General features: G+C 39.5%; 6 protein-coding genes across 10 annotated transcripts; 2 read left to right on the forward strand and 4 right to left on the reverse strand.

Annotated features, from left to right (window-relative positions):
- Positions 1-53870: 53870 nt before the first annotated feature.
- Positions 53871-57929, forward strand: foxf1 (forkhead box F1). Its single transcript, XM_054615327.1, has 2 exons — positions 53871-55122; positions 56262-57929. The coding sequence occupies exons 1-2, from the start codon at positions 54141-54143 to the stop codon at positions 56423-56425; spliced, it is 1146 nt and encodes a 381-aa protein (XP_054471302.1). The 5' UTR covers positions 53871-54140; the 3' UTR covers positions 56426-57929.
- A 1594-nt stretch (positions 57930-59523) lies between these two features.
- Positions 59524-67182, reverse strand: mthfsd (methenyltetrahydrofolate synthetase domain containing). 2 transcript variants are annotated; one of them, XM_054612059.1, is made up of 8 exons: positions 66703-67182; positions 66273-66376; positions 65450-65563; positions 64759-64872; positions 64535-64625; positions 64002-64114; positions 63390-63515; positions 59524-61712 (listed from the first exon to the last, which is right to left on the reverse strand). In XM_054612059.1, exons 1-8 carry the CDS (start codon positions 66728-66730, stop codon positions 60990-60992), a joined length of 1413 nt encoding a protein of 470 aa, XP_054468034.1. In that variant the 5' UTR covers positions 66731-67182; the 3' UTR covers positions 59524-60989. The 2 variants fall into 2 exon arrangements, with proteins under 2 accessions (XP_054468034.1, XP_054468025.1); XM_054612050.1 differs by lacking the exon at positions 65450-65563 and adding an exon at positions 65271-65384 and having other exon boundaries at positions 66703-67181.
- A 1396-nt stretch (positions 67183-68578) lies between these two features.
- Positions 68579-86461, forward strand: dbndd1 (dysbindin domain containing 1). The gene is made up of 5 exons (XM_054618675.1): positions 68579-68657; positions 69148-69522; positions 72601-72747; positions 77969-78106; positions 85046-86461. Exons 2-5 carry the CDS (start codon positions 69492-69494, stop codon positions 85201-85203), a joined length of 474 nt encoding a protein of 157 aa, XP_054474650.1. The 5' UTR covers positions 68579-68657; positions 69148-69491; the 3' UTR covers positions 85204-86461.
- Positions 86462-86523: 62 nt separating this feature from the next.
- LOC129100058 (AFG3-like protein 1) lies at positions 86524-97067 on the reverse strand. The gene is made up of 17 exons (XM_054609570.1): positions 96920-97067; positions 95549-95639; positions 95385-95444; positions 95170-95288; positions 94839-94988; positions 94666-94740; positions 94078-94199; positions 93690-93963; positions 93372-93509; positions 92956-93109; positions 92765-92872; positions 91084-91209; positions 90813-90923; positions 90240-90355; positions 89903-90103; positions 89373-89567; positions 86524-89159 (listed from the first exon to the last, which is right to left on the reverse strand). Exons 1-17 carry the CDS (start codon positions 97037-97039, stop codon positions 88932-88934), a joined length of 2388 nt encoding a protein of 795 aa, XP_054465545.1. The 5' UTR covers positions 97040-97067; the 3' UTR covers positions 86524-88931.
- Positions 97068-99252: 2185 nt separating this feature from the next.
- On the reverse strand, positions 99253-111301 carry def8 (differentially expressed in FDCP 8 homolog). 4 transcript variants are annotated; one of them, XM_054612020.1, is made up of 13 exons: positions 111173-111301; positions 110877-110948; positions 109940-110062; positions 106887-106981; positions 106604-106753; positions 105029-105170; positions 104339-104503; positions 103870-103997; positions 103319-103432; positions 102899-102979; positions 101640-101780; positions 101261-101370; positions 99253-100865 (listed from the first exon to the last, which is right to left on the reverse strand). In XM_054612020.1, exons 3-13 carry the CDS (start codon positions 110046-110048, stop codon positions 100772-100774), a joined length of 1329 nt encoding a protein of 442 aa, XP_054467995.1. In that variant the 5' UTR covers positions 110049-110062; positions 110877-110948; positions 111173-111301; the 3' UTR covers positions 99253-100771. The 4 variants fall into 4 exon arrangements, with proteins under 4 accessions (XP_054467995.1, XP_054468005.1, XP_054468014.1 ...); XM_054612030.1 differs by having other exon boundaries at positions 110877-110969; XM_054612039.1 differs by lacking the exon at positions 110877-110948 and having other exon boundaries at positions 106887-106978.
- Positions 111302-119414: 8113 nt separating this feature from the next.
- Positions 119415-120392, reverse strand: mc1r (melanocortin 1 receptor). Its single transcript, XM_054611825.1, has one exon. The coding sequence runs from the start codon at positions 120390-120392 to the stop codon at positions 119415-119417; it is 978 nt and encodes a 325-aa protein (XP_054467800.1).
- Positions 120393-121896: the final 1504 nt, after the last annotated feature.

A 121896-nucleotide genomic window follows, 5' to 3' on the forward strand; every position in this document is an offset into this window, starting at 1 on the left:
GTCTCACCTCAACGTACACCTTTGTCCCTTACATCCCTCCGCTCACTTTCCCCTCTACCGCCTGCCTCGTTTTCCTCCACCCTCCATCTTTGACCACTGACTTACACTCACTGTCACTGTGGAATTCTTCCTCCCCCCACCCACGTCTCTTCTCCTCACGCATGCGCTCTTTTTTTCATGGAGAAGAACCGTTTATGAGACAGTCTTAGAATAAATGGTGGTCAGCAGTTCAGCATGTTGGCTCTTCCAGCTCTGTAAATATGGATGACTGAACCCAGCCAGAGGGAAAATGTGTGAGTGTCTAAAACAGCGGCTGAACGGCCCCCGCCAACAAGAGCACCTGGATGGTGTTAATCACAGTTTAACATAAACACCGCTTCAAAACGACTGCACACATACGACCAAAAGCACATGCACACAAACTGTCTCCTTTATACATGGGGACACGTACATGCTAGCAGAGTACCACACAGGCACTTGCTGATGTAATACACATTGCACCCACGCAAAAGCATCTATTATGGAGTTTTCTTAAGAGAGCCAAAAATGAATGCAGGACAGCACAACCCATTGGCCTGATATTTAAAGAGGCCTTTTCTTTCCCACTTCATAATTTAGTCTAGCTTTGCTTTCTAGTTAGCCATTGTCAGTGAGGGGAGGATTTGATTTTGCCTTCAAGAATCACTAGTGTCTGATGTGTCCGAAACGCTCTGAAAACATTTTATGATGAAAGCAAGGTAGCCTTACCTCAGCTCAATTAGCCTAGGTTAAGCAAGTTTACAGTGAATGGCAGGTGGTAATTATTAAGAAATATAATTCAAAAAGTTGGCTAAAAAGGTGATCTTGCAATGACTCAAAACAAAGGTGATTTTATATAGGATAAAAAATACAAAACCAGACTGAATTGACGATTCTCTCAACGCAAAATAGTTCCCTCCAGAAAGTTAATAGTTTCTCTGTATCTTGACAACTTAGAGATCATTATCAATGCTATAACACTAACAGTCCTAGATATTCCAAAATTCGGATTGTAAACAGTGCTTACATAAGGCAAGCATTTATGCAACAATATGCTACTGTTACTGATAATAGTACAAAATTACACTCATAATCAAATAAGAAATGAAACAGTAGTTATCTCACTACAGATCATAGATTAAAACATTCTGTAATTTGTGATCAGATATTGTTTTCTACTCTACAGTATGCTAACACAGGCTAAAAAGAGCGACACATTTCTTCACAGTATGCTCTTTTCATTATTAAACAGATTTTCACACCAAAGCATTTTAAATAGGCCTCATGGAACTTGGCCATCCCAGTATTTAACTCTGTCACATAAGATACAGTCAGCTTTGTTATAAGTAAACACATGCTGTCACACATCAGCATATCAGCCAAAGCTCTCCGGGCTCTCCAGCGGAGGGGGCCCTTGGTCCAGCATCTCTATCCAGCCTGAGTCAGTGTTTGTCGGGCAAACAGGAGTACACGGCTGGCCTGGGCGCTGAAAATGTCCATGCTTTATTGCCCAGTGTCTGGGCTGAAATAAACACAGTTAGCATGCCACAAGAGGGTGTGTGTGTGTGTGTGTGTGTGTGTGTGTGTGTGTGTGTGTGTGTGTGTGTGTGTGTGTGTGTGTGTGTGTGTGTGTGTGTGTGTCTGTGTGTCTGTGTGTTTGTGTGTGTGCTCATCAGTCAAAGAGAAAGACGTATTATCTGTTTAATCTCCCTCAGTGCAGCCAGGCCACACAGCAGGCCTGCTGCTTATTTTATTTCAGTTTACACAATCTGGCCTTCTTCTCATATCTGTAATACTTAACGTTTTTTCAAGACCTCGACTTTAAATTTCCATTCCTATATCAAGTGTCCAAACTGTATTAATATTAGAGTGATTGGTGCTGACAAATGCAATTTCTAAGTTTAATTGGTGTGCTGTACTCAGAGTCAACTGGTATTGATGGTATTGATACATGTGTGTTGAGGATCTAATAACATTTGGAACAAAAGTCTTCATTTCGGGTTTCTGTTCCTGCCTGTCAAGTTGATCTGTACTGCTGTACTGTGTTTTTCAGACTAACCATATGACATTCTCTGAATTGTTTGCTTACTCTTCTGTGTAATAAGCCCACAATGTGGAAACCACAGTGTCCAAGCCTCTATCAAAACAGACTTGGTTTTCAGGGCAGGGTCTGGTTTTACAGGGGAATGGACAGGATGATGGCCGGTGCAAGACCAGTTTTAAAGACTTGCATTACTGGCAGTGTTGGAAGAAGAATTCAGACCATTTACTTAAGTAAAAGTATCACCAATATAATGTAAAAATACTCCATCAGTAGTACTCTTGTATTCAAAGTAAAAGGACAGAAGTATTATATCAAAATGTATTTAAAGCATCAATAGTAAGTACCTAAGAATCAAACTTGTACTAAACATACATTCCACTTCTGATTACTTGTGATTCTTCGTCTGTCTTTGCTTGTGCACATTTTACAAAGAAAATCTATTAAATCTGTTTTGAAAGTAGAATAATTCAAATCTTTGCCAATTCCTTGTGATTCTCATGGTTTTGAGATTTTCTTTATTATTTATTTTGTGGTTTCTCTTGTATTGTAGGGACCATGTTTAATGCTCTCTTACAGAGAAACTTGGACTGGACCTGTGACCTTTACTTTATGGGAGGCACTGTAGTGGTCTTCTCTGTTGAAGCCAGCTGGAGTCTCTTCACTCCCAGTCCATTAGCACTTCGTACATCCAGCTGTGTCTCTGTCAGACAACAGACCTCATCCACCACACTTTACCAGCACCTCCTGCTTTGCTTCTCTCATGAATATCATACCACACAAGCAGAAAGGTATAAACTATGATCAACAAGTTAGTTTCAGTGCATTCCCTTTTTTTTATCCTAGAAAACACACCCACATGCATTGCACACACGCACGTTTGGTGACCTGTGTGGTTGTGAGGCCCAGACCTACCCCGTCTACTCACACATTGATTAACCCTGAGAGTGTTTGGCCATTAGAGCCCGATCTGCAGAAATCAAACCAACATGTGAACTCTGTGATTAGTGTCAGAATTGTTACAACGCCTTTCACTCAGAAACCAGAGCTCTGTGCATTCCAGTCCTGCTCCCCATATCTCTGGTATGAAATACAAATACTCTACGATGAGGGAGAGAAGCATAGGAGAGATGCAGGGTGGGGGTTATCGAGGAGCTACAGTTTTTCCATGTCAATTCGAAGAACATGTCACCCTGGTGCTCCCTCTCTCCCACCCTCTCTCTCTCACAGATACACACACACAATCAGTTATGAAAATATTTCTCCAACGTCAAAATGTCCAGGGGCTACTGAGGCAACACAATTCTCCCCAGCGTGAGGCAGATCAGAGGAAAAGTCTGCACTCTACCTGCTTTGCTGACAGACCTCCCTGAAATCCACTTGCTGCCTCTCACCTGTAAAGGCAGCCCTACTGCATGGATATAATCCAATAACCCCACTGGGCAAAGGGCAGCAATACAACAGAGGCGTTCTGCCAGTGCAGACAGAGCCCCTAACTCTGAGCATTAGTTAAAGACATTAATGCCTCCTGTATAATTTACACCGTCCAAAAAACCCAAAAGCCAAGAACAGGAAAGAAGGAGAGACAGTAGGGTTAAAGTACAAAGACAGGGGTGATGGAAGGATGGGAAGATCACAGGAAGGACTTACCACACTGCGTGGGTGATGAGTACACAGAGGCGGTACAATGGCCTATTTACACTGGGGGTGATTTCTCTGCCCCATCCCCACCTCTGACTCAACAGCAAAGTGTTGACTGGAAACTGCAAGAAAGTCACTTTCCATTTCATCTTGACCAGACATCTCTTTTAACGGTCTAATACATATCATTTTAGAGGAGTCTCTAACCTCGAGATGGATATTTGACATAGAGCTGCCCCCCTGGAGACCGGACTTTTTTGCGTAGCATAATAATCTAAATTGCAGAGTCATAATTGAGATATGATATCATGTATCTCTCTCTGGGCTGGCTGGCTGGCATGAAGGCAGAGGCCGAGCAGGAAGTTAGCGATAGGAACAAATTGTTAAGAGGAAGGAAATGTTTAGGTCCAGAGGGATGATAGCTGCTGATTCTGCTGCAACACACCTCTTGGGACAATTTAAGATACTATCGAAGCAAATTGTGCTACCACTCTGAATTCTGTTTTTTATTTATCTTGGAAGGAAAAATACTAACTGACTAATCCATTATACGTAGGGCTTAACTAAATCCTCTACATTTAGAGCTGTGCACCGCTATCCTGTAATGTTAAGTTCTCCTCCCTCCTACAGCTTTTCTTATTGTACTTCAATGTACTTTATTTGAACAAATCTGATGCGCACTTAAATTATTAATGTGGACTCTCTGACCCAGCTTCATGCTTAACACACAAGACCATGGTTCTAAAAGAAATTAGGGAAAAGCATTGTCTGAAGTAAAACGGTATCCTGCATCAAAACAATTTTACCTGCAGCAGTAAAATTTTCAACAGTCGACACTTCATCACCAGTAGGATTGAGGACTAGATTTGCTCAGGAAGAGAACCAACTCCTGGGAACTTGTTGATGCAGAGCAACGTCTAGCAGTCTGTCTGAGGTAAATTGTTGTATAGCTTAATCTACTATTTGCTATTTTATTGCGTTTCCTTTTAGTATTATTGGTTGATGCTTTTATTCGTGGTGCAAAAAGCTCAGAAAATTGATCTTGCTCTGAAACAAATAACATCGCTTTTTCTGAGCATAATATTCACGATTTGTGTGGAAATACTCCTGACAAAAACAACGGTTTGGAAAATGTATCTATTTTTATCTATTGCACAAAAACGGCCCACGTGTGTTAAGGCCTTTACTGCAAATATGGTGTGCAACCCGGTGTGGCCGCTGAGGCTGGAAGATGCACATGTGGGCTGCAGCCCCACAGCGGAGGGGTGAGCCTATTGAGGTCTGCAGCTCTTCTCTCCACAGGTTTAGTCTACATGACTAGAGGACTAGGCCCCACATCTGGACATGACCACCATCAATGCCATTAGCACTAACACAGTGCCGAGGCATGTGCACCCCTGTACCGCCAAGGGGTATTAGAGGACAACACAAGCTTCAATAGGCCCAAATGAAGGCATGGAATAAGGCCCTAATACTTTTCACTGGTTGCAGAACCAGGATACACAACAAAAACAACTAACATTTAGATAATGTAAAATATTTCTAAATATTGAGCTGTGCTCTGCATGTGGAGCATCGCATGCAAGTTATTTTTCCCCTTAGTTACAAGAACCTCAACGTAAAAAGAGCCCAAACATTTTCTCACTCCAAATGGCTTCATCTTTCACAGTTCAGAAATAAGTAAAAACACATAAATGTGCATGAATGCCCTTGTTTTTGTGTATGTAAATGGTTGCAGCTATGATGTGAGGAGCCTCACTAAGGTGTTAGGGGGTAGTAAACAGATATGGAGCAGAGCGGACTCTTATGGTCTACCTACCAGCAGGCCACTCACAGTTCACTACACATGACACACTGGAGTGCTCTTTCTCTTTATGACTTTCTGTCTTTCTGTCTGTATCTCACACACTCAGTCTTTACCTCCACTGTCTGTCCTTTCAGCTTTAGAGATATCAAAGGTAAGATACAAGTTTGTCCAAGTTCACCAGAATGTGCAAACCTTTTATATCACCGGTTGTTTCCACACATACACACACATCTGGCGTCTGCACACCTCAGTCATAAATTAAGAGTCACTTGAAGAACAGATTGTTTCCACAATCTTTTCTTTCCTTTTCATTTTCTCTGTCCTTTTGTGAATCACATGGGAGAGCAGAATCATCCAGAGTCTCATGTAATGGTAAAATTCCAGCAGCCTCACTCGGATGTCCCTTCTTCCTGCTATTCTATATATGTCACCAGGCCTTTTGGAGGGGGCTCTTATGGGAGCCTTGCTGACGAAAGATTTGTCTTCGCACACTCACGCACACTTGGCATGCACATATACATGCATATGCACAAGTCACACAGATGCCTGACACACACATACACACCCAAAGAGGGATAAATGTCAGGGATCAGTTGCAGGGTCTGGGTACGAGCGTGGGGAATGCCAGCCGAGGGCTGTGGTCTGACACCTCTCGCTGTCTGTGTCGCTGTCAGCCATGGGAAACACTGCGGCCCAGGAGAGCCCCGGCCAGAGGGTGACGTGATGGGGCAGGATGTGTTTCCAGTGGTGAGGTTTAACCATGCATGTGGACATGCTCAGAGACCTATGGAGGAAATTCTCAGCACCCCTTGGCCTCTTTGTCTCGTGGGTGTCAGGAGCAGTGTGGCCCAGCCGGCCACACTAACACACATATTATCCAAATATTAGGTCCTTATCATGAAACAGTGTACCTGGTGTTTCATCTCCAATTTCACCTCCTAATTGTCATCTTTACCTGGAATCTTCTCACTTTTTGGCAATAACTGTACTTTTATTAGACTAATTACACTAGCAGTGAAAGTCCCTTTGGTGACCATATGTTGGCTTAATAATTCATCCATCTCTACAGTGGAAGTTATGACTGCTCCCTGATGCTCTCTATAAATCCAAGCCTGTGATAAAAGCATCAATCATTTACTTTCAAATGCAATCTGGAATTTTGATTGTTCCCACTGCGCCGCACGTTGATTTGGTCTGACAGGAATATGAATGGTTCCTGTCCTTAATGGACCGTGACAATCCTTCAGACTCTCACAACACATCTAGGCATTTTCAATCACAATCTGTACCCTTCCATTCATTCTCTTCTTTCTCTCTGACTCTCAAAGTGTTTATTTCTCTCACCCCCTCTCTCTAACTTATCCCAGCTCTCTTCCTGCCCCTGAAACCCTCTTTCTTGCCCTCTGATAGAATTAGGGAGTCCTTGAACCATGGTGATCACGCTTCCTGAAGCAATTACTATTAAGCAGCGGTGGCTGAGAGCGTAGCATGGAGTGTGCTACAGAGGCGGGAGGCTGTTTACATGGAGCCCAGCCAGAGGTGCTTTCAGTAGGCTGGCAAAGAGAGGGTGGGGTCAGTCGGAGTGTGGGGGCAGAGGGTTTAGGGGGCACCAATTTGTTGGATCCAAGCTGTAAGGCTTTACCCACATGGTATGAAATGTTAGGTAACGTTACATTACAGACAGATTTACCTCATTTAGAGCTGTGCACCGCTATCCTGTAATGTTAAGTTCTCCTCCCTCCTACAGCTTTTCTTATTGTACTTCAATGTACTTTATTTGAACAAATCTGATGCGCACTTAAATTATTAATGTGGACTCTCTGACCCACCAATTTGTTGGATCCAAGCTGTAAGGCTTTACCCACATGGTATGAAATGTTAGGTAACGTTACATTACAGACAGATTTACCTCAGTTTCACATGAAAAATCAGAGGTCTGGTTACACACACTGTATACAGAAAGACAAGGAATTAAGACAAGATGAAGACAGATGGGTTAAGAAATGGTTCCTCACATTCACAGCATTTAGAAGTTGCTTATAAAATGGAGATGTTTTCTCATTTCATCCCTTGGCATTGTAAGCATTTTTTCCAAATTTACAAAAAACATGAAAAACATCAAATGTTGATTATTTCCAAATTTTTATAGCACCCTTCTATGTGTCAAAGGCCCACAGTTCAGAAATAACTTATTCGATTTTCTGCACTAAATAATGCAGACATATTCATGATTGACATTAAGAAGTTCTGTACAGGGTACAACGTTTTTTTTTCAAAATTCAAAACCAGACAATTATTCCTTCTGCTCTCTCTTGTCAATAAAGCAACCTCCTCCATCTCATCAGCACATCATTTTATTCAACATCATGGTCTTCAGGACAAATTCATGAGTAAACCAGCTGTTTATTTTTGGATTGGTCTGTGTTGAATCTAATTTGTGCAGAATGGGTGCTGGGAGATCCAAGAATCCCCTGCAGCCTTGGAGGAGGAAGAAGAGGAATGTGACCCACAGAGGTCAGCAGTCCCCTCTCCTGGGTTACAGGGGCTCCTGCACAAGGGCTGGGCCAGGGTCACAGGTCAGTAGGCTCGCTCATTCGGCTCTTCCCTGGCGCCTGCCGGCACAGCCCTCAATTTGTAAAGCGGTAGAGGGTGACCCCAGAGGGCCTCTCCTGGCTTCCCTGACCAAACACAGTTCTTAAATACTACCAGCCTCCCCCTGATTCCCTTGTCTCCCCTGACTCCCCCGTTCCAAAACCAGGACCTGTAGTCCAACACATAGGGCACACACACACACACACACACACACACACACACACACACACACACACAACACACAACACACACACACACACACACACACACACACACACACACACAACACCGATCCATCCCTAATAAGAGGAATTACCCCAGGCAGGGGCAGAAGAAAAGGGGAGGGGGGAAGCAGGTATGCCGCCATCTCCGCCTCATTACTCAGTGGATTTATGTAGGATCATATGCCCTGTGTGTAGTGGCGCACTTGGGCGCTTAACTCCTTGACCTGCACTGTAAATAAGTAAATTAATAAATACAGAACCAGGCTGTCCTGGGATAGAGGTGGATCAGAAAAACTTAGAAAGGTTAATACAGCGGAAGAGGTTGTCATTTACACCAGATCTAAGCTCCAAGGACATATCTAACCATTTTATATCAATGAATAGAAGTGTCCTTTTTCATACATAGAAAAGCTGTCACAGCTACCCTCAATGATGCTGCAGCTCAAGCCTTAAAAAAAGCAAAGGTAACATCCAACATCGGACTGTCTGCTTCTGATTGTGTTGCCACTCTGTCTGTTTCCACTGATGAGAGAGACTGAGCGGTTTCTGATACTGACTGTTACAGAGAGACCAATTATCCTGGCCAATGAGGACAGGCCTCTGACAGCATAATTACAGGCAGCCTTTTCTTGTAGCAACCATATGCCTGGGTATGGCTACCAGTCACCCAGCAGTTGGGAATAGGAGACGATAGGAAAGCAGAGTCGGGACCTGGGGGTGGGTCTGAAGGTGTCTTAATCCACCAGGACCCAAAGTCCTGTCTTGTCCTAGACTTTGGGGCCTCTCCATGGGCTGCTGAGAGTCGGAGCTGGGGCCTGATTTGGCCCAGCTGGAGGAAGCGGGCGATCAGAGTTCAGTTGGTGCAGACAGAAGTAAAGTAAACAGCCGTGGTCACTGGGCAGGCCGTTAGCAGGCCTCGGACAGATGAGCAGGGGGCCGGGAAGACCACACACATACACGTACAGCCAGACCACACAGGGGCTGGGGCTCAGGGGCCTACGCACGCAAGCACACGCCCCATCAGCAGGGCTCCCCTGTGAGCAAAAGCATGCTGCAGGTCAGGGCGGAGCAACATGGAGCACAGAGGAACAACAGACTGGCACAGAGCTGGCTTTGGACCCTCTGATTGTGTGGATGAACCTTTACGTAGCCTGAGTATGAGAGAGGCACTGGCAGGTCCGACCCAGTGACTGGAGACATAATCCTGGAGTAGAGCTGCAATAGAGAGTAAACACAAACAGGAAGCGATTCATAAGTACACTGCTGTTCCACTGCCAAATCTTAAAGTGCAGTTTGGAGAGTGTGTCTGCCTCCATGTTGGCGACATACACTCTCTTCCAGGGAAAAACCACACGTTCATTAGCTGGGAAATCACGTCATGTTGATAAACCAAAAGTCAAATAAGCAATTGTCAACAAGATTTATTTTTGTTTGAAATATTTGCTTTACCAAATGTCCCCAAAAGGGGGGAAAAAAGCTTTATTGAGGGACATCGTTTATTGTTTCATCAATTATTGATCGTTACATTCAGAACATATGATGTTGCATTTGAGTTCAATCCTCTTTTTCAATAATTCTGGACAAATAATAATGCAAACTTACATTTTATTCACTGGAAATGTATTTGAAGAAAAGAAAAGTTGTGTGGGGATAAAAACAAAGCAACCGTCCCTGCGACACACACATGCGCAGACATTAAGAAATTCATAACTATAACATTCAATATAATGCTATTTTTATTTAACTTTCCTTTATACTTCTAATATGTAAAATCAAAAACACTGAAGAAAAGCTTATCACACTGCAGAAAATTATCTCTCTATCCCTCTCTCACACACACACAGTTACTTTGGCAAACACATTAACATGCAAAAGCTAAACAAAAATAAACCACACACACACACACACACACACACACACACACACACACTCTCTCTCTCTCTCTCCCTTTTTCTCTCCATATAACCATCAGTCTCTTTCTTTATCTGGACAGTGTCAGAATGACCCATGGGAGAGCCTGAGTGTGTGTGTGTGTGTGTGTGTGTGTGTGTGTGTGTGTGTGTGTGTGTGTGTGTGTGTGTGTGTGTGTGTGTGTGTGTGTGTGTGTGTGTGTGTGTGTACGTGTGTGTATGCGTGGGTATCACACTGACATAGGGTGGAGTGAGGAGTAATGCGTTCAATCACAATTACTCCCCACTGCCACCAGTCATGCCGCCTGCCTCGCATCACCTTACCACTTGCACATACACACATGAACGCTCCCATACACACAAACACACACACTGAAACACAGGTCAGCATTTCCATTTGGAAAGACATGATGTACTCTGAGTTCGTCAGCGGTCCAAGCTCACCTCCACCGAGGATGTAGTGCAGCTGTCAGAGGGATCAGGCAGAGCCAGGCTGGGCTGCACCATCTGCCTGCTTACAACACACACCCTCCTGTGTATCAGTAATCCTCAGCACCCTGCCTCCCTCTTCTTTCATCGCTTATCTCCACATTTAATACCACATTTATGATAACGAATGACAGGTAGCTTTGGGCTGCAATCCCTCCATATCTGGCCTTTAGCGCATAATGGTACGAGCTACATTCTTCCTTCTAGCTCAGGGCCCTGCAAGCCTTGATAAATCCTGATGACAGGGTGGGCTAACCACTTGCTAAAAGTTTTTCTGGCTGTAAAAAAGGGCAGTTAAGAAATAAATATGAGATATGCTGCTAATAAACTATGCGGGCCACGTGTTAGTCAGTGAGTGCATTGTGTATATGTATGAGAGGAGGCACAAGCAGCAGCAGTATTGTATTGTATTACTGTATTGTCTTCGATTGCGTTGTTGAGCTGACCTAGAAAGTCAAGGTCTTTTCCAGGAAAAGGATGGGCTTCTTTACAAAGTCTGATTGAACACTTACGTTGAAGCTGACGTTAGTTATTTGGTGTTTTTTAGCTAAGCAAAAGTTGACAGCCTGTGTCTGGGGTCAAGCCTGACAAGGACGTGGGTATGGTTCAGTGTCTGGACAGGAGGTTGGGGTCACTGGGGCTCTGATTTGAGGTCATGGATGCATGTTTGAGGAAAAGTATTGTCTGTGGTCTGTAAAGGTAGAAAATGCTGTTGTGTAGCAGACAGATGATTAAATGTTGTTATGGTGAGATAAGGTCAGGGTTGTGGGGAGTCTGGGGGGTCCGTGGTACTGAGGAGCAGAGGCAGAGAGAGTCATGAGGAGCTGGACACTTGTCGGCCGGGTAAGGAGCTGGTGAAGGTCATGGAGAAGTGAAATATGGCTGTCAGGTAGAGGGGAAGAATAACACAGACTCTGTACTTCCTGCTTTGCCACAAGAGTGTCTGGGTCCCCGCCGGGTGACATAGTGGGGTCATGCCCTGTATGTAGACTGAGACGACGTTTTTTATCACAAGTGCATACATGAAAGGTTGACACTCACTGACAAGTTTTGAAGTGTGTATAAGATGAAAGCTTTGCTGCAAGACAGCCACGGTAATCAAGATCAATATTTAATTGCATTTTTAGAAGGAATGAAAGAATGCTAACGATGATAAAAAAGGCATTAAGTTGACATTAACTAACTTTCTAATCAAATAGTTATACATTTGCAGATAAAAATCAATTCAATATGTCAGTTTTAAAACTAATAATACTTCATTATGAGGGAAATAGAATGTTTTTATATATTGGATTATAATATATTAAGCCGATGAGATTTTACAGATTTTATATTTTTTAACTGAATTGGCAAAAGTAAAAGCCTTTTTCTTTTAGCTATATGTTTGCATCTTATAGGGCTGGTTAAACCTAAAATAGAATACACTTCATCCATCTATTATATTTAATAATTGAGCATGCATAAGTCTCAAACGTTTCAGAAGACAAGGGAATAAATATGTTCTGTTTTTAATGCTGTGGTGAGACTAAACCTGATTAAAAGGCGAAAGAAGTTGGCTCTGATTCCTCTATTGTTTGATCACAGGAGAAGTCCTCAGCGCTCAAAATTGATCATCAATGCGACTCGCACGTAGTCGACTTCCCGTTGACCCCCAACATCCTCCCGCTTGTTCCTCTTTGGAAAAGGAGGACCGACTGGCGAGGAAACCTTGGTGAGGGAGTAGAGCTACAGCACAGGAAGGCTCGAAAGAGGTGACTCATTTAATATTTTAAACGTGGGCATTTGGTCCTAAAATGAAACAACACTTCCCGTTATGGATGCTGCCAAATGTTGTGTTAATTGAGCAGGGGTGCGTCCCAGTGACAAAGATGGTGTTTGCAGATGGTGGCCTCTGAAAAATCCCACAATTCTTTAAATTACCTTGATAAATAAGAATTATTTATCATTGTCACTGCAAAAAGTGTCTTGTTGTTGTTGTTGTTGTTGTTGTTGTTGTTGTTGTTGTTGTTGTTGTTGCTGTTGTTTTTTATTTCCCAAAAAGTTCGGACTAATTTTAAAAAAGAGGGGTGAGAATCGACAGCATGATATATACTGTCATTATTATTATAATAATTATTGTCATTTTTTATTGATATAATCTGATAACAAATTGACCGCTCATTGGTAGAATTATTGATATCATTACATATTAAAAACAAAACATCATGCACATCTTTTAGTAAAAGGTGCTGTTGCAAAGTCTCGTTTGTAGTTTATTTATAGAGCCCTCATTTACGGCATAGCAGCAATCATCTTCATAACGTGGTATTATTGTCAGAGGTAAAATTCGGAGTCATCGTTTAGGTTTGTCAGACGGATGGACTCTTTGAGATGTGATGAAACACGTCCAACTTTCGCTGCTTTCCAGATGATGGCTTCTTTCACTGTTATTATTGCTGTCTAACATGTCCAGTACCACCGACGCATTGCACGGGTCATAACCAACACATGACGCATGAAACATTAAATGTCTGCTCTTAAAATAGCACCTGCGCTGGAGCTGAAAAACAGCCATCTGTCTGCTTCACCACTCTGTCGAATAAATAAATAAATTCCAGCCCCTTGCATGTTCTGAGCCTTGCATGCATTTATTTATTAAAAGTATTATAAACTATCGAAAACAATTTTAAAAAGTCAGCATTAATTGTGTACTAAAAAAATGAATGGCCTTACTTAAACGCTGATACTGCATTATATCAAATTATTTATCCCGGTAATGTGACCACAGAAGATCAGTGACTCCTTCAGTTGTTAGCAGCCTGTACATTAATATCAGAGGAAGTATTTCTAATAAATTAAGAAATGAATGAATTACCAGGCAATATTTGGAATTTTGTTTATCAATATTTGGCATGTCCCTATATCAAAAGAAACACAACCACATCTTGGATTATAGTTTGAATATTTAAACTTCAGGTCAAGGCCAGCTTTAGACTTAACCTACAGGTAATTTTGCACATTGAAAAAGGAATAGCTCATGTTCCAGCATATCAAACATTTAACACATTAGTACATCAAAAAGCAAAATAGAAATTTTCATTTTGTCCTTTGCAGGAGATGGTTGAAAGCTTTCTTTAAAAATAAATAAAAACATGTTTTTCTGCTTATGCAAACTGACCAAATTTTTACAGCAATTTTCTCAAAAATGTTTGTCCTCAATAACCCAATAACTATTTAAATAGGGCCTGGTTTAATTTCTTAGCCTGTTTCATTACATTACATGAAATCTGTCAGTCGTCTGTCTGTAAACTCAGTGACAGACTTATGTTGATAAACGACGGAAATGACAAATAAAAGCAACAATAACAACCTATGTCCACTAATCAATATCACATATATGCACACATGATGGCAGTGAGTGTATAACTGAAATAACAGTGTGAGTAAGCGTACTTTTTACTAATAGATCCCTCTAGATGGCGTTAACATGCTTTGAGGCTCTGAGGATTATGATGTGAAAACATACAATTCACTGAGAAAGAAAATCACAAATTCTGCTCTTTTATTTTGTATTCTTCATGACATTTTTTCTTAAAAACAGCTTATCTTTATTTATTTCTTTTGTGTCAGTAATGTGCACAGAATGTGTTTGTGTTTGGCACAGGCAGCAGCTGATAAGTTGCTTGTTGACAAAAGTTATTTTCAGCGCACAAGTGCATAGCGTGAAAAAAATATGATTAATAGAAAAAGAACAACCAGAACTCAGAATGAAAAATGTGAGTTACAAAGACATTTCTTTAAAAAATTAAATATATTAAATTGTATGACAGTTCAGCACAATCTAGAGCATCTCTGTCTTTCTCTCTCTCTCTCTCTCTCTCTCACACACACACACACACACAAACACACACACATTGACCGGGTCATTGCTCAGAGACACTTTGTTGTGCCTGTTGCCCTTTCTCATATTTTCACATATCTGCTGCACTAAATGCTCATAATTGATGCATCTGTCGGTCAGCTGGCAGTCCATGATTGGGCTAAAACAGTCCTGCGAAGAGAGAAGGGGGGTGCGGTGCATGAAGCAGAGCCTCACAGACCCCATACATCTAATGATTTGGGGTCCCAGGGTCCCAGGCTCCATGGCTGTGTGGTCCTGAACAGACACAGCAGGCTCAGTGAAAGGCAGCCGCCCTCTGGGACAGAAACAACATTCATTCTCTGGATCAAATAGCAGCATAACACTCTAGTCGACATCAGATCTCATTACGGCACAAAAGCACTGTTGTGTCACTCAATATCAAACAGAGACACGCATTTAGACAACATACAAGGTCGGTGTCACCACAATGTAGAAACACGTTTACCTTGTGAGAGCATTTCACCCAGTAGACTCAATGGTCTGTGATTGATTCACCATTATAATAATATATATATATATAATATTATTTTTCAGTGTTTGAATAAAAAAAATAAAAAAAGTTAATTGCTGGTCTTTCTCATGTGTGCAAGTATTTTTCCTTCATCTATATATAGAAGCAGTAATGGACTACAATCCTAAGGCATCCAGAGATGGAATAAAAGCCAAGGGGATCTGAGTGATTGCTACTATAAAACATCTCCCAGGCCTTGTAGAGCTGTAAAGGACAAAGAGAGATAGTCAGACAGGCCTGTTCTCAGGCTGCAAACAGGCGTCTGGTTGCCTTCAAGACAGCTCAGTCCCCCCCCCCCCCCTCTCTTTAATTTTCTTTCTTTTCCCAACTTTCTATTTGTTTCTCTTTCTATCTTCTCTTTTCACACTTAACTCTCTTTCTGAGTGGCTTCTCCGTGTCTCTCTTGGTCCGTGTCTTTCCTTGTAGTAACCTTCCAGCATTGGTCTGGCAGAGCTATTTAAGGATATGCGTGTTTGTCTGTGTGTGTGTCTGTGTGTGTGTGTATTGGCGAGGGTTAAGGCAGAAGTCTGGGGAAACAGTAACCAGAGAGTGTCCCTGATGTGTCGGATGGGGTCACAGAGAATCGGGGGTCTTCTGTGACCCATCACAGAGCAGAGCGGTCGACAGGGAGTTTTTATCACACCCCACTGTCATTCACAAATCAACTTCTCCACACACACACACACACACACACACACGCACTGACTGACACACACACATATGCATGTAAAGCAATGATAGACTTTTCTCCTGTGTTTCTGTATAAACAGCTGTTGGCATCACATGCGCCATGTGCCAAAACTGTACAACTCAACCTTTATTTGTTATTCATCTAGTTTCCCTTTATAAGTGACAAAAACACACACGCAAGCACGAGTAGCCGAAAATAACACATAACACAAACAACTACACAGATTTACGTCATGATCAGAAATAATTGGGTGTTAACATGTAGTTAAAATGAAGCTGAAAATATTCCAAGGCTAAAATGTGTGCGAACGTCACTTCAATATCAAAATAAACAGATACAATTTCAGAGTTTCCAAATCAAAGTTTTTATTCACATGCAAAAGCTGTCAGGAGTAAGATGAATTATGAATCACAGCCATAAAATTAAAACGTACTCACATTCCTGTGCACTCATTACGGGCAGAAAGTGGATTAATCCTTATGTGGGTGAGTGTTCAAGTACTTTGATTCTAGTGTTGTGTTTGTGTTGTGTGTGTCTCTGCCTCTATGGTGTATGTGTGTGTGTGTGTGTGTGTGTGTGTGTGTGTAAGCGGTTGGGGGAGCAGCCCACTATGAGGAGAAATCATGTTAGTCAGCTCTCAGAGAGGTCTCAAATGTCTGTTTTCCTGACGTGTGATCCATAAATATTTGAAGTGGAAAGGGCTGCGCTGCGTTGTAGGACAAATCTAATTAACCCAGAACTTCCTAAGGGTTCCTCCGTCTGTGGGGCTGCGTGGGTGTCTCTTACATCGCCAATTCACCTCCCTAAAAGGGTCTGACTCCTCATTTAAGCCACTCAAACCTTGATACATCAATCAATCACTTAAATGAAAGACCTGGTTTTGGTCAAGCAGTTGAGGAAAAATTATTGGAAAAAAAGTAATGCTGATTTTTTCTTTCCACGTTGCAGCTTCTCAGTTTGTTTTTATTAATACATATCCATCATATATTCTGAAATCGGCTTGAAAAGTGTTGTGGGTTCACACTCGAATTTAGGAATTTTCTTGGACTAACACAGACTGTTAATATAAACATGAAATTTATCAAATATAGTGGAGGGAAAGCAACATGTTGCACTTTGCTACAGCTGCCTGAAAGATGATAGCCTGTATTTAAAGAGTGTTGCCACTGTGGTGAGACAGAATAGGAAGACAGAGAAAACCATATGACCAAAGAAAACCCGTCTTTCTGTCATTGTATTCTATTTCTCACCAGACAATCCATATAAAGTTCAAATTCCTACTTGACATTGTTATATACTCTAGCCCAGTCTGTGTGTTTAGTACATAACTACAGTAGCCTATGATTCAGTGCATTATACTTCCCTTCCATCTCTGTTTTCGATCTGACCCGGCTCTGAAAAACTAAAGTGCTGCTGATTCTGAGATAGTCTGCCATCCTTTTATCCAGATGAGACACAAGGCTTCTTCTTAAAACCAGCGCTGGAACACCCAATTGAAAAGACGGCTGGGGTGAGGATGTAGGGAGCCAAATGCTGTGCATGGATCTCATTCCTGAGGCCTGGGGTTGCTGATTTCATTAGAGAGCAACACACTATTAGAGCCGCCTCAGTTTGCTTTGCACTCGCTCCGAGCCTCACATTTCCATAATGCAGCAGTGGATTCAGTTTCACACGAGAGGGCCACGCTCAAACCATTTCCGTCGTAAACCGCTCGCTTAAGTTATTATACATTTTCACAATAAATACAAAGGGAAATGCGGCCAGCGTCTCGTTAGAGGAGGTTAGCTCTAAAGCCACGTCAACCCACATGACTTTCCTGTTGGTACAGTGTCATGTGTCGACCATGATAGAAAAGCAATCATACTGTACTTCTTTAGTAAATGTTCGAAAATTATTTTTTTTGCTGATCTTTTTATACAACACTGGCAGCTGAGGAGTGTCTGGTCTTTGGCAGCCACACAAGTTGAAATAAGGTGAATGAAGGTACTGCGTACTGTAACAGGTATGTCTTTAACTCGTAGGACTATGGCCTCACAGGCAAACAATGAGAACTGTTTGGGTCTGCACTCTCAAAGGTGCTAGCAGTTGTTAGACACGGACGGAGGGCTAACGCCTGCTCCAGATGTTCCAGCAAAAGGCAGCAACAGGGAATTGGATGAGACCTTGAATTAAAGAGCATCACACACTGAGCATGTAGTGCACTTCCCCTGCGCCCCTTAGAAGTGCTATTCCATTTCACTGCATACCACCAACAGTGGACCACTGAGGCAGGATAATGAGAAGGGCCAATTAGGAGCTGAAGTTTCAGAACAATACTGCCTTTATTATGATTTCTCAGTAGCATTAGCACAGCCAGTTGGAGGAACCTTTCTTTGGAATACAGTCACCAATGAAATATTTCAGTTTTTAGTATAAAAACAGAGAAACAAATTACCAATGTTTATTTTTTATGTATGTCTTACTTTGTTAATGAAGTTGTACATGTGTTCTGCATAACTCAAGAACAGTTTTGATATACTTGCACTTTCACTGAGTCACCATTTTATGCTTCTTCTGAGCTACATTTAAGAAGAAAATACTATACTTTTTTACTTATAGTTACTTTATGATCTTACAAATCATATTATCAGCCTAAAGATATGACCAATTGCTATAAAGCCTCCCTCAGATAGAACGTAGCATTCCATTTAAAGAAAACTTTTACTTTTTATATCTAAGGTAAAGTTTGCTGATAATACTTCTGTGCTTTTGCTTTAGAAATATTTTAAAGGCAGGACTTTGTATTTGTATTTATTTGCTATGCAGTATCCACCATTGGCCGTACATGTTCCCTGTCTCTGTCTCTCACTCTCTCTCTTTTACACACACACACACACACACACACACACACACACACACACACACACACACACACACACACACACACACACACACACACACACACACACACACACACACACACACACACACACACACACATTTGAGTGTCAGAGTTCAGTCTTGTCTGCATATTTCTGTATCTATCTATAGGTGTGTTTGAAACCTGAAGTTCACAGAAAACACCCGAGTTTTTAAATTTTATTCTACAGATACAAAAAAACTTTTATGTATAAAATGACCAAGACAGAAGAAGTGCAAGGACATTTATGCTTTTCTGAGCTGTGATGCTAATGAAAGGCTACTTCATATAACAAATGAGACATTACGAAGAGTTGTTTAGTCTCAGTGGTTGTTTAGTGCAGACCACCTCAGGCCCTGAATGACAGACAGAGAGAGATTTGGTTTGGGTGAGTGTTTTCTTTTGCCTGTACGGTCCCTCGTGGCAGCAATCAACCTTGTCATATAAAGCTGTTTGATGGCTTGTCTCAGTATTTATTATTAATCTCATATGCTTCTTACAGTAAAAAGATCTACAGCCTTTGCTCCACACATTGCAGTCTATAGCTAAAGCGAGGCATTATAGTAATATACAATACAAGTGGATATTTGGAGGTGACATTGTAAGCCAGAGCAGCTCAGAATGTTCTGCACGTTAATAAACGTCAGGCTTTACACACAGATACTGTATGGGTCATGATTTAAGTGTTTTGATTCTATGTCCAAACCATTGTGACACTATAAATGTAACATTTGAAGGTGATAGAATCAGTGCAGAGGAGAGACAAAGGGAGTCTTCTAGCTCAGAGAGAAAGCCACAACAACTGATTCATCAACTACTGCAATTAATACACCCTGAAAAGGAGAACATAGTGCATCTTAAGTGGTGCTGTACTTAAGTTAATTTGTCAGATAAAATAAGATGAAAAACACCATGTATGAACCGGATGAGCTGACAAGCATCAAAGAATGTCTTTGTAGATAGTATAATTATTTAACTAGTTGTTGAAAACTATACCCTAATGGATGAAAAAAAAAGGGATTGGTGGAGTTTTAAGCCTCAAAATAATAGCTCCCCTCCTTCCCCCTCTCCCTCATCTGGTCTTATCTAGGTTGTAGTGCTTGATGGTGAGACAGTGTTAGATCATGGAGGGAAATAGAGAACATGCATGCCATGTCGTCAAGTCAGATAAGAGACTACTCAGAGTGTGTGTCTCTGTTAAAATGCAAGTTTAAGTGTGTGTGTGTGTGTATGTGTGTGTGTGTGCGTTTGTATGGCGTAGAAGAGTCTGTGTCTCTGATTGCCTTTCCTAGGCTTCCCACATTAAAGTGGCCTCAGCCTAAGGGAAGAGATTCCTGGCTGCATGGCAAAATGAGTGGGGTGGGGAATACGGCGAGGAAAAGATATGGGAGAAGGCAGTAAAGTGGGAGGGTAGGGGCATTTAGGTGAAAAGGAGCTGCCAAAACAACTCCCAGGCTTCATCTGGCCTGCATCCAACTGTCCGACACACACTCTCTCTCTCTCGTTCTCTTACAAACACACAAATACACGCAGCTTCGGCCCCACCACATGTTCCTGAGTGCGGACCGCACAGGGGGTAGCCCCCTAACCTCCCTGCCCCCATATCCCGTTCCTCTCTTCCCCCTCTCAGCTTTAATTGAGAAGACAAATGGATCTTTCAGAGCCCACTACCACGCCACCATACATCAGTCATGACAATGTTAGCTTTATAATGGCGGGCCTGCCGTGAGCCGAACCATATGTTCGGCCCGCGCCACACGCACGAGCAAACACCTCAATACCATGCTAATAGCGCCCCAGTAATTGCCTGTTGTTTTATTATTAAAGGTAATTTAGGCTCTAATGGAATTCATTCAAGATTGTGCGTCGGCCCCACCCAGACTGCACTGGGGAGAGACCACTCTTCCTGTGTCGGACATCAAGAATCCCTTTTATCTCTCCCAAAATAAAATATTATTCTACATGATGAAACATGCGACAGAGAGCCAGATACCATGTAAGCCTAACAACAGACTCTGTAAGACAATCTATTTCACCACTGATGGTTTCTTTCATCAGTCTAACTCTCTGTTTTATTTTCTCTACAAAATGCAAAAAAGAAGCTTGCCTTTTACAAAGAAAAAAAGGTTTGTTTTGTGAGTATTCATCATTACAGCTCTGGTGAGATTTGCTAGCACTCATGTAGGATTCATGGGAACTGTAGTTATTTAAAGATAACAAAAAATAATTGTCTGATAATAACAACCCTACTATCTTGTTTAAGCTTTTCAATAGCGGTAATGAAGGAAACAATCAATGGGAGATTATATTGAATAACGAAAGCTAGCACAAAAAAGCAAACCCAAGTGTACCCTATGGTTCCTTTCCTTTTTTCAACAAATCAGTTTACGTGTCTAATGTTAACTGCCTAACAAATATTATCTCATTTTTGCAAAGACTTTTTTGTATTTCTTTTTAAATGCTACACTGATATTCATTCAAGTTTAGAGAAACCAAACCAAAGGTTGAGCTCAATAGCTCAATAGTAGGGGGCATGTGAGTGTGAACAGTCCCAGGAAATATCTAATTAGTAAGTTAGAAAGACATGAGTAACAGGCATGTTTGGGTAAATAAGAGCCAGTGACATGTATTTTGACCACATCCAGTGGATTTTGACAAAATGCTTTTGGCCAGAGAAGTGTAAATGAAAGATGTAATAATCAGCTAAAATGACAGTTTGTCTGTACATGAGAAACTCTGCTGGGAGATGAGCTTGTAAATTTGATGACGTTGTCTAACAGCAGCATCCATAATCTGCTCCAGATTAATGTGGGTGGGCAGAAAGAAGCCACTGAAACCTGATTATTAAAAGCTGGATACAGAGTTATGTGAATGTGATAACTCTGATTTACATTACAGCTGTAAAGGATTAAGGATTATGGTGGATTGCATATGATAGATGCCCATCTTAAAGAAAAGCAGATACTCCACAGACATGTGAGAAAATGTCACATAGACATCCACAAACTAAGAATCTGCCATAAGATTTACTATCAGGCTCTGACATACTTGTGATTTTTTTAACCCCTGTCAGTGAAAGGTCCTTTACATACAAACAGAGCTCTGTTGTCCCACAGAGTGCTTATCAGTTTATCTTCAGCATCTTTCCACTTTCTCTACTGAGATCTCCGGTGTGTTTTCAGATCGTTCAGCTTGACTGACATATTCCTCACCTCATCATTACCCTGTACTGTATCTTTTCCTTCACTTCCTAGACATTTCTACATTTCTAAATGTCTTTTCTTCCCCAACACAGGAAGCCAGCGTGGTACCCTGGGATCATCTGAGGCTGTGTGATCATCATTGCTCTTCTTCCTGCATCTAGCTCCCATGGTTTTTCATGCCTGGCGTCCAGCATGCCTATCCTCTGACTGGACTTACTCTCATCTGTGGCCAAAAACACCAAAAATAACAATCTTTCCTCCCCTCATCTGCTCACTCTTAAACTTTGGTCTCTTTTGCACTGTCATCAAGCTACAAGACACCACATGTCATCACATAGTTTTGTCTTTTTCTCTTTCTACCCATCTCTGTTTGTACCCTATCTCTCCCTTTCTCTCTCTCTCTCTCTCTCACTCTCCCTCCTTGTCACTCTTTCTCTCTGTCTCTCTCTCGTTCCCAGCAGCATGTGAACATTAGCCAGGGTTTTTATCAGAGGGCTTCCAACAGAGCTCCAACAGGCCTTCCCAGGAGAGGAGGCTACAGGAAGTCGTAGGATGATAAAATGGCTGGGCCATTACTGGGCCAGCACAGGACCCCAGGGTTCATTACCCCCCCACTCATCATAATGTCACTCTGAATGCAGCACAACATAATCATGAACACACCTCAAACTCATTACATTATCTATCTGTGCCGGTTTACCAATAACATGCGAGTTTTGGCTTGGATCTTGCTGAAATAGTGCTTGGGGTACTGACAATGATACTGAAAGCCTGATAGTCTGACTGAATTGCAATTTTGTTTCACGTCATTCACCATTTGAATCACTAAAAATCTGATGTGGATGGAAAGATTCAGATATCTGGAACGAGACTGATAAAAATAGTTTAAAGAAGGGACTTCTGCACAAAGATATGAGAGAGATGTAAATCCTCCAACGTGAGATTCATTAAACTTAGGAGGATAGTAGCAAGTAGAAAAAGTACTCAGATAAATTACTTTAAACATGTGTCTTCAACATAAAGAACATTAAAAGTCCCTTACCATTGAGCTATTACTCAGCACTCTGCCAGGCCCTGAGAGTGGGTGCAAGGAGGACATAAGAATAAAAACAGCTGCCTCTGAGGTGACGTCACAGCCTTGAACACCACTGATGTAGCTCCCAGGAATAGTACACAAAAACATGGAGCTGGAGCGTCGGGATGCAGAGAATTAATTGGCAGCGGATGGTCTTGTGGAAGTGATGACAGCTGATAGAGAGAGCAGGTGGAAATGACAGTAACACCAGAGCTCAGCACCACGTAGCACTCAGCTTCAACACTGAGCCCAGAAAACTCCAATGAAGGAAACAGAGTGAGAGACAAAGAAGGAGAGAGAAGTATTTACTGATATGAGCAGGGCAAGAATAAATTTGTTCCAGCAATTAATTGTTGTTTGTCTGATTTGCCTGTCATGTTGGTGTATTTTTGTCTTTTTATAATTAATATTTCATGGAAATACTTGGATTTGTTTTGGTGTTTTTTAGGAAGAGAAGTAGTAAAATATGCTTATTCACTCTTTTTCTTACTCACTCTCATATACACTAAACAGCTACTGCAAACTGCTGGTTAGCTTAGCATGAAACAAGGGAATAGAGCTAGCCTGGCTCTGTACAAAGGTAACTGAATTGGCCTATCAACACCCGCAAAGCTCACCAATTAACTTGTCATTCTTTCTTTGTTTAAATCTTACAAAAATGTGTACACACATTTTGTTACTTTTGAACGGAGCCACTCAAGCTGTTTCCCCTGTTTCCAGTCTTTGTGCTATGCTAAACTAACCAGCTCCTGGCTGTAGCTTCATAATTTGCGTATAAACATGACAGTGATATCAATCTGACCATTTTACTCATTACAGTTTACCAGAATGACTCTTCTTTAGTAAGTAAGTCTTTTGCGTCTTGCATTCCTCTGCCAATCCAGGGCAAGAAGCCAAATGACCCTGATGCTCTTGGGACCCCCCTGTTCCCCTCCCCGCTCATACCAGCAGATCAGCTCAGCTTGCTTCCTTATCTGTTCCCCACTCAATTACTCTGTGCTGCAGAGGGCATTTGAAGCCTCAGACAAGCGGCCTGGAGGTTACAGTGGGCTGAACTGGGAGGAGGCACAAGCTGCTGATGGCCTTTTAACCCTCCTTTTACAGAGATAATAAATGACGGGATGGGATGTAGTGTCTCAAAGGTTCAGTAAGTTAACTCTACTGGTAATTATGTAAATTGTTTGTTTGTTTAATATGCATGATTCAGACAGTAAATTGCTTTTTATCTAAGTTGAGGTTTTTTTTTGTGAATTCTACAGTTCTGCTGCTTTGTTACATGATAATTGACATCACAGAGTTTGTGAGTTGGTTAAAGTTTTGAGTGATGTCATTATTTCACTTACTCAGTCAAGTGAAGACTCATAAATACTTAGGTAACATCAAATAATTTGTTTTACTGTAAAACTAAAATCTGAATCCTAGGTGGGGGCGAACAGATTCTTCTTTAACCTTTTGATTTAGCATCTGAAATAAAAATACTGGAAATAAAAAGCACAGATATTTGAATAGATTTATATTTATATTTATGTTTTATTCATTCAATATAGAAAAATTCAATTACACAGCAACATAAAATAGAACCTGATATAACATTGAATATAATTTTTAAAAAAATTAATTTATATACAATGTTGGTGATGGTGATGAGCTCCTGGTTGTAAGGTCATCTGACAGTGCCAGTATAGAAGTAAATATATTGATTTTCATTATTGATAATGCACTCCATGGCTGGATATCATCAATACTGGGTATGATCCACCAAATATCAAAATTCCCCCTCCATATGTATGATTTAGGAGAAGAGAGCGTTGCTCTACTCTGAGGCTCTGATTAAGTCTCCATGAGTCGGCCTTCCAAACAGAGATGGAGAGTTTCAGAGAGATACAGAGATGGAAACAGAGGTTGGATGAGAGAATGTGACTGTGGTGAATGGAGAGGGGAGTACAGCATGAACAGCTACCAACTCTTGTCACGTCTGTGTCTCAGAGTCTGCAGGATGTTTCCCTCCTTTTAAGGCAGCAGTGATGTTCTGCTTTCTTCAGCAGTACAGCCACATAAAGCAAAGTAGGACCTCCAAGGAGCAACTTCTCAATTATCCATCACTTAGATGTCCTCTCAAACATACACAAATCCTTTCCTTTCCTGCTGTTGATTGCAATTCTTTTTGTTTTTATCACTATCTAACTTTTGATTTTCTTTTATGGTGATAAAGAGCCAAAACTCATTTAGAATTTAGACTCTTTTCCATTCCTTTATATCCCAAACACAGAGGAAATTACCAGTTAAGTCTCTTCATAATTTCAGTTTCCTTCAACTTCTGTGAATCCCTAGATGCCATTAAAAATCAAAGAAATCAAAATTTCCATCCTGGTACACAGATAAACCTGTTCATCTCTTTGCCTTTTCATCTCACTCTTTGTCAGTGCCATTGACATGGGAGATCAGGTCTGATTGTGCCTTTCTGTCATGTTATCAATCATCCACTGATAGAGACTTATCTCTCTGTCAGCACCCGGCTGCTCCATTTAAGCTATCACACTCTCGGTGACAAGGGTCTCCTCACCTGTCCATCCATCACAACCAAGACGCTCAGTGGCATCACTGGGTGTTTGTATGTTTATCAGTAATTACAGGGGAGGTGTTGAGACTGAAACCAGCTGTGTGCGACCCGAGCTCGGCAATCAGTCAGCTAACAAGAGTGTGACATGGACTTGACAGTAGCGAGTGAGTTAAACCTCTTCAACGTGTCTGCAGGTCAGACTATCCTGTGTAATTTCCCATTAGCACTGCTAAGATTATGTTCTGTCTTTTAAAGTAATAATCACTGCTGAAGTTTTATGCACATGGGAAGTTTTTTATATGAAGCACATGGTCAGCTGGAGCTGGAAGGATCCGATGCTGTGTTCAAGGACACTGCAGCAGGGCAGATTATTACTGACACAAGGTTTGCACCAGACGCCCTTTGGTTAAAGGGTGGTCTCTCCACTCGCTGCACCACTCTGCCAGCCCGAATGCCATCAATAGGGAAAGATTTAAGAAAGACTTTGTTGTAGGTTTGTGTATATGTGCATGTGGGTCTCACGTGCATGTGTGCAGAAATCAGACTGCAGCGATGTTCGCCCTTCTCTTTTTTTCTTCATGTGTGTTCCACGTGTTCCAGCCACATTTTTGCAAATATTTATACCGGGTGTAAAACGCTCTTGATCTCTCTCCCCTGTTTACTCTCCTGTTCTTTCTCTCGGCAGACTCTCACACTGACCTTTTTTCATCCTGACTGAGAGTGACAGGAGGGAGGGGACAAAGAGTCAGGGGGCAGAAAAAGAGCAAGTGAGTACAGAGTGAAGTCAGGAGAAGAGAGAGGGAGCGAGGAGAAAGCCTTTGGTGGAGAGAAAGAGAGAAACCTGTAGTGAGAGAGAAGCAAGCCAGGGAGTGTTCAGAGTGATGGATGACTTGTCATCTTATAAAAATCAAAAGCCCAATCTACCAAAGCCCTCTTCTAGCAAAAGCACACGATGCAGTCGTGCAAGGAGGCCCATTGGGCTAATTGTGGAGTAATTTGACATCTGTTGACGTCTGAAAATGTGTTAGCTACCACTGAGAGAGAGAGAGAGAGGGAGAGAGAGAGAGCGAGAGAGAGAGAGAGAGAGAGAGCGAGAGGGCGGTGTAGTAATGATCCCTGCTTGATTTCTAAATGAGGCACATGCTGCTGACCAAGCTGGGTGCACACGCCTCTGAAATGAGCACAAAAACACAGGTCTAGTTACAGGACAAAGTATCACGTTTGTGGTCTTTGTCATCAGTTTAGCTTCATTTACAGCACCTTGATCAATGTATAATGATATTTAACCTGAAACATGAATTGATGTGTTCCCGAAACTAATGAGCTTTGCAGCTGGCTGGCCTATTTGAGGCCACACACATACCATTTGGTCACCTTACCAGCATGCATTTATCGTTTTTTTCTGTCATGATCAGTAAAAATTATTTGTAAAGTAATGCTGGCTTTTAACCATGATCTCAAATCTGCAGATACAGATAGTTGTTCAGGATCAGTAATGCATGTTATTATACAACTATCAACAGCTGTGTGCCATAAAAGGCAATACATCAGTCATGCCATTATGTATTTTGGAGATACCTGTCATCAGAAAAACTGTTAAATCATTAAAATCTCAGTAGCGGAAAAACATTTCTGCTGTCAAGACTGCATTAGAAAAGCTAATTTGAGGATTATTTTAAACAATTGACGCTTGAAAGCAGCTAACACGGTGCTAACATGTCTCCAGCTGTGACAAGTCCTTCAACTCTATACCTCCACATTCTTTCCAGTGTAAAAAGCCGCTGTTCTCTGCCTGTGGAAGGGAAACAGAGCTGGTAGCTGGATTCCTCTGCAGTGTGTTGGCAAAAGCTTTGGAAGAGGCCTTAGGATCATTAGTGAGGCTGGCATGAGAATCTGAAAGAGATCTGCTAACACTCTGCCATTATTCAGCAAGAATGAAGACAGCTTTTGACTTACTCTAATCACAGCGGCAGTTTTATTCTCTTTTAAATGGCAGCTGTCAAAATAGGTCTTTTAGCACAAAATAGTCAGGCACGTTCCAAGCCTCTGCCTATGAATAAATTGCTGACGGTGGCGTGCTGTAGACCTCTATGCCATTCCTCACACCCTGTGCACGACCTTGCAACAGATCTGCCAGACTGGCCTCACTCTCTTCTGTGCAAAATCTTGGTGAACACCTGATTTAAGAATAAAAGAGTTCAAGACAAACAGGAAAGATAACATGAGCATGAGGGAACCTGAAAGCAGGCAAAATGGAAAATTGTTGGATATAAATGAAGAATCTGAGGCACAGCTAAAGGATGAGGGAAAAAAAGCTGTTTTCTCTACGCACCAGCGCATGACATCACAGCACTCCTAGCTTCCATTAAGGCCTAATAAATGAAGGGCTAACGAGGCAGAGTGGGTGGGAAATATGGGAGGAGGGGATGGAGGGGGGGTGTCCTGCCACTCCAAGCCTCTGTCAACCCCATCAGGAACACTTGAAGGAGGGGTGGGAGTAGAGAACAGTTTGTAGCAAAGCAAGGGTGGAAGGAGGCTAAAAAAACCTCTCGGCCCATTAGAGAAATCAGGCCGGGACTCTAAAAACACCCTGAGAGCAGAGAGGCCGAGTGGCCCTGGTGTAAACATACAGTGGGTGGCAGCCCCCAAGCACTCTGACAGCCAACGGCGGCCATGATGGATCTGTGGAGTTATCTCATTTTCCACTGTTTTAATTAGAGGCCAGGCTGTGAGCCTCGGCAGCTGGCTCTGCTGTACTGAGTCTTGCGGCCTGACAGAAAAAAATGTCCACCGATACGGCAGCCAAGTTCAGCCTGACCAGAGAAAGATAAAAAAATATATATATCTTTCTTCTGGGATCCATAATCCTGTTTACTGAGCATCATCATTCTCTGATCATTTGAGTTGATTTATCTTCATATGTATGTACCCTTTACAATGTGCTTTAGTTCTTTATTCAAATTCAAATGAGAGAGCGCTATGTGTTTAATTAAGAGGAGAAAAAAAAATCACCTACATTTACAGCTAATTAGAGCCATGCATCTTAGATGACAATGATAGGATGAGTCAAGGTATCGGATATCTGTCCACAAAATGGGTCTGGAGCCGAACTGTGCACCCTGTTATTAGGTGGCACTCTCAGCCCTGTAATCCAGCGGAGCACCACAGTGATGGGGTAAGAGAGGATGAGCAACAATAGACTCAAACTACCGCACACAGTTTCTGAGGGGCACATATGAAGTTTTTATCTACATGTATACAGTAAGATATTTCCAGTTATCATGGGCTTGTTTGGTAAAATAAAAAATAAATATAAAAATTATTCCCTGAATGTTTAACCCTAACAGTAGTGGAAACTGAAATGTAGTCGGTGTAGTACAGTAAAAAATCCCCCCTTTTTTACAGATCTCTAATTATGACAGATTTAATTTACAGTTTACAGAAATACAGAGAATTAAAGGCTGTGTAGAAAGAGAGCTTGGTAGTGGTCATTTTGGTCAAAACTAATTATCTCTAATCTAAAATCAATCAAGACTAGTTCAAATTCCTTAAAAAGTGAACCAAGACAGGCAAAAAATCCAATAAAAATCATTTGGAGCTTTCTTCTGCATCTATACATATTAGTTCAGATGTATCATATAAAAGTGGTCAAGTCAATTAAGGAATCGGAGTCTTATAAAAGACTTAAAGCTTTAATATTTCTCAAAAAAAGTTGCAGATAAGTGAATTAATCTCTTATCTCTCATTAGAGTGTGAGCCACAGAAGTAATTCCACAGTGAAATGTGGATAACAAGCGTTTTTATATCCTCCTCCTTATACTTGTTGGAAAGCGGAGAAATGGAAAGAAAGTGCGAGCGTGAAGGCAGTTTTACTGAGCACTAGAAGAGAGGAAAATAAAATCATGTCATTGTTGTTTACACTGGACCCCCCAATTGAAAGCCTGTGTGTGCCAGTCTGTGTGTGTTCCACCGTTTTCACTGTTTAGGCTGTGTGTTATTGTGAGTCGGCCTCAAAGGAAATTTTGAAATTCACTACCATCAGAGACTAATTTACTTTGCTGTGGAGTGTGGAGTTTTGTGTTCTGTGTTCACACGCAAATTTATCTTTATTTTATAAAAAAGAAGATTTTTTAAAATATGAATTTAATCAGTTTTTAAATGTATGTCAAAACGTTAAATTAAATTCCTTTGTAAATTTAATATTCAGGCTTTTTTTAGGACAGTTATTGGTGTCGGTGAAACTGGGAACAGAACACTCATACTGTAGATGCTCAGTTGGACCCCTCCCCCACCACCACCACCAAAGGAACAGAGGACACATACAACATCTGCTGCTGCATTTATGTAAAACTTGTTTTGGGGGTACTAAAGTACATTTTTTAATGGGTTGTATTGTTGTCATACTGCATTATCCTTTTGTATGAATTAATCAAAATTTAGTTAGTGTGAATCATTGTTTTGTTGACTTATAAGTAACATGATTAGCAGGTGTCAAAGTTACTGTGTCTAGCATAGCATAGTGTTCTGTCATAGCTGACAGAGTTTGGTACAGTTGTAACAAGTTATTGCAACCATAAGCAGCCATATTAAAACAGAGAAATTTTATTTTTCTAAAATAAACAAGTCATTGTCGGGTACAAAGGGAGTAGCTCACCCCAATACAAATTTGTATTGCTTTTTTACTTTTTTTTTATAAAATAATTAATCATTTAATGTATAGATTAATACTTGCTCAAATTGTGAGCTACATAATCATTGGAGTTAATAATGTAATAACATGATCTTTTCATTATTTGTACTAAGGTAATATTATTTTTGTAATGGTATTTTAGTATATAGTTAGCCATCATTGTTTGTCATACAGTGAATAAGTCATTTAAAAGTAGGAATTTTATTCTCCCTTCTTCCAGTCACTGAAATAAGGAAAGATTGCTTAGCATTTGTAACATCTGCACCTTGGCTCAAGATTGGCCTTTGTTCTACATAAACAAACAAAACACAGTAACTTTTATTTGATAAATATAATAAATAAATTATAATATAATTTTATTCTAAAACAATACATATTTTCAGAAAATGCTTGAGACAAAAGCAAGGGTTATTTATACGTTAATTGTATATATTTTTAACATGATGCAACCGTCTCAGGGTTGGGGTCAGATCCCTCATGTAACTATGAAAAATGAGTTATATGTACTAATATTTGAATGGCATGGGTAATTAGCCAACATATGTAAGTTTAATGTGTACAAATATGGTTGGTCTAATCCCAGTAGTCTCTTATAATTGAAATAAAAAGTGTTGCAACCGTCACAGTCTCCCCTGCGCTGACTATAATTTGATGATGTGCCAGCCAAACACACACAAACACACACACACACATTCTGAAAACACAGACATGGATGCATAGACACTCGCTCACAAGCAAACACACAAACAGCTACACACATGCATCCAGATGCACACATTGATGTTTTATGACCTCTGTGAGTGTACTGGCATGTGTTAAACTTCCTTTTGGCATCGTTCAGTAACCTGCCTCCTGTTCACAATAGAATAATCAGCCTGGATTTAACACATGGTCAGTTTCTTACTCATACCTTATCTCTACCTCTTCCGGTTCACGCTCTTATTGTGTCCCTCACCTAGCTGCCGCTGTGCCTTCAGACCGCTCGTCTCTCCTTGTTTCTCTAGAATTTCTCTCTCTCTTCTCCCCTCTGCCTGTTTAGAATGAACAGCGGCCTCCATTGTAGAATGGCAGGGTGTTATGACAGCAGGCTACTGTTAACTGTGTTTGGTTTGGGAGGACAGGGGAACACACACATGCAGACGCCCTGCAATGCATACGCATACACAAGGACATTGACATCTTCATCCTCAGTACCGCCATTGTACATGAGCATGCTCACACACACACACACACACATGCATATCTGGCATCAGCTTCTCCAGATGGAGCCCATCACCTGCCTGCCTAAGGCCATATTTTTGACTGTTTACTCAGAATTTCTTTATATCTGGCCATTGTTAAGCCTGCTTGGCTCTGTGAATACATTCAGAAACATGTTTGAAGATGGTGTATAGTGTGGGTTTCTTGTGCCGGTGGAGAAGCACTGCAGTATGTTTAAGTGTGTGTGTGTGTGTGCGCTTTGGGTGAAAGAAAAACGGTTTTAGATAAGCACTAAGTCATAAATGTGCAAGTGTTCGGTGTGCAAACATATTTGTAAGGCCACCAACCTGTGAACTATCTGACCTGAGCAGGTGGGTGTTATTCTCCGAAGCGCGTCCTGCCTCCTCAAGACATTTGTTTGTACACATGATGAGTTAGTGTAAGCTGCAGCAGGATGTTTGGGACCTGAACATGTGTGTGTGTGTGTGTGTGTGTGTGTGTGTGTGTGTGTGTGTGTGTGTGTGTGTGTGTGTGTGTGTGTGTGTGTGTGTGTGTGTGTGTGTGTGTGTGTGTGTGTGTGTGTGTGTGTGTGTGTGTGGGTGGATGAACAGTCGGTGTGCGTATGCGTTTGCACCCAGACGTTACCAAGAGAGTTTGCAATGCCCTTAAAAGTCTTGTTATACCCTGAATTAAAGGCTTGCATCGGGGAGCTTGAAATCTGTGATTGTGTTAATGACATGCCTCCTATAGTTGTGCAATATACAGTATTCCGTAGCTGCTGCTGAGAGAGGAAAATAAACTCTTTGGAATCTTACAAAAAAGTGGGAAAATGAAATGGTCGTCAGAGCCGAGGCCTCATTGCGCTATTGTCTTCCTCTTTTCCACATTCAGTTTTTCCACATTTAGCATTGGCTGCTTTGATGCATGCTGATGGAATGCAGGGTGAGTAATCACAGGGGGGAGAGGGGGGAAGGAGGGAGAGGTGGATTACACTTATGAACTGAAGAGGTGATGGAGACAATTAAGGGTGAGAAAAGATGGACATTTTAGAAGAAAGAAAGAAAGGGTGGGAGGATAGAGTAAGAAGGGGCCTCCATGGTCGTTGTTGCGCTGTGTGCGAGCATTTGGGTTGATTTGGATTAATGCTTTAATTGGGAAACACACACGGACCGTTAACATCTGTATCCCATAGCAGAGGAGTGGCCGCCAAGACAAACCAGTGCTGCGTCACATTGACATATTCCCCCCCGGTAACAAGAGCGCAGAAGCAAAAGCTTTGTGTGAGAGAGACAGGGATTTAATGGCAGAATAGTCCGTATTTAAGACTGTTGAGCTCTGGGTAATTAAACTGGCACTGCCAACCCAGAGCTAAAATCATACACACACAAAGAGCATCTGTAGAAGAGCAGAGAGCTGGAGAATTACAGAATGACATCTGGTTTCAAGGTATTTCCACTCTGCCCATCTTGCACTGTGCATACAAATGAAAATATCTCCCCACGTTTTACAATTCACTGATACATTTCTTGCTAGTTGAACAAATTACATTTAATTGTTATTAACAGGAAGGTTTGAAAAATCAAAGATCGAGCCACCACAGTCAGGGTTCACATATCTTGTGAAAAAACAGCTGCAACTCTTAATGATAGTGTGATTCTGACAAATAATATGGCTCTTTTAATGCCAAACTGAGTGAGCTATATCCTGTCTCAATTGTGGTTGAATGTTTTTTTCTACAGCATCTGTATTTAGTTCAGTGTACACCATAAGGAAATTGCAGAACTGGAGGAACAACTTCATGTTGCACAATGTCAGAGGTATAATTGACATACTATTGACAATCAACAACAGTGATGATGTAATGGTTCACTCACAAACTTTGCTTGCTTTCTTGCTCCCTGCAGCCTCAAGAACTATACAGATGAGGCAGTAAAACCAGCTACATGGTGCCTCTGTCTGAACTGTAACTCTACAGATAGCCGAGCCAAAGAACACACTTTAGAACAATTTCGAATATGTAAAGCATACAATATGCATAAACAAAATGACAATATTAGGTATATTAGTTACAATCACATCTAAAGAATAAAGTTCAGTTATTCTTCCTTGACTTTTACTGTAAGATTGTTTAAGTTCAAATTGAGTTTAATGGCTTTACCTAATAGTCCTTTACTTGTCTCTCTTTCTAAATTAAACATCTAAACAGTACATTTATCTGTCGAAGGCTATTAGGGGTAACACTGTAACATACATGAGCCTTAAACTCTTGAGCACACACATTCTTGAAGACAATTGTGAGAAAGTGTTTTTTCATCCTGACATGTCGTCATTCATAAAACTGGCCCGCCTCAGAACAATGTAAGGCTACACGCCCTGTCTGTGTGATGCTGTGACCTCTGGGACCCCCGTGCCCCTGACTGCCTCACCTACCCACACTGGATCCCTACTACACCACTCCAGCATTGACCCCCATTCATTTGGACCGACCCTTCTTATCAGGTCTGCCAATTTTGGCTGTAGCACACAGATGCATGTAACCAGTACGTCCCCCTCCCCCTCTCACCTCCTCCGCTCCACTCTCCCTCAACCATACACATGTCAGCTCTCTCTACTTTCCTTCTCGAGCAGTCACAAACATTTTGAAACTACATGTTGTCTCAATGTTCATGGAAAGCACAAAGAGCAGAGTCTGGTGTCGAGGCCTCACATTCAGCGCGCAAGGCCAAGAAATCAGACCTTGTGGAGGGTGATTAATACAGCAGAAAGCCCAGGCTTACTGAAAGGCCACAGCGTTCAGAAAGCATTCCAGCCAGCAACAGTGCTACACACACACACACACACACATACGCACACTAGGACTGCCAAGACAGCTTTCGTGACTGTTTCCTCTGGTCCCTGTACGGTTTCACATTCACTGCGTTTGATCATGCAAGCCTGCGACTCACATCACCATACCTAATTAACAACGAATGGTGAGGGAAGACACTTACACGCAATGGCAAGTACAGTGCACACACACACATACACTCCTGAGAAACATGACCCCTTACTCATGTATGGATTAACAGTGATGCCTGTCAGATACACACAGTTGCTCTTTAGCCGGGTACAACACACAGGAACCATCAGCTCAGTAGCAACTTACACACACTTCTGCAAGAAAACACAGCACAGTCAAAATTATTAGAACAGAAGACATATGAATGAAATTAAAAGAAAACCAAACCAGAAGGAGGAAACTCCTTTATACAACGTATGGGAGTACTGACAGAGCAGTGGAGGAAGATGTTTACAACTCAGATAACGACTACTGGAAGCTCTGATTTCATCTCGGGAAACTTGTTGCACCTAATGATTGGTTTCTATCAAAACAGCAATCTAACTTGGGGAGGAGGAAAAAAAACAAGGGGTGAGAAAGAGAGAGGGAGAGCTCTGACATCTTCCTGACACTTTAATGACCGCCTGTCTTCACTGCAGCATGTTGACAAGTTTCAACTCAACAGACTTCTTCGCTCTGTCTCTGGGCTTTGGGGCTTTGGGGTTTTGGCCAACCTCACCTCATAAGTGTTAAAATATAACCTGCCATCACAAGCCAGCCCTGGTCTAACGAGGCTTCAGAGCACCCCAGAAAAATAGACAGACTTGGCTTCATTAGCTCCAGTATGTGTGACGCTGTTTTGAAAGACACTGTCAGAAACAAAAATGATTCACACCGAATTTGTATAACTGTAGAGCCAAGGGTATGCCTACTGTTCCACAGGCAACAGCTGGCACTGTCTGATTAGCTCATTAACTGTTGAGGGTTGGAGTGCAGGAGCAGGGGAAGGACCCAAATGCAACAGCAAAAAACAACAGCAGTTAAATTATTTGATAAACAAAAGGCATACAAGGAATAAGTCCAAATGCATGCAGGTAAATTCAGTAAGGTAACTGGAAGGTAACAAACTCCAATTTGATAAAAATCAAACTGCTAAAAGACAACGGGTGTATCATATCATGTGTAGATATGAGACTACAAACAGGCAAGATTTAAAACAAGGCAAGAAAAAAGAGGAGTGGACTTTCAAACTAAAAGAGGAAACAAACAATAAAAACCCAAGGGCCATGATGTTAATTTAATGAAGTCATTCCTGCCTCACTATGATGAATTAGAGGTACATGTTAGTGTTGGAAGATATATCTTTTTTAAGCCTCTATGACTCTGTCCAGTTAAGGGTTAGCACCTCATCATTCACCAGCAGAAAAACAAAAAGATCAGGCAGGCCCTAGGGAGCATAAACAAGGGGTGGACCAAATTATGGGCGCTAAAGTGTGGCAGACGAAGGTGGTTTCTTTGTGCCTATTTGCTGACTAAAAATACAGAAGTGCCAATCCAAAAGGACTGGCTGCCCACAGAGGTATTCATGCCAGCACCTTTTATATAAAGCATTTTCTCTTGACTTGTGAAGTGTAATGAGCATCCTGAAACCTTCAATTACAGATTTCCTACTAACGAGGTAAACAAAGTATCAAACGCAGCTCAAAACAAAGATCTTGATGAGGAGTTTGTAGTCACGTAATACTGGATGTGAATGTCTCTGAAGTTACGGGGGTGGAAGGTGTTGACAGTGTTAGTGTTCTCCCTGAGAGAGCACCGCTGGTGTTTTCCTATATTTACGTCAGTATTTACGCATGTGTGTACAGGTCCTTTGAGAGGTTTACATATTGAGGGTAATAGGATAACTCTGGACTCTACCAGCAGAGAAACAGGTGCTTATCTTGTCAAAGCTGTTGTGCTAAGCCAACCTTTGACCCCTGGTTAAGAGCCAATTGAGAAATTAAAACGCCTCCGCCCCCTTCCTTTCTCTCCCCTCCTCACTCTCACAGATGCACTCACAGGTCCAAAAACGCATGCATGTGGAAAAGGTCAGCCAAATGAATCATTTTACAACTATTTCCCAATATCCTTTACTGGTAGTCTGCAGTCCAGCTTGCTGAACAGAGCAGTAAATGAGAAGAGAAAGGGAAGTGAAAATGAAGGGTGTTTCACCAAAGACTGGAGACACAGAGCAGAGAGTTTTGGGTTTCTAGCGCAATGTGGAGGAAGGGACGATCGAGGGATGTGAGGGGGATTCGACAGGGAAAAGCTCAGCGCTGTGTGGGGTCTGTCTCGCGTGCGTTCGCCACCGAGATCTGGGTTATTGATTTTCAGGCATGAAGAAGGAATATTGTCCAGGGTTTTACTTTGCTCTGCAGAGCTTGCCAAATTCTATCTAGTAAGCCTCCCGCAATTACACACATCTCTCTATGACAGATTGACTGACACAGCCTCCTCATAAATATAACTGCAAACTGTCATATAACTGGAGCAACTGTGAGTCTGTTCATTGCACTTTCACAATTTAAAAAATCACAGTTTATCATAGTTTTGTGTTATGGCTCTGACATTTAAGATGTCAGTACATTTATTTTTGTCCCTTTTAATGTTTTTAAAAACCATACTCAATTAAATCCACATTAATTTATGTTAAATGCTAAAACAACTCGCAAAATCTCCTTAATGATTGACAAGTCAAATGTTGTCACTTTGACTTTTATTTCAATGTCAAACATCACACAACAACCTTTGCAATTAAACATTAAGATATAAATGTGGCTTTTTACTTTAATTTCAAAACTCCATCTAAGCCACAATTGAAATAGCTTCAGTTTGTCTCTCTACAAAACTATGAATTGTTGACTATTATCCACAAAATGTATAATTTTAATATTTTTTGTAAAAAAAACAAATATCAAACAATAATGTTTTTATAACATTTTATTTATGTTTTTGTGTGATCAAATATAATTACATTATACTCACCCTGTTATCAGATTCATAAATGTTGGTCTTGTTATCAGGCTGAGAGTATGCAAGTGACTGTTATGAGAACCTCATCAGCTTCTGTCATGTCCATCATCATAACCCTCACACCACTCATGAAACTAGACACAAGCATACACTCAAATGCATGCTGACATGAACACCCCTTCACATATACGTAAACACAGATGCATAAACAAGCAGCTGAATAGCTGAAGAAAATGCTCAGGCAGACCAAAACAGACACACAGTGCAAAAATTATGAGTTTTGAGTACCAGTTACTTTGAAAAAAAAAGTGAAACTCCTGCACAAAATTCCATTTCATCGTGCATCGCAATGAAGGTCTTTGGTTAATGTAAAAGACATCAATCTTGTGCCACTGATGGGATGGCTGTTCACTTCATAAAAACCCTCTTAGAGCGACATGAAAGTTAAACAAATGAAAACAGTCCAGTGTTTTGAGAACTTGATGAAAAATGCGTGGCCTTGCAGCAGATATGGAGGGCCAGGAATAACAGTATGAGGTTAAAAAGCTCTCTTATTCATGTGTTACTATAACACTTCTCTTGGCCTCAGCTGCACACTGCTATAAGCTTCACTCCTTAAAGCCAAATTTGGATTGAGCAGCAGCCTGGCCGACAACCTGACAGCCTCAGCAGCCCCGATGGTCAGGCGTCAGTCCAGACCAATAGCTCTGAAAATAATTCAACCTTTCACAATTAAGAAATAAATGATTCCTGAATTGATTTAAGGATTTGTGCATGTCTCCCTCTAGGATAAGTGAAATACTAATATGTAATGTGTGGCATCATGATGAGAATAGATGGGCAGGGTTTACCACATAACAAACAGATAACAAAGAAACTCCACAAATAAAATCATCTGGACTTTACTCCAAGTTAAAAAGCCAGAATAAAAAATAAAATACCATTCAGATTATAATATAAATGCGTAATTTTTTATTTTCTTCATATATGAGCCCTTTGCCACTCATCGGTAATAAATTATTATTTTGCAGTTGAGTGCTACAAAATGTTTAACCCTGCCTCCCACAGAATGAAGCTGTCAAGTGTTTGGGGTTTAGACGGACTGAGCCTGTGTGTCTCTCCAGTAATCTTCAGGCTGCAGAGGTGCTTTGGACGGTGGAGAGGAGCCTGCCCTGCTGCAGCCTGGGGGCTCTGGGTAGATCTGGGATTGAGGTTGATAATGAGCAGGGGGATAAAGTAGAGTTATGGAGGTCTTATCACCCTGAGCCTCGGGGTCACACCGCACTGCTGGTGGTCAAAAACCCGTTAATCATTACAAAAACTCACAGCTCTACTCAGCAAACAGGTATTAGTTGTACATGAAGAGTGGAAAATATTTTTGGCTCCTTCAAGGCGATGAGTAACTGGAATTCCCCTTAATATGAGGATTAAAAACATATAAACAACAGTTTTATCAGGGTTTTTTTGGTTTTTATTTTACATAATTTGCCCAAAATATCGCTGTTAAATTGACTGCACTACTTAATGCAGCTACAGGGAGTCTTGAGCACAGCATGGCTTTACTCCTGGTCAGTTTGAGCTTTGAAAAACGGCCCCTGGGTGATATCTGTGTTGTCCAGTCAGAGTGAGCTGTGTGGGGTCAGAGAGGGAGTCAGAGACTAGTGTGGTGTGTGGGGTTAACCAGACCTCAGGCTGTGATTTGTTGAAGTGCATCAGACGGGAGTCGACCAGAATCTGAATAAATCACCTCAGTGGCACCAGTGACAAAACATTGATAATACCCTTATTTTAAGTGCATCTGTGCGCCTCAAAACAGGCTTTAATTAATGTGAGCCAATAAATAGGGCAATTGCTTAACTGCTTATGAGTCGCTTGTTATTGTCAAGGTCCTCTCTCAAGATGTTAAAAGACATATTAAAATATTACTTGGAATAACATTATCTCATAATATTATATCTGATATTTTATATACACAAAAATGTTCAATTAACATCTACTTCCTGTCCCACATTTAATATGCAAATATTGCTCTTCTACAAGTTTTAACTGCTGGACACAATGTGTCTCCTGGTTCACTGAAAAGTATATTCTTGGTATTTTCACCCTGGAGGTCTCAAGTTTTCAGATCACACTTGTTACATATTGGACCATGATCTGTCTCAAAATTAGTTGTGCTGTAAATAAAATAAAATAAATCTAAATACACATCTTAAACCCTAAAGTGAGTACAGACAGTTCAGCTGACAGATTTAAAACAGTGTTCCAGTGTCAAACTCTCTATATACTTTATACATCTTTCTGCACAGTGAAGCTCAAATGACCAAGTGATGTAAAGCACAACACAATTTTTAGTAGAGTGGGACCATAATAGAGCCAATGCAACAAGAAGATGCAGAGACAATTTAAAAAGCTTCCAAGCAAACTTGCAATGGTGCTGGCACAGCGGGGAATAGGAGGTCAGTGTAACTTGTAGGAGTATCCTGCAAGTTCTCAGCCAGGATGAGACAAGCCAGTATTGTCTTACCATTACTATTCTTACTCCAGGCCGACCGCAGTCAAAGCAGCTGATGAAAAGAATGATTGGAGTAGGTTAAAAAGTAATTTGATACTGCTGAGTTTGATTTAATGATGTATTTCAGAATTAAAACAGTATCAGCAGCAGTGGGAGAGCAAGCAGGGTGGGTGACAAGGAACAGAGCTGCTTTCTGCTAATCACACCTATTCCACTTGTTATGTATATTTCTATTACCCTTTCAAAATTAAAGAAAAAATTGAGTATTTTTCTCAAAACAGACATTCAGGACTAGCAGCAGTAGTTCATCAGTGTTTCCGTGGCAACAGTGGTGAAAACAGGAGCAGGCCTCCACTTCTTCCCTCCTGTCAGTATGTATCCCATTATGGTTGTACTGTGCGGACAGAAGAACTCTGCCTGCTCACCACAGCTTTATTTATTTTACTGTCTTTCATCTGCAAACCACTACCAATCTGCATCAGAGGGAAATCCACTCTGTGTATCCCATAGGTGTCATTTAGGATTGATTCCCTGGAATTAGCAGACGTCGAAGTGGAACCATGTGGCTGTCTGTCTGTCCATCTGTCTGTCCTTACCAACACCTGTGATAAGGCTGTTTGGACACAGAGAAATGGCATATCACTGCCTTGGTTATCCACACATTAGTTATGGCCATGGGGATACACACCGAAAGTTCACCACTTGAGTGTCTGTCACTATCTGTTACATATTGAGGGCAGAAGTGATAATAAGCAAGTGGTAAAGTCGAATGCTATCCAAATCTGAGATAAATGCTTTACAGACCCCTGTGTTAATGCCAGAGTAACTATTTTCCCGCCTGCTAAAACAGTCTCCAATGAAGCTTATCCACTTACTAAAAAGACACGTTTGAGATTGCTGCTGCTTTGCCTTGATTCCGTTTTAATTGTATTTCCGTCTCTGTGGTACAAAACCAATAAAATGTCCAAATCCTGCCATAAAAGACAGAAGTGTAAACATACTGATCAGCTCTGCTTTTTTTCTGGAAGGGAAAATTCAGATGGATATTTTTTTTTTAAGCATGCTTGAGCTCCTCTGGTCCAGATGACCTCCTATGAAAGACTGATAAACCCATATGTACCGACATGAATCCACTCTTTGTCGAGTTAAGGTCACACAGAGATAACTGTGCTCCAACAATTAACCATCATAGATCAGACACAGGTCATTATTGATTATCATCTTGGAGCTGTAGTGTTATTTAGATACAGAGTCAGTGTGAACAGTGATCCATAACCCTTTTGGTTGATGGAGAAAACAACAGGACCACCAACAGCTTCGATATTGTTGAATGTATACTCACTGTGTTTATCATGGGAGTCTCAACAACACCAATACAGAAAAACAGGGAATTCATCTTAAGGTCCTTAAGTGGTTCTTGACTTGAATTTGGCAAAGAGCAAGACTTTGAGGGTAAATTTAACTCTAACGCATATTTTTTTTTTTGTGTGTGTTGTAAAGGAAAGCAAACCTACAGTACACCAGAGAGAAACGAGTGAGACTAGAGGAAATATGAGCTTGTATCACAATCAATTCCAACATTTTATTACTGTAACGAAAATGAAAAACAAATTCAAATGTTACCTTTTTGTCCAAAACACTGTAGCAGCAGAACGTATTGACACAACAACAATGTAAAAGTCATTATGAATACGATTTTTAAAAAAGTACTTCAAAATAAAAAATAAAAAACGTCATATAATGATAAAACAGTAGGATAGTAATAGGTAATATGGCACAAAACACCTTTTATAATTAAATTACAGCTCCAAGCCTCTTTAGTAATACAATATTTGTACGGAATATGAAAAACGGTACACATTATCTATTTCACTTTGAGGATAAATGCCTAAATCTGAATAACCAGGATATAAAAATAGGTATTTGTATTAATATAAATTTCACTTGTGTCCAGTACAGTACAGTATCCTCGCTGGCTGACACTGAGGTGGTTTGTTTGGTGTCAGCATTAAAGAAAAAAGATTATTACATCTGTCACCTTGTTTAAGGATCATTCAGTTTATGTAGACAGTTCCAAAAATTGTTTCTGCCTACGTTTTTTTAAGCACACTGATGTTTTTGACTTTGTGAATTTATACTTTCATTCTGATGCTACGTGCAGTCATTCAAGCAATTCTTCCTTCATTTGGTTGAACGAGAGAGCGAGACAGAGTTGACTGATCCAACATGAAACATCTGCCACCTGATTGATTCCTGAATCAAATCGCCCATAGCTACGGCTCAAGCTCGGGCTTTTAAAGGAACTATTTCACCCTAATACATGGCCCATTACCAAATAGCCATTCATCACATTAACCCCGGCTCTAGAGAGCTGCCAGTGTCTCAGTCCGTACAGTGCCACAGTGCTCTCTGTCTCCAGTCAGGACACACTCAGCAGCATGTCCACTTTGCCATGACTGTGTTTACCTCAGGAATACACAAACGCAGGCTGCCGTAGGCTCTATTAACGAAGCGAGAACGAGCCTCCGCTGATACACAGAACATAGACTGATTGACCCTCTCATGTTATATACGGATATACTCTACTGTACTCAATGTACCCTCATTGTGTATTTGCATGTGAAACATGCAGTTTATGCAACATGATTTTCTCTCCACTGTCCGTGAATAACCCTGATCTTTCTGATGAAGATCAAAACACTAAAGGCTGGTACTAAATGTTCCGGATATATATATATATATATTCTTTTTTTTGTAATTCACAAAAATAAACCAGTTTGCCAAACCTTTAATTAGCATGAAGCCGTGTGCTTTAGCTTGAATTAAGGAGATTCAGGCCCAGCTGTGGTGAGCCTGATTACTTAATAATATGGTGATAAACATAACTATCAATCAAAGCCTCTGACAGGACTTACAATTCAGGAGACATCAGCCAAAATAAGAGCTGCAGACTCTCTCATTGTGGCGGTGTGTATGGGGGTGTGTAACAAGATACTCGCTACAGTCGGCAATGAAGTTACTTGCACCAACGTAATGATGGAAAGAAATAAAGTGTCACTTTTATTTACAAAGCACAACTCCAGTAACTACAGCTGTCTCTGGAAAACGACAGTTGTGTAATTTAAAATGTAAAGTCGCTCAGTGTGGAGGACAACAACGACACTATGTTGGAAACACTGGTTATAGCCGAAGTAAACACACCTTACAGTACATTGAACATAAAGTCCTCCAGAGCACAAACCAATACGCGTCCAGTGGGGTTCAAAGAGCAATGACATTGTAAGATCACTAATTCACATACGTATAACACAAATATATTTTATAATACAAAGAGGAAATTTTTACTATAATACTGTATTCTTGAGGTCATAAAGTGAACTGTAACCTTTAGGCACATCAGCTATTGTCATATGAACTGATGATGTGGAAAAGTAAGATGCTGAAAGTTTAATTTAATATGATTTAATTTCATCTAACTTGTTTTATTACAGTCCAAGACATTAAAATTACTTGTGATTTGAGGATTTCTACAAACTTAAATGTACCTGTTTTTTTAATGAAATATTTTACTCAAACTCATTAGGGTAAGTACTGTTGCTTGCTTTCATCAAATCCACTCTTTAACATCCTAACATACACTAATAGGATAATCATATCAAATGTGGTGTAACCTGTGATATACCTGTGACATACATAATGTCAGACATAAAATCTTTTAAGTATTAAGAAAAATAAAGTACTGCATACTAATTTAGAAGGTAGGTGTTTACTAGCCTTCAGTTGTTTGATTACTTTGTACATGTTTTTCTTTTGAAGGAAATCATTTTGAATTGTGTATGACATTTTAATAATTTAAGTTGTTTTTTTTAACCCTAACCCTAACCCTAACCCTTAATATCAATAAAGTATATCAATGATAATAAAGAGAATCTGAATCAGAACATCATGCTGTTTGGTGAAAACCTTGACTTGAGATTTTCTTTTTTATTGAATTGAGTAATTAGATGCACTCCTTGTAGCTGAGAAGAAAAGCACTGCTGAAGTGTTTTTCTGGGATGTGTTCTTTTTTTTCCTAAAATGAATTTTACATTTACAGTTTATGCAAACACAAACAACTATCCTCTGTGACTACTTCCAGTTGCCTTTCCCTCGACAGTCCATCGCGCTGCTAATGTTGCTGTTTTCTGTTGGTCTGAAGTCTTCGCAGCAGAGATGACGTGAAATAAATTCTGCTCTGAGAGGTAAATCACTGCAGTGCTCGGGGACTGCAGCTATTCTCTCTCACCTCGCCACTTTTAGCAGACCGTGGCTGATTTCCTTCCTTGCGTGACTCCGGAGTGTAAACACACAGCCAGAGTGACTCATCACTATTTCTCACTTCCATGGTCTGATATAAACACGTGAAGGGGTCAGGTGTCATTTTGGGGTGGTGAGTGGGTGGGTGGAGACCAGTATGTCTCCCCATAAGACATCTTCCATTCTCCAAAGAATTCACAGCTTCCTGTGGCCAAAGCCGCACGCCTGCCCACTCCAGCCTGGAGGAAGGAGAAAGAGAAACACAGTTAGAAATAGGGAGAAGGAAGGACAGACAATTTGGGTGATAGATTACCTTCTCTGCCACGCTCAGTTCAGCGAAATGGAAAGAATTCAGTCGTGATGAGCATGTATCTATTTTCACCCCAGGCAAGACAAGAAAAAGTGAGATGGCTGGAGAGAAAATGAACTTGATAAAGTTTGGTTCGACTGTGTGGCATAAATTGACTTCTTCTAAAGGCAAATTGATTTATAAGTCCTGCAACCTTGTTTACATGCTGCTGCCAACTCATCTTGTGGGCAGATTGGCAGTTTGTTAAAATTATATGTATAAGAAAGTCCTGATCAGCACTTTGCCCTCTTGAGCTCGGCGTTATTGCGTGGCAGTCGGGGTGGAAGGGAGGGATAGCCACTTCCTTTCAGGCCCCAATCTGAAGAAGGGCCAAATACAGTCCAACATCAATCACTTTGCACTCCACAGCTTTCCCACTACCATTGTTATAGAGCAGACCGACGGAAAGAGGCCGGTAGCAGGTGGAAATAAAAAGCCCTTTGACAACTATAGGGTAAAATTCCTCCCTAGATCGTCACAACATTTACACAAGGGAGCAACGTCTGGCTGCCAGCTCCAGTCTGGACACACAAAAATATCTAGTCAGCAACATTTTCATATGCTCTGATGCATGAAGACATGCAGCCATAGACAGCCATTAAAGGCACACAAAACCAAAGGCAAAGACATATGTACACATGAGGCAGCCATAGACATACATATGCACATGGGCACAGACAGGTGCATGGATTACCGAAGGGCCAAATGTGTCAGGGGTCCCCCTGGCCTTTACCTACAAAATGACCACAAAGACACAAAAAAAATACAAAGAGGCCAAAACAACTACAAAGAGATGCAAAACAGCTGCAAAGAGACTCTCAATGACTATGAAAAGGGGCAAAACAACCTCAAAGACATAAACAATTACAAAAAATTACAAAACAAACCACAAACAGATCCAAAAGACACAAAGAGACGCAAAACAACAAAGAGTTGCAGGAACAACTACAAAGAGCTGAAAAACAACAACAATAGAAGCTGAACAACTATAACGCCTATGCTTCTTGCTTTTAAGTAGAAGAGGTGGTGGGGATTGTTGCATGTCTGTGTCCAGGTGCAGATTGTCTCATAATCCGCCCATGGACAGGGACACAAATACACTCTCCCCAACATGATTCCTACAGTTATTACAAACAAACAAACAAACAAACAAACAAACAAACACACAAATAAAACAGTTGAATATTAATATTAATAATTCAATATTATATATAATAATATTTCTATTGCTTTGTTGAAATGTCTTTAGAATTGTGGTTTATTGTAGGAACAGATAATAAATTGATTGACACAATTTGCCAGAAACACCACACCCTTTCCTCTCCAGTCATAACTCACTAAAATCGAAACAAAACACAGAGACATCAAACACACTGCTGCTCTGATTATTGTCTGTAAGGTGCGAAGAGGGACTGCTAGTGGCCCAAGAAGCATGACTTTTCATGATGCAGGTTTTCCAAAAATCAAACAAATAAGCCAAAAAAACCCAGAGGTTTAGATATGTTTATAATTGAAGTTTTTAACATTTAACAAGGGTTATCCTCAATAACTTATCTTATTTTTACTATAAATATATTTTGTGATATTGAAGCCTGGCACTTTTTGCAACTTCACATTAGATGGGAAACTGGTGGCGTTAAATGTCCATGCAAATTTGCTGAGAGAATCGTCACTTCAGACCAACTTTATTTTCATCTTGGGTTCCTCCATTGTATACATAACCTCTAGCTTTTATAGAAATTCATGCTAAATATACCAATGTAACTAGGACTTGTATTTTCCAGCTGTTTAAATATCCTGTTATATGTCATCTATTTTCACTCTGAGCATTATAAGTTCAGAGATTTTATTTGGATTCAGTTTACATTTTTTTGTTATGTTTGAATGTGGGGGTCCAATTCAATCATTCTTTATTAATTGATTTATTTAGGTTTATCATTGTTAAAATACTCATTTTTTATATTTTGTGAGGAGCTAAACGTAAACATATGCAGAGTATAAATGGATGAAGGAAAAAATAAAACTGATTTCTAACAAATTCCAGTGCGTGCCCAGCTACTTCCAGTGCGTGCCCAGCTACTCCAGTGCGTGCCCAGCTACTAGCTAAATTCAAATGTTGTGAAATAAAGAGATAAAGAATTGCATTATAACAGCTACAGTGTGTGCACCTCTCTTGTTTCTCCTCCCTGCCCTCTCCTTTCCGTGGCACTGCCCACAGCACCCACCACACCTCCCCCATAGCTGTACTCCTCTCCACTCCTCTCTTCACTCGGGATCATAGGCTAAAACCTGGCAGCATCACTGTCACACGATGCCCATGCGTGTGATGCTTCACTGGGACCCCCCTCCACTCAGGAAATGCTCTCGGCCTTTTTCCCACCCTAGTGTTCCACTGTGGAGAACCGGGCATTACAACCGAATTCAGTTACCATCCCAGAGCATTCCTGACTGATTCCAACCACTGCCTGGGTATGGGTTCCCACATACAATAAGGATATGCCCTAATTTCAAACCGGCTGGGGCACTGGGTATCAAGTTGTGAACTACCGAAGCTGTTTATGGCAGAACAGAGGAGTTTGAACGCCACAATAGGCAATTGCAAATGTCCACGCATCCCCCTCCCCTTCATTCAATTTTGCGGTTTATCTGTAGGTGGGTTCGGTTGTGCACAGATTAAAAATAGCCAAGCCATTCCAGACAAAAACTGCAAGGGACATGGAACACACATTGCACAAATGATATCTCCCATTGTGGTGTACTGTTTGGGAATTCTTAATTGCTTTTTCCGAAGCAGCTCGCCACAGGAAAATCCCCCTTCAGAGTAAAGAAAAAAAGAATAAGTGGGCTGTGCGTAAACACCATAGATATTGTGTAAACGCGCATGTAAACACGTAAGTATAAACCCATGTCGCCCCATGTGCACCCATCAAACTGCCATTGAGGCTGTATCAAAGGAGCTAACCTGCAGCAGAGCCGGTTGTGGCCTGCGTCTGCCCTCCCTCTCTCCTTTGTGTTCTCCACTGTGGTTTCTGCTTCAGTTCTTATTATTGATGTCTCTCCCTGCATCAGACAGACCATGATGGACCGGCCCTGGGAGGTGTGCGGGGCTGCAGGGTGGGGCACTAAGCAGGCTCCCACTCACTGCGTGGACTGAATCTTCCTAGAAAGGCCACAGTAGAGAAGAGAGGAGCGGTGAAGCGGCCTAATGGAACATTTGAATGTGTTTTCAATGGACTTCTTCTGGGAATAAAGAAATGGATAGCAATGTATATCCATAATAATTATCAGTATTTGTACAGCTAGTTAAACTGGAGGCGATCAGAGGAACAGAAGTAATTTAACGCAATATGCATCCAAAATGTAAAATTATAATTATGTTTATTAAATTACTGAATGCTTTTTAAAGGAAGCAGGATTTACTTGATTAATGTGTTATCAGTGAATTCTAAAAATAACTTAGAGAAATAAGAAATTATTAAGAAATATAAGTAAGCCAAATATTCAACAATCCAATAGTGTCTTAGTTAAAATACTCAATTTTTGATGTATATTAAACATTTGCTATCAAATTTAAACATCCATTTATTTACTTGTGCGCATTCTTCACTAAAACAGATTTGAAGACCACACACAAACACATCAGTGGAACCAATGGAAACTAAAGAAATTAATATTTATTCATAATGATTTTGTGTCCATGTTTTGATGACCAAACACCAGGGACAATGATGGAGATAAGTTTGATTTTATCATTCTGTTGCTGAACATTTTTTATGTTATATTTGTTAATATATTAGAATCTTGTGAATAAACCAAATATCCTAAAAATCCCCAAGCAGCCAATGCATTGTTAGAACATATTCAGAAATATTGTTAAGCATTTTTAATCTTTGAATTTTACTGTTTAAATTAAGGATGAATACAAAGACAAGCTGTCTATCAACCAGACATATAACAGCCTCAACCACATTTTTTTCTTCATGCTTTAACCTTGAAGTGTCGCCTCCTTTTTCATTATTTTTAACATGTTTTTGTTTATGCTATAGTTGTTTTGTCCTGTTTCAAACATAAAATAGGTTGCACAACTTGCTGAAATACCGATCTGCTACAAACAGGTATTCGAAATTATGGAAAATTTTCCCTGTAAGTGCTAACCACATTTGGACAGTTTGGAATTTGTAAAACCTCTGGACCTGCCAAATCCTCCACACTGCTGTCCTTCATGTCAAATTATGTGGTGCTGCCTATGATCACAAAATAAGCCAGAGAGAATTTTATTCTTTTAGCATTGTCTAAAAGGCACGTTTTCTTTTTAACATACAGCTGTCAGAAAACAGAGTAGTTCTGCTTTAACATGCGACAAACTAGTGAATACTGAAATAAGAAAATGGCAATTATGTGAGTGGGCTATCTTTAATTTGGCAATACAGTACACTAGGGACTGTTGCAGGGAAGGCAATGGGAAGTTTTACTGAGGAGGCTGGAGTTCTCACAATAAAGTCTCTATATGACTCATACTGAGCTCCCTATCTGCAGAGAATTTGAACAAAATATAAATAGCATACTTTGTGTCAAATGCTCCATAATCCTAACCGTCAAAAGACAGATAACCTAAGGCTTACTGCATTCATTGATCCTTTCTATTATCTCTGCTGTGTAGGTCCTATTGAGGTTTGATACTGGTTTAAATTACAAATTGAACGCTGTTTATCTAATCTTATATTTAATTCTACCCTATTTTTTGAGTACAGTGTGGAAAACAATTCCATTAAAGGTCTGTTATATCCAAACATAATCGACGACTCTCAATTATCAATTATAGCTTGCAATTCTGATAGTTGCGCAGCTGATGCTGCAGGTGTGCAGCGGAGGCAGACAGGTGGGCGTGTGTCTGTGTGTAACACGTGACATTTGAATTCTATGTAAAATGTTAAAATATTGAAAAGAACCTCCCGCTCTGCTTAGATAACGTGTGAGACAGCAGTGAAATAAATGTGTCTGACGCCTTCCCATCAGACTATAACGAGGCATGGGTCTATAATAAGAATCCACAGAGCCAGACAGCAGGGTCCGTCATGCCCATACAGCTGGTGTGGGATCAGTGTCATGCTCAAGGACACTACTGCAGGGCGAATGTTTTTGCAAACTATTTTTTGAATGAGCTCCCATTGACATCGCTGTGATATTGTTGTGAAGAGTAACACAAGCATTTAATTAATCAACCTTTTCTGTAAGAGAGTCTGTACCAAGGGACTAGTTCCCTTTGCGCCTTCACACAGGCACAGTTAACATCGCATTGAGCAAATGTCTTGCCAACAGAATTAAAAAGCAATCGAGAGCCCTTCTGCTGCAGCTGATTACCGGAGAGGGTGGTGCCCATCAAACACACTTCAGATCCACGCAGAGACGCAATGCGCGCAATCAGCGGTCTGCTAGCAATCCCGTGCTTTCTCGTTCACATAAACACCACTTGAACGAAAATATACACGGCCACCTACAACGCGGGGAAAGTGATGAGGGGGTCCCCACCTCGACATTACACTGTTTTCAATTAAAGCGACAATGCAGAGTGAACTACAGGCGACACTGCAGGGACGAAGAGCCAGAAAACCAATTACGACACATCTTTAAATGAACTGATAAAAAAAAAAAGACAGTTAAAAAGTATTCACTCAAATGTGCATTTGAAATGATTTCACAAGATTAATGGTTTTATCATGAAAACATTATAGATTAACAAATATAAATCAGGCAGTTGTTAATTTTAGAGTCCATGCAACATAAAGAAGAACAGCAAAAGTTTTATATTTTAAAACGCACTCTTTTTATGTTGAGTATTTCTGCGCAAAACAGCTTGTCAATTCAATATGACAAGCAGTATTGGTTGCCATTTTAGTTCTACGTAACATGAGAAAACGAATAAATAAAATCAGAGAAATCTGTATGTTTTTATCACAGAATCAAACTCTGGTATCAAAACATGTGCAGGCCCTCTGACTAACTGTAGACAATTTGCAGTTTGTAGAATATGCTGATAAAACATTTTAATACTTTATTTTACCTTTATAGTTTTATTTAATTGTATCTTTATTTTCATTTATTTGAAATGGTATTTATAAAAATGTGTTTACTTTTTTTCTCGCCAAATTATAGGCTCTATCAGTTCAAGACAACGGTTTTAACACACGATAGAAATTGTATGTGAGGGAGTTAAACATTTAATTGGAAAGTTGTTTGCTCTACCATAACCGCCTAAACCTGATTCAAGCTCAAGTTGGATGAGTTTGCAGCCAGTTGATCGATCGCTCTGTCGCTCTGTCCTCCAAACAAAGTCCCTGCGGCCTCTCTGTGACCCTCTGACTTATTTCTCAAAGATGATGGTTTGTAGAGACAAATTGATCTAAAAAATTTGATACTAAATTATCTGAATCATTCTGAATCGGGCATTGTCTCCCCAATAGTTCAATTGGTTTCTGTGAGGCCAAATTACGCTGTTGGACCTATAATCCGCCTGGTGTATTTGCCTAATTGGTATTAATAAGCAATATGTTTAACGTTTTGACGCTATGTCGTTACTTCCTCACATGATGCAGCACAGTGTAGGCTTGTCCTGTCTGGGAGAACACCATCACTGGGCTAATATCAAGATTTAAATGAGCAATGATGAAACTCATCCTCAAAAAAAAAGCGTTCAAGATAAAACTGAACAGACTGTAAACATTTAAGTTGAACAATAGTCAGGTCGTACGACAAAAAGGCCTAAGTGATACATCTTTGGCCTGCTGATGTGTGCCGTTGTTCAAAAGTTTAGGGACGGAAGAATGTAGCCAATAAGAAACGTTGCAACATTTGAGGGGTCCAAAAATTGGTTTCAGTGCACTAAATAACGGTAAGACAGTCCGGAAAGCCTGTCGGGACTGTGCACTCTGCGGTGTACCTCCACCTAAGTGGCCGAGCATTCCTGAGGATGCAGCGCTGTCAAATATTTCATGATGGGACGTCATGGAAAAGTGCATGACTTCGTCAGCGATGGAGCAACAGGGAAGCTCTGACCTCGGGACTCAAGTCCTCAGTTATGATGACGAACATCATCGGCCACCGACGCTGTAACAGCAGCTACTCCCTTGTAAAAATGCATCCAAATTAGGTGTAAATATATTGTGAAATGCTGGCTATAACATTATATGCATTATTGTATAATGATGATACTGGTTAATAACTATATTAGCACTATTGAAGATTCAATTCCAATAATATTTTAGGTAACACAAAATAACTAATTTTTGGATATTTGTATTAGTGGAAGAACAATAGGGGAGTAGCGCATTGTAATCCCACACTGGTGTTTTGGGTAAGCTTTTAACCACGGACACTGGCTGTGGATGAACACGCATGTTAGACATATATGTGTAAGCCTTTGCATAACAAAGAAAGAACAACATGACATGGGGCGAATGAGCGTGTGAGGGGAAAAAGCGCCCTAATGGGATGAAGTCATCAGCGGTAATTAAACGCAGTGGGCAGAGAGAGACGGGAGCGCGCCTGCCCCGGGTGCGCGCTGGGTGGTCTAACTACCCTGATAGATGTGTTGCCCTGAGTCCAGGCGAGTGGCCGAGCAGGCACCGGTTAAAACAATACTTACATTCATTTAGCCATGACTTTAAATCTCCTATGCAACAGCAAAAACTAACAGTGGCACGCCTGTCACCTTTGGGTCGAATATGAGAATTTTTTATAATTAATTGTTTTCTCGCCTGAAACAAAAGAGGGACTGGACATTTCCGGTAAACATCAATAAACAGTTTGATATTCCAGTTATACGTCGAAATAAGATTTAAATGTATTTCCTTAAATTGAATACAACGTACAAACATGCTGCCACATTATTTGCAGAAACATAATATTAACAGAGCTATACTAGTGGGCCTTTACGCACAGGCAACAAAGTCTCCAAACATAGTCTGGTTTATACACACACAGGGCAAAAACATTTCCTCCGTGTTGCATTACATTGTGTCAAAACCAAAAGTCACCATAAGCTTCTATAGAAACAGAAACGCAGGCAGAGATCAGAAGCGCCTCAGGCTGGACTGACTGAGCCCATGAGAAGCACACGGTTGCAGGCTGCAGCTATCAGATCTCCAGGGAACAATAAGAAATCTATTGTCAACAGTGTTGGGTTTTGGGCTGATCGCCTTTCAGTAGCTCTCGCTCGCAGCTGCGTAAAAGGCAGTGAAACGATCTAAAATTAAACGTGTCAACTTCGGAAACACAACAAATAAACAAACTTGTGCGCATCTTATTCCGAGTGAATTACACTTTAGTTCAGACAAAAGCCTTGAGGCATAATTTAGGCTTCGTTTTTCTCATTATTCTATAGGATATAAAGTTACATAAAACCAACTAAACGACCAGTGTGGGTCTAAATTAAGGCCACAGTTAAGGCCACAGTCCTGCTGTTCATTGTCTTACTCAGAAGTGTGAATCCACTTTACCTTCATTCCTCGGTCGGTCGGTGGTGAACTGCCTGCAGGAGTCGAGCTCAAGTCCCCGTCCGGGTTTCTGCGCTCACAGCTCGGCAGAGCTTCACTCCTCCTGCGTCCCTGCGTAAATATTATGACTGCATTATACAAACAATATTCATGTGCAAAAACGTCCAACATCACCACAGGACGCAGCGAACAGACGGGCATATCGGCTCAGATTGAGTATTAGCTGATCTAACGGGGCTTTTGCTTGATTTTTTATTTAAAGAAGGCCAGGGAAAATGTTTACATTTTGCTGTATAAACATCCTGCCCATGTTCCTGTCTATCTTTTATAGAAATCAAGAGGGTGGTTTTGAATAAGAGGTGCATGTTCTCTGGTAAATACTTTTCATGCACTAAAGACGTTTATAAAATATTTCTCTATTAAGTTTAATACCAAAGGAGACATGAGTTATATTTGCCGTGCTGGTGCATCTAGCATGTGACATGAAATTGAGAGATTCAGTTTGCACTGTAGGTTTATAAACCTATGCGTGGTTTATATCAATGGTATCACTATTTAGTGTTTAAAATAATACTATAAATGAAATGAAGTTACATTATAAAACAGGGAAATCAGAATCTGTATCCAAAGGCCGTATGTTACTATCAGTATGTGATTATAAAATACATGATAGCCCAATTGAATTTATTCTATTCAATAGCGTACATAATAAAGCTTATTAAAGGCTATAGATACAGTATATTCCCTATTTAAATGTAAAGAAGGGGGGAAAAACATTCCCCTGAAAAGTGAAGGCACACAGATGTGCATGCTTACAGCCCACCACTGGAGGAGGAGGGAACTGGGCGGGTCCCAACATTAGGATGGCCAAGACATCCAGCTTCCAATGCGCTGATGGCAACAGATAAGTAAAAAGTGAGCTCCTCGGACGCACGACAACACACCAACTGAAGTGGAAAGCGGCTCCTGTTCTGCTCCTTATCCCATTTCGGACGCTGCGTACGAGGCGGTGCGTCTCCAGACTGAACCCAAAGGAAGAACAGAGTTAGAAAGACAGTCTGTGGCTCCTGCATGCGTTTAAGTTTGCCCGGTTTACTTTTTGTTCGGCTCTTTATGTAAGTAAAGTAGTATCTTACTTTGTAGTGTTTACAGTTGGAAAGGTGGAAAGCAGTCCTTTTCGTTTGCCATCTCGAAGACAAGATTGAACTCATGACGGCAGAGGTCCAGCAGCCCTCAGCGCAGACTGCTGGACAGAGCAGCCCGATGTCTGCCCCGGACAAGCCGCACGGACAGACGGCGGTGATGGAAACCGCCTCCTCCACTACGAAAACCAAGAAGACAAACGCAGGGATCCGCAGACCAGAGAAACCCCCCTATTCATACATAGCTTTAATAGTCATGGCTATCCAGAGCTCTCCAACGAAGCGTCTGACCCTCAGTGAAATATACCAATTCCTGCAGAGCCGCTTCCCGTTTTTCAGGGGCTCCTACCAGGGATGGAAGAACTCCGTGCGTCACAACTTGTCCCTGAACGAGTGCTTCATCAAGCTACCCAAGGGCCTCGGCCGGCCAGGGAAGGGCCACTACTGGACTATCGACCCGGCCAGTGAGTTTATGTTCGAGGAAGGCTCCTTCAGAAGGAGACCAAGGGGTTTTAGGCGCAAGTGTCAGGCGCTGAAGCCCATGTACAGCATGATGAACGGCCTGGGGTTCAACCACATCCCCGAGTCCTACAACTTCCAGGGAAGCGCCGGGGGCCTCTCCTGCCCTCCCAACGGCCTGTCACTGGACAGTGGGCTTGGGATGATGAATGGACACTTGGCAGGTAACATGGACGGGATGGGCCTGTCCGGGCACACCATGTCACACTTGTCGACCAACGGTGGACATTCATACATGGGGAGTTGTACAGGATCCACCGGGAGTGATTATCCCCACCACGACAACTCTGCCTCCCCTCTGCTCACCAGCGGAGGGGTGATGGAGCCTCACCCCGTCTACTCCAGCTCAGCCTCGGCCTGGGCTCCGGCCCCCTCGGCCTCTCTGAATAACGGGTCCTCCTCCTACATAAAGCAGCAGCCGCTGTCTCCTTGTAATCCAGGAGGAAACTCTCTGCAGCCAAGCTTGCCCACGCATTCACTAGACCAGTCCTACCTGCACCAGAACGGGCACAGTACTACAGATCTACAAGGTAGGTTCAATGATATGTTCACCTCTAATTTATCTTCTTTAAAAAAAAAAAAAAACTGTAACGTGTTGCGTAAAATGAGTGAGAAAAGGAAACACTAGGGATTATATGATGCAGTGATATTTACAATTGCCAAACCCTTTAATTATCAGAGGGTCTCAACAATATTTTCTACGTAGGGTCACATATTTGTAATGGTCTTCTGCCAAACGTGGGCCTAAAATCACTTGTTTGTACATCAGTGCTTGTGCGTCATTGAGGCTTATCTCGTATTGTGCAAAACGGAAGAATAATTAAACCCAAGCCCATTAAGAAAAACGATGCAACTGAAAGAAACCACGTATTTTTTTTTTTCCCCCCACGGAAATGTACGTTTTTCATTACCATTCTGCTCAAATCGAAACAGATTACTGTACACAAAATAAATCCAGATTTTAGGGGTTCTTACTCGCACGGTTTCAGTTTCTGGAAGTGATGTTAAAAAATAAGACAGCATAGAGAGTCTTTTAAGATCCGTGCCAGAAAACCAAGCGCGGTCACGACAGCCTGCCTTTTGCCCGTGGCCAAGACTCCTCCGGGACTGGCGTGCAAGAGGGCCATAATGTCAATTAGCCCTGAAGCCAGCCTCCACTTTTAGCAATCTTAATCGCACTTGCTTCATGGACTTCGAGTCTGTGAGGAATGTAGACTAAACATGAAGAGTTAGTAAAACTAAATAATGCTCTATATGTGTCTTCTACAAAATGCAATACACAATTTAGTATTCGATATTGGGAAAGAGTGTTAAATTCTCTTTTTAATTTAGTTTTTTTTTTTTTTTTTTTAACACGAATCTATTATTTATATTATTATATTATTGTATGCTTTCAATTATCAACGGATCCCTAAAATCAAAGTCAAGGCTCCGGCTGCTCTAGCATGAAATGTTTATCGTGGATAATTGACATTTAATTAGCCTAACAATCAAAGCCTACAAAAAAAATATTTATTCAACTGATATAATCATTCTGTTATTTCTAAATGTCTGTGATATTTAAGCCTCAAACAACATCCTCAGAAGTTGTCAAAGTCTAATTAGTCAAAGGCTACTTGTGATTTTACATGTTTTCATTGTTTTTAATCCACATTTTCTAATTCCGTAGGTATTCCTCGGTACCATTCCCAGTCTCCGAGCATGTGTGACCGAAAGGAGTTCGTCTTTTCGTTCAACGCCATGACGTCCTCAACGATGCACTCACCGAGCAGCAGCTCATACTACCACCACCAGCAGGTCTCCTACCAGGACATCAAGCCCTGCGTCATGTGATGATACCCTCACGGACGACCTGCAGACCAGGGGACGGTGTCACAGACTTGAAACCAGAACAGACGAGTAAAAAAAAACAAAACCACTGAGAGACAGTACAGGCCTGCCCCGGCCCAAGGAGAGCGCCCACTGCTTCAAGTAGACCGGACTACTTTTCTGTTTCACACAGCGACAAAGACGCGGAGACAGGCCACTCACAAAGCAACCACATAATAATAATATATAATAATATTAAAACAAACTTTTTCATGCCATCAACATCGACCAGCGGGGGTAAAGACTGGGTGTATGAAACCCTGCTGCTGTTTGGTACTTAGTCCTGCAGAGCGGATGACTACCACTTCACACTTTTGTTAATGTTTATTCTTCTTGTTAAAGTAGGTCAATGTAAAAATGCACACGTCTATTTTCTTCGTCTGACGTTTTTTTACTTTTAATTTCTCTGGCAAATTAGACTGAGGCTCTTTTTTTCTTTTTTTTTTGAACTTTCAACGTTTAATTTTAAATGAAAAACTATGGACATCACATAAAACATGTTCATATATATTGTGTAAAAACGATGAAGGCACTTTTTGAATAGCCTAAGCGCATCTTTTTATTTATTCTGTAGTCCTACATATTTTAATTTCAGGCGAATTGGCCAAGGAGGTATATTCTTTATTGGCAATATTTGTCAAAACGCTTGTTATTGTTTTGAAATGAAAATTGAGGATATATTGTAAGCACTGTTAAGTTGTTTGTGTTAGAGATATGTAGACCATTCATTTCAGCACTGTATATAATGTTAGGGAAATTAGCAATGAGGGCTACTTTTTAGGCTATATTACAACAAATCATTTGTAAGAAATAAAATATATCTGTTTGGCTGTTTAAGCCAAAATCCACAAAAAGAAATCGATTTCATCACACACCCAATACATGCCAAATGTTTTCACTCCAAACAAGTCTCCCACCAAAACTGAAAATCTCACACCGGTGATCACTTTTACAATCAAACCAAAATTAGAAGAATTTAAAAAGTGAAGCAATTTTCAGCTTTTTCCTAAAGCATCACATTATTTATAACAATTGAACAGAACTCTAATATAATTAATATAGGTCTGTAATTAATGCATCAATCAAATTAAAAAGGAAGGTCATCTGAGTTCAAGGGGCTATCATCTACTAATCTTTTAAGCCTTTAAATTAAATAATAATGGGCATATAAGGTTCACAATATAGTACTACAGTAGTACAAATGTTAATGTCACAACGGTGTCTTGTTATAATGCAGTTTAACTAAGAGTGTGTTGTTTTTATGCAGGACATGCATAATGAGAACTGACATTGAATGAACTAATCTGATTTTCCACAAAACAATGATTAATTGATTATAGATTTTTAAATAAAGGGTTTACAAAGTCAAGCGTTGTATGCCCCCTATGTAACGAGAATGTAAGCAGCAATTAAGGCTTAAAAAATCTGGGGCAGAGATCTCACCCACGTTTGGTTACCCGGTGAAAACCCGGCAGTACTACCTAAGCTCTGGTAGGTTGACAGTTTTCCTCAAAAGTTTTTTGCTCAAAGGATGATTCTGCTGAATAACTCGGGGGTCTCAAATAAGCACTAACCTTTGAGAATCTATACAAAAAAATAGGCTATAAGAAAATAAAAATCCCAAAAAAAAAAAAGGTTTTACATAAAATATGAAGGGATGCTAAAGACAAAAGCTTTTGTTTTTCTTCTTAAAAATACCTTCTTCTTAAATATTACACAAATAACATACTCAAAATGTATAGCAGAGGCACAGGAATATCACGTCTTATCACACCAGGAAATATCAGATAGCCATTAGTTATATAACAATAGGAACATGAGCCAAAATGCTGTTTATTGACTTCCTTATTATGTTAGTTTTTACTGGCTGCAAGGTATTTTCATTTCAAGTGGTCAAATAAGAAATATAGGGTTGATATATTTTAAGAATTTTTAATTATTTTAGTTTAAGGAAAGTTTGTGGTGTGGAAAATAACAGGTGCTTCTAAGTAGAAAAACATGGCAGCGGCAATCTATTTTTTTGTGAGCATCCACATAGTTCACTCAGTCAAGTAACTTAATTTTAATTTAGGATCTCTTATTAATTTTACTTTATAAGTAATGCTGTCAAGGCTTGTGTGGACATACATCTGAACTCCAGTCCATAGGCATTCTGTGTTTTAATACTGGAGTTGCTTTGAAACCTCACAGCATGACCACTGACTGAACCCCAGTAAAGCGAGCAATGTCGTTGAGCACAGGGATAGCAGGCGCAATAGGAGTTGAACAGCACATTAACAAACTGATGACATTTGCCGAGGTTCAGTGCTCCGGCGGGGCAGAGGGAGTGAGATGGGGCTCCACAGCTGTTCCCTCAGCAGGCCTGGATGACAGCTCCATAAAAAGCCTGAGGCCTGCTCTGTGCAGACAGACATGTTGTGTGCTTGTGACTCCAGTGAAAACAGTACACTTGTCTTACACTGCAGACCTACACGATCGTGATCAGTTACCGTCTCAGTGCAGAGACACAGAAACATTAGATTTAACATTACAGGGCACGAGACGCAGGTTTTTGGGTGGTTAAGTCCGGAGGAGCGCTTGCTTGTGTTTAATACTCTTAGTAATTCAACTTAAGATAATTTCTTGATCTGTACCTGAACCATTACCAAAACAAGTCAACAATGAATTGTCACCCTTAATTTTAAATTACTCAAGAAAACACTGATGACCGGATGCCTAATCCAAAGTGTGCTAAAAATCACCAACGTAAATCAATTTTAATTATTTGTTTTGTGTGAGCTCAATGGTCTAAAATATAATGCTTTTAGTTGAACCTTTGATATCAAAATGACTGCCTCCTCAGCAGAAACATCTTAATAATTTATAAGGATAGTTTGGAGGGGCTTTGTGACAACTGGACTACAACAATGTACGAGTTTTGGGTTTTTCCAGGTTCTCCAAAAAGCCCAATCCGGTGCCATTTGCCAAGTGCTGAAAAGAATGTGAAGACTCATCACCTCTCAAATAATTGTCAAAAATCAAAGTAAGATACTAGTTTTGTAAAAAAAATGAAAAAGAAAATAAAAAGAAGACACTTAGGAGCCAGTACAGTCAAAAGCTTCAATGGACAATGTTATAACGGGTTACAAACTGATGCATCAACACTAGAACAGTTCAGCCGGCACCGTAGCATCTCTGAAACGTTACATGGTGAGCCTGGCTTCATACTCAAACTGGCCAAACAAAACAGGAAGCCATGAATGTGTCATTTCTAACAACAAAAGATACAATTATTACTAGTACAATATCCTTTACCAAAATATTCAAAAAAAACAAACAAAAAACAAAACAAAAACATAAGCAAGTAGAAACTGCAAGGAAGTAGAAATCAAAAAGCATAGCTCCAACAAGGCTACACAAACCTCTACATTTGTAATTTTCAAATAAAATAGGTTTAGATCTTTATAAACTGCATCTTGATCCAGATCCAAATTTAAACACAAGAAGAGTACCTAAACCCTGGGCCGAACAAAAGGATGAATTGTGCAAATTTATAACTAAGTCAGAATCCTCATGACTGAATTATGGCCATTTAAACACTATGTTGCTGTGGTCTGTGATCAAAATGGCCCAACAATTTGCAAATATGTCCACATCTTTTTAATTTAGTTGCAACTGCACAGTATAGCAATTTAGCATTAGTATTTAGCAATTTGGTAATGGAATAGGAAAAGAATTATGCTACCAGTCATTTAAATATTAGATTTTGTGGAAATTGGATGAAATTTGTGTTGAAAAACGTGTTTTTAAAGAATCAATTCCTGTGTAGTCAAACATTGGTGTGACATAATGTATAAAGATATGTAAATGTTGAGCAGGGATTTTTCTGGTACACTTCAGGGCTCAGCAATCATCAGGATGGTATATATTGTTTAAATGACCACATGGTGACGCTATCTGCAACAAAAACTTAGAAGTTCTTCTTTGACCCATGACCTTAGTAAAATGGTTTGGAGATCAACGAGCAGAAAAACTGGTTTAAAAACAAAACTCTTTAAAGAGGCAACTATAATAACTGGTTTTGAAACTGAAATGTTCTGAACACTTACAACAATTTACTCTACACATGTATTTTAACAAATAGACTGTATATACAGTCTACAGATTTAAAGGATAATAACTCAACTCATTTACTCAAAAAGCACCTTCAAAAACTGAATGCTATCGAGACACACAGAGCGCGAGGGGTGTTTGAATAAACAAGGCACATAGGTCGGTCGGTGCGTGTGTGTGTGGTTACGTATTATGAAATGGTACATGTACAAAATACCTTTTTAGTGAAATGCTTTTTGATTCAACTATTGCATATTCTATTCATATTTTTTAAACCCATTAGTCTTAGCCGTCAATTTAGATGTCTATGGTCCAAATAACTGATGTCCTCTTGTACTAAATCCAAAAATATCAAAAAACAAAAAGTATTTCTTCTTAAGGCAATTTTACGTTGCTCCACAATTAATACTTCTCTGGCTGAGTATTGCTTATTGCTCTACTGCTCAGTCTCTTCATTGGTGTCACTCTCAATATCTGCTGGCGCCTCGTCAGATTTCGGGACTGCTGATGGTCTTGGTCTCCGGTTGGACTGTCCGGACCTCTTGCCTCCCCGCTGACTCTTGGCCAGCTCAGCCTGCAGACTCTGACCATTCAGACTGAGATCCTGCAGAGCCTCCAAGGCCTGCTCTGCAGCCTCAGGGTCGCTGTAGTCCAGGAAGGCCCTGTGTTGAGCTCCCTGCCAGGTGAGCCTCAGTGGGGCGGCCTCCCTCTCTCTGAGGGCCGCTTTCAGCTCACTAACACGCAGCCCAGCAGGGATTCCGCCCAGGTAAACTGTGGTCACACTCAGAGGGAGCTTTCGTTGAGACACGACTTCACTTCCTCCCTCCTGTGGGCCCTTTTCCCTCAGGTTCTCTCCACCTCTTCCCCTTCCTCTCTCATAACCTCCACCTTCTCCTCTGCTGTCTTTCCTCACTCTAGCGGGGCGCTGTCTGACTCTCTTTTCTGACTCTGCTGTTTTCTCCTGTTTGTATTCTCCCTTATCATCCTGCTGTATGTTCTGCCTTGGCCTCCGTCTGGTTTGCCTTTTGGGTGGACCGGTCTGCAGACCAGGCTCTGCTGCAGGGGGCGCCACCCCAAGTGTTACATCCTTTCCACACTCTTCCTCCAGAGCACGCAACTTCTTCAGGATGGGGATCTTCTCCAGCTTTTCACTGTCCAGCTGAAGACACAAAACTGGACAAGCTCAGTAAGGCGAAAAGAGGAGGGGTGTGTGTCTCTCACACACGCACACACACACACACACACACACACACACACACACACACACACACACACACACACACACACACACACACACACACACACACACACACACACACACACACACACATCAAACAAGTAGTCCTCTGAGCCAACATACCTACAGATAAATTAGATTAATAACAAAGCAAAAGCTGACAAATGAATTGGTATTATTCCATCCTGCTCACAGCCCGTGCTTTAGACATAATTATCTTTATAACAGCAGGATATTTCACTTCCCAAGCAGTTAAAAATAAAGACTACCGTCTTGAGTTGTTAGACCTGTAAGTGTCTTGGCAGCCTTTGATACAGGCCAGTCCTGTAAAGGATATACAGGTCTATTGTTTTTAGACTGGCCTGTTTGACCCGTCGTTCCCCTGCCCCTGCAGAGCCAATCTGGCTGGGCAGAGGAGCCTTTGATGATCAGACATGGCCTTCCTGCCAGTGAGGTCACTGGGTCCTGTTTACTTGCATGCATGTCTCAAGGAGCCCAGAGGACACAGACAGAAACGCTCCAGAAGTTAAGAATAATGCCCCCATAATGTCTAATTAAAGACAAATCCTCAGGTGGAAAAACACTCAACATCTGTCCGCCAGTGTCAGTGAAAGAGTCAAAGTTTAAGGTCATGACTAACATTTAAACATAGAGAGAAGATAAAGTTGTCTATGTAACTTAGTATATAATGTATATGATCAATACCTACTGTATTAAAAAAAAAAAGAAAACCATACCCAATATTATTTTTTATTACTGATTAAAAAAGTGAACAGAAAATAAGACAACCGGAATATTATTGTGGAAATTATTAGAGTAGAGAAATTAAATGTGAGTACTCTGATGAGATGTGGTGTCACTACATGTCCACTAGAGGGCAGTGGACCTGAGTAGAGAGACTAATTATTATATTTTTCCCAGTTTAAGAGTCAAAGATTTGTAGTCAGATAAAGTGTGCAAGAGCAAGGCCACAGCTAAAACATTACAGCACAATTGGCATTTAGACGTCTTATAACTCATACACTTAAACAAAATGATCTGTTGTTTGTAACACATTTTAGATTATTGGGCTATCTATTTTTACTTTTCAACATAAGTGTTCATTACGATGCATTTTATCATTCTAAATATGGTTATGAGAGTTCATTTGTCATTTAAACACAAGCGCTTGAAATGCAGCACAACAGAGGTACCTGTTCTGTAAAGATGAATCACTATTTTTCTCATCAACTTGTTAATCATAGGGTTGAACCATCGTGTTATGTATGTTAAATACTTAATTCCTAAATCTGATGACCCTCTTGCCTCAATACTGTTAAAAAAGTTGAGTAAAATTAAATTTACACAACTCATAAGACTGGTCCATTTTAAGACTAAAACATTACATAAGGACTAAATCACTAATGGGATGCTTTTAATGACGCGGATATTGAAGTGGATCTAGTGATGTTTTATATCCTTTCTTTCTTGATGCAATATTTTTAAACTAACCTTAAAATAAACCAACTTGAAATGGAAGTCTGACCTACTATTGTATATGCCTGTATTGTGGACTTGCAGAAGCACTAGACACAGCAAAAAACAGTTATTTTAATGTACCTTATTCCAGAAGATTCCCTGTGGTTTGGGGAACTGGCAGTTTGTTTCAATCACTCTGGTGGGTGTGAGGATGAAGTCCACAGTTAGGTCATGGCTTTCTATTATCTCCTCTGAAATATCCACCACCTGAAAACACACATATCCCAATTAGCACCAAAACTACAGGTCAGTAATCATGTGTTTGATCAATAAAAACAAATAAAAAGAAATTCTTAGAATCAATAGAGAAAGAAAATGTTTGTGTAAATCGTATTTTTAAGTTATTCTCTTATTACAACTTGTATATGAAATATGTGTGTATTCACATCATGTGAGACCTTTGGAGTTTGTGTCACGCATTTGCAATTCATTTTGACATTTTACAGGCAAGAATGCAAACAGAATAATCAAAAAAAAAATCAACACAATGATTTATCTCACCATTGTAGATACAGCAAGCACCATTTGACAAGCGACATTTTATTTTGTATACTATAGTGTTTTTATTTTCGATAAGTGAGTCAAAGTGCAGGCAGTTTTAATCAAATAATAAGTTCACCTGTACTTGAAAGGATAAAGAAAAGAATAAAAAGTCATTACAGAACATGTACAGAACAGAAAGAGTAAACTAACCTGGCAGTCATGGACAATAGTAATCACCACAGTAGATTCATTCACTGCTCCCATTGCAGCCATCATGCCATACTCCATGTCAGCAAAGCCCTCTCCTTTTCCAATCCGCAAGCCTGCATAAGACAGGAGAACCTTTTTTAAAAAAGCAGGTTTTGAAAAGTGTGACACAAAGAAATAGAAAGGTGCACTCAGTAGAGTGCAGATCTTCGCAAGGTGGGTCTGCAACAACCACTGCTTATGATTTGTGCATTACATCGCAAAATACAGTGTAGGATTGGATAACACTGTTGATTTTTCTGTTTTTTTTGTTTACTAATGGGTGAGGAGTGTGTTTTGATCTGGTTTTCATTAGATTTGATATATTTTACTGTCTTTACGGTGAAATTGGTCTTGGGCAAATAACACTGTTGATCTACCATATTTATAAAAATCTATAAATAAATAATGATCGGTCAGTGAGGCTAATTTGCATTATCTTTCGGCAGCCAGTGTGTAATTAATTTGGTATGGTGAAGTGCTTAATCTTTGCTCACCTTTCTCTGACACCGCCACAGAGCCGACCACTACCAGGTCTACCTTCACCTTTGCATCCAGGTCAACAGGCACACTGAAGTCTCTCACACCCTGATGGAAGAGGTTCAGACAACAGGAACAGATGATAAATTAGGAACATGTTCGCTCTTGGGGGTTCACAAATCATAATGAAATTCTGTGTAGGAATGTTAATAAAAATATTTAAAAATCAGCAAGTTGAAACCTGTGAGGAAGAGCATATGCGTAGCTGTTCTTTGTTGGCCCCCTGGGGAGGAGTGATATTATTGAAAAGGCCAGTTCGAAGACGAGGAGTTGGGACCAATAAAGTTTTCTGCGCCTGTGAAAGATTTTACCAAAAATTAGCCACCAGATACATTCACTTAATATGATAAGCAGCTGAATACAGGAATGGAATAAATTTTGAGAGAGATGAAAACATTAAAAAATATGATGTAGATTCAAAGACAGCAGATGCAAAGCATTGATATGCATGAATTGCGACTTCAAGAAGAGAATCAGGAGACGTAATACTAATAGTCCTATTTAGCAAGTTCTGGAGTCTAATAGAGGATTTGTAATTCTGCGTCTTGAATAAATCTTCTAAATTTCTAAAATGATTACCTCTGTGTAGATGAAATTGACAACGTAACAAATAAGAAGGGAAAGCGAGAGACATTTCTGTAATATAGCCTGGGGCACTGGTTCGTTTTGTGCGTTTCCGCAGTGAAGTGCTACCTGTAGCACTGCAAGCCGGGCACCCTCCAGAGGTTTATCAGGATCCACCTTCACCTCAGTAGCCTGGGTGAACACCTGCAGCTCAGTCACCTTGGCACAGGCTGTGAAAGCACCCTGGTTGAGAGGAAAGGAGGGTACAAAGACTGACAAATGTTTGTTTTTTTTCAGAGTCAACTTACTTCCAGAGTGACAAAGCGCGCGTGCTGCTGTGGTCTGTCTGGGTTTACTTTGACTGTCTGGCTGGACTTGAACTCCTGCAGATCTACAAGCCTGTTGCATGCTTGACTTGCACCCTGGCCAGTAAGTACACAGTAAAAAAAAGAACATAGATGCAGACAAGACAGCCATTATTCATTCAAAAGTCAGTCAAGAGCTGATGTGAAACCTCATTATTGTAGCCATAACTTTACCCATGCATGCATTTACTTTCTTAAAAAAACATAATGTTCAAACAGTTGAAATGTCCATTTACTTTCTTAACATACGGAACACATGTAGTAACTTGTGTTCCTTTCCATACGCATTTAGGTAAGCATTGCTTTGTTCAAGAACTTACATTTTCTTTGTTTATTAAAATAATCTTAGTATTTATACCTTCATGTTTTGTTACTTAACATATATGTGATTAAACATTATAGGCTTCAGTATCTTATTTCATAAAATGTTACAAATGTAAGTGTGTTTGCTGTAGGTCGTCCTATTACCATAACGCTCTGTGTGTAGAATATCTGTTTTATTACTTACTACGTACTTTCCTGAGTACACGTGGCCCCCATGCAAAAGACAGTTAACAAGTCACAGTGAGTACACCACCCTGTATGAATAAAATGTGAATGGATAAGCAGATGAAAGTCATCTCAACAATGTCGACTTTAATACCACTGCATATTTGAGTCATTAGTAAAGTTTTCAGTGAATGAATTTGGTTCACAACTAGTTATATAGCAATACTGTGTTAGTCCTGCAGTGCAGGCCTTACTCTACTACAATGCTTTAACCTACCTTGAAATTCGGGATTCTGTTGTGAACAGGCCTGGGGAAATTGGCCAGATTATTATCTTCGATGTAGTCCCACACTTTCTGACGGATGTCCCATTTCGTGGCTCCTGTGAAGAAAAGCGCACATGGTGTTTTAAACGCATTTACCAAACGTTTCCAGCGGCTACATGTTAGCATGCGTTTACGTTCATTCATAGCAACAAAAACCCGCCACGAACACTTAATCTACCAGACATACGTCTACAACGTGCTCCATTGTGTTACTGCTGATACACATTAGTATATTCGACAACGGAACAGGCTTTACAACAAACACATGTGCTAGTGAAGCAAGACGAAGCAGCATTAGCCAAACATTTACAAATGCTACACATTAGCATGCATCGACATTTATTTTTAACGTCGAAACAAACATCACGACCATTTAACTTACCGGGATTTATTTTAATGACGGGCTCCATTGTGTAACTGTTGATCCAAAGTAGTCTCTGCTACAGCACTATACGCAGTAAAGTCTTACACGTGAGCTCTGTAACATAATACTGACGGAACAGCTGCTTGTCAGTGTTTTTCCTGGCTACGGCGGCCCAGAGCAGTCCATTTTAACCAAACGCGAAGCCGAAAGCGTGTAGGCCCAACTGCCGGTGAACCTTACCGCACTGTAGTGAAGCACGTTGAAAAGAGCAATATAATACATTGAGTGCATTAATATAGCAGCAAAAAACAAATTTCTATGTAAATATATATTGCAGTAATGTCTAGCCGACAATTAAGGGACTGTCCCTCTGTATGTGTTGATGTTACTCGTGCATGCTGGCGCACATGGTCGTGCCCACTGGCTAGCTCATGGCCGCAGCTAACCTTTCCGACCGACAGCCTCGTTTCGGAAGCGCAGCACCCCCCCTCTGGTGCCCCCTCCAGGTAAACATTTGTTTATTTTGTCAGCATGCTTGATGTAGCTTGTACTGTTAACTCCGTTAGCACCGTTAGCTACCAGCCATTGGGTCAGGCGTCCATGTTGAGAGCTGTAAAGAGACAATCAAAACTTTGTATTACAGCAGAGTTTTGAAATACCTGCACTTTAAGTGACTATTTGCATTTTTGTTTAATTATTTATCTTCTACTTCTCAGAGGACTATTCAAAACTTAAGTTACAAAAGGCGATAAAAGAAAGACAAGGCGTTATAGAAAGACACAAACATATGCTTATAAAATATGATATATTGCTTTAAACAACCAACAGCACAGAAGTAGCCTAACTTTACGTATTTCTACCTGCAGCTACAAAATAAAATAGATGAAAGTCAATTTACCAAAATAAGTATATAATGTAATGTGATCATTTCTGTTTAGATAAATTGCTAACATAATCACATTTTAATATAGGTAAATAATTTGAATTAATGATTTATTCTACACTACAGCACCACCGTTTCTTAGATTTGACTGTAACTCTAACTGTAGGTGTCATGTGCTGTTCAGACCTGAAAATACCACAATAAACCAGAGCATATGAGCCCTTGTGGTTATTCGGGTCGTGTTTCCAGCAATCAAATTGGTCAGGACATTCCAGAGAATGGTTGTGTTTGTGGCGGTTTTGAAGTAGTTGCAGGTGGTCTGAAGTATCCTAGTGAAGAACTGTTAGACATTTTTTCCTTGGTATTGAGAAATTTAGGAGAGTCCTCCTTTGCTGGTGAGCAATCTTCTATACAAGGAGCTATCAGCCATGAGTGGAAAAAAACTATACAAGTGAACTTATGAGGATCTTTGTAACAATAGTACTATAAAACACAACTGTCACAACTTTATTTACTGGATAGAATTTTAAGTAAATTTAACATTAGTACATGTGCAATCCTTGGTGACAGTCTTAGTTTAGCTGCATATTAGGGTGCTAACATGGCAATAAACACAAGGTATATCTGGGGCTGATGGGAATGTCATTAGTTTAGTTGGTAATTGGTTATAAAAGTATCAGACAAATGCGTGAATGGGTGAATGATATATAGTGTTAAAGTGCTTTTGAGTGGTCGGAAGACTAGAAAAGCAAGTACAAGTCCATTTACCATTAAAAAAAAATCTGACCGGATGATGCTAGTAATCACCTTTATTGAGCTGCCAAATCGAATCTTATGTTTTATAACTAAATAGGAGATACTCTTAGTTTTCTTTCACTGCTTCTTGTGGCTGACTCTAGTCACAGAAGTATAAATAGGGTGTGACCCTGTTTCTGGTGGTTTTCTATATCACATAACTACATGATGATGTCAGATTCTGCCACTAGAGGGCGAGCTCTACCAACAGATTCCCCTCAGCAGACAAAAGCACCATTTCCAGCTTCCCTGAAGGTGGGATTCAGATTTCCACCCTGCAACCTGTCACAGACCAGTAAGAGAGTTTGTTATTTGTCATGTCATTAAACGGTGTTCGATTGCCATAAATGTCTGTTGATTATCTGTCCTAATGTCATCCAGGCACCATGCCTGAGCTGTGTATATTTGACATAAACTGACCGATCATCAGGTTTAATAACTTGCCTTCTAGTATATCCACAAACTATTATGCCACAGCCATGCACGTACACACAGGGATACTCATTCACACACAGGCGCGCACACACACACTTTCCTCCCTCCAGTGGTCCATAGACCTCCCTGACACCCCATTCTCCCTCTCAGTCTGGGCAGGCTGCCAGCCCAGCCCACCCTCTTTCTTTCTCTCTCTCTCTGTCGGTCTCTCTTTTTCTCTCTCTCCCCTCCCATTTTTTTTTGCCCTGGATCTCTCTCTGTGTACTCTGTACATACCAAGCCAAACCTCACAATGCTACATTTACTAAAACAAGTGGCATAAAAATTTGCAGTGATGTTGTTGTTCCCAGACCTCCCTCTCTTTGGTGGACTCGCTCTGTGAGGCAGTGCAGCATTCAGACGGCTCTAGAGGCAGAGCAGGGCAGGTTGACCGAGAGAGAGAGAGAGAAAGAGAGAGGAGAAACTAACATCACCTGTGTGGGAAATCTAGAACAACGGAGGACCAAAAAAAAAGGAGGAGTCTTTGGAGAGCAGAGCTCTCGCTGTGTCAACCCACCCACCCCGCCCTACTCTCTCTCACATGCACACACACAGACACACTCTTCCCTTGCCTCCCCCTTCTTCCCTCCCCGTTTGTCTCCTCCACTCTCCGATGCTGGTGTGGTGAACAGCAAGACACTCTCGGCTGAGCTGCATGGAGGCTCAGGGAGGGGCAGGGAGCCCAGGTAAGAGACGTTTTTTATTCTTTCTTTTCTCTGTGCCACGGCTTTTGTCACATTAGCATTGTTGTTGAAGAGTGTCTGTTTCACTGCTGTAAGTCAGTGTCTCTCTTACAATAGCATGTTCAGGGTGTTTATACTTGTATGGACGCTTTATAAATGATGGGACTGATTCATATTTGTCAGATGAGCTGGTTTAGATCATCTAAATCATTTTTTGGGGTTTGTCTAGGCAAGATATAGTCACTGATATATGTTTAAATATAGCAGTGCACCAGTACTCTGTCTTTGATAATTTTCCTATGACAGGATCCAATTGTGGAGGGTTCATCTCTATATCTAAGCTTCATGTTTAATCTATTGCCTAGCAGTACATGTCTTTTTTATCTTGTCTTTTTTATCCACACACTGTAGTCAACCATGCAAAAGCTGGACTGATGAAATACAAATAGCAGTACAATAGTGGACGAATATGGCCTTTGTGTTAGGGACTTCCAGAGAAGCCGGTGCTGTGTGGTAGCCCTGCACAATGCCCCGGTGCCACTAATGCACTTTAACATCTAAACAATCAAACATTCACAAAGGGTTGATGATGTAACTGTGTCTATATCAGCTGCATTTGAACCTACAGTGTGCATTCAACCATTAATACAATTCTGCTTTATTACTCTATTGTACCTTGGGGGTAAAACAATGTCTCTGCAGCCACTATAAGATGCAATTCCAGCAGATATAATGGGAAATCCTTTTTCTCCTGCCATGGCTTTCTTCCACTTATCATTGTTTACAGGCAGTTTCTACATGTTCATGCTGACGGCCAGAATTACCTGCCCATGAAAAATTGGGGTATTATTTGTTCATTATGATGAGATTAAATTAGAGTGAACATCATTATGATGATGTATCACAGACAGGGTCACAATGGTGACTTCTGGAGAGCAGTGTGGTAGCATTTCTAGCTTTACTTGGGAGGTTTGGAATTAAATATTGCTAGAAAATGCACCAACAACACCATAAACTGTTCAGGAAAATTATTTCTGGAGTCAACATTTACTTTACCTATTCTCTCTGCTCAGTAATCTAGTCATCTGTTTTAAGAAATTTGTATGGAAATGCTCATTGCTAAGGGTATTGTATACCAAAAAAAGTACAGAAGATGGAGAACAATCAGCAAGTAAAATGACCTGGCGAAAAAGGGTGTTGAGGATGTTAAATCCTCCTGCCTGCACTCCAAACAGCAATTGATTTATTGAACAGCGACACTGAGTTTGATAAAAATTTTGGCAAATGAACACTACATCGTTCTCATCCTCTCTTTTATTTCTCTCCATCTGTCCTTGGATGGTTTGCTGGTTCACAACCGACAGCTTGAGGCAGGGTCAGCCATTGCTTGAAAAGACCACTTTTCTGATCGCTCACTGTCTTTCACCCACAGTAAAGACAGTAACATTCTTGTTGTTTACTCTTCGTTTTTCTTCACAGCCAGTTCAGCAGGTGGTGGCTAGACCGGGCCATCTGTGTGAACTTGTCCTGCTTTACACACAGCGCTTTTCTTCTGCCACTGATAATCATCAGCCAGACTCATCTTCCACCAAACATTTGAACATAAATGAGCTCACAGAATGTGACATAAGGTCATGTGTATTCTACATTAAAACATGGGAAATGTGTTTTTTAAGAAGGTGATTGAAATGAAAACCTAAGCTTCTAGTTTAAATATTGAACAAACATTTCATTATAACAGCAGAGGTAACTTTATAGTATTTCTGTTTCTGTGGCTCCTCGCTGGGGAAAATAAATCAATAGCCACCGATGAACACTGTGCTCCTCAGGGTGAAAGCAGAATCCATCATGTTTGGATTGGCTTTGGCTGTAACACCCTTTTAATCTAAAATGAGAAATTCAACTGTCTAGGAGCATACTGCAAGTAGAAATAGCCTCACCAGCCATCTGGTGACACCCATCAGGAATCTGCTCTACTCCCACAAGTCTTTCTATCAACTCTGCATATTATCGTAAAAAAGCCATTCTGCAGTATTCTTTTCTTAATGTTCCTCCATACTCAAAGATTATTTTTATTCTATTATAATTGTCTTTGAAATGTCATTGTTAAACTGTAGTACTAGTTTATTTGTTGATCCCATTGTGGGATTTTATCCAACATGCCTGATTCAGCTTACTTCAGCCTTCATCAATTTAGAAATTCAGTTTATGCTGCTTTCAGTCCTCTGAAATCTTTCAGTTAAATGTGCAGAACTTCCTTACTCCTGTCCTTACTTCACTCAGCCTCATCGCATCTCCCACTGGGTTTTAGTTGTGTCAAACAGGCCAACCCATATCGTGCATGCTTCTGCATTTGAAGGGATGCTATTTTAAGTACCCTCTATTTTCAGACTTGTTAATAGTCCCTGTGAACTTGTTTTTCCTATTTTGAATGGGTGTTGGAGATTGAAGAACGTGACTAGACTATTGGATTTTTTTTTATATAGAAACATTAACATCACAATTTTATAACAACAGTTGAATTAGATGTTTGCCCCCAGACAAGTAAACAAATCTCCTTTCAAGGACATCTATAAAACTTTCGACACTGTTCATACAAATGGATACAGAACAGAAATTGATACAGGATCGACAAAAGGCAGAGTGTGTAGACTGAATGTTATAAATAATATAAACAGATTGAGATATCCAAGAATTTCAATGGACAGGTAAAGCAGTTACCAGGGGATTAATGCCAGGTTTAGATTTTAAATTAAATGGGAAAATATAATATTTGCTATATAATTAGGATAATTACTGAACACGACTCAAACACTGAAGCCAACATTCACTTCTTTCAGTACTTAGGATCACCAAAGTGATTTCCTCCCTGGGTTACCCCAAGATGTGTCTTTGTAGATTTTACTGCAGTTTCTTGGTGCCTTAAATTGTTCTAGGTTAGATGTAGTTGATGTTAGTTAATTAAAGCACACATTTTTAATGTAATCTTGTATTCAAAATCAAACTATGATGAATATTTCCACCCTTTTCTCCTCTTTGCTCCTTCTCACTATCTGTTTCTGTTTCTATGTGTGCTGATAGAGCCCAATAAAGACATCCAGAAGCTGCTGAAGCCCTCCAGCTCAGGTGACCTATCCAAGGAGTTGTTTCACCGCCCAGCAGGGGAGGAGGAGGAGGTCGGCCTGTCAGGGCACACTGCCAGCCTGCTGCACATTACGGAAAAGAGACGTAAGTAACGGGGGAGCTGGGTGAAGAGAAGGTGATATTAAGACAGTCCAAGAGAGATGAATATTCATGGTTTGCAATGTTACAGGCTAATTGTGGGTGGAAATGCTTTGAGCAAGATACCTGATCAATATCAAGTGAATACAAGGAAGGAGAGGAGGAATGTTGAATAAGGAGGGCAGAGGATATCCTGCTTTTGTTAAAGAGACAGTCAATCAATCTACAGTAACGTGACACAGAATGAATCAGACATATAACACATATAACATTTCAAATTCTGGGCTATCTACAGCCTCATCCAGTAGATTACAGGTTGATCGTATCTGTTCTTTAAACCCACTGAATGATTGCAGACTATTTGAGGGTTTCTGGTCCCACATTCTTAAAAACCACTGCAGCTTAGTCTTGGTTGAAAGGACTCATTGTGCATCAGTACCATACAGAGGCTTCTGTACGTGCCAGACTCAAAGCCCAGGGCACAGAGACAGATACACGGCTGACAAGAAAACCTTTATCTGCTTCACTAACCACACTTCTTCAGAGAAACAACTCATCCACAGGCTAATGTCTGTGTCTCAATGATTTAAGGTGACCCACTAACTAGCCGTGCAACTTGGCAGGTTATATAATAATTTGTGGCTATGAAGAGAAAGAAAGTAAAAATTCCATCCTGAGAAAAAATGAAATCCCAATGATCGGCCCCCTTGTTATTCATTTCCCCCACTATAATGAGAGATCAGGAATCACATTTAAATGTATATGCTCTTTAAATTCTATGGAGATTATTCATTCAGGTTATTGTCCAGAGAACCACAATGCAGCTTCATCTTGAATGTCACAGAAACAAATTCCTGCCTTGTGCTGCGGTTTTGTCTCCAAAAAGGGGGACTGCAGTTGCTCCTGAGATGTCGGCAACATTTATTTTTAGGCCTGGAGCAAACAGCTTACCTTAAAAAGACAAACATTTTGATATCCCAGAGAGGAGCAAGTTGTTAGTGGGCAAGTGGAAACTAAATCATTGAAATAAAACAAAGTGCAAGTATAATAGATGCACTAATGCATTAAGAAAAACATAGAAAACTGCATTGCGGATACATTTTCCCTTTTGTTATTGCGATTGGGTGGACGGATTAAAAATGTATGGTGACTGCTGTGCAGTGGTCCTAATGCGAAAAAGTGTTCATCTGTTTGTATTGATCTTTAATAGCAGAAAACAGTAGTCAAAGGGAAGAACTGGGAACTGTGGGATTCAAAAACTTTAGTGGAGTTTATTTTACAGCTTATGCTATAACATACCACACAGCTACAGCCCAGTAAACCCAGTATGTTTTACGTGTTTCATCAAGGCGACCTGTTTCAATTTTGATGGACTTAGTCGTTTGTGCATTATCAAAGTTAAAAATACAGTTTTCTTACCTGTCTGTTGTTGATTAGCAAACAATGTAACATAAAATATCTAGCACAAGACAAGTATAGAAAAGTGCCTGTATGTTCAGTCACTGTGAGGATAAAATGCTAAACACTTGTAAAAGAATATTGTTTTACATTGCTTGTTTAATATACTATCTCGATACCTTAGCTTTTTATCAATCAAACGTCTTTCCTCCATCAGAGCCCAGTCATCATTACCAGCTGGTCAGGCTTGACTGATGACCTCAGAGCACTGATGAGCCAGTAGAGAGGGAATAGGATCACACACACCCAGCATGTAGTCAAATCCCCTCTACTCCCCTATTGCTTCTGCCAAATTTGAACTCTTCCCTCTACCCATCCTCCCTTTTCTTTGTTCCTACTGTTGAAGCAATCTGTACCTTTCTACATGCAAGTAAGGGACAGAGAAGTAAAGGGAAAGAAAATGAAAGGAAAACCCTTTTTATGGAACAACAAATTGACAGCATGCAAACAATTATTTGTGTTTAGTTTACTTTCAGTAAATCAAAGAAACCTTTATTTCACACACATTAACTTCAAAGTCATGAATACTGAGTGTGAGATTAAGGGCATGCTAAAAAAAAAAAAAAAGAATATGCTAAGAAGGGGAATGGATTATAGGACACAAATTTGACTTTGCTGGCCACCAGGCTGTATGCTTGCTGTACGAAGAGGCAGTGGTCTTTTACATCATCCATTTGCTTCAGGCACAATGTCCTTTTTTAGTCTCAGTGTGAACCCTCTTTTGTCAGTCCTCCTCACTGGCGTCTTAAAGCTTCCCTGATTGGCTTTGAGATGGAGGCAGTTGTTTCAGTGCGTCTGCCTGGGAGAGAAAATGCACTGATCAATTATTCAAGGAGACAGGGTGTGGGAGAGGAGAAAAGAGATGGGGAAGAGGTGGTTAAAAAACAAGCACAGCAGAATGGGAATAACCTTGTAGCCTATTGAAAATAATGGTAGTAAATAATGCAGGGACCATTTTTGTTTTACATCATGCCTTCCTTCATCTACGTCCTCTCGCTTTCCTTTCCTTCTTATTCTTTAACATCTATCCTCTTAACTAGCTTTGTCCATCTCTCCTCTCCCATCATCCTGCCACTCCCTAATTTCTCTTCATCTCCTCCTCCACAATTTCTTAACTCCCTGTTTCACTGCCTCCAGTTTCTTCACTCCTCCAGAAAAGGGGGGATTGCTGTCAGCAGGCAAATTTTAAGCCTGAAGGGAAAATAAAATATATTCACAAACGCAGTCAAAAAGCAAGTAACAAAAAAATATGAAGAACAAACAAACTGGTTTTATTTGATTTTTGTCAACCAATCATTTCATATTGCAGTGTTTCTCCACTGAAAGTAATCAACCACTATGACAAATGTCCTTAATTCTGACTTTTGGATGCTGCTTTCCATTGCGGCTGCTTAATCATATGTGGTGCAGCGGTTAATGGTGTGGCAAGGGAAACTCGTTCGCTTAACCCTTCTATGAAGTGTCTTTTAGAATATATTATTTTGCTGTGAAGGAGTACTGTGAAGTCAAGTCTCCAGCTTTTATATTTGCAATGTATTATGAAGGTAGAACAATCCAAGCCTCAAGTATGTTCAATAAAAACTTAAAATCATTCCATATCTAAGTGGTAGCTTAATCCGTGAGCTCACAATTAGGAGGTGTTAAAAGTGCCATATGTAGTGTCCTTTGGCAGTAAAACCTTCCATGATCTAAATAGAACTGGGGAATAGCATGAAAGACTACATTAAACCTAATAGGATTATTACCAGCTGTGACAGTGACAGTAGTATAAGACCCTTTCATAGCAGTCACATAGCTGGATATACACAGCTGTAAATGATCAGATTAATTATGGTCCCTCTATTAAGTATGTCACACTCATTCCGGTGAGCCAGCATTCACAATACCCATGCCTGGCACAACTAAATGGAACACGGCCATAATCATGTTATTGATTACACCTGTAGTGGGGAGGTTGGAAGTGGGGAAATGGCCATGCCCCCCCCTACTTTATGCCACTGGTCTGATGCAGGGTTGTGGCTGGTGTGACCCCATCTCTAGATCTCTAGGACTCTAGATACCGATTTGCTTTTCATATATATCTTCCGACATTAAGATCAGAGTGTAGGGTGTGTTTGTGATATAATGTCAGAATAGAAAAGAACATGCGTTTGCATTGATATTTCTAACTTGTAGCCCTGGGGGATCCCACAAAAGATTATTGCAGAGATAAGAAATCACTTGTTTTAGTTAGTCACCTCTATTCCTCTCTTTCTTCCATTTAATTTGTTAGTCTTCCTCCATCTTTATTGCCATTCTCTGTCCCTATTTGAACTTTGTTGATATCAAAATTTCTATTTTTTCCCATGGAGTTTTTATATGCTGTCCACATGGTCCCTGGCCTTGTAAATAATTCTGCATATCATTTGTAGCTAGGTCATGACCGGGGTGTGACCCAGTCCTGGTTATGAATACAAGTAGGAATTCTGCAGTAAAGCAGATGGTTTTGGGTGAAATAAAGGACAGCTGAGGATGCCTTTAGACTTCAAACTCCAAAGTCTCTGCATTTTACTTAGTAAAAAACTCAGTCACTTTTTCCTTTTTTTTATTCCACCTATCTCATTGCATTTCTGGTGTTGAATGTTTTCTGAAACATGGCACAATGACCAGCCACTGCTTCAGAACAATGCTCACTCTTGTTTAAATCAATAGTTGCTGAAGGAAGATGCAGGGAGTTGGATATAACAGAAGCAGGAAAATGGGTTTTGCCTCTTCAACTTGATGCGTTGTCTTAAACAGCCTGGAAAACAGCAGGCAAACGACATGGGATAGTAACAGCTTTCAACCTGTCACGTAACCCGTCGTTTCTCCACAAAGTGAAGCCCACAAACGACCAGTGCAATGTTTCAGACTTGATGTTGCATGGCAGGCAGGCATCCATTGTTTCATAAGGAAATACAAACACTTACATATGCTTTAATGAAGTCTCCAATCATCTTTCTCACTATAATGTTAGATTAGTTCAGCTCTATTACACAGGATCAGTTCCTAACTTGAGCGATGCTGAGACGAGCAGATGCTCTTGGACCCCTCGCTAGGCTTTATGTATTTATTACAGAGTCTTTGAATACATTTCACTTTACATACATCACCTTAAAATTTCAGCCTGATTGGAATGCAAAGCCTGGCAAGCTGACGGACGCCTCATGTGAATTTGACCCTGTTGGGTGCAGCAGTAGTGGCTCCTGTCTGCCGAGGAATCTTGTGCTTAAATGAACAGGTGCAACACACCCAGGGGAAAGATTTAGATCACAATGTGTTAAAGAACTGGCTATTTTCATCTCCTCTGACTTTAGCTCTTGTTTAAATTCTTCAATTCTGACTGCCTGCATAAACTCACAGGTGCCATGCTGCAACAAAGACACTGACGACAGTGGCGAGCTCTGAGGCAGATTCAATTAATCTTCGGTGTCTGTTAGAATTATTTCTCTGAAGTAGAGAGAACTTAGACAAAAGTGAATAAAAGAGTAAATATGTTCCTTTTCAAAATCAATTTTATAATAGTACTGCAACAGCCAGCTATTGATCTGATTATCAGTACTATTGGAGATTTAAGAGTGCTACATGATGGGCTGAGGAGCTCTGTGTTGAACATGTATGCAGTCTATCCCCCACTTCTTTTTAAAGAGCCGCTTTTCGTCTGCACTGTAATAAAAAAACAAGTTTTGATTTTAATCCTTCAACCTCCCTGCAGACTAAAAGTATGCTGTTTTCTCTCTCGGCCTCATAGAACCACTGAGTAGTGTGTCCTCTCTGGAGGTGCACTTTGACCTCTTGGATCTGACTGAGCTGACTGACATGTCCGACCAGGAACTGGCCGAAGTTTTTGCTGATTCTGATGAGGAAAACCACAACGAGTCCCCAGCAGGTAAGGCCTGCTAAAAGGGAATTACAAGAAACACAAATATTTGAAAAATGAAGGGAAGGGGAGCCTCTTCATGCAGACACATCTGCTTTTCTATGGCCCGTGCACTGATTTTAATTCATTCAAATTATTAAAAACAATTTCCTGTAGATATTTTATTTTCTCTAGCTTTGTATTTAAAAAACTTGGTTTGGTCAGTGTGTTACTTTATCATGTATCATTTGTTTGGTGAGGGAGGCATTTCCCAATTAAATTCCCTCCCTGCAGACCTCTACCTCAACTCAGTGACTTTAGGGGTAAAGATGCCTGCAAAAGGAAATATGAAACACTACTTCTGAGTGTGGTATTACTCAGTGACCTGGGGAAGAGAGAGTTTCACATCATTATGGCCCGGCAGGGTCCTAAAAAGGCCTGCTGAGCCATAATGATTTAATATGCCACGTGACTCCCTTCAGGGACTCATCAAAAACATATTTCACAGTGTCTGGAATAAATGCCCTCAAAAGGTTAAACTTCCATTTTTAAATGGCCTCACGCTGTTTGATTCTTATGAGAAACAGTTTAAATTGGATTCAATCAAATTGCCATTTAGAGTTTCAACAGTACAGGAAAGCAGGAATGAAGAAAACAATGAGCCTCATGCACAAACAGACAGCAGGTACTGTAGCACGTCTTTCTCCCAGTACACACAAGGATGCACAAAATCTTTGCCATGTTTTATTTATGACCTGCTAGCCTCATCACACATGCGGACAGTGAACCCTCGCTTCCTCAGACACTCCTGCCTCTCAGTATGCACACAGGATGTCATGCCAGCTCGAGATTTAAAGGTCCACTGAAACAGTTTAGACAATGTCTTACAAATATTTTTATAGTCTGTGCATCGACTGTGCTCATCAAAAAGTTTAAAACATCACTTCTTTTTTGTAAAAATGTTAGATTTGCAATGATGATGCTGTAACTGACTAGGGGTGTAACCCATTCTCGTAATTTTGCTGAGAATACGCAATAGTTTCAAATAGATATTTATCATTCTGGTAACAGTGACTTAAAGATAACCTAATGGTTAACTCCACTGTTTGGATCCACTGAAACAGAGTGCAGGATGTCATGCATTCTTTTCACTCTCGTGGAGAAACGGTCAACTTAAAACGTTATGAATTAAGTTTTCCTTAAATACTTTCTATATGCTTCTATCAGTCTTATCTTACATTTCTTATCTCCCACTTCTTTAACAACAATAATGTTATCTCTTTGTTTATTACTAATGCTCCATATCATGGCACATCTTGTTATGTGTGAGTTATGGTCCCAGTGGGCCATCTGTGCCATGCTGCTGTCTGCAGCTCCACAGCCAATTATTTAAATTAAAGTGAAAAGGCCCTTTTATGTGCAAGACAGAAACATGTTCTTTGTTTCTTAGTAAGACCTTGTGCATTTTTGAGTGTAGAGTACCATCATGTAAAATGCTTAACCAAAATTGAAAACATTGTTTCAGTTTAAAATATTCACTGACAGGATTCTTAAGTCTCACTCAGTTTATTTCTCAGTTTATTGTGCTAAGACAACTGCAGTGTAAGACAGCTTTGTGGTCGTCTAGATAATCACCATCTGGAGTTATTATAAAAACTGAGCTGCACTGGATACTCTACTGTGTTCACTAGCTAGGCGCTAACTGTGTCTTCCTGCTGTTTGGTGCTTAGCGGGTAGTGTACAGCATGACTTGGCAGCACTGAAGTCTGTTTATTTCATTTATCTTGCAGGAGAGTTGATAGTCTGGGGTGCAATAGAATAATCACAAATAGTCAGTCTTCCGGTTAAAAAACATGACATGACTAAGCTCCTTTTTAAAAAGTGAAATCAAGGGATTTATAACATTATTTTATCCATGAATTGATGACTTCATATATACATGAGATTCAGATTTGACTCATCATTATATAACACACTCTGCCATGATTTGATTCACTTTAGTGAAGTTTGATTAATAATGATGGCTCCAAAATGTTTTGCAGCTTCTCAAATGCAAATTTGAAAATATTAAAACATGTACGCCAATGCATCTCGAAGAATTGTACTAGCAGAATGTGAGAACAACAAGTCGGTAAATTATGCTGATATGTGACAAACATATTAACTCTTTTAACACATGTTCCCACAGCAGAACAGTTTTAGCTTGTCCCACCTTCTCAGCTCTGCTCTCCAACACCGGCACACCAAGATCCCTCAGGCCCTTGTTAGTTGCAGGCCACAGCTGCTTTTCAGTAGCCAGATGCAGGAGATGCAACAGCCAAGAGGCATTAAGTCCACGACCTCACATCCGCTCTCCTGCTAATCAAGCTGAAGTCCTGCTGTCAGGAGACGTACAGCTGTATACTACTGTTATGATGTAAAATGATTTCATTTACACAGCCTCCGATCTGTGAGAAAAACAAAATCTCCACAATGATTAAAGTTTGCACCCTCAAAATGACATTTTCAGATGATCTGTTTTTATTGTTAATAATGCAAGTGACAACCTCACAAAAAAGCAGGGTGTGTCATTCACTCTTTTTTTACCTTCATAAAATGTGAATAAAAATAGATCAGCCATCTGAGAGCATGGCAAAAATGTCTTCCTTCTAGAACGTCTTTAACCTTTTGACGTGAGATGTATCATTTTGTGCAGCATCGCTCCAAAAGATCTCTCACTTATACCTGTGTGCTGTTTTTGTCTCGCACTCATCACAGACACTTTCCTCCTCTCCTACACCCTATGTCTCTCAGCTTGTCTTTATCCTTCAGTTCCAATCTCTTTCTCCATGTCTGCCTCAGATACAGATTTAACAGAGGAATGATAACAATCCCAAATGTAGCCACAAAGATTGCTTTGGAGAGTTTGCAGACGGACACTGTAGGGCAACTGCAAAGTGTTTAACGTATAGGGCTACACGAGGACAATAGGACCCTAACGCTTGATTTGCTCATTTGTTTTTCACCGTACCTTGCAGAGTCATTGCCCCTTTACATGTCATTTTTACATTTGAAAATTTGTGCATTCTTAATGTAAAAATACACTTTTCAGTGTGATAATCTAAAACAGCTAAATCACACATGAACAAAGATATTCTACTGTCTGATACAGATGTTCACGTGCTTGTGCTGTGCTATCGTTATCCGCTCCCTATCTTGCCTCTCGTATAGGACACTGATTGGTGCTGACATGTTGAGATGAATGTTTTCCAGTCATTTATTATGTAAATAGGTACACAATTGAATAATTGAGATAGTTGTTAAGATGGTAGTTTTTTTTCTGTTCCCACCATAAAACTGCGGCCCCTTTTCAAGAAGGAAAATGCAACAAGAAGAGCTTCTCCCTTCTCTTCTACACTGCACTTAGACTTTGGACATTGACACTGAAGGGTGGTCACCACCACTCTACCCCCCTTTGCCATCAGTCAATGACATGAGTCACTGATCCACGTGGTCACATGCAATTATTTTCATTTATTTGTGGTTCTTCGTTATTCATTGTACTCTTCATCATATTCTTCATTCACTCCATTTATTTTGTTAATTTATAGTTTATTCCTTTATTTTTTGTTTAGTATTTTTGTTTATGTAGGTAGTCCAATAAATATTTCATTTATAAAGAACTTGATTATTTGACCTGTGTGTTTATGAAATAATAGGTCCCTGTACATTTTAATAAGGACTCCATAGCACCCTGAGATTAAGATTTAATTGATTAATATGACTCATGAATAATATAATGAATATTTAGAATTTTTCCAAAATGAGGTGGCGTTGAAAATTAAATCTTATGTCAAATTATGTTAGTTAAACTAATGGTGTCTTGTGGCGTAATATGAGTACCATCATTATTTTATACAAATGTATGGGTTTAAAAATCATAATTGAATTGTTAATAATAGTAACAAATCTTTATATTAATTAATTATTATTTATTTAATCTGCTGCCAGCAACAATGCAACATGTAGTATGTGGGTTTATTTGTCCATAAAGTCATCATTAAGTTCATTGTAGGGGTGAAAGAGTTTGATTCACTTTATTTGTGACGGAGGTTGTGTTGCAAAGAGTTAATATTGAGCTGTGCTCTGTAAGCATTAGTCTCTATGGAAAACTGCTGATTATGCGCCAGTGTGTTAAGGGCATTTAGGAGTTGAAGAAGAGGTTAAAGGAAGATGAGAGAGAAAGATGAGTGAGCGAGTTCATGCTAAAAGTAGGTTCTTCTTGAATTATTCACTTCTGCCTGCTGTAAACGTGGCCTGGTCCTGCAAATACATTTTAAACAGTCATCATAATCCAATCTACAACACTAGCACATTATTTATAGATGCTTGTGTCTTGTTTGTTTTGTTTACTCTGCTGTCTGTCTTCCGTTTTCCCCTTGTCCATTCCCATGTGTCTCTCTTTTACTTTCAACTATTTGGTAGCATGATTCAAATTGGATTTTTCATGGACAGTTCAACCATAGTTAGTGAACATTATAAGTTGTATTTCATAGCGAGCGAGAGGAGAACATATAGTACTTAGTGTTTCATCAAGCGTCTTTTTCTAGAGCAGCTCCAGAGGCACAGAACAAAAGGCTGACTCTGTCCAGTAGGTTTGCTCTTTGTTTTATACTCAAATGAGCCTCATGAACCAAAGGGTTTACTACATCCCTAAAAAACTACCCCAGGCATAGCTTTGGCCTCTTGTTCTTTGTCGTTGGAGCAGTAACAGGGTTTTAACTGATGACATTGCAGACTATAATCTATTGTTTTTCTGTCTGGTTGACATTTTTTCTGTTCGACTATTATTAGTCTTGTTTTATAACGGGTATTTGTTTTAGGGATTTGGGCAAGGATTTTTAGACGAGTAGACATGCAGAGGGATGAAGTGATGCAGAAAATAGGGAACAGAAACAGAGATTCATTGTCCATTCATAGTTTTTAAACCAGACATGTCTCCCGAGAGGGTCTCATCTCTGACAGTTGGTGCTTGGTGTTTGTCGTGGAGGACAGAAAAATCTTACTGGAAACACAACTTTACAACAGACAAAACCAAGCAAAGCCTTGGCGTGGCACACCCTAATGCCGAAACAGGTGTTTCAAATCTGCTGTCAAACGCTTGCAATAATGTAATTGCTCAGGTTGTAGCCAGATGTGATGCCTGTTGTAAAGTGTTAGCCCATTGAGAGGCAGTGCAGCAGCAGATTTCTGAATTGGGTAATTTACTGGTTAAATATTCATTTATCCTTTAGGACCACAACAAGACCACTTTTTATAGACACTCAATAAAGCTCCATTGAATATGAAAGGTCAAATTAGAGCTCAACTCACTACCTTAAGGGCCGCTTTAGGCTGTTAAGGACATTACAGATTGTTATAGTTGAAAAGTACTTGTCCCAGTTCCCAAACAGAGATTGTGCTGTGCTAGAAATAGTATGCACACATAAAAGAAGTGTTGTTTCCATTAAATTAGTTTAATGAGAAGAGCATTGTAACCCACTGTGCATGTGCACATATGTACACAAATGTTTTTCCTGTTTTTCCTTTCTCTGGCAGAGGCTAGTGTCTCAGAAACATTAAGTTATGCAGCAACATGTTGACTGAAAAATATAATGGCTGCTAGCCAGCAGCACAGACGGAATACAGTGCAGTACCCCATCGCTCAGGGTACTCTGTGTATGTGACTGCATGAAAGCGGGAGAGAAAAAAGGAAGAAATCTTTGTATGTTGTGGGGAGGAATCCAATTCCTTTACCTCTCAGGTTGTCAAACATTCCTTTGTACGTTAGTTCAATTATTTTCATGTATGAATTTATTCATGTCATTAAGTCTTTTAATTAGATGTCAGGGTAAACACAGGTCAACATAAATCTGAATGCACATAAGGAATGAAAAAACCCAGACACATCGCAGACATGCAGATATGTACTGTAACCACACAAACACATCAACCCGTCAATCAGCAGGTGTTCACGGCGCTTGCTGCAGCAGACTCCTTTATGCTGCTGAGGAGGTTGTTGTCCCTTCTCTCTCATTAAAGTCCAAGACGCCATCAATCTTCTGAGATCAATACCTCTTGTGTGCCTCCCCCTTCTCTCTCTCTTTCTTATCGTCTCCAAGTCTCTAATATGTGTGAGGATATGGATGTGGTGTTGGGAGAAATATAAGCCAGGTACTTAGTATGACCTTCAGTTAAGAGACCTAGCATTGGACTGGTACGGGCAGGGTAAGGCAGAGTGAGTTTCCAGCTCTCCATCAGTCTTTACACCTCTTGCCTTTTTGTGCTCCTGACAGGTTGGACATCACCACCAAGTGGTACAAAGAGGCAATGACAACAAAGCTGAAAAAAGATCTGTGAATGGCAAATATTAAAAAAATAGCAAAAGAAACAGTTGGTATAAGTTGTTCTGAGTTGTAGCAGAGAGATTATTTATGATAATTATGTATTTATTGGTTCATACAAACAGAAAGTAGTGTTTTGTGTGTTCAATGCTTTTGCAAATAATTTCAGATCTCTCAAACTATTTCTTAGCCCATCTTAGCTTGTCATTATCTCACTTCACATGTAAGTGTGGAATGTGTAAATCCTTAAAAATGTACTCGCTGTCACCCCGGTAATCTTGAATGAACAACAATCTGTGGCCTGTCTAGAAATGGCTAATACATATGTGTGAGTGCAGGCTTGCAATAGGCTAAAGGTGTTTAATGGTTGGGAAGAAAGCAAGCAGCAATGGTATTCAGCATGATTTTGTTGCATTTGAACAGTTGAGCTCTGGAAATAGTTCTAAATATGCTTTAAGCTGGTGTAAAGCTTGGTATACTGAAGCCAATAAACATCAAAACAACTGTATTTTCAGGCTGAAGTTATGTTTAACACGACAGGGTGCAAAGTGATTTCCTTGTGCCAACACTGCATTCCTGTCGGTCACAGGTCATTGTGTGTTCCCAGGTTCCCACCAGCCTATGCTGCCCAGAGGTGGGTACATGCGCTCCCCCTCGTGGACACGCTGCAGCAAAGTTGAGACCCCTCGAGAGCGAAAGCACCACAGCGACTCGGACACCACCGCAGAGCCCTTAATGAAGCTGGAGAGGCCAAAGCAGCCGTGATATCTGATGCGTAACAGGCTGACTGCAGAGAGATAAAACCCAGAGCCAGACAGCCAGAGCGGGAACACGAAGCAGACCAAGAGGCCCCCATCTGCCACTGTGCACTCACGTAACCATGGTGCTGACGAGTTCAGGTTGAACTCTAGACAACTAGGTCTGTACTCTAACTAAAGATGTTGAGAAGTGCAATACACACTCTCTCCTCCTCTCTTCCTCTCTATCTCTCTCTCTCTCTCACACACACAAACAGACACAATCATTGTGTTTTTCATGTAAGGGGTTCTTAATGCACTCTGAGCTGCCAAATGATTTTAAACTTGGTTGCCAATATCAGACAGACAGGGTATATAATATCACCATCCTTACAGCCTCTCAGGATGAGAAATAGCTTGGATGGTGAGATTGATTCCTAAATTGTGTCCACAGCTTGTGGCCAGACCTTCCATGTGAAGTTCAGATACTGGGACTCGCATTGAATTACCAGGATATGATTTTAAACAAAAGTCATTAGAGCTATCCAAAATAATATATCCCGCTGCGGCTATTACTTAATGTGATGGCTTGAAAATGTGACAGGGTTTAATTTCAGTTGCCTGCAATAATGGTAACTTGATCAGTGGAAATGGGAGTGGATGTCAGTGAGACCGAGCTCTTTACCCATCGTACTTTCTCTTAATGAAGAATGCGTGTTGTTATTATAATTGCCTAAATGAAAATGTTTGCACTTCTCTCACTGAATTGTATTTAAAGTGCCCCTCCCCTCCCAGAATTTTTGGCATTTGGTGCAGATGACACGAAAGGTAAACAGACCAAGTAGCAAGCTATATGCAATACACTTTTCCATGATCACATAATTTGTTTAGATAAATGTTTTCTGATTTCATTATCCTCTTTTAAATAACGATGGTTGCCAGATCTGCTGCTGCTAAAGTAGTTAAAGTTTGTCATTCAAAGTTGGTGGACGCATTAACTTGATCGATGATACTTGAAGCAGTTCTCATTAAAGTCAAATGGACTTAAGTAAGCTTTGCATGAATGCCAAAAACCTGACAAAGTGCCAACAATTTTGTAATCATCTTTAAAAAGATTTATTCAACTCATGATGCAATATTTCACATCTTTCCAAGAAAAGGTTATAGCTGATTACTTGATTTATTTATCTCACATTTAGCTTGTCTATACCAGGGGTGCCAATAATTCTGAATGCTGTGACACGATGGATCAAAAGTGACACTGGGATGACAGAAGAATAAATACAAGTCTTGAAAAAGTGTATTTTATTGTGTAATTCATACACTACACTTTGGCAAGTATGCCCCATTCTGTACTGTGTGGTGAGCAAACGTTTTAAGTATCATTATATGCATTTACATTGTTCGAAAATGTGGTCTTCCTTCTATAAAGTTCATTGGTGCAGTATGAAAAACATTGGCTGGGCGGTGTGAGAAAAACTGATGAAATTATTTTGGATTCACAACAGACTGATAGTAGTTTATCATTACTATTTTTGTTCACTATAGGTGCTGTTTTCATGTCAATACTTATAAAACAAAACAACAATTGGTTGCTCAACCTCTGAGTATAATATGAAATATCCTTCCAATATTTCCGATGCAATAATGAAAATGCACATCACATTTTTTATTTATTTGATCTTTATATATATTAACCAGGTTAATTTTCGGTGTAATACAAGAATTACTTAGATCTTAAGCTAAATACTTTTCTGCATAACATTGTAGAATGTCTTATTTGACAGCACAACGCATGGACAAACACTCATGGTGGAATAAAATTATTATAAAAAACATTACAATAGAATTCTGACATTTTTAGAAATTATATCTCACAAGAGAAACTGGGCTAATAGTAAAAAATGTTAAAATATACTGGGAATAAAAGACAAACCAGCGGGGTATAAAAGGTGTTTAATATTGGTGTGAGCTACAAAAGCCTCACATTTTATTTGTCGTCACATCTCAATGAAAAGTCAATATTCGTCACTGAAATGTAAAAAGAAATATTCATCTAGCAAATACAAGAGCAGTGCATTGTTGAGCAGGCACAAAACACACAATAGGTTTAATTTACGCTGATCTACAACCAGCTCGCTCATCAATGTTCAGAGTCAAGCTGGTCGGTGTCGGTTTAACCAGCTATTGGAAAAAAAGGGCCCACACTGCCCACACTGCAAGGCATTTACTTCAAGTTTTATCTTTTATATTAAACCTTTTAACTCAGCTCAGGAGATTCTGGCTTAACCATCAACCATTAAGCACTTTTAAACATTCAATAACTGTGTAACCAAACCTTCTAACTCTTCTCAATACAGTAAATGAGAATGCTACATGAATTGTTATCGAGCTTAGCTCACAATTTTGGGATAACATTCAAACATAAGTCACAATTGACAGAATGATGATTTCCTGAGTAACAGCAATTTGTTGTCATGTTAATAAATGCTGGATGTCAATCCATCAGCTGAAAAGCCAATTAATCCTCTCTATACTTTCAGCCCTCCTCATTTGTCTTATCCTCATGAACTGACTAGAAAGCATCAGACTGAATGAATTTCATATGATCTACAAAAAAAGGACAAAAAAGCATAACCAGTCTGTAGTGTGAATAAAGTGATCAATTAATATTTTAAGAGGCGGTTAAGAATACAGAGACTCAGAGGTAGTGTGAGTGAGTGAAGATTTTTTTGTATGCCATTGTGTTAGCTTAGACTCAATTCTAACTCTGTCCCCAGTTCTTAAGTAACCATCAACCTAAAGTGATGGATGACTGCATAAATGTTGACTCTTGTTACTATGGGACACTGAGGAGACGACAATAACCTACAGTACATGTTATCCAATTGCTTTTGTAATATCAGTCATGTATGCACAAAGCAAATTTATAAACACTTAAGTTCCAACATTAACCTTAACTGATATATTAATAAGAACCAGGTTGAATTCTACTGAAAGACTATAATGGTGATGAAAATGTACTTCGTTGAGACCAAATGTCACAGAAATGTTAGAACGATTTCATTGTACGGCGGCGTGAAGAAAGATTTAAAAAAGTCAAAAGTACAGTGAAAGTACCTTTGAAAACTTAAGCATCTGAGAAACAAGAGACAAATCTGGTTTCTCCACTAAGGGAAAACGTATTTTAAATATTTAATTACTAATAAAATTAAGTGGTGGTCAAGTTTGGAAGCAGTATTATTAAATGTATAGATTTAAGGTTGGATAAGGGCAATGGGCCCCAGAATAAAATGTATCTCACATGATACCAGTACTGTGTGTAACTAACCAATACACACCATAACTAATGTACCTCACATGATGTCTATTTATTCAGAATAAATAGACTGCAGATTATTCTGTAGTATTTTTGTCAGCGTTATTGCACTTTAGAACTGCATCAGTGTACTTTGGAAGAAGGCCCCTCCAGTGAAATTAAGTCACAAACTACACTTTTCACAGAAGCCTTAGCTCACTGACTTCAAACTGATCCAACAGTCATTCCCCCAAGAGTATACAATCTACAACTTGAAAAAAAAAACTGCATTATCTAGGCCATTTAGGACCTGTGCAACACATCATCATCCCTCTCTTTGCAGCTGTCCGTGAGATGAACAAGGGATTTATTTCAGAGCCCTGAGATTCTGGACCAGATGGTGCTGAACCATATACAACTGAATCCAGTGGAATATTTGCCTTGAGGCTGCCATCAACCTACAGGTAAAGGGCTGATTTGTTTTGTCCATTCTGTGGGGGATTTTCCTCCCCTTTGTTCTTGTTCCAGTTCTTCAGCCCTTCTGGTAGAGAGGTGTCCTCCTCAAACTCCCCCAGCCCTTCAACAAACTCTTCATACGATGACTTCTCCTGAAAAGGACGAGTTCCTAGCAGCTCCACCATGTCGGCTTTATGTAGAATCTCCTTTTCCAGAAGACGTTTTGCCACCTGCAACACATGACCAAATATAGTAAACAACAAGCGTACTAATGACAATAGTAGTAGTAATAGTTGTTTATTTATTTTAAATGACAGTTGTAATATCACAACTAGCTGTTTAACAGAAGGTAGTTGAGGTTTGCCATCTTCCAACAAGTTTTTCAAAATACGATTTTCAAACCAACCATCTTTATCCTTGTCATCAGAGAAAATGGCTCTCACCTTCTCCACCATTTCTTTCTTGTCAGTTACAAGCTGAAGTGTCCGCTGGAAGGCAGAATCAATAAGCAGGCGAACTTCCTGGTCTATAAGCTCAGCTGTAGGTTCACTGAAGGGCTTCTCAGTTACTACTTCACCCTGCTGAGGCAGGTCAAAGGACACCTGACCCACCGCCTCATTCATTCCAAACTGTACAACCTAAAATATGAGAAATGAGCCGTGTTAATCAAAAGACAAATAAGATGCTTCTTATGTGCCTTTGGTTAAAATATAATTTTCTGACTTCTAATTGTGCACCTGCAGAAATAGTCTGGGCAGTTAAATAGACTATTTTGAAGTTGGTACTGTGGCAGTTTATCTGCATGAAGCTACTTGTTAGCAGAGCTCAACCTAAATAATATTAGCATGGAGTGACACAGGACCTGATGTTTCACATTTTCTGTTATTGACCCGGCACTAGGATTTTGAGTAAAACCATTTTGAAACCAACTTAATATACAGAGCAAAAAGCATTAGTAAAATGTGGTCATCACCTGTTCATACGCAGACTGCGTGACTTTCCTAAGGTCATCCTGCGCCCCGGTGGTGATTCGGCGAAAGAAAACCTGCTCAGCCACTCGACCCCCCAGCATCATGCACATTCTGTCGAACAGCTGCTCCTGGCTGAACAGGTACTGTTCCTTTGGCAGATACTGTGCATAACCCAAACCTTTCCCTCTGGGAACAATGGACACCTGAGGGAGTATATTATAATTAATCTAATTATCAATATAAATGTGATTTAAAAACAAGACCATGCAAGGGCTGCAGAGGAATTCTGATAGTGAAACAGCAGTGCGAGAGAAAGGAGGAAGGAAAGGGTGTGAGTACCTTAAGAAGGGGGTCTGCATGTTCCAGGAACCAGCCTGTTACAGCGTGTCCGGCCTCATGATACGCCACAGTAGTTTTCTCTGGAAGCTGCAGTACCTGAGTCTTTTTCTCCAGACCTGAGAGCAAGGAGGATGTCTTATCAAACTGCACTGTGTGTGTATTTTACAAGCAATAAGTATTCTGGGATGATGTAGCCCTTCAAGCAGACAGTAGATACAGTTGAGGGATGTCTTTGTGTTGGTGCATGAGCAAAATACTTTATCTTTGAGTACGGCATTAAATCAAACAGTAGTTGAATCAAATCCTTACAAGGAAGTCTCAATCGGATATATTAGGATATACTGTAAGTTACTACATTAAAAGCATTTATGTATATCTCTAATTAAAGCACAAAGTACACATTTATGGATCAATATAAATTATGAATCAATATAAACTTACATTATATAATTTATATTAATACCGAAATTTATAGAAATTGCTTTTACTAATAACTAACTTGATTAAGGTGTATAACTCATGTCAAATAGTCATTCCAAATATTGTCATAATATCAAATAAATGTCAACTTACCTCCAATAACTCTCTCGACTGCCTGTTCAAAGTGCGTTGTGTTGACGTGTTGGTTCAGGTGCCGTGCAGCTATTAATGCAGCCTCATTACACACATTAGCAATATCAGCCCCTGAGATACAAAAGGAGCGACAACAGCCAAGTTAGGCTGTGGTGTAATACATTTATTTAAATACAGTGAGAGATAAAGAAGACAATGATTACTGTAGATTAATCCAAAGAATGAGCTTAGTAAACGCATGCAAACATGGACACACATCTCTTGTTCTTACCAGTGAAACCTGGGGTTAGTGCAGCTAGCTTCCTGGCCAAAGCCTCTACTTCTATACTAATGTCCAACTTCAGAGGTCTTAAATGCACCTTAAAGATGGATGACCTGCCTTTAATATCTGGTAAACCTGAAGAAAAAAAGAAAAGAAACAAATCATGAATTTTCAGGACATTTTCTTTTAAAACAAAAGAATGATATGCAGTGCGCAAAATAAGATTAAAATAAAAGATACTGCAGAATAAACATGATCACATGATAATGTTACAGATACAAAAGCATGATTACTCTTTAAAACTGCTAAGCAAGGAAACTCAAGTGTGTCTCAGATTATGAACCTCATGAGGACGTCAAATTTACACATATTAGAGAAGCTCATTCAACTGGCCCTGACAACCACTTTGCTCTTTTCCTGCTTTAGAGATGTTCTTGTCATACGGCTTATTTTTAAGATGACATTGACAAATGGTTAACGGCTAATCCATAGCTGATAACAAGGTTGCCTAACACCTTTGGATTACTTCAAGAAAAACTACAGCAGCATAAAAGAGGAAGTAAAGGACACCAGCTAAGGAAAGCGAAATTAGAAATGTAAGAGCCAACAATTACAATATGAAATTAAGTTTGTAGAGCTGCGCGTCAAATTCTGCACATCAAACTGGAGAGTAAAGACAACATTAAAAGACAAATCCTGTGACAGCAGCGCATTGCCATTAAGCTCCCCTACAGCAGCATTACCTCTTACAAGGGGAGAACAATTTTCACAGGCAAGCAAAGTCATAAAGTCAATCATCTCATCTTAAATATAGCCTCTCTAAAATCTTTAAGTGGCAGCTGAGAATGACACAAAGGTAGCTGAGTGTGTGTGAAGGAGCATTTGAAGGAGCAATTATATCGGAGTCCTTATGCAATGGTTAAATTTGTGGCCTAATTAGAAGCCCTTAGCACAAAGAATTATTCATAAAGGTTAAACCCATGTTTATTTTTGTTTAAAAGTTATAGACATGATGATATAACAAGTTATGTAATTATCACTGATTAATGGTAATTAGTAATGTGTTGCTAATGTTTGAAGCAATATATCTTACCAATACGGTTTACATGTAACAACAAAAAGACTAAAGGAAAGGGAACCGAGGGACTCAACAACACAGAGAGGAGTGATGTGTGCTATTCCTCATGTTGGCCTCCAGTCGTCTAATCCTTCTTTTATAGAGACCAAGCTCTTTCATTGTGAACCAGTTTTCTTTGTCAGAGAGTAAACTGCCCTGCACACTATTCTCCAGCATTGCTGGCGTAAAGCAAATTAGATCTCAGCAGGCAGAAAACCATCAATCATTTTAACCACAAAGATAAAAGCACACACTTTGTGCAACACACGCTTTCAATGACATAACATGCAAACAGGCGCAAAAAGGACAACAGCAAATCTAATAGGCTTGAGGCTTATTTCTATGGAAACAGTAGAGGAAGTGTTTCAGTAAGTTCAAGCTTAGCACCTCATCTGAAGCAGGCATAAAAATTAATGATGCAAATGATAAAGTGCAATTTAAATTGATCTTAGCAAATAATGACAATAGATTTACAGGAATGTTGAAAGCAACATTTCATTAACTGAAATCAGTTTTCATCCATACAGGGATGAACAAGAAATCCTCAAGGAAGAGAAGAGAGCTAAACTTTACCTATGTATATATGTCGATCAAAGCGTCCTGGCCTCATCAAAGCTGGATCCAGGATATCAACTCGATTGGTGCCCGCTAAAATGACCACGTTAGTGCTACTGTTGAATCCTGTAATGACAAAAAACAAATATCATACAAAGATATTGCACCAGGAATGAGAGAACACCGAAAGTGATGACATAACTGCCTACCGTCCATTTCGACAAGCAGCTGGTTGAGGGTGTTTTCCTGTTCGCTCTGGTTGCCAAAGCTTCCATTGCCTCTCTTTCTGCCAACTGCGTCGATCTCGTCAATGAAAACGATGCAAGGGGCATTTTTTCGAGCTTTGGCAAACGTATCCCTTATCTTATATAGGACAGAGCAAAGAGAAATCACTTAAATAATCTTAACAGATTCATGAATTGGAATTAATTACTACTATAGTCAGCATCATTTCCTTCTGTGTTATCATTGGAACATTGAGAGCACAGCAAAGGTAGATTGTGCTCTATATTTGTATCTCTAGCATGACAATACAAAGAATCATTGTGATTATGTGGTAAAACAGCTGCATCTAATGCATTTGACCCATCATTCCGCTTCAAGATGCATTTAGCCCATTACTGACCCTCGCTGGGCCCACGCCAACAAACATTTCCTGGAACTCTGAGCCGTTGACGGTGATGAAGGGGACGTTGGCCTCTCCTGCTGTGGCCATTGCTAACAAGGTCTTTCCAGTACCAGGTGGGCCCGATAACACCGCACCCTGAAAACAAAGATGTTGCTTAAAGATCAATACCAATGCCTTAATATTTATTAAATGAAAGGAGAAATTTCCCACTTTAAAACCCATACTCTTCTTTGGAGGAAAAGAAGAACATCAATTAAAATGTTCCTGTCACCCAACAACGCTTTGCCACATCACTTGATATACAGAATGGCACACCTTTGGGATCTTGGCTCCTAGGTCCTGGTACTGCTTCGGGTTCTTCAAGAAGTTGACTAACTCCAAAATCTCCATTTTGGCCTCCTCACAGCCAGCAACATCTTTGAAGCGAATGCCGATGGTGTCTTTTATAACCTTGGCTTTGGATTCACTCATACTGAAGGGGTTTCTTTGCCCTCTACCCCCACGACCTCCTGCCATTGGTGCCTGCCGTATGGCAAAAAGTAAAACCCCGAACAGGAGTAAAGTGGGCAGATAACTGTAAAGCAGTGTCCTGAGGGAAAGAGAAAGAAGCTCCATTAGTCCAGCATCAACATGAGCAAATCCAACATGCATAAAAGCCACTTTGAATTGAAGGTTTCAAATATTTCAGGTAAAAAAAATGTACCCGTCACTTTCACTGCTGTAGAACACCGGTACTTTCTCTGAGTCCAAACCCAATTCTTGCTGGGCCATTTCCAGGTTATGCTCAAATGATTCAACGCTGCCAATGTTGAACCACAAATAGCTCTGAAACATACACACAACAGAAAACGTACAACATGCAGTTTACAGTTTCATTGCTTATATACTTTAAACTTAAAAGCAAAACTACTGACGTTTTTGAATAAGAAATAACAAGGAAGACAACAATTATACCATTGGCAAATGGAAATTAGCAATAAATTGCACCATTGTTGCTCATTTCCATTTACTCAAGGTATTTTTCAGCTACAATCGTACTAAAAACGTAAAAAGCTTGTGCATGAAAGTAAATTTTTTGACCTCATTATCTTAAATTAAAATCCACTTAATAGCTTTTTCATTTGCAATTTGTGAACCTAATCAGTGGATTGGATTTAGATGGATTTTGCTCAGTTGTCGGTAGTATAATTGCTTTTGTTACTATAAAACTATATTTTAAAAATACACACTGACCAACAAAGTGACCTATATGAGAAAAAAAACGACATTACAGCATTTTCATGCAACTTACCACTTCTGATGTCCTCACTCCATTGGCAGGAATTACTTTGACATACTGTTTATTGACAACCTCCAGGTGATCCACCTGTGAAGAGAGCACAATTTGTTTTTGTTCACATGGTTGCAAAAACAAACGGATACAATATGGATGATACCAAAACTAGATCACTCTCCATCTCTTACCAAGCCTCTGTTCAAGTAATGATGCACAAAGTCCTTCCAGGAGATCTGCATCCCCGTCTCTCGAAAGTAAAAGTACAAAAACGCTGAGGTCATGCCTGCTGCACCGATGGCAAAGTACTTAACTGCTTTTTCATCCAAAGGAAACCCATCCTGTTAGATGAAGAAATGTTGCAAGAGAGGGGAGATAAATTCATTAAAGGAGAGACAGTTGGTGTGTCAGCAGGCCACTGAAAAACAATTAATTATTACCATGTCATGTTCTTGGTGTTTGTTTGTAGTGCATTTAATTTGAATGAGTATTAAAGACAGTTATCTGTAAAATTAGTCTCACCTGAAAACGCGTCCACCAGTGCGATTCTTCTTTTTTTCCTCCTCTTTGTCTTTCGTCCTCATCATCATCTGCGTCCCGCTCTTCCCTTACAATAGATTCTTGCTCTTTGGTATTTTCATCTAAATAGTATCAGAAAATCGATCATACACTCAAGCTGAAACGAAAACAGAGGAGGCCCAAATATTGCTCGTGAGGATGACTCAAACCTTGCTCACCTTCAGCTGATTTGTTCACGCCAGCGCTTTCTTCACTCTTTGGGAAAAACTTTTCAAAACCTAAACCGATTCAACAAACACAACAAAACGTGAAAAGATTTAGGTCCTTGTGTGCACTCATTTAGCTACATTACATAGTATAACAGTATAAGGAGACACACTACCTCTTGGTGGTTTGTTTGAGCTTAGTAGCCGAGCGAGTGGCAAACTGTGTTGATATATTCCTCCACATCTCCTTTGGATCAGTGACGCTTTCTGAAAGAAAGATACTGTGTGTTAACATGTTAGCAGTAAGGCGGGGCATTAAAAAAATAGAAACGGATTAATTCAACATGCTATATGTAGTACATGTCGTTGACAGGTGATGCAAAATGAAACATGATAATCCACAGTCAAATGCCACCATTGATAATTAAGAATAATATAAATTATGTTTGCTGATCAGATTTTTACACACACACATAACAAGCAAACTTTTTGGTTACATAACAACACATTTCTGAGTTACAATATGTTATTGTTGAACAATAACTTTTATTATCAAAGATGCCAGAAACAGAGATATTTTTAAATATTAATTTGAATAAAAACATTAAACAAAACTGTATTAAATAAATGGAGGAAACTTTGAGTCAAATAAGCATAAAAATGCAATAAAACATGTATGCTGAAGTTGACGACAATTTCAGCCCATATCTGCCCACTTTCACACTGACCAGTGCTAATATATGTGTCATAACACAGTTATGACACAAGGCTGCATATGTATGGGATGGGCTCTATTTATAATGCAAAGTCCAGCAGAGAGAGAAAATAAAGGAAAACTCAACGTACATATTTTTGTTTCACTGGAACCAGCTGAAAATTTTACTCGTCTGACAATAACAATATATCGTCTCTAAAATAAATTAACAAACAAACAAAATCAGTCTGAGCTTCAAGTTTCTCAGAAAAATGTAAGATACCAGTGGACCTCAATTTTGAAGGACATTCAATGAAAAAGCAACATCCTTTACAAAATGTTCCCTTCTTTTAGATTCCAACTAACGCACACAAGCAGTTTTATTACTATTCAATAACTTGCAAACATTTGCTTAACCTTTTTAAAAAGTAAATCAAACTGAATGAATTAACAAGATGAACGTGAATTGGCTAAACGCTCACCACAATAACAAAGACACGCCCCCTTTAAAGAAAACATTATGTAATTGAGGAAACCGACTTCTAAACAAAACACTATCAAACGGAAATATCGTGAGAATAATCAACTGAGGAATGATGCATAAACAGGGCAGTGGTTTGTTTGTTTGTTTGTTTACAGGTTTTGGGGGGGTGGGGGGTGTCTGCAGCCTGCACCGAGGAACACCGTGTTCTTTCCCACGACAAAGCTCAAATACACCCAGGTCTCCAGATCCTGCAAAATACTGTTATCCTAGGCACAATGAGTAACTACTGCAAAACAACTAATTTGCATTAATCTATCTCGAGAGTAGCAACTTTGATAATAATAAAAAACAAAAACAATGCCCCCTTACCGACACCAATGCGCCGCCGTTGCGTAGAGTAGCTGAGATAGTGGATAAGTCTCGGCTCCAGGTCCGAACCGCCCGGACCCGGCTCCGAAACGGACCGACACTCACAGAGAGGAGCCCCATCGTACCAGCAGTACTTTCACTGGGCTTCACCGGAGTGATCGCCTTGTGAGAAGTACCGTATACACTGTAACAACTCGTAATCCCGCGAGATTTCGGTTAGAAAATGAAAACAGCATGTGGACAGCTGTGGGACACACAGTTTTGTTTTGTTTTGTTGTTTTGTTTTGTTTTGTTTTGTTTTTAGGCTTAGCTACATGCTCTGTTGCCTATGTTTCTTTTTCTAAGTTTTCAAGAGCCACATTTAATAGGACACACACATATGATAGGGGAGTCCCATGTCGGGTTCACTCGGTTCATACTGCAATCATCGTGCAGCAAACTCATGCATATGCATGTGTGCATCAATCTGTTGGGGCAAGAATTCCGGTTTAATATGGTGCTATAGCTTATTTACCTATATATTAAAAGTATATTGTATTATGATTCCTAACATGATTGCATTTAAATGTGCTTTCAATAGGACACACTGTCCTTTGCATAATCATTGGCAGAAATCCAAGTCCTCGACCACTCTCTATGTAGGCTACCAAATGATTTGCTAAGTGGAGCCAAACAAGGCGAGATAGCTTAAAAACCAAACCTTTTCTTAATTTATTTATTTATTGTGTCATGTTTAAGCTATACAATTATCTTCAAACAAAATATTGGGTATTAAATTCGACAAAAGGACTGGACAGGACAACCCATATACATATAGTGATATTATACCAAACTATGTATAGGCTGTATTTAGACAAAAGTAATGCATATTATAGTGGGCATAGCCTTTGTAATAGCCAGACAAAACACTGAGAGCTCAGAGGACATTACACGTGTTTTGACTTTTATTTAACATAGTTTCACTTCCTTAAAGGGTATTTTGTTGTTCATTAGAAGAAAACTGTCAAGTAAAGTCAAACCACATTGGTCTTGTTCAAAAAAACCACATTGGTCTTGTTGCTACTTCACATGTCCCTCATAGCCGGGAGTTGTACCATACAGTCCAGGACTGATGTAGACTCAAAGAGGTAAAAAATAAACATAGGTGACTGAGGGTTGTTGCCCATAGTAACTCAAAATGTTGTCCTGGAACTAACCCTCTCTAGTACTATTGTATACAATTCAATATACTAGACTGTGTCAAATCCAACAAAAATAGTTTTTGAGTCGTTCTTAACTTTGTTTGACTGTCTGCTCTGGCTTCAGACGTCAGTCATAACTTTGAATTCATTATAGCAGAGCCCTGTGAGAAACATCCGCTCACTCATCTGTAGCATGTTTTGGATCTGATATAGCATTGTAATTGATTCATTATTAGACAATGATCTCAAATGGTATCTAAGTAGTGTATTGGACTCTTCTATTTGGTTTCTATTTAGAGTATTATTTGGTATCAAAGTTTAAGTATAGTAGGCTAGGTTTAGGGGTCTAATATGGCATTTAATGTGGTTTCTATTACACGATAATTTAGAAGTATCGTGTCAGTTAGAGAAGCTTATAACTGTTTTTTACTATCAAATAAAACGAACATATTATTCTTAGTTTTGTCTTATTTGATACAAAGTATCGAAGAGAATGCAAAACATCTAGAGAGGCAAAGTATGCCATGAAAATGCCTTAACACTTTAAAAAGTGAAAAAAAGGGTATTAGCATAGTAGTCCATATGAAATGTCATAAAATGTCATAATATATTATTAAAAAGTGATAAAGTATAATAGTTTGCCATAAAATTAAATAAAATGAATTAAATGACTTATTATACCATGATAGTTTAATATTTGTATGGTATTCATTTTTTACTCTTTTATGGTAAACAATACTATCGTTTTTATGACTCTTTTATGGCATAATATGCTTTGACTATTTCAATGACTTTTTCTTAGTCCTTTTGACGAGCTATTAAATTATTTTTTTTAATATATTTTTATGACATCTTTATATCATAATATGCTATTATATATTTGGTATAATTTTGTACATTTTGATGCCATACCATACTAGATTATATTATTATGACATTAAAATGGCATGTTTATGGCATACAATAGAACGACAAATCTTGTAATCTTTTACTCATAATTAGGATTTATTTTAATGACATATTACTATGATAATTCAATTAATCTTTTATGGCATACTATATCTTTTTCTGACGCTTTTATGGGATACTTTGCAGCAGCATTTCAATGGGGCCCACTATGTCAAAACTCATCCATGAACACTCACATTATAATATATTTAATTACTTTATTCATGCACTACTCCACGTTTATTAACAGGGCATGGCTTTGACCAACACCATGTACGTCACTTAGTTTGAAAAAAAAAATACAGTACATCATCATCATGCTGAAAGTAACACAGCCAAAACTGATTAGTTTAAAAGACATACATCAGGTCAACATTTACACATTACTCAAGGTGTCACTTAACATCTTTGTAATTTCTGGACAACATGTGCTATAGTTACATTAAGACTGAAACCATTAACATGATGGTAAGTGTATTAAGACGTTTGGATCACAGCTGTATGTAACCTGACTATCTTAGGCACGCAATGTTCATGAGTATCCACATCTATTTGCTACACACTGCACTAAACTGAACCAGATTAAACACACATCAAACTGCCTAAAATGAGGTCACAGTTTTGAATAAATGGAAAGCACATTTAACTTCAATAATCTTTTCAGTTAAACAATTCTCCTTACAAGAATATGTACTGGTGATGCATGCTTTGACTATATTTCTGTTGCCAATATACTATGTATATATATTTCAAATAATGGTTTTAATGATTGTATAGATACAACCTTTCTTGCCAAAACAATTGCAAGCAATATCATTTTTTCCCAGTATCCAGGTTGAAGAATTGACAATAAACAAACTCAAGCCAGGTCCATGCTATGAAGAAATATTGCTGTAAGAACTAGAAATATTGTTTTAAGACCTTTAAGACTAACATGAAAATAGGCATGTTATACAAGTGGAGGACGAATGCAGACTGCTTTAGGAGCAGTACTTTTGAGATGAATAGTGTTGGGATTGATGATGAAATATGAGTTAACATCAAAGTCTAACATATTTAATTGATTTCTTATTGTTAACTAGTTAAACACTGCATTTTTTTTGTTGTGTCATACTAACTTCAATACCCTGATAAACTGATGCTTGGAAATTACGGCTCAGTGCAAGGTCGTTCACATAACTTTCAAAAGCATGTGCACAAGATTTTGTTATTAAAATAAAAACATACAACTGGTGGCTGAAAGGCAATTTTAGTCTTTGGAATCTGGAGTCCTTGAAATTTCGAAACTATAGTTTGAATATGGCAACCTTAAAGTTAAGTAAAATTGGCAGTGTAGGTTAACTCCTGCATGCATAATCACCATCTGATGAGGTGGCTTTTCTCTTTAGGGCATTTATCTTCTACATTTATACAAGCAGACGCACACACTAATGCGAATCACTCACACAAACACACATACACAGTGTTCAATACATCCAATTTCAGTATGAATTAAAAAGTTGGGTAAAAAATATATATATATTAATTTCCAGATGGGTTTCTAAGTACCCTGCTTCATTATGTGGTTCACATGAAGCTACAGACACTAGAGTATAAACATATGCACAAAACCAACCAAGGACAAAAACTAAAAGCTAGTCTTTTGTTAGACTTTCTTGTTCGAGGAGAGCTCAACATGAGGCAAAGTGCAACTTTCCAGTAATTCAGGTGGTCCTCTCCAGACTTATGCATCTTTCACAACCGGCACCTCGTCCTGCTTGCGTTCAGTCATCCGGGCACATCGTGGACAAGTTGTAGAGTTGTCATAGTAACAATCTCTAAAGAGACACAGAACAAACGCAAACATTTTTGTTACACAATAGGATATATTAATGGTGTCTATTTGAGTTATGTGTTATTTTTCATTTTAAATTTATATAAAGTGATAATTTCAGTGTTTGCAATTGTACTGTTTTGCTATCTACAGTGTGTTAAGTGGGACAAACATGTCTTTCTTATTTCTCTGTATGCAGTTTGAAGGTGTGTTAACTGGAGATCGTAGACAAGATTACCCCAAATAACTGTATGTCTTTGGAATTATTAGTAGCTCCACTCAAAAGCAGGAATAGAGTCTTGAATATTTTGTACCCGTTACCGCAATGCTACAGTTTAAACTCCTAACTATCACATTGTTTGTCGTATTATTCAGTGTGACAAGTTGGTGGTAACTAACCTGTGGAAGACAGCAGAGCATTCGTGGCAGACTGACGTATGACTGTCAAAAGGGAACAGTATGTCTCCTTCCTTACACAGCTCACACACAAATCCTTTGGCCTGACAACGCTACACACACACACACACACACACACACACACACACACACACACACACACACAAACAAACAAACAAACAAACACACACACACACACACGCACAATCGGACAGAAAGTCAGGGTTTCAGTGAGGTTACATGCTCTCTACTCCTTAAGGAAGTAATACTATTGTCAGTAAATGCCTATTGCCTAATAGTAGATACTACAAGATAACATTATGTGTGATACATGCACAGGAAACAAGCTTACTAATGAAGCTTACTAACAGCTGTTACTCACTTCACAGTCTAGTTTGATGTGCTTAGCAAATGTGGTGTGGATCTCTGTGAGGGAACAGCTGAGTCTGCCACTGGAGATGTCAATCAAATCCTGTAGTGAGTACATGTCGTCATTCTCCACAAAGTGCTGTCGTTCTTGAAGCTGGGGAACACAAATACAAAAGAAAATAATTAAATGAAAAAAGAATGTGGTGTGTTGGAAGGCCTGTTTAACATTTTGGCAAATATGAATGCATGTGTTGCTAATTTCTGAAATAATAGAAGGACTAATTGTTTTGATTTCCACGTTACAGAGACAGTGCTGATTATGCTGTATATAGATATCAGCTACGCCAGTTACATACACGATTTACATACACCAGTTACGTACACCAGTTACGTACACCAGTTACGTACACCAGTTACGTACACCAGTTACGTACACCAGTTACATACACCAGTTACATACACCAGTTACATACACCAGTTACGTACACCTGTTACGTACGCCAGTTACATAAATTGTACATTGTTATTCCCAGATGACCTTTTGTTTCGGCATCGTTTCTTTACTTCATTTTATTGACTGTGTACTGTATGTTAATCATACTTACCTGTGTTTTTTATTATTATTACTCAACTTAAGATAGAAGCTGATAATTTATTAGTATTTGGCTAACTGGACTTTCTCCAATTGTACCCGTCAATGCATGTTTGTAGCTAATGTGCATGATTTTTTGTTTAGCATTGAACTGGAGAGGATGTTTATGTACACCTGCACAGTTTGAGAATTGTACATTTTATTTCAGTAATTGATAATTAGTGATTAACAACTTACTGCTTGATGAGAGATACTATATATAAGAGCTGTGATAGTCATGTAACATTTATTTGTGTTTATTTCCAAAACTGCTATCAATGTGTGCAGCTGATGAGTGCTTGTAATTAATGTTGCTGTCTTACAACAGTCCTGTGTTGGCATATATACATTATCCAGCTTTTTATACAGGGTTAAAATTCCAACACAAATTCTAGAAAGAATTTTAGCTGATAACGAACTTGTACCAAGAACAGTTAAGTCAAGTTTACAATATTTGTACAGACTAATATAACATACATTGTCTCAATTTTACATGAGGAACCTTTCCCCGATACAGCTAAAACTCTCAACTTCTACCACATGGTGGTGTTATTGTAACACATTACTTATTGGTCACATATCAAACCATATATACCTGTTAACTCCACCATGCAAAGTCAATTTAGCAAAAAGATGCTCACCTGTAGTAATAGCCGAGCCTCCATGGCCTCCTTACAGGTAATAAAATAGGGTTTCATCAACAGAATGTCCTGACGGAGTTTCTGTAGAGGAAAATACACACACACAAAACACACACATTGCTGTCAGTCTCACTAAATGCACAGAGATGCAGTTGATTTTCCATCAAGTTGTCAGTGATAGCAGTTCCAGCAAAATAGCACCTGAGATTGTGCTTGAATGGGTTGTTACTGTAACAGTTACTATTCTGAAGATGTCATGGTTAAATTATTTTAGACGTGGTTCTGGGCTAAAACTGAAAACACAGCTGTCAAAGATAATAAGAGCCGTGGATTTTGTTTTATCTACACTGAGATCATTACTTTACAAACTCCTAAGTTTATTTCATGGTGTTAACTAGTGCCTCCAAAACAGCTACCCACCCTGATCTCGACCAGTTCCTCCACAAAGTTGAATAGCAGCGGGTTGATTTCTTTTAGCTTCAGCACAGGTCGTGAGATCATCAGGGCCAGGTAGCGCATTGAGGAGCGACAAACCTGAAACAAAGATAGACGGTCAGATGCTGACTGGCAGGCATTTCTTTTAAGGATGGAAATGTAAGTTGATGTTATTGATGAAGTCTTTAGCAGTTCTCTTAAACTTGAAAAAGCTCCTCTATAGCCACAGAAGACACAGTGAGACTGATTTTTCAGGGATGAATAATACTGTAATAAAAAAGCTGTGTGATTCAGATTTTTTAAAGTAATAAGTATAGGCGTACAGTTGCAGATTTGAGTCTCTTTCAACAGTTACAAACAGACAATAACATAGAATATGAAAGCAGTCTTGTGAAATGACTACAAACACCCATCTCCTGTTTGAAAAGGGTATAACTCAAATAAAATTATACTTTAATAAAGGCATAGATTGATATATAAATTAAGAAGGGATATTCTCACATATGTAGTGTATTTTCTGTGGATGTTGAGGGTACCTTGCGTGATTCAAACTCCCAGTTGTGGATGACTCGGGCTGGAACCATGGCGGTGTCATTCCAGTGGCATGTGCTGCAGTAATACTGGCCTGTGTAGTCACACTGTCTGGCTTCAGTTGGCACGCCCCCTATAAGATAAACAGGGCACATAACACAGTCAAATAATGACACACAGAAAGCAAGATGTACTTATATACAAAGCTTTGTGATCAAATATGTAGTATTTAAATATGTCAAAGAGAATAAAGCTTTCCTGAAAATGATGTTCTGCGTCAAATAAGTACATTTTTATTGCTCAGTAATTTCTATTCAGCAATTTGTCAATGGCTGTAAAGTTGCTTTATTTACAATTGTGTGCACATGCCTGTCAAGCAAACTTAAGTTCAATTAGCCTGCATATTGCTTTTGATCCTCTTTTTCCCTATTTCAACCCGCCAAACATAAATCAACACAGTCAATTTGTACTCACTCAGTGAAATAGGTGTGCGACATTCTGCACAGCGGTAGTCTTGTCGGTCTAGTCCTATCTCAGGGCAGATGCTGAGTTCGTACGCCGACTGGTGACTGACCTTTGACCTGACACAGGGCTTCGTGATCAAGTTCATACACTTACTATGGCAACGATAATAGCAACCTGAAACAAGAGAGGTATAATCACATGGCACGCAATGGCATTACCACCATACACAATTGATTTGTTTTGAATGGCTGGTTGACAATATAAAGGTCCTCCCACTGAGTCCATCATTCAGGATATATGTATATTCTGAGAAAATTAAATGGATACCTAACTATACAAAATGAAAATCTAAAATATATTTTTTAAAAAGGGAAAAATTAATCAAAGTCTCAGAATTCTTATATTACAAGTAAACCGATTATAAGGACAGTCAGTAAAAATTACGTTAGCCATCTCTAAATGGTTCAGGTATTTTAAACACGTCCGTATGCATGTGGAGCTTTGAAAGAACAAATGAGACAGTGGGATTGGACATGAAGCTTTGATAGAACAAAAAAGGATATTCAGATAGAGATCTTGCATGGTGGACTGCACTCTTAAAATATCCCATTTAATGCGCAAATTGGATGTTTTACAAATTTTGGATTTAAATATCTCACAGTGCTATATCAGACGAATGCTTTGTGTAGTGTGTCTCACCTGTGCAGGTATACCAAGTCTGGATAAGGCCCCAGATGATAGTGCTACACTTGTCACATGTCTGTTTCACGCTCTTGCTCTTTTCTTTGGAAAAGCGGTGCTCCAATAGGACTCTAAGATTGGGCTCATCCTCCTCGGGGTCCTTTTAAGCGAAAAAAATAAATAAATTCAAAGATCACTAACATAGCAGTAAATAGTGCGGTTATATCAGATAATTAGATAAACAGCAAAATATTTGAGACGTTCACATCTCTTCCTAGACTAAATTATATTTTGATATTATACTGTAAGTGTTACCATGTGTGTTTGCCTAGAATTTGTGATGTACAAACTAAATTAAATATATCAAATTTATATAGTATAGCACTTATTTATTTCCAAGTATTTTCATAGACCTTTAGTTCTCGCTGTATGACACTCCCTGAAGCATCAGACAAATGTCTATCTCATATGCAAAACAACTTGCATCACATGGCAACGCTGCTAAAATTAAGTATTCATGAAAAATCGCCTTCAGTAAACATCATTGTATGAGACATTTAGTGGCTTTACTTCAAAATGGCAGCCAGAGCCAAGCCAAACATGATGGATTCTGCTTTAAAAGATGATGTGGATGCTAAAAAACAACATCCTAAGTGATAGAATTTTTTACCTAAAGTATGGCAAGTGACATCATTCAGTGCAGCCTAATTCATGAAAATGTGTGTCTTTGACTGACTGTAGTATCAAACTTAACAAATCAATTTTGATACAATTAGAAAATGAATTGAGGCGTAAATTTAGGAAACTTTTATCACAAACATGAAACTTCACTAAGACCGTAGTAATAAAAAAATGCTTTATATTTATTTATGATATCTAGAAGGGTATTAATAGGGTGGGTCCCTGGATGCGTGGATAGTTTTTTTTGTTTACTGAGTCCTTTCGGATTTCAATAACAAAACCTAGTAACATCCCTTTTTGGTATGTTTACAATAATCAGGACAAAACATTACCCGCATGCAGTTTTATCAGTGATACTGGAGGTTTTGTAAAGGTGGAGAAATGAATGAGCCATTAAGACATGGAGAAGTGCTCCTAAAGAAAAATCTTAAAACAAAAACTGTGCCATTTGAAGCATGAGGAGTTTTTGCAGGAAGTTGCTAATCTCCACAAACTTGTTTACCATCCTATCAGTCTCCAAGAATGTCTGCGATGTTTGCTCTCATTTATCACATACAGGGTAATGGATAAAGGCCAAAAAGGATACTGAAGAACCTCTGACAAGCATCACCTCTAAACTATTGCACCCATTAGATTATTTTTCAATCCCTAAATTCCATATTTTCCAAATGCCCTTTTAAATGCAGCATGAGTTTCAGGAAATGCTTCGCCAGAAATACAGTTCAAAGCCACGGTTTACATAATTCCCTTCCATCTGCAAACACGTGCTTAGCTGTGCATTCCACAAAATCAAAAATTTGTCAAGTGAAATTGGTCAATTATGAATGTCTTAAAGATTTACTGATTGGCCTCCCATCTTCACCAACAACAATATCATGTTATCCACTTCTCTATCCACTCCTCAGTTCCAACCTTAAGCTCCTGTAGTTTGAGACGAAGGTGGATAAGTTTCACCACAGTGTCCTTTTGTCTCTCAGAGTGTTCCGGCAGCTCCAAAATCAGCTTTTTACACTCCTCTATGGCCATTTTCAGCTGTTCAATGTCGGAAGCCACAAACGAACCCTGTAACAGGTGAATAAGTGCAAGAGCATGTACATGAAATACAATAGGTTGTTCTGTAAGTAAGTACTCTACATCAAACAATATAAAAGTCATTTGGATTTGAGAAGGACAGCAGGAACAGTTCTTTACTTACCCTCGGCCTTGAGAAGTGGTCCTCAGCTAAACCAAGGTCCATGGTCCGGTCTGAACTGTGGGTTATGGTCCCAGGGAACAGCTCAGGCCTTGCTTCTAAAGAGAAGGTAACATGGCATAAAGCACTGGCCTTCTAGTAAGCAGACACACTCGGTTGTGGTAAGTGCACTCAGACATGCATGATAATTTCACCAATGACTGTGGCCACCCAAGTCAATCCCTACACTCTGACTCACCACTCAAGAAGCCTAGACGAAGGACTAAGACTCTCATTGGACAACTGAAGGAATCCCATGTAATCATCTTATCAGTTCTGGTAATGTGTAACCAAGCCAGGTGACAAGATAGACTCGAACTGTGTCGTTAAAACTGCAGATCAGCGAGTTGAAATTGTTTACAATCTGTCTGTAATGTAACCCTTTACATGGTATGCTTTTAAATAAATTAAATCCCAGACCTCACATTCTTCTAATGCCGCTGCTACTATCCGTAGAATGACTGCCTGTGTGCTATGTGCATTGGTCACTTTAAGTCCGGACAAATATGAAATTAAGTCGATCTTCATTAGTCACATTACTTTAATGATCGTCCTAAATTGATGGGATAATGCAGTAAGTGAAAAGGACTTTATGTGTAATTGTTCAGAAATATCAGTAAGATCAAGAGTTAATACTTTCATAATACTATTAAGTGATTTAAATATTACTTGCAGGGAGACACTGCAATGTTTATAGGAGAAACAAAAAGTGGTTACTAAATAAAAGTGAGCTTATGCTTACTGATATATGTGACCACATTAGCTGTTTAGAGCTTCATTAATAGATTTTATTAATTTGGCCACACAGGGCAGGGGAACCAGCTGCAAAACAACATCTGACTTATCGCCTTATAAAGTTGTCATGACTACAAACTACTATTAACACACGGAGCAGACACAGAGCAACATTACCATAAATCTGGACAAATGTGTCCTGTAATAATTAGTTATGCTCTGATATGGTCTCCATCAACTCCAGAGAAAGACATCTGGCTCTTGAGCTGCTAAATGCTGCACTATGATGAGCAGCTAGTCCCTAACTTTGTCCACCGTTTGTTTGCTGGACAGGGCATTTGGAGTTATTATCCATTGTAAAATAAATACTCATAAGCACAATTTAAACAGAATGTGGGATTAGAAGGCTAAATTTAGACATGAATATATAGCAAGATAACAAAAAACAGCCAATAAAGTTGGGACACTGAATTATGTGTTTTTTACTTAAAGGACGACATCATCAGATTAATGCTAGCAAAATAACCTTGAAATGATAATAATACAGTGTTCTTTTTTGTTCAATCCATAAAGTGTGTTGATACTGTATGGTAATTTTCTTTGTTAATAGAGTTGTGAAAGAGGTTCAGGAAAACATTCAAAGCTTTAAACTAGCAACACATGCCCAACACATGGAGTCTGATCAGCCCCCATTCTTAACTTAATTTGAAATGTATATTAAAAGGGAAAGGAGACAACAAAATAACACAATATACAGTTGGTCAACCTAAATCTGTATGTAAAATAAAAAATCTGTGCCAAGTAAACACTTAAAACTCACTCTGCTCATACTTATAAGATATCAACAATGTATACTGAAATTATTAAGTATGATGACTAACATTTTGGTTTTGACAATAAGAAAAAAATTGAACTGAGTATTCTAAACATTAAATAAAACAAATTTGAAAAGGTCTTTGATTTATAATCTTTCGAATGATACATAGTAAACCAACCACATATTCAAACCACGACTCCATCTAACAGAAAAAAAAATTGCTGTTACCTGCATACACTTCAGAACAAAACATGTTAGGTGTATTCAGCTTCTCAGTGCCAGAGACAGTAAGAACAATAAACTAGAAAAACAGCTCAGTGTGTCAGGCTTGCCTGTTAAAATGATTGTAATCGGACAACAGTGTCTTTTATTCCCAAATCCCAGAATACAGGAAGTGTAACTCAAGTACTGCTTACGCTTGTTTTTCGTTTCCTTTGGTTCAGCTACTGTATTTCCAACTTCCTTTTCCTTAACCTTAAGTAACTTACAACAGTCCAGTGTGTGTTTTCTTAATGTGTTAGGATCCATTGAACTATATGAAAACTGCTTAACCTCAGTAAATGTTTTAATTGTTAAATCACTTTCATTAGGGAGTAACTGCCCCATTCAGAGATCTAAGCACAAAGTAGCCTCACTGTCTTCTGCACTGTAGGGGGAGCAAACCTACATCTGAAAGTAAGTGACATTTAGAAAAGCAGAAACATTGCTATCAGAAAACACCTCCCACTGCCGCAACCATGCACATCTGAGCATTTGATATTTTTTCACAACAATGGTTAAAAAAGATCCCAAATTAACTGGCTTATTTTCACAGTCTACCAAACCAGACATATTTTAAGAGCAGAACTGAAAACTTAAATATATTAAATAAATTTCAATATTCTGGGAGACATTCATTTCTCATCCAACAATTTAATCGCCTGCACTTATACCTGTAATCACATATTTTCTGGGATCTTCCATTGGAAAATTGGCAAGTGAAACAGGTAATACAGAGTTGTGCTGTGCTTCAGTCTTCCTCGATGAATTTTGGCATTATCCCTACAGTGAAATGTAGCATGTGACATATAAGGTCTGGTTGCAACCTGGACTACTCTTTGTGTCCACTAGAGAAAATAAATAAACCCATAAGGTGCAGTGAGGTGCAGTATAAGTTGCCGCAGTCAATAGAATAAACTTTGTTTCATTTTATCCATGTTTTCACGGTTTCTATTTTTCCAGTAGAGTAGCACTGATGATGCAGGACGATTGTCACAAGAACTGTCCAATGAATGAGGTCAAATAAATGATGTAAAAACTGTTACACCTCCTGGTTCATTAGAATTAAGTAGAGTGTATATAAAAGATCAAAAGCTTGTTTTTTTTTCCTTGAACAGAAATACAGGTGTGAAAGTGACCTTAAAGTGAGGTCCTATTCTAAACTTAAAGGATTGCTGTGTCATGATTTGCCTGTGCAGAACTTTACCTTGCATTGGGGGTGTCTTGCCTCCTTGGGGACCATCTTCTTCCTCTCCACGATCGAAGGGATTGAGGCGAGCTTGGCGGAAATGTGCAAGTCTCTCATCATACTCCATTTCATCGGCTACATCTGAAGAGAGATAATACATTACAGTCACACTGAGAGGTTGGTTAATTTCTCTTCTCTTCTGTTGTGTTTATGAATTTAAGTGTGAAGGCAGATCCCAGTTGTGCCACTGCTCACCAGTAAACACGTCTTTCCAACCTGGTTATAATTCAGACTTTGTCTTAAAACGCCATAGTCTTCTATGTCTCTGATGTCTTCATGAGGGCAACTTAAAAGTTTAAAAAGCCGCACTAGAGCCACGGAAAACATTTACAACCGTTTCTAGTAGTACTCCCTCTGACTTTTAAATAGACTCTTTTTTTGCTATAATTAGAAAATGTACTGAACAGTTATGTCAAGATGTTTGGAAAGTGGTCCACAGGTCTTTTATTAAAAAAATATCATGACAAAAACATGGTATGCTTTACGTAATAGATCTGAGGTAGCTAGATGATAATAAGAAACCTCAAGATTCAAGTGAATACCTCACCTTCAACTTGTTCTGTGCTTTCCTGGTTCCCAAAAAGGATGTGGTGTAATAAAATTAAAACTGTTGTTTACATTATGCTAGTGTCAGCAGGATGCATATTAAAGTTGCATACAGATGAAAACCACAGCCCATGTGCACTCATCAGATAGATACAGTCACAACATGACCGCCACTCAGCAGGCTGTACAGCTGCTTAGCAGGAATTCATGTCTAAATAATGATCCAAATACAGACATTTAATTCACTATTTATACATATATATCAAACATTTTATCACCGAGCTCGAAAACAAAAACGAAAACAAAAGCAAAGCCTGAGAAGCGTTATGAACACAGATTGACGTCTCACCTCACAGACTGTAACCAATCAGGGCTGTTGTTGTCAGTCAGACTCCCCAATAAAGCGGCAACCTTAACCTTCCTATCGAGTATTAATGGTAAACTTGTAGGAGATTCAATATGAATAATCACAGATGTGTTACAAACATAACAAGGGTACATCAACATCAATGCACAAATGTCAGCAGACAGCTAACGTTAGCTAACTAGCTTTAAAAACAAAACATGCATCTTCTCTGATGCTAATGTCAGCCTGTTTATGTTATAAATGTCTTATTTAATGGGCCGGGCCGGTCAGAAGCTTACCCCGTTGTCGAACATATGTATCATTAAGGTCCCGGCAGCTGTTCAATAGGATATATGGTGGACGCTGGAGGTAAAGATGAACAGGTCTACCAGGGCTGTTTTGCTATCAGCTACATCATAAGGCTGAGAGCGTCAAGTCATCCATTGATAAAAAAAAAAAAAAGTCGATTTCCGGTTAGTATTTTCAAAATAAACTCCTTCATATCTACCATAGAGTAATTTAAGAAAAAGTAGGATACTTTTGATACATTTTCTGTATTTCATAAAAAAACATTAAATGAAGACACAATTCCTCAGCCTCTTGTATAACTGTGGTGTATTAAGATAGATTATTTTATATGTGAGTAATGTTTGGTACAGGGTTGCCAAAGCTTATACTTAAAGGTGGGCCACAGGCCAGAAGCAAACACCTATTATATTGTGTTGATGCAAAAATACTACTAGGATCCCGATTTCTCTTAATTGAAATGCCTTTGGTCTGGGTGCCTATCTCTGCGCCCTTTAATTTTTTCTTACCTCACTTGCACCAAACTGACTTGTTGCGCAAAATGTCATTCTGCCTGCTGTGCTCAGATCATGAAAACTAAATAATAATAAGGGATCCTACATATTTAAATAACATTTTACCTCACAAGAACAGAATAAATGGTGGTTTATATTATCCTTTTTTTGGAAACATCTGGTAAACATCTGACGGGACAGATCAAGCCTTCCCACAGGGCCCACTTTGGGCAGCCTGTATTAGGGCAGTGCAGCTTGTCCCCAGAACATCTAATATCTGCTGATTGAGATTGCGCTGATGATGAAAAATGAAAATTTTATATAGTGAAAACTATCCTTGCATTGGTTACAATAAAAAATTCTACAAATACTGTTAGTGTTACATTTTGTAAGTGGCTTTTAGACTGTCTAAAATCGTCATGGGAAGGAAGAAGTTCCCTCTGTAGACAATTCGAAGTCAAACTGGACTTTCCTGGAGAGAAAAAAACAGGTTTGACAGTGACACTGACTAGCTTCATTATGAAAACATGACCACATATTACTAGGAAATCTATAAGATAACTATATTGTTACAAGAACTACTCTAGATTTCTTCTGTATTTAAAGACCCAGTACTAACCATGTATTCTTCTCATCTTATTCTCAGTGACTGTAACATGAAAGTAGGGTGTCAGTAAAAAGGTGATCAGAAAAAAAAAGGAAGTTCTTTAACAGCAGTGCAACCTGATTGCTCAGTTGCATCAATTGGCCAAGACTGATGTGCCTGACCTAAACTGTTTGTTAGATAGAAAATATTCCGTATGTATGGTTTATGGAAATTATATAAATTCACACCAGATTGTAATTTTGCCTGCCATGCTGCATCTTCAATTTAAACATACTGCAATGAGCCCTTCAAATGTACTGAAAATTGATAACTCAGTTTAGGTAATGCATTTATATTTTGTCTGGTATATAGCCTACTGTAGATATAATTTAGATGTAAATGGCAGAGTGTGTGCAGAGCCACAGTTTGTGAACTACAACAACCAAGGTTTAACAGTATGAATTGCTTCTTGTTAATTATATTTTTTATTTATTCTGCAGCATTTCAGTGGTGGTAATAACTCAGTTAACTAAGATGTGAAGCAAATATAATTCATATAACAATTTCATCCATATAAGTCATAACCCCAACTGTAAACATGTTGCTTCCTGCAAACAATCCTGTCACACTTTGGTCATCCTTTGAGCTAATCAGTGATAATCACAGTGACAAATACATTATGCATGACATGTCTATGTCATGTCTTCCTTATGTTATTTATTTTTCCTGATATTTGTGTTTAATGCTATTTACAATAGCATATTTTCAATTTAAAATTAAACAATTTGGGTATTTGTAAAGGGTTTTAGTATGACTGTAGTCAAAATAAGCTACAATTTGCCTGATACTCAACAGTGTACTAACAGGTAGTTGTTTCTCTAGGTAATTAAAGAGAAATAAATTAAGTTACAATGCATTCATCAATCATTTATAGATCCATATCTATATTTGATTTGGAATTCTATTAATTCATCTAAAATGCATTTATAAATCTATTTCATCATTCATTTGCAATATTTAGGTCAGGTTTTGTAGTCCCAAACAAAATCAGCACAATATCTCTTATATATCTAAATCAAATATTTACACAAACCATATGCTATATTTTTGTGCTCTAAAGAAGCAATCAAACTTGATTGTTTGACTTGAAGTCTGCCTATCAAGGTACAAGAGCCACACAACTATGTTGGTGTTAATTAATTTGGTACAGCATGGTCACTAAGTTCCAGGTCAAAGATAGAAGAAAACAAGCAAACAGACACCATAAACCACGACAATAACACACACAAAAGGGAAACACATGAATGTGAAAATATGTACTGTGGAAATAAATGCTATGAACAGTTCAGTTCCCAAGCATACCCAGTAGCCCACAAGCAAAAGTACAATGGTTGACGTAAGTAGAGGTCCAGTTCAGGCTTTATAGAAGTGGAGAAACAGGTGCTTTTTGACACGATACTTCCCGAGTTGCCTGAGGAAGTGCAGTCTTTGCTGGGTCGTTTTGATGATGCAGTTGGTGTTGATGTTCTGCGTTTCTGCTGTAGGTGCTGAGGAATTTGAGTGTTTTTTCTGGGTTATGGGATGGTCAGAGATATAAATATTTGAGGTTTGTTACAGCTATTTCCATAGTTTGAGGAATGGAGTAAGAGGTTGTTGTCGTCCTTTCACCAGTGTACAGCCCAAATCACCTCTTGTCAGTAGCAAGTCTAGTCATTGTTCTTGAGACCAATGATACGAACAAAGCTGTGGTGATGTTCACTCTCTAAATGGATAAAAGTAGAGGAGATAACAAACAGCCTTGCGGTGTACCAGTACTGAGGGTCAGAGGTCATGATAGCGTTGTTAACCTTAACAGACTGAATTCTGCTTCTAATGTCCAGTATCCAGTAGTACAGAGCTGGGTTGATGTTCATGTCTTGAAGCCTGATGCAGGATGTGAAGGATTAATGGTGGTAAGAGACACAATAAAGGCTATAAACAGGTTGCAAGCTAGGTGTCAGTTGATTCCAGGTGTCCCAGAATGGAGTGAAGAGCCACATCATCCGATCCATTAGCCCAGAACTTCACGCAGGAAAAGACTAAGCACTCAAACACTTTCAAGGCCAATGCTACTGGCCTGAAGTCATTGAGGCATGTTTTGGTGTTTTGGTTGATTTAAGTCAATAACTCTCTCTCTCCCTCTGTTTGGAACACTGAACACGCTGCGTTACTTGATGCCTTTGGATTGAGAACGGTTTGGCATAATCTGGTTATGCAGGGGAATGATTCCTTCAGATTGCTAAACCAGAGCACCAGGAAATACGGTCTCCGTCATAGTCAATATTAATTAAAGTCACTACTAACTGCCTCGCAGAAGAAAGTGGAAACGGCCGTAGGCAATGGCACGCGCTCCCATGCTGGGCCACAACTAAACTCTAATTTTACACACAAAATAATTTGGTTTTATTCACAAATGTAAACGGTACACTGTTTCTTGGTTGCAGCTCAGCTAACTGTGGAAGAACAGATGAGAGTCATGTGGGCTTTGATCGGCCTCTGGACCAAGGAAAAGGCTGCTCATATCAACAATCATCTCAAACTCAAAGCCACAGTCAAAATGTCTATTCTTATCTTATCTTCTTAATGTTGAATGAGAGGGAACCACAACGCCACTTTGGGAATTACACCCTAGGGAATATTGATTTAAGAACCGTAGGATACCGTTTTGAGAATTGATACAGCACACAGATTTGTAACTGATACGAGACAGACGTGTTTTCTAAAACGAACCAAAGGTTTTATTTATAGAATAAAGAAATGAGCAAATAGCCAGGGACGGACACTCCTGGGAAGGAAAGATTATTATTGGACAATTGAACATTACTGAAATAAATGCTGGATTGAAGATAATTATTAATTACAAACTAAGCTAAAAGGCCTTACCAAAAACTCTAAAAACTACATCACAATCTTTTAATATTCTAAAATATCCTGTCCAACAGAAACTAAGTAAAACTGTGGGATTTAAGTAGAGGTAATGGTGGGGAGACAGACTACACGGAGTACCCAGGGGTGCTAACTGTAACTCTCCTCAGGTGCAACACAGCAATCCTCACAACAGAAATGTTGCAATGTACACTCATATCCCAGTGTTTGGACATGCATGCATAAAGTGTAGGGACTACACCACGGGTGCATAGCCTCCCAACAATGGCAACCAACAATGGCTTAATAAGGTAAATCAAACAAAACGTCAGGGGCAAAACAGAAGCAAAACAGCAGCAGGTGAACCACTTCCTATATGTGCTATTCATTTATCGAATCACTCATTGAAGGCAGGACAACAATGGAGCTCTAAAACAATATTTCCAGCCATCGTTTTAGACAAGATTTTAAATAGGGGGCCGTCAATTAAGGGTGTATTTCGAAAAGGGTAACACCAAACGCTTCTAGCCACCACAGAAGACCAAAGAACCAGGATGTCCCAACAGGTGCATTTAATAAACTCACCCTGATTAAGGAACTAGTTGGGGGAGGAGCCAGCCTTAGGCCTGCGTTCACAAACACTACTTCTTATGCTGCATTCACTGTGACATTACATACACAATAAACGCATTATTTAATGTCAAGTGAAAACGATCGGTAGTACAGACTGCGAAATTTAAAGGCAAAGTTAAAGAGGTAAAACTCAGTATATGTGAATGATCTAATGGTTTAGGTCGGAGAGGACTGTGCGCACGCATTCCCCAACTTAAAGCCGCACAAATGGTGGCGTTTGTCTCGGTGCTGGAAGGCTGTTGATTTCTCTGGATGGCGAGACAGAGCTTCAAAACGGCTGTTACTCGCAAAAAAAACCCCAATAAAAAATCGAGAACACGAATTGTTTTTTGTCTTTTACTCAATGTCACTTCCCAGGTACAGTAGTAACAAAAAATTCAAACAAATAACTCGAAGCTAAGGGACAAACTCTCTGCAGAAATTCTAATTATATTCAGCCACAGATCACCAATTAGCATACAAAAAAATTCTTCATGGATTTTTGGTTTCAGGCCCTTCATAATCCTTTGGAAGAACAAAATGTCTGCCAAAAAGTTTCAAGTACACGTAATATAATTATAGTTATTAAATCAAACAAAGAATTGTGAGTAAAAGTGAGTAAAATTAAAATGAATTAAAAAAAATGATATTGCTAAATATTTAGAAAGCATATCACAAAAAAATGCAGACATATTCATTTTACTGTGATTTTGATTTGATTTTTACCTCTCGATTTCTGTTAAAACGGTGAGATGGCTTTTGATTTAGTTTTTTCCCGTGATGCTCATTTGGACGAATCAATCCAGTGATTAATGTAGTGATTTAAAACAATTAAGATTTCTAATTCCTTCCTTGAGGACAGGCTGAGGAATTATATTTGTGTCAGTTGGAAATCCCCCTCTCTTCAATGATGTTATTTATTGCACAGCCACTGAACTTGATCATGAGTTTAAAAACGGAGCATTTCAAAAACGTCTCTGTTGTGTTACATATCAATGGCCCTTCTGTCTGCTATGAGCAAATGTTGTATTGCATATTTGTTCTCTTTTCTGACAATTAAGTGTTCATGTAAATACATGTTAAAGTTCAAGGACCTGAAGTTCTCCTCGTGGCTAATCATTTGCTGAAACACTTGTTGAGGTGTAATGAATTTACTTTTTTTAAATTTTATTTATTTAATTTAATTTAATTTTTTTAAATTGGATAACCCTTATCTCCCTTATTTTTCATCTCTGACATATGGTGGTAACTGCAGCAATCTCTTATAGAAACTAAGACAATTGCTATGACCAGTCAATAATAACAAGACAAAAAGTCGTGGAAAATAGATTTGAGGGGCGAATAATAATAATGCTGTGTTTGATTAATTTACAAATTTACTACAAATTATTGTTGTTTTAACCTCTTTATTTGAGACGAATAGATAACATGTAAACAATTCCAAGGATTACATACTCCTTCTTTAAAATATCTGTACAACAAAGTCCTGTGTCAATCAGTTTCAAGTTATGATGAGTTGCATTCTGCAGCTTTTTGTTTTGTTTTGTTATACCCACAGCATTTACAATATGTGTTGAATCAGGTTTACTACAACACATAACGAAGCACTCAGTTCTGCAGTTGCATTGAAATCTTTAAAGCAGATACAAGACAACCATTCTGTACATTCCCAACTCCCACGCCAAGAAGAAACACATACAAACTCATTTATGGTATTAAAGCAAAGGTATAATTAACAATACTGCAAAACATCAAAAAGGTAAATTGAGTTATAATTCAGAATCAAAAGAAAACTAAATTCAGTGACAACAGTGACTGACTCAGCAGCAAATATTCTGGTAAGCAAGTAGTACAGTGTGCTATAGTCTACATTATTGTCAACGCTTACATGCATTTCACACATGGTTGCCATCTTCTAACCAGTAATCAAACCAAATACAGACATATGGCTTTATTTTTAGGTTTTCTGAAGGTCACTAAGAGTCTAAAATGTAGGCCCTATTTACAACAAATCCTTAGGATCAATTAAGACTAGGATAGCATAGGATAATTAAAAATAAAAAAAGATTAAAAAAATAGGAAGAGTCTTCATTTCAACAGCAATAGGTTGTATCCCAAAAGCACATTTCAGGACAGTTTAATCTAGGCCTCTATTGGCATTGTGTATCAGGTCTAGACAGTCTCATGGCCTTTTGATATATATTTGTTGAACCTTAGCATTTTCGGCAGTTAGACAAATAAGTATGAATTGTATTTTTTTTTAATAAAACTATTTTACAAAAACTTCTGTACAGGCCTCCAGGCTCAAAAGTCCCACTTGTTGGACCCTCATAGCTGAAATCAGGTCCCCAATCTTTTGGAAGTCACACTCATTATCACATTCCAAAAAACCACACAAACTGCCAAAAATAAATTTGATATGTCTTCTTTCATAAACCCTCTTATGCCCCAGGCCTTTACCATCAAGCCAAACAGTTCATGTGATTTTTTTCCATCATTTCCCCCCTCAGTCATCCAGCCATTTATTTTTGGCAGAGTAATCCACACACAACGCCACTAATTAGACTGGACCGAGAATGTTAATATGCTGTCATGTCATTTAAAGGCTAACTACAACGCTTTTCTCTTATATGTCGTCTAATATCTGCCCATTTTAATTGCAACACGCTTGAAAAATGATCTCGGCCAATTCATTGCAAAATGAAATATATATATATATTTTTTTTAAATTTATTTTCTATTTAACAGCAGTTAAGAGTATTGTCGTTGGAATAAATACTTCTCTTTTTCGGATGATGTTGCCAGGATGGCAAATATTTTAAAATAGCAGGAAATGGGTTCAAATGATGCAAGGGGAGGGAACGGACATGCATTTCAAGTCAAACATCGATTTCACGTGTCTATTACACACCACAATATAATTTAAGCATTGCACGTCAAAGCTTGTTTTGAGTTTTATTATAAAATTTCTCGGAAATTTCTCGAACTTCCGCCATAAAGTAGAGGCATTTGTTCAGGGTCATTTCAAAGGGTTTTGCAAAGAGAAATAACCCATTCATGAGTGTGGCCAATAGGCTACATACAAAACATCGATACACTACAGCACCCACTTGTAATTCAGAAAGAAGATATTCAGCTCAGATAAATATATAATTAAATATATTTCCAGTGCAGGTTTTGAGTTTCCTTTCTTGATTTCTCGAAAGGTACCGATAGCCTTAGGGAGATTACATTTGGGCAAACAAAATGAGGCAGTGTATACCAGAACACCCGAGTTGATTTAGAGAGGAAAAGACTTGTTCTTGTTTTAAAAAGATGAAATGCTCGTCAGTTTGAATGTCTTATTAAAAGAGTTTCCAATTTGAGGATGGCTGAATAATTATTGGATTAAAAGTCCAGCTGTTTCGCAGTGCAGGAAACTTTGAACCCACCACAACAGTAAGTAAATCCCCATAAAAGATGAAAAGCCATGCGTGGAAATAGCCCTAATCATAAAATCCCACGATGAGATGCTTAAACGTGTCTGAGCATCATCTGCCAGTTCAAGCACGCACCAGTCACGGCTCCTGGCACAATGCAGGCCGAGTCGACATTGTTGACAACCTGATGCTCTAGTCCTCCTCCTACATGAACACGGCGTCACACACCGAAGCACCAGGAGCACAGGACCAGCTCCTGCAGGGTTTTACGCAGCTCCCGGCTCCGGTAGGCGTAGATGAGCGGGTCGATCAGCGAGTTGCAGATGATGAGGATGAGGAAGAGGTTGAAGTTTCGGAAGAAGCAGTTGCAGAAGGGGCTGGTGGGGCAGGTGAGGATGAGGATGAGATGGAGGAAGAAGGGGCCCCAGCATACAATGAAGACCCCGAGCAGGATGGTGAGGGTCATGGCTCCCTTCATGCTCGTGGATTGGCGCCTGTTTTTGTTGAAAGCCATAATGCGCCGGGAGTGCAGGTGCGCAAGGACGAACATGTGCAGGTACAGCACGGCGTTAAACACCAGGGTGGTGCAGAAGAAGGTCACCAGGCACACAATGACGGCGATGTCGGTGTGGTACACGATGAAGAGGATGCTGGAGGTGATGCTGGCCAGCCACACCACCACGATGATGATGACCGCCCGCTGCGTGGTCATGATGCTGTGGTAACGCAGCGCGTAGAAGATGGTGATGTAGCGATCCGCAGCGATGGTGCACAGGAAGGACAGCGAGGACACCACGGAGCTGCAGATCATCACGTCGATGACGTTGTCCAGGTGGCGCAGCATGCCGGGGTGCACGTCCATCAAGCCGTGGTCGTTGAGGAGCATGAAGATAGTTTCCACCACGTTGCTGACACTCACCAGCATGTCGGACACCGCCAGGCAGCAGATGAAGTAGTACATGGGCGAGTGCAGGTTGCGGTTCCTGATGATGGCCAGAACCACCAGGATGTTCTCCACCAGGCTGATGAGCCCCAGAGCCAGGAAGAGCTCCTGCGGGATGCGGATCTGAACGCAGCCCAAAGAGTTCTGCTCTCCAGCGGTGGAGTTCGTTTCGTTGTCATCCATGAAGTAATTCAGAGGACTGAGCTCAAAGTGGTGGATGGACGGGTTCAGGTGGGACCTGTTGGCCATTTCCATGTCTGACCTCTCTATGTGGTAACCGACTGTTTGAGAGGCTGTCCTGCTGGGTTTCTACTGCAGCACAGTGTCAAACTATGAGCAAGTCTCAGCAGGTTTCCTTGCTTTAGAGGATGTTTCACCATGAGCCGTGGCAGCAAAACGTTGAACCAGATCCAGTTGGAAAAAGCAAGCGAGCTGTTCAGTTGTTGGACCCATCAACGCGTTGACTGTCAAATATCCAAGAAGCGTTATAACTATCTATTTCTGCCATCAAGTAATGCTTGTTGAATAAATACTTCTTAACAGTCAAATTCCTTCCTGAGAGTTCATTCCTGAGCGCGTGTCCGCGTAAAAAGTGCCTCTCATCGACACCAGTTTCCTTATTCTTTATGGATGCAACTTGTCCACCAAGGAGATCCATTAAATGCCCGTCTCCGTCAAAACATTGCACTCATAATTCAGGTTTTTTTTCATTCTCATAGGGGCCGGCCATCTGCAAAACTCCTCGTATCGTCTCAGGGTGTTGAGCCTCGGGAACTGGAGACTGTGACTGTCTTGAACATTTGTCAAAGAGATGCTGAAGAAACCCTCAGGCGGCTCCTCCTCTCAAGGAAACGTCAGCTGGGCTGCGGTCAGTCTCATTAATGTCTGACAAGTTTGGGAAAACATGGAGAGGAAAGCAGGGCAGGGATGAGCGTTGTTCAGTTTGGGATTTCATCTTTTGGCTGTAACGTTTCCTATTTAATTTACGGACGTAGTTTGATTTTTAACCATTATAATGACGGTGATAGATTGTCCCTTAACATTACGCACCATGTGTGGCGACTTCACCTGTCTTGATACTTGCTTATAACTTAAAAACAGACGTGAAAACTCATCAATCCATGCTGTATATAATTCCATAATTTAGTTCATTTATTTGGTTTCTTGACCTTGGAGACTTTAAGAACAACTGTTTGGTTTAAACCCGCTGAAACAGATCTGAAAGATCAAATTCTGCAATAAATATTGTTGCTGTGAACACTTCGTTCCCGAAGTCATGCAGCAAAGTCATCAACAATAACAACCTGGTGTCTGTACAGCTGAGGAGTTCTTCCTTGAAGTCACACAACATACATATGACAAGTTTGTGACATAATCCCACATTTACATTGAGGACCCTAATAGTCTGATTTCCATTTGAGTAGCACTGCAGTTGTTGTTTAAGGACTGGATAAAATAAAATATTTGCTTGCAAAAGTTATATATTTTTTCATATCTGAGTATACAGTGTGAAAAGATGACCTACAGCTCAATAAACCTTTTTTTTTTGTCATTTGCAGCTTAAAAAGACAAAGTTTAAAAATAAATGTGGTTTAAAAGTCATCTATGTTAAGTAGACACATTTTTACATAATTTAATTGGCCAGTGTGAGGTGAAGGATTTATGATTTGATTTCATATTGAAATAAATAAATAGATATACTTGGCTAATAACGATCAAGGAATTAGGATAGTGTTTCAAATTCAGGGAGTGCTTTACA

Source organism: Anoplopoma fimbria, chromosome 2 (genome assembly GCF_027596085.1).
Source record: "Anoplopoma fimbria isolate UVic2021 breed Golden Eagle Sablefish chromosome 2, Afim_UVic_2022, whole genome shotgun sequence".
Taxonomy (NCBI): Eukaryota; Metazoa; Chordata; class Actinopteri; order Perciformes; family Anoplopomatidae; genus Anoplopoma; species Anoplopoma fimbria.

Bases quoted from the DNA above. Each gene is read 5' to 3' on its own strand.
- foxf1 (XM_054615327.1), top strand. From the start codon at position 54,141: ATGACGGCAGAGGTCCAGCAGCCCTCAGCGCAGACTGCTGGACAGAGC. The intron at 55,123-56,261 runs GTAGGTTCAATG...CTAATTCCGTAG, and splicing joins CAGTACTACAGATCTACAAG to GTATTCCTCGGTACCATTCC.
- mthfsd (XM_054612059.1), bottom strand. From the start codon at position 66,730: ATGGAGCCCGTCATTAAAATAAATCCCG. The intron at 66,377-66,702 runs GTAAGTTAAATG...TTTTCTTCACAG, and splicing joins CGTCATTAAAATAAATCCCG to GAGCCACGAAATGGGACATC. The intron at 65,564-66,272 runs GTAGGTTAAAGC...CTTACTGGCCAG, and splicing joins ACAGAATCCCGAATTTCAAG to GGTGCAAGTCAAGCATGCAA.
- dbndd1 (XM_054618675.1), top strand. From the start codon at position 69,492: ATGGAGGCTCAGGGAGGGGCAGGGAGCCCAG. The intron at 72,748-77,968 runs GTAAGTAACGGG...TCGGCCTCATAG, and splicing joins GCACATTACGGAAAAGAGAC to AACCACTGAGTAGTGTGTCC. The intron at 78,107-85,045 runs GTAAGGCCTGCT...GTGTGTTCCCAG, and splicing joins CCACAACGAGTCCCCAGCAG to GTTCCCACCAGCCTATGCTG.
- LOC129100058 (XM_054609570.1), bottom strand. From the start codon at position 97,039: ATGGGGCTCCTCTCTGTGAGTGTCGGTCCGTTTCGGAGCCGGGTCCGG. The intron at 94,989-95,169 runs GTGAGACTAATT...TTCATCTAACAG, and splicing joins ACTGGTGGACGCGTTTTCAG to GATGGGTTTCCTTTGGATGA. The intron at 94,200-94,665 runs GTAAGTTGCATG...TGTATGTTTCAG, and splicing joins GAGTGAGGACATCAGAAGTG to AGCTATTTGTGGTTCAACAT.
- def8 (XM_054612011.1), bottom strand. From the start codon at position 110,048: ATGGAGTATGATGAGAGACTTGCACATTTCCGCCAAGCTCGCCTCAAT. The intron at 106,754-106,886 runs GTAAGTAAAGAA...CACCTGTTACAG, and splicing joins ACCACTTCTCAAGGCCGAGG to GGTTCGTTTGTGGCTTCCGA. The intron at 105,171-106,603 runs GTTGGAACTGAG...TTCGCTTAAAAG, and splicing joins TCAAACTACAGGAGCTTAAG to GACCCCGAGGAGGATGAGCC.
- mc1r (XM_054611825.1), bottom strand. From the start codon at position 120,392: ATGGAAATGGCCAACAGGTCCCACCTGAACCCGTCCATCCACCACTTT.